The sequence below is a fragment of the Apostichopus japonicus genome, chromosome 8 (genome assembly GCF_037975245.1).
Source record: "Apostichopus japonicus isolate 1M-3 chromosome 8, ASM3797524v1, whole genome shotgun sequence".
Taxonomy (NCBI): Eukaryota; Metazoa; Echinodermata; class Holothuroidea; order Aspidochirotida; family Stichopodidae; genus Apostichopus; species Apostichopus japonicus.
Genome location: NC_092568.1, coordinates 7,765,856 through 7,871,688, shown reverse-complemented (window position 1 = coordinate 7,871,688; position 105,833 = coordinate 7,765,856). Strand labels below are relative to the sequence as shown.

The window sequence follows — 105,833 nt, the reverse complement described above, 5'->3', positions numbered from 1 at the left end:
TGTCTGTCTAAATCTGTTGCATATACTTTGTTTCTACTAGCAGCAATGCTTTTCATTTGATTTCTTTATCTTTCAAAATAAAAACAACTTTCAATAATCGATACTGTCTTTTGTCAATGTTTCATTTCTGATGCGAACCATATGGTATTTTGCTCCATAAGAAAACATTGGATCAAAATAAAGGATACAAAACGACAACTACAGGAAAATCCAAAAAAAAAAAACAAAAAAAAAACGAAGAAGAAGCACAAGCAGATGAACAGTTTCACAGGTAAAAAGCAAATCAAAATCTGCATAAATTGGTCAATAAAACTGTTCTCATCTTTGGAACGGGACACATTTAGATTATTTTAACTTTACATTTCGCAAGGCAAGCAACAGAGACAACAATTATAAACGAGTTGTTAACTGGTTACTTTCCACAAAACAATATGAAAGATCCTTTGAGAGAGAGATAATTTAGAAAACATAAAACTCAGACAACCACTGAGTAACACAACACAATGAATGACATTGGGTCAGGCAGCAGCAAGCCATGAGGCTTGCAAACGCTGTTTTATGCCACAAGATCCTGATCATGTCTGACACCAACAGTACAACTATCTATTCAGTTTGGTCCTAATATAATTGGTTTTTAATATCTTTCTGTACTTTGACTCATTGAGCCTGCCAATTGGATCACTCACAAACAGCACTTGGTTTGAAAATTTGACAATGTGCTTCCAAAATGGATCAAAGACCACCAGGTTTAATGTAAGAAATTTGACCATTCCTTAAACAAGTGATACTTTCGAGACCATTTTCACCTTTCCATTTTAGCTGAATTTGAGGGCAGTATATCTCTGCTTGCATAACAATTATCATTTGCAAATAATTCAACTTTTCCATTCTTTAAAATTGATTTCTTCATCATTTCCACTGATCATGGAGGATACAGATCCCAAAGGAGGGCAAAAAGGTGAAATTTGTTCTGATTTGATAAAGTAAATGTGTATTGCATCGATGTCTCTACTCTCTGTTGCACCGCACTCCAGATGGTCAATCCTCTAATTCCCTATTGCTTGTGTAGTTTAATATCGGAGTAAATCTTACTTTGATATCGTCCATGCATGACACATAAACAAGGTTAAGTCATACACTTGATGTTTGAATTAGCATGAAGTTTACAATGGCTATTACAAGTTGAATTGTTGAATTGAAGTTCCATGATTTCTCTCAATTTTGTGAATCCTTTAAATAATCATTTCTGTCATTCCAAATGAAGGAGAAAGTGGGAAGTAAGGGATGGGGGTTGGAAAGGGGAGGGATGGTTGTCTGCTGACAAGCACACAAAGTACTGACCAAGTGTATTAGAAATTTTGGTATCGCCAAAGAGGCTTGATAAGATGAAATACAGCTTGGCTTGCGACATCGTTTTTTTCTTTTCTCCAGCCCGTCGTAGCCATGTGACCAGAATCAGTCGTATAACTTGCATCTGAACATAGTCGCCATTTTTAAGTCTCCACCGGTCAAGTATTAAATTTGCAAACATGAAATGTAGAAATACTTTTGTAAGTGCATCTTGCATCTTTTCAAGGGATTGGTCGTATCTTGTTATACTGAGGTGCCCCCTCCACCAGCTTCTGCAGCTTCCTTGGCTATTTTGATGGACTGCAAAACAAACGAACAATAACAAAATTAAAAACTGTTTCATAATAACTATCTACTATGTAAATTTCACAATGGTCACTAGCTTTGGTATTGACAATGATTCTGTCTGATATTTCAAATAAAATCGACTTGAATATCAGTTTTTAAATCAATTTATCATGAAATATTATAGATCATAAAATTTTACCAAACTCTAACACTTCTTGGCAAAAATAAACGACTTGAATTTCTGGACATTCATGCAGGGTTTGACAAAGAACTTTCTACTACTTCATGTGAGATCTACATTGTCCCTATCTGTAGTCATTTAGTATCAACCCAAATGTACTCGAGATGCACTTCAAAATTTTTTTAGAACTTTTCACTTTCACAGCAAAGTTCACTTCATCATGGTCACAGTTGAATGGTCACAGTTGCACACTGCATATATGTATACATGGTCATAAAAGAAATAGGGTGCATGCTTCTACAGTCATAAATGTGACCTCCATGTTTGTGTTGTCACAGAAGAGGTATGATTCCAGTTTGTATGTTCACCACATATTTGTATGGTTCCCGATGTAATTCACAGATGAGGTACGATAGATGTTTGCATGGTCACAGCTATGTTGTACATATTTCTATGGTTCCTGATGTAAATCACAGATGAGGTATGATAGAAGTTTGTATGGTCACAGCTATGTGATGTAAATTAGTATGGTCACAGCTGCACATTCTTATGATCATTAAACATGTGCAGTGCAGGTTTACCTGGTCACAGCTATGTGGTGCATAATGTATGCCCCATAGACATACTTTGTATGGTTTGTCTGTTTGTATGGTTTGTCTGTTTGTATGGTCACACAAGATTATATAGTAAAAGTTTGTAAAGACACAGCTTTGTGGTGAATAAGGTCACAACTGCATGTATTTGCATAGTGCATATCTGTATTGTCAGAGATAATGTACGGTGCAAATTTGTATGGTGACAGCTGTATGGTGCATATTGTATGGTCACGTTTGTATGGTGCATATTGTATGGTCACAGCTGTATGGTGCATATTTTATGGTGCTGATTTTACAGTTTCTATGGTCCTAGATGAACCGTAGACGTGTTTTATTTGTGGTCATTTACTGCTACAGCTACTGTCACATTAGTATGATAGAAGCTGCACTTTGCATATTGGTATGTTCATAAAAGATGTACAGTGCACGTTGAATGTTCACAACAATATGGGGCATGTTTCTACAGTCAAAATAACTGATGTGAAATATGATACAATGTGGATATGATGGACTTAGTAAGGCATCACAGTCATAATTAATCATGTGACAATCACTCTGAGTCAGTGGCAATCACTCTGAGTCAGTGGCAATCATTCCAAGTTGGTGGCAATCGGTTGAGGTCAAAGTGTAAATAAGTCTGTGTTGAATGGCAGTGTAATCATGCCACAGAAGGCAATGAAAATCATATAGAGCTATCAATGCTTGAAAAGTCGTGATGATCATGTACAAGATATCAATGGACTCAAACTGAGTCTTTTTATATTCAAGTAAGCATCTCGGTAACGTTGATATGTATCAATAGAAATGATGAGCACTGTCTGCTATAAATGCTGGCTGATCATATATATATATATATGTATATATTTATATATATATATATATATATATATATATATATATATATATATACCTGGCTTTGAATACATGCATGCAGTTGCATTCTGGGATTACACAGCAATTATTATACTTCATATACATGACGCAGCAATTGCTATACTTCGGAAGGCTCTACTACTCATGAAGTATACGGTAGAAAGGATCACTTTTCCACTATGTGAAATAAACTCAGACAAGAGCGTGGCCTTGCATAATAAAGACGAATCGAATCCATGCATCCACAAAGTAACAAAAGGATTTCATAGTTGAACGGCAAAAAAAAAAAAACACATTAAAAAGATGCTAACACTCAAGTAAACCAACATAAACAATTTGACGATATGATGATGTGGCTCTTACAGTAGCCACATTGTTATAACATAACACAGAGACAGTAAAATGGAGATGTGGAATGAAGCAAGCAAAATAACGAATGATTCTTTGCTCTGAAGCATGATTATGACTACAAAAATGATAATAAAAGGTTAACATGAATATCTAAACTAGATTAACATGTCAAATAATACAAACAAATTGAGTTAAAACACAAACCCCAAAACAAAGAGTGCTGTGAGTGCAACAGGAGGTGCTCCATAAATATAACAACATTTTCAATCCCTAAGCATATAACAGTGGTTTTATTAGTGCGCATAAGGATTAGGAATATAAGAAGTCTGCACAAGATCATTACAGGATGTGTTAAGGGTGGAACTTAAGTACTGAAAGTTCATTTCCCAGTCAGATGTCTCTAGTTGAATTATTCATATAACACCAACTTTTGGAGAGCAGGTTAGTTTCATAAACATATCTCTGTCCTGGTTTTAAAGATTTACATTTTTTTAAAAGATATTTCATTGGGAGTGGTCTAATATTAGGCATATTTGATGATAATGTCGGCTCCTACTACAGTCTAAGTTGTATGGTCAAAAGTAGTTTTTCTTTTATGAATTCTAATCATTCTGTCAAACGATGTTCCGTTGGTTTAATATTAATTAACAACAGGGCACCCAGACATGAACTCCAATATCATGTGTGACTGACAAATTTGCAATTTATAATATACGTCTCATTAACGATCGAAAACATTTCTATTTAGTTTATTGCATCCCCATATTAATTAACAACACGGCACCCAGACATGAACTCTAGTATCATGTGTGACTGACAAATTTGCAATTTATAATATACGCCTCATTAACAAATCGAAAAAAATTCAACTTAGTTTATGGCATCCCTATTTAACATCATCAGCACTGAGTCATAAAATGTCTGTGCTAAATCATGCGGGGTGAGACATTTAAATGATGGGCCTTCAATGTAACTAAGATAAAAGAAATTGGTATTGAATATAACATGCATATAGACAATTTTCGTTTTAATTGTCTCCAAGGTATGAATATTGAGAGGAAAGAGTAAACTAGGTGTCATGACAAATATTTCTGATTTGGTTTATCCATAGCACTGCTATTAAAAATGATAAAGTGGACACACTTAGTAGAGTTGGGGTAGGAGGTTGGCAAAAGCATATAAAACACACATTCCAAAGGGGATGTATTTTCTTCAGGAGCAAGTGTCCTATTTGGTCAGTCGGTAAATGTGCTATTTACTTCAAACTACAATGACGAGGGTGGCCGTTCTGTAGGAATTCCAGGGCCGTAACTGTTAATGCTAGATGAATTGGTAGACTACACTAGCAACCCAGACTCTAATGTGTAGTCATGCGATGAGATAATAAGCCGTTGTACGTTGTTAGTAGGCACTTGATTTTGCTCCATTAAAATGTACAAAGCTGATGAGCATGTACGTTTAGAGTACTGACTCAGGTGTCAACCCTGCTTAAACTATTCAGCAAGCAATATTTGTATTTTAACTTCCCAAAGAGCAAACAACCTCTCAGCACTATGACAGCAATGACAGATCTCGGAGACCCACGTAGGATGTCCTCACAGGCTGGCCAGCCCTGCCCTACATCGTCGACCACAAGCATCTGACAACCCTTGATTAGTGAGGTGAGATTATGAACACAACCGATGGTTAAGTTTCCTCCGACACCAAAAAAAGCACACAATTCTCACCTCCATCGATTTAGGGACCAGCATGAATCAAAATCAAAATTTGTTTTATTTAAAAAGTAGGCAACTTCAATAATTTCTATAGCTTTGTTGTTATTGACCCAAGTTGAACGGTTTAAGTCCTTTATGAGGGAAACCTATTTGAAAACGAAGCTGTAATGGGTTTAACCAATGTAATTTACAGGTAAACTGTTAAACCAAGTGCTACAGTCTAATTCTCACAAAAAAAAAAAAAGTTTTCCCCATGGCTTAAAATATTGGAATTATTTTATTCGGATGCTAGAAAATAATTGCAATATACAGTCACTGGTACTTAAGGAAAATAAGATACGATTTGATCAATTAAAAAAAAAAAAAAAATGGGAACTACAGGGAACTACAGGGAAATGCCAAATTTTTGGTTAAAATAGTGTACGGAAAATCTACATAATGAGTTTGCTACTAGTAATGAACTAGTTGATGATATTTATAAATAATAATTATAAAAGATAATAAAATAGCAGAGGAGAGACTAATGGTGCAATAAACCCAGCAAAAACTTAAAGCAATAGGCAACTGCAAAATACATGCAGTGATCTTTGATAGTGTGTATATACTATATAGTGAGAGCAGGGTAGATATTTCAGAGTGAGTAAGTTTATCTGTTTCAAAGGTGGGATTTAAGGATTGTTTATTGACTGTCTTTGAAAGATGACCAACAAATATCTTCATTATATACAATTTCTGTCTATTCGGCAATGAAAGACGAGCAATTTGTTTTTTCTTACAGTAAATACCGTAAAATCAAACTTTGATTGCGCTTTTTGGAAATAGTTTACAATCTGATAAATCAGCAAGATTTCTTCCAATGGAGCTAGACATATTCTAGAGTACATGTCTCTATTGATTGCAATGATTGTTGTCTAAAGTGAGGTGCTAATATATAAAATATAGGTCCAATTAAGTTGGCTGTATCGTGCAAGAAGGAAAAGACAAGACTGTTTAAAAATGAGACGTCTTGTACGCTGCCTTTAAGCTGTAGCTGAGCACCAACTACATGAGCATGCAATATTATAAAATGAAAAATATATACAAAATTAAGTAAATAAATAACAGCAAAGCAAATTAATAGAGAGCTCAAAAGGTGTAATAATAGCGCCAACTGGTGGTGACTCATCTACATGGTTCCTTGTGTTTTTAACAATCAGTCAACTCACATCCTCAGGGTGACATCCCAAGCAACCACTTTCGGTGAAAACAAACCTGCCTTGTGGAACACCACACAAATCTGCCATAATAAGGATTAACATCTGCCAGAGAATTGTAATGTTCAAAAGTAATCTCTTCCTTTTAACCCGATTATGATACAATTTTCTGGAAAAATTCTCTGTAGTATTTAACATCTGGTGACGATGAACTTCTACCCTAACATACATACATATGGAGGGAATATAAGGCTAGGTTGGTTGTTTTCACAGAGGAAGTGGTTGGTTAGGCTGAACTGATGATGACGACCTTAGGATACACAAACACTGTCTAGGACCAGATCATGGCCGACACAAAGACATTAACCCATGTTGGGTTACAGTACCTCTTGGAGAGCTTCAGCCAATTCTTCCTCCAGTTGACTGTCTGTTAAAGAGGAGCTTACTTCAGCCTAGAAGGGGTGGAAAGCCGGCAGAGGAATAAAAAGAAAAGCGTGCACAAAAAACGACAAATATGAGAGAAACCTCAACCGCAGTGGATGCAATAAACTCCTGCAGACACTACCAGACACCGCGGGATATTACACACAGGAACCTATGAATTGCTCGAATTTATACGGCATGATGTTACCACCTATAACAGAAAGGGTTTCAATCCCACCAAACTTGTGACATCAACAGGATGTCCAAGTGATGACAGATAATTTTTATCCACGGTGTTATATTTAATTTTATTCATCTACTTTATGAGGTACTTTCAGGTTGTGTGTGATGACTTTTGATCTCCTTTGTTCTCCATACTCCATCACATCACTCATTTTTCAGAGAGCAGTAATCTCACAGATATTCTCAAAAGTTTAGAGCAGAAGGAACCAAACCTGGGTCAGAGGATAAAACCAATCACCTCATGAGTTACTAGGCTACAGTAAAGGGTTAAAGTGCAAGCTAAGTAAAAAAGAGCGCAAAGGGGTGGGGGAAGATATACATATTATAATACAATATAAGTTAAGGCTTAAAGCTGAGTGGTGGTGGGGAGGGATGGGGGGGATGATGAATACAGCGCGTTACACAGCGTAAACTTTATGTAGATTATCAACCACGATCATCTCATATAACACTGTAGTCATAGAAAATAAACAGTTAATTTTGATATATGAGCAAAAAGAATTAAAAAACAGGGGAAAAAAAAGTGACCATTATTTGCATTTATCTCTTAACTTTCTGATCGTAATATGGAATGCATGACCAAACAAACTTGAATTGATTAGACGAAGAATGTATGGCTGGACAAAGTGACACAAGATTGGATGAACTGCATTTGTCATCGCAGAAAATTAAAAAAATTTCGACAGACATTTTGCAGAACAAAGTTGTTTCGAAAGGCAATCACTGGCAAAATATGAGCTTCGGTTTTGAAATGGTAAACATTAAAACGTACTGAGACAGAAGGAGTGAGAATCTTGCGACATAATGAGGTTTAGTTTGCCATCGATAACCCACCGAGGAGGTGCAGACTAGGACAACAATTCAAACAATGCTGAAATGTGTGCAATTATTTAAAAACACTGAGGCTGTTTCTTTTTTTTTAGTAAAAATGGTATAAACCGGATAAAGGTAACTTTGCTATTCCCTTGAAATTAGGCAGTGATACATGAAGCCTTGGGGGCGCTAGGTAGGTAATTATCCTGTTACCTTGGCTTTTGAGTTGCTGCTGCAGACTGAAAGTGGAAAGAGTCACAAGGACATGTTACATTCCATTTTTTTCACCATTATCATTTCTTTTCTTTTCTTTTTGTGTCTAAATTGTCAGCTTTTTTCTGCATAATTCTATGGAAATTAATAATCCATTAAAAGGATAAAAAGATTGATCATCTGTGAAATAAACAATAGCTCCATTTATCAAATCACTTTTTCATTTTATGCACAATCTGCATGCTCACAAGGAGGACTACTGTATGCTTTTGATATTAAACAGAGGAGATTTTCCTCTCATTGGCTATTGTGCTGTTGGAACGATTACAGTTTTGCTAAATATTTAACGTGGGATACAAAATTGAGGCAGATCTTTGATGAAACTCTGTTTGCAAGATATATATTAATAAATATCATAGGTCGAGTAAACATTGAGATAACATGGTTCTGGAGTATTTTGGCAGAGCTAACATGACGGACAATTTTTCTTAAATGGTCAGTTTGCAAAATATGGCAGTACAACTTCTCATGTCTTGTTTACATAATAGATTGCATAGATGTGGCAAGTAAATGGCACAAATACAGAACCAAGGACAGAGAGTGAGAGAAAAAAAGAAAGAAGGATAACAGCCTAACAATGAGAAAAGTCCAAATCCTCCATCACTTTTTAACACGTTATGGCCAGTGTGGGCTGAATTTAAATGTTCTGAATGAATCAAATTCTTCATCACCAGAATAGCAAACATAGGCACATATCTGGTATTATTAGCGGACACTTTTGACTTGGGCCAGGTCAAACGTTTCCGACAGAAACAAGTGGCCTTCACTGCATCTTGTCGACATGTATCTATTTGTGTGTACATACTTATATGAGGGTATTAGTAGGAGGTATGAGAGGAGCAGTTGATCATTAATGGCTTACCTCAGGCTCTTTTCCTAGTTCAGTTCTTAATTGATTACTTGTTTTTCTCTCATTCTCCAGCAAGGCCTGGTTCTTCTTCAGCATTTGCTGTAACCTCCCCGCTGCGATGCCTAACTCCTTCTTTAGTCGTCTCTCCTCCGTGAGGGTCTTATTTAAAGCGGCTATCTCCTGTGAACATTAGATGAACAAGAAAGCATGAAATGACTTTCAGTATGGAACCACTTTTCCCATTTAGCACTCTTCCTCCCCCCCTTAACTGATCCCTGGGATTAAACCCAGAGCTGTAATGCCCTGACCTCCCAGCTGCCCTCAGGCCTCCCACCTCCCCTCTTACCTGCCCTCAGGTCTCCCACCTGCCCTCAGGCCTCCCACCTGCCCCCTCAGGTCTCCCCCCTCCCCTCAGGCATGATCCCAAAGTCTCCTTACCTTAATGTTGGCGTCTGAATCGCTCGATGCTGGTTCACCGTTTTGAGTTTTAGATTTCTCTAATTCCGCTGTCAATTTCTTCAACTCCTCCTTAGCCTTGGACGCCTCTCCTTTCGCTGTTGTGAGTTCCTTCTCCAGCTCCGTAGTCTTTTGGCTATTGTTGTTGCCCTCGGAGTCCTGTAGGGACTTCTTCAACTTCTCTATTTGCGTCTCGAGGAGTTGTTTTTCTGTGGAAGACTGTTTCTTGGTTTGTTCCAGGGCATCTTTTGTTGCAGTGAGCTCTTTCTGTAGATCCTGTGAGCTTCCTTTGTTCTCCAGTTGGCTCTTCAAGTCTTTAATGGTGGTACTGGCAGTTTCTAGATCAGTACTTAGCCTTTGATTCTCAGTGTTAGCACTGGCAACATTCTGCTTTAACTGAAATCACAAAATGAATACAATAAAATATATAAACGTAAATAAAATAACATAAAATTAATTTACTTAATTAAAAATGAAAATAAAATAATAATCATGTTCAAGAAATGTTTACACATAAAACTATTTACTTGTGAAAATTTAAAAAAAAATTCCAATTACTATCCAGCGCCCCCTTTTTACCTCTGACTAAATTAGAGCCATCTAAAGATCTCGTCAAATGTTGTTCTTAACATTTAATCGCACCCTTGATGGTCAAAACTAAAATTTAACATCATTTTTGTTTTCCCAATAGGGAAAACTAAGGAGTCACACTTGCCCACCTTGCAAAGTTGTGAGGGGGCCCGCAGATTGCAAAGTCGGCAACGACTATAACGGGGATCGCAAATTGGGTAAGTACTATACTATTACAGTTTATATTTGTCCAAAAGGCAGCAAACAGAAATGTTGTACTCAAAGCCAGAGCGAATGAATCAGGGCACACATCGGGAGTCTATGCTTGCTAAGTTCTTCAATACCACCCTCAGTGCCTTTCGGGAAACATTTCATACTGTACTTTTGATTGAATGGGGCTATGGCGTCAAATACATATTTTATTATCTCCTTCACCGGACTGGATGGAAGTTACTTTTTTGTGGTATTTTCTAGGACTTCCCTCTCACCTGTTCCATTTCTGGTCCAGCGCTATTACTCTCAGCTCTCTGATTGGCTGCTCCCAATTCGTTTTTAAGCTGGTTGAGTTGCTTCTTGACGTCGTCTAGCTCCCCGGCGACTGATTCTCTATCTTTCTGGAGTTGTTCTATAGTTGACTTGGAGGATGCTAAGTCTGCTACCACTTTCTGGTAGTCGGATGTGTCCTGGAACATGAAAACATGTTGATCCATATCATTCTAGAACACTTAAATCGCACCACATGCAGAATCTACTCTTATCTATCAAATCCATATATAAATATATATATATATATATATATAGTATATTATCAGTAGCATAAAGGTTTCAAGGCCATTGATATTCCCCAAATCTGCTCAAAGGTCAAATAAGAGAAAACATAAAATGTAGTGGTCACTGTTCAAACTTCAGCAAACATATTTTTCTTAGGGAGTGCTATTGGCAGTTTTAACCCCCCTCGATGTCTAGGAGTAATGTGAAAGGTCGTAAAAGTAGTACCTTCGGGCAAAATACTTAAATGTTAAAATGGGGGCATTACTTATGACCCACTGCAGAGCCTACTTTGATTGATAAATTAAAGGTTTGATGTTACTGGGACCTAACCAGTGAAACCCATCACGATTAGGGCTATTTCAGAGGGTTATACTTAACGAGCCAATCAGGACCAAGATGATAACACAGGCTGCTATTCAATAAACAACATATTTTAAGTTTATGATCCTCACCCATTTGTGATCACACCTAATAATTCATCTGTTGTATATTACTTACTGCAAATATTAGAACAAGTAACCCCCCCCAAACTCCCCCTAATGAAATACTTAAAACAAGGAATCAATAGCATATAGCTTTGGATCAGCTAAGATAAATTTTTCTGGTACAATTCCAGTTAATCTTTGCTATGTATGGCATCGTGGTAAATGTACAAACAAAAGCTTTAATCCATCCAGAACTGCATGAATTTTTGTTCCCTTCATAACAAAGGATTAACAAATCTTATTTAAGCGGGACAAAATTGTGTGAAACATGAACCAATCTAACCTACTATAGCATGTCATGAATTTGTTCATTTCTAAACAATGCTTACTATAAAAGTTTCGTTTAGGTGAGACAAACTTGCAAACTGTGTTAAACATGAACCTACTACAGCGAAAATGAATTTGTTCATTTCAATACGATGATTACTAAATCTTGTTTAGTTAAGACAAACTTATAAAATTCTGCTGAACATGAACGAATCTATTCTACTTGAGTGTTTCATGAATTTATTCATTTCAAAACAAAGATAACTAGAAAATATTGTTTAGGTATTAGGACAAAATTGCACTAAACCGTACTAAAGCATGTCATGAATTTGTTCATTTCAATACGATGATTACTAAATCTCGTTTAGTTAAGACAAACTTGAAAATTCTGCTGAACGTGAACGAATCTATTCTACTTGATTGTTTCATGAATTTGTTCATTTCAAAACAAAGATAACTAGAAAATATTGTTTAGGTATTAGGACAAACTTGCACTAAATCGTACTAAAGCATGTCATGAATTTGTTCATTTCAATACAACGACTTTGTCGTACCCTGTCCCCCCCCCCTCCAATTTGTACATCCTTCACCTGCCACCGAAGTAGAGCAAGAATAGAATTAATGAACCAAAGAAATGTTGGGAGATCCCTGCAGTAATTTTCCTATGACAATATTCTTCCCACCAAACAGATATTGTAAAAAAAAAGTACAGTTGAAAAGGAAACTGCTATTATCCACACAAAAAAAACAAGGAAAGTCTTTAATGAATAGATGTTTCAACTAACTATGACAAAGAGTCCCTGAAACAATGATGTTTTAATTATTCGAATAATTGTTAATTCACTTTTTCAATATTTTACAATTTGTAGAAATATTCCTGCGGGCTACTGTAGTTTGATGAAGAACAAACAATATTTTTTTGAGAGAAAGTCAAATATGAATTATTTACTGGGATATACATGACATTCAACCCTATGGGCCCCCACCTGTAAAACTATTGTTCACAGCTGTTTTGAAGAGGAAGTTAATCTACATACAATTTATGGAAAAGTTTCTAGAGAGAGCATTAAATAACTATATGTAATAGTATCTTAACCTTACAGGTAGAGATGGAAAGTGCAACGGATGGAAAATGAAGACCCTGACTCATATGTGACAAAATAGGTGGAAAACTGATTTTAAAGGTATTTACATTTGAAGTAGTTGGCAGTTTCTAATATGAGATGAAGTAATTTACTTTCACTATAGTGAAATTTTAAATCACCAACACTAGTATGCATCTGATAATCTGTTCTAAGAAAATCTAATTAATATCAATTTAACTGATGGTCTATAATAATATTTCATCGCTTTTTTAAGCAAAAAAAGGTAAGACAAAAAAAATGGTAAAACAGAGAGAAAAGATGTAAAACAGGAAATCTACAGGGCTCTATGTACACATCCCAAAAGTAACATGCAAGAAGCTATTAATCTCATGCGGACAAAATGAGGAGAAATTTGGTTCGAGCAAGGCAAAAGACTTGAGGACAAATTAAAATAACTTGTCATTAATTGACGGGAGTTTCCTTACATCGTAGACTGACTGCGTGAGGTCAGGAGGTGATGTATAGGAAGAGTCTAGAGTCGTCTAGAAACAAACAAAGAAAGGCGGGGAAAAAACAAGAATGAAAAAAAAATCATCACAGATTTGGACTCCAACGGTTAACAATAGAAATATCAAAGATTTAGTTTTTAATAAAAGGGTCTGTACGAGGTGTGAGTTTTTTGGAGACGGAGGGTTAGAGGAGCTTAAGAGGAAGTTAAAGGTTTATTGGTGACCAAGGGTTATTGATAGACCCCCCAAAACAACAAGAGTAAAAGGCCACCTGGACCGTGTAATAAACAAATATCTGGAGGTTATAAATGTCGGTTAATATGTAAATGACGGTATCAGATAAAAGGTCAAGGGGCATGCAATACAGAGAGGATGAACAGAAACTGCGATAATCTGACGTTATGAACAAGTATAAACATCATGCACAAAGGAGGTAAAAAAACTGCAGAGAGTGTGCGTATGTATATCACATGCTGTTTGCAACAGTATGCCTGTAGTGGTTTGCAGAAGAAATACACGAGACAGACAACCGTGCACAGATAAAATCATTGAAAAAGTTTTTGGCCATGCTGATTCCACAAACTAATTTTTATTCCTGAAAATCAAGATTTATGGTGGTTACAGTACAGTTCCAGCAGCTTTGTAACTGGTCCAGGTAAAATTATCCGGATTACATAGAACTTTCAAAGCAATAAGCTGTAATATGTAAACTAAAATGATCCATGCTACTGGAAAAATGTTATGATCACACTTATGAGGGAATTGAAACTAATGAATACTACTGGTAGGTTAAACTACACGAGGTAATGGTTTTTACATCCTGTATTTAGGTGTACGAGATGTCATCTTTGAAATCTCGGCTATTTTCTTAACATCATGCTCTCAGTTTATGTAAAACATTATTGTAAGCTCACTGGCGATGCAGGACAAATTCTATGAAAACGTTAGATTGGGTAGAAGGTATTCTTCTTTTGACAATTAGGGTGTTATGGTTAAACTACTTTAAACTACTACACCACAGACAGTAATAGCAGCTACCTGACTAAACCAATCCTTACAATATACCATACTTGAATCAGGGCAAATTTTTAAGGTTTTTTCTGGTTTTCTTTCCTAATAACCAGGTCTCACTATTGCAAGTTGGTCGTTTGAAAGAGTGTAACAAAACAACAAATCATGATCGATATGTACACTTTCGTGTAGGTTTGGTATACAGATCTAATAAAACTCCCCTTCAGTGTGGAGCATAGACCTAGCATTAGTTTTGTTTTATTTCAGTATTTCCAAAGTGATGGAGGGTAATACCAAATTATTCAGTTTTTCTTTTGAGTTACAATGCAATATGAATTTCACCTAAACAACGAGTTTGTCCACCAGACGACCTCCAAAGCTGATGGTAGTCGTCTGAACACAGAAATTTGGGACAACCATTAAAAATTTGCCCTGCTGGATAATAGCTAATAACACAACACTACATGCACATGGCAATGATAAAACTGTAGAGCCAATTATACCTGTTGCTTGGTTTTCAAGCTAGTGAGTTCACTCTGTAAGGTGACAACTTCGGCCTTGGCCTGAATGAAAGAAATGGACAGCATTGACCAAATAATGAAGAGATACAGATTAACAATGCCCAGACCATTAAATTCTTTTAAAATAGCAGATAACCCTTCACCGAAATATGTGTTTCCCTGCTTGTATTTTCACTTCTATAAGTTGCCAACTAAAAGCCAATAAATTGACCCATTTTGCTAAATAAAATAAAATGAAAGAAACCATCTGTAATTGATATGTAAAGCTCCACTAAGCATATCCTGTTGTAAAAATTATTTTTATGATCTAGGCAAAGTTCCCATCAAGCATATTTTTATGATACAGGGTACATTTTCATTTTGCAAGTTCCAACTAACCAATCAAGTATTTCAGCGACCGCAAAAAAAACAAAACAAAAAAAAAACACCCAAACAAAAGCAAGTTCAGTCATCAGTTGGTTAGCAAACAGAAATTGAAATGGAAATAACTCAAAGTTGTTAACAGAATCTCAAAAGCCCAATGCACAACAGCTTTCCTATTAACCTATCTCTCAATTTTTTTTGGGTGGCATGTTTGAAATCTGTTACCAAAGTAACTACTATCATTCAATCAATTGGTTCTATATTCAAAGCTTTAGCATTAATAGGCCTCTACTTCAACCTTCAGTTTAAGGATTAAACTGTGACTTAAAATGGAAGTGAGTGTTAAGTAGAAAATGACATCTATATTGGATGGTTTTCATGGCCTACTACCTACGAACGATTGATTGTTACTACTGTTAATTTGCTTGCGATATAACAGCATCCCCCACAGAGAGAAGGAAATTACAAATGCAGAAACTTTGGATGCTGAGTATTGAAAATGAGAAGAAGATAGAACAAGTACATGGGTGAAGTGAAGAATGGAAAGCAAGCACACCACCATTTTATAAGCCAAAAACACCCACATCCAAGAAATGAAAATTTGGAGGAGAGAGAATTAACACTGAAAACATGTAGTCTATAAATCTCAAACACGGTAAAATCATTTCTGCAATAACTGATACTTTTGACATACAACAAACAAAAAATTAAAATGAAATTATTCAGTGTCTTATTTGGTAGTGCACCACTATCACCATAACTCAAAAAAGATTTACAGGGAATCGATGAAAACAAGTAAATCTTCTTTTAAGGTAAACAATCTTATATCATTTTTGATGCAAAATGAAGAAAAACATGATATTATTGTAGTACTTATTATAGCATTGTTGTAACGAATCATGATCAGAGAAAACCAGGAAGGGAACTTGATAATCGTTTCTTTCTTTCCATAAAAGTTTTTCCTACTCGTGAAGAGACAGTGACTTGATTAGAGTGAATGGCATTGTACTAGCAATGACTTAAATTTGAAATCAAATTGAAGCCACTCAAATTTCATCAACTTTTCACTCATGACAAATGTGATCCATCGGAAAACCTTAATAATTCATCTGTGTTGTGTGATTTCATTTTAAGTTTGCTGAAATATGGTAAGGTGTGATTTTCTGAAAGACACAGGTGTTACCTGAAATTGCAAGCCACTGTCAAAATCAAGCATAGAGATGTACTACCAGACAAGAGCACATTAACTGAATTAAAGCGATAGTTTGATAACAGGAATCAACAAAGTAAAAGATTCATTTCAATTGATATAAAACCGCATAATCGATCGACCCGTTTTATGCTTCACGAATCCTTGACATCAAACTTACAATGCCTGATTGTTTTCTCAACCTACAGGGTAATTGTTTCAATCTGATATATTGTATACCAGGCACAAAGGCCATTAACACTGCATCAGCAACAGTCACATAGCGATTCTATTTGAAATCTTGCAGCGAGGCTATTTGGAAAATCATAATAAGCTCCCTGACCTCTCTTTTAATCTTTTTGACCATGAAGAGCTTACAGGGCATTTTCATCAATCTGATATGGTATACATTTTTATTTATTGTTTGAATATCGAGAGCTGATGCTTTTACTTTGAGCTCAAATTCCAAGGCTATCACTAAAAACAATCAAAAAGCCATACTACACTGAAAAAGCTAAATGAATAATTCTGACACAATCACAGGGCAACAAGTATTTATGATCACTAAACAGCATTTCAAAACTGTGAAAATATGCCTATTGGGCGTGAAGTTCCACAGAAACACCAACTCTGAGACATACAGACTTGTGCAAACAATAAGCAACCACATGTACATTGAAACTGAAAATAAATTGTATATATCTGCATAATATATCTCCCTTTCTTGATTTTTATCTTTAAATTTCAAGTATCAATTTTTTTAGATTTCTTTGAAGATGACATATATGTCATTGTAGTTTCTAAAGAGTTCACAATATCTTTTTTTTTCTTCTTCTTTTTTAATCAAGTGAGGCTGTGGTCTTAAGTACTTGACATGCAAAATGAAGCAACGTCTGCAATAGAACAGACGTTCGTGGCTTCTGCTGTTTACCTGCTGCAGGAGCTTCTCTGTGGACGCTAACTTTTCTTCCCATTTTTGCTCTTCTAATTCAACACTACTTTGTAGTTTATTAAGCATTCCTTCCTGTAGGAGAAAATAAGGAAGAGAATGCACCCAGCCCTGGTCCTGTTTCCCTGTCTTAGAGATATAAATCGATCAGCGGGATTGCTCTTTCAGATCAAATATCTAAATGAGCATAAAACTGTTTATGAAGTGCGAGTAAATGTGACTATCCGTCTGATCCCATTTCTCTTATGTTAATTTGATCAGTTCAACTTCCTACTCAACTTAATACTGTACAGTAATTAATATGCAACTATGCAGAGGAGCTGTACACTTAACCGGCGCTTTATCCAAATGTTAAATAGTGTTAGTACTTGGCTTCGACTCTATCTAAATAGGCTCTTTTATATCATTCAAATATTGTTCAGAAACAAAGCAGGAACATGTAGATTAAATGTTAAGAGATCCTGTTCAAGGGAAAGCAATAATATGTAAGCACCATCTCAACTTCATACTTCAGTTTGAGAGAAAGATACCCTTCAGAAATGATCTATATGAACACCGTACATGCCTCTCCCTATCTAGGTCTGACTTGAAATGATATAATAACATTTACACAAATGCCAATGTTTTCAATATGAAAGATCAAATCCCATTTTTTTTGGGCCTTTTCATCCTAACCAAAGATGATTCTACTAGGTACTGGTGATCAAACTCTTATCAGATAACCACAAGCTTCAAGTCACGTTATCGTGACTGGTTTGTACATACTGTATCGCCCAACACGGACTGATAGTGGTCGCACTGTGATGCCAGTTGCTTCTTCTCGTTCTGTAGCTCGGCTACAGTTTTAGCCAACTCCACTTTTTCCATCTCTAAGCTCTCAATGTTCAAAGAGTACTTCTCACAGTCGGCTTCGAGCGAGGAAATTTGGGAGTTAAGCTCTTCGGACTGAGTCGAAGGAGGATGAGGGAGGATGAGGAGGAGGATGAGGAGTAGGAGAAGAGTAAGAGTACAGTGTGAGAAGCCATAAGCGTGGATATGTGAATCGTAAAGGTATATACATCAACTACTGTTCTGCTGTCATTGAGATCACAATGAAGATATATATATATTAAAATTAGAGATTAAAAATTGCAGGTGTGGCAAGCAGCAAATGCTTAAGAAAACATGGTAGGATCAAGATAATCCGGATCAAAATAATCCCAGAGATATACCGTACATAAAGCTAAAATTAAATTTTTGGTATTGCGGTAAAGTTTTATTTGAGTATCAGATGAAAAGTGGAGAAAACTTGTTTCAACTGTTTCACAAATTGAAGTGCTCTTCTACCATGGCCCAGTTGACCCCACCCCCACAACAAAACAAACAAAACAAATGGGAAAAAAGAACCATGTGTGAACCAAGTCACAGAGCTAGGAAGAAATAAACAGTTAATGCCAAATACCAGAAAAGAGGGAAAAAACCTGCTTCCACAGAACAAAGAAATGATCAATCTGGGTTAAAAAGAGCAGCCTAAAACAAACGAGAAGACGATAAAATGAAAGTGTGGTTAGAAGAAGATTTGAAATTACCTCTTGATTAGGGCCTTCTTTTGCCTGCAAAACCAGGACTGCTTTCTGTTCAAAATCTTTAAGCCACTCCATGTGGGCCTACAGAAAAACGGGGAAAAAAGTACCAAAAGTGATCATAACCCACTTTCTTTTACACATTCTCTTACACAGGCTCTTTAGTGGATAAGCAGTTAGCTAACAGTTTTTTGTTTTATTTTTCTTTCTCATAACAGGAAGGTAACACTGAAGCAAAACGACTGATTTGGAAGAGTCTGTCACTGGTTATCACTCGATAGGAGTAGATAGAAAGTTGTCTGTCCTGTAAGACCAGATGAAGACTTTTAATCTGCAAAGTGGCTTAAAATTAGAAGTCTTAAATTCAATTTTTATCATCAATTTTGCTCGATGGGTCTGTCTGGTAGAGCATACCCCTCTTGTACTCCTGTAGTCATTCACTTGAACTGTGTTCAACACGATAGACTGTTTGCTCTCTCGAGGAATTTTGCTTCCTGAATTGAGGGAAACCATTCCACTACAACTGTTGAATCTCACCACACTGGAGCTTAGGATGTTACGTGGGGACTTGATTCAGGTTTTCAAGATCGTGTATGGTTTTGACAATTTATCCTTTACCGACTTGTTCATGTTTGCTAATAGTAGTTGTACCAGAGGTCATTGTCTTAAACTCCAAAAGTCACAAAGTAGGATTAATATCCAGCATAACTTTTTTTCAAATAGGGTTGTGAATGAGTGGAACGGTTTGCCTGAGAAAGTTGTACTTGCAAGTAGTGTCAATGGGTTTAAGAATGCTTTGGACAAGCACTTTAAGCATTGTAATCGCGTCTGAGTGTCTCCAGTTTTTTTTCTCTCCTATTAAGTGTCCCACCTGAGCCTTTTCTTTCTACTAAACTAAACTAAACTAAACTTGGCTTCTATCTATTTAGATAAAGTAAATCGAGGGAAAAGGAGTCTAAACCAATTCTTAAACTTACCAGTGCATTGTTAGCCTCGATGGAGGGGAATAGTCGCTGCACTATATCTTTGCTCTGCCTCTCCTCCTCCAGCAACTTCTGGCTGAGTTCATCCTACAGTGAAAAATCGATGTTAAAAGAACTTTAATTATCTAATTCATTTGACCAATGATCAAACAGGTATAAAGAAATGAATATTCATTTAAATTGTTACATCAATTTCTCAATGATTTCTGTAACGTGCAGACCAGTTTTTTGTTTTGAGATATTGATTTGGCTCTTAATTTGATTTCCTAGTAACATTGCTTTCCATAGGGTATTTTGTTGTTTTCTGAGGTTTTGGATATCAATTAATTAACAGTCTACACAAGTGGCTTACAATTAAATAGTAAGCACCCGGCGTAACAGTGCTTGCAACTTACAAGAGTAATCTCCATAAGCATATTTTTTAAGAGGGGGAAATAAGTGCCCCAAAACATAAGATTTGCTCAGCATTCATTCTCCACGTTTTTTCACAGCTGTGAAGGATGTGACATGTATAGACTCAACCCCCCCCCTCCCTCCCCTTCCTTTGCTTCTATGAACAGTTCAAGTCTAGAAAGATCATTTATACCAATAAAATAACTAAAAGAATTAGGTTTCTTCCCACAATGAGACCTTGTTTATAATTTCATGTTGTGTTAATATTTGGAGTAAGATCTGCTACAACATCTAGCATTGCAGGTGGTACATTCTTTTCATTTCTTCCAAACCGTGATAAATTTCACACTGTCTTCAGAGTAAAAATAATCATTTGATTAAAGCCAACAGAGGATTAACCACTATCACTGAAATCGAAAAAATAATCCAAAACAAATCCATGTTAGAATGTCTGTTAATGAGATTCATCACCTTATGGAATTTATTGCATGAATGAGTAATTACGAACGCCCTCTTGAACCATCTACTTCAGAGGCTGACAAATAAATTGAACAGAACTGGTAGCACTAAGTTTAGGATACTGTATTATGAACTGTCAACGCAATTGTGTCCGTTTTGTGCGACTTCTAGTTTATGAATGCAGCCCCTGCTTGCTTTTGCTTCCAAGCTCCGCTTTTTGTGCAAAATGAAGACGATTTCCTCACTATTCCGTTCAACCCATTGCTAAGACTTATCGCATCGGGCTACTGCGTCGCTAGACAAAACATAGACCATTTAGATTTAGCCAATGTGAAATGTTTCAGAGGTTCTCTGTAAGTTTCACTAATTCTCCGATAACACAACCAGCGTAGAATGACAGGCTTGTAACAGACTTTCCAATCTGGATGAATTTTCAACAATTTCCTATATTGTTAGTAACAATTTTTCAAAGGCACATTTGATTGATCAAGGCATTACATCCAGAATTTAGCAGTCAATCTTTGTTTTAAATTCACATGCTACATGTTGAAATCCTTGTTATTTTAATATAAACAGAACAATTTATCAAAATTCTAACCCTCACTATGCCTGGCACACATCAAATACATTCCTTCCGAGAAAGAACCCAATTGGCTCTTCACACTAACATCACTGATACAAAATAAAAACAAAACAGGAAAACAAACAAAAAACACCAAACAAGAGAACAACAAGCTTCACAGCTTGACACTTGTCCAACAATACAACCAGCAATTATCAACTCTCTTCTGTTCAATGATTTGCACACTTTAAAGATTTGCAAACATTTAAAAGCAAGCCAAACAATTGGAGTAAAATTGAAAATACTCAGTGGTTAGTAGTCAACAGAGTTAGTAGTCAGTGTTGTGTTAGGCTGTAAATTATAGTTAATGCAAATAAAGCAATGCAGTAAAGTGCTGTGATATATGTTACATCTAGAGGTGTTTGTGCTGTCTAGAAATCACAGAGGGGGGGGGTGGGTGGGGGGAGGGGGGACACGATCTTCAACTACATCACAACATCACGTCATACCAGTGACTTCTCAGCCTGCATGCAAAGCTTCAAGTTTTGTACTATGGCAGGCGACATACAAGACAAAAAGTACAGTAAGAAAACAACGATTGCATCGCCTTGAATACTGTTCTCTCTTAGAGGGTGGTATCATTGACGTTTTTTTGTTATAAAATAAACAGATAGGAGAGAATGCAGTAAAGACTGGCAGACAGATGGTTAAACTACAAGACAATAACACTCACAGGTGAGGTTGCAAAGTACGTAATGCGGGTAGGGGTAGGAAGAATGCTATTAGGTTATAAGACAATAAAAAAGAAGAGGGAACTCCATCCAAGTCGACCACAAACAAGCAAGTTAGGTCATTCACGGGCAATCCTGTTTACAGATGGTGCTAGTAAATTACATTTCCCTTCGGAAACATCCAATTCCTACTCATCGAGACCATTTTCGGATGCAAACAGCAAGCTTTAAGCTCCTCTTGAAATTTTATTTGCAAAAATTTGTTGATTCATGAAATCAAGATATTAGTAATTTTAAGTTGTTAGTAGCGTCGTCGCTTATCATTAACTGAGAATAAACGAGGTAAAATTATGAGAGGGTTCTTGGCAGAAAAATGCTAAACACTAGCATCTTATAATAGCCAAACACTCCTCTGAAGCTTTCGCCATTCCTAACACCACACATTCTTTGTGTTTTTGAAAAATGAAAGGGTGTGATGAAAATGAAGCTATGAGTAAAGAGCAGAGAGGGAAGTCATTTTTGTGAGTTTGACTTCTTCTCCGTTTTTTCCCATCCGTTTATAAACAGAAATGCCAAGAACAGAACAGCGTATTGGAAGCTGACCATGTTTGGTTACATGCAAACTAAAAGGTATAATATTTTTTTTTTCCTTTTTCCACAAAATCCACCACAATAGTGAGTGCATAGAGATCAAGCATGTATTCAACTACGATAGGTATACAGGTACCTTCAATTCCTTCAGGGATTTTTGTAGTTTCTCCATGCTAGACTTTTCCGTCGCTGAAAGGGCCTCCATGGCCTTCCAGTTTTTCTCTCGGAGAGCCTGGTAAAACGGGTAAAACAGGGGGTGTGTTCAAAACCCCTTAGAACCATTCTCCTCTCTCTCTGAGGAACACTTTCATACTTAAAAATGATTGCTTGCCACACACAATTGAAATCTTCCCAAATGGCAGAGTGTCTTTTACAGCAACCCATACAGCTTTGTTAGTCTCAAACAAATGGCTAAAATGACGACAGACGACGAACGTTTACAAACTGTGACGTCTGTTGGAGCAAGTTCAACATTTTTCATGCAAATTTCTGGGAGAGTGCAAGATTTTTTTTTAAGTGACTGTGATTTAGATAAAAGTGATGGAATAAAAGAGGTTGGCACATCTGTTAGTCCTTGCAACTGACTATAGAGGGACGGTGAAAGCACTTGTTAAAAGAATATAAGTTGTAATACACTGAAAGATCACCAATAAAAGTCGGTTGGCGCACACATAATTAATGACACTCAGTAAGACCTAAATGACTTAAAATCTGTTGGTTTGTGTTTCCATGGTAATTCCTTCTGCTGCAAACCTTAATAGTTTGCTGCATCACACAAGAGAGGTTTTGAAGGCTGTTTTTAACCTTTCAAAATGTATACATCAACAATAACGCCACCCCATACTACAAAACTTTCAAAACGTACATAGCTAACCTACTCTTCATATAACAAATTTCAGCAAAAGTTGTTAGTTTCATCAAGAGAGAATATATAGTCATCGATAATGTTACGATACATATCACCTGTATGTCGCATTGTACCAGGAACTTGCATGGATCTTGTGTAAAGTGGTATTAAGTTATTTCATTTAAACTAAGACACAAAAATTTCACTTCAAACGTGCTGGGGAGCTAATGAGTTGGACAATGATTCATAATGCATAATTCTTGACTGATTTTGATGTTCATCCAATGTAGAGATCTCCAGAAATGCCTCGAGTAACTATTCTCTGCAGGCAGTCACATAGAAGGTGTACAGTAATGATACACTTTTTAGCTTCTCCCCCATATATAAGCAGAGGTACTGGCATCAGACACAACTGCTACAAACACTGCTTTAACCGTGTCAAAGTCATATCAAATGGTATTTTTTTAGGTGAAATACAAAAACAGCAATCTTAGTGATGCATGAAAGTATTTTGCTCCTTGACTCATGTAAACTCTGTCCAGTATTGTCAACAAAATTGTCTGATATCTCTTGGAATGGCTAAGTTCTTGTTTTACCAATCCTTTTACAAGTTTAATCACAGCACTATGGAAGACAAAATGATCCACACAAGACACAATAATCAAGAATTTTGCTGGAAACAATGAAATTTAAAAATTCTGCTTGACGTATTGAAAGATACAGATTCTATGAAAACATTTTTTTCAGTTTCTTGGCTGTTCCCGTTTCTTCAACAGAAACATTGTTGCTCAAGGAAAAGAAAAGAACATTCTATATTCTCCTCTCTTCCCAATCCCAAACAAAACAAATTTCTCTCCAGAATTCATTGTGGAAAAAAATCTATTTCTGTTACTTACATTATTTTTCTTCTTTTGTTGCTCAATTTGTTCATTAAGTGTCTTAACCTCTGTACTGCTTGCATTCATCTGCAGTTGAAGTTTATCGATGCTATCTTGTTTCTCCTTCAATCTGAAAGAAGAATAACATCGACTCCATCTCAACTTCTGACGGTTGAATAAGTAGAAGTAGTATCGAAAACAACTAGAGCACCATTAAAACAACCACAATAACATCAGCATCTAGCAGACCATCATCAACAACAAGAAACTGCAATTCTCTTGTGATCTCTGCTGCTGAAGAGATAAATCACGAGGAAAGGACAAACGAACAAACAATCATATTAGGCAATGTGATGTCAAAAGCCTGCCTCAAATGAACCAATTATCATGAATGACTGTTCCCATAGGCCAGAATGTTTCCATAGGACCTGAAAGTTTTCATATTTTAATGTAATAATTTATATATATATTTTTTTAAATTTATAATAATTTTATATATAATAATAATTGGTCATGACTGACATGATATCTAAAATCGAACCATCCGGACATGAAAACTCTATAGGGGATGGGGTTGCCTACATAAATACTGTACATTTTGATTGTACACTTAACAGTCTGGTTACTTACATAGCTTCATGCTCTGTGAGGCTGATGGTATCCTTGGCATTGATGTCACCATTGGCCTTGGCGGGTTCTTCTTGGCCTTCAGCCTCAGGCCTTTGTTCTGTGGTTGCTACTTGGTTTTCCAAATTAGCCTTTTCAAGTTTTAAGTTCTGTAAGAAATAAAAAATTTGTGTTATAATCTAAACTTTCATCGACCAAGGTGAAGTTTTCTGACACCAAAAAAAATGCACGATGAAGAAAAAACCTGTTATGTATGTGAACCTTGAAAGACAGACAAAAAAAGCCTCTGGTGATAAACACTGTAAAAGTTTATCGCAACATGCTGGCCAAAACTTAGGCACAACATTTGAGCCAAACAGATTCTAAATTTGTCAATTCTTCTTATTTTCTTATAGCTCTTTTAGCTCGTTCAAGACGACAAAACTCCTGTGGAATCTAGGTTTCACCATCTGCTGCTGTAAAATTGTCTAAAAAACTATCTAAATTGCAGCATGATGATGATGAAGCTTGGTCTTTATGCATTACCTTGATTTCTTGGGCCATTTCTTCTTTGGTTTTCTCGTTATCCTTGAGTTGGCTCTCGATGGCTCTCACTTTGGTCTCCAAGCCCTGACGCTGATACTCGGCATCCTATAAGGTTAACAGACGGATTTACTGATAAGTTCACAGCAGAGTAAAATGTAATTAGATGCATGAGATGTAGACATTGTCCTTCTTTTATTTGTTAATGTTTTTGCTTCAAAACAACTTCCATGGGTGAAGATAAAGTTTGAGTAACAGCATCTTACAATCTTCAAATCTCCAAAATGGTTGGGAGGGCATAAGCAGTGTGTCTCATCTAACTCTGATCTTTAATATTAACTAATGAACCAGAGAGTTTTCAAGAAAGGAACAATCCGGAAATTGTTGGATTTGACGATGGAAAACGGGGAAAAAACTATTAAAACTAAAACTATACGCAAAATAACAAAACTTTTAAACAATTTGAAGCAAAATCTCCACAACTTTTATTTTCATCACCTTTTCTTTTTCTTCAAATTTAGCCATCATGGTCTTCTTTTCATCGTCAGACTTGCTCAGACCCTGCAGCTGTTGTCTTGCTTGATTCAGTTCTTCCGACACAGTCCTCATTCCTTCCTGTGATTTCTCCAGTTCTGTACCCATTGATCGTTTCTGAGCTTCAGCCTTCCTCAACTCCTCGGTCATTTCTGTCAGTCTTTTCGTCAGGGAGGAGGAACTCTCTCTCTGGAAGTCCGGAAAATGAACATTTGTCATTGACTGTTTTATGTTATTACTCTTCCAAATTCAGTAACGATAATCTTAAATTTTGTTCTCTTCATTTCTAAATATCTTCTCGAACCCCCACCATACCCTGCTGAGCCTTTGTGGCTCTATTTATGACACTTGAACTACACAGGGAATAACTTCACATGTTAATTTTACAAAGAACTTCTGAAATTTGTCAATTCCATTTGCAGTAACTACTTTACAGGGAATAACTTTACACGTCAATTTTACAAAGAACTTGTGAAATTTGTCAAGTCCATTTGCCGTAGGATTTTACAAAATACTATGGTGCCTGTGTACAGATACAATGATCATGTAAATATTCAACTTTGCTGTAGTTTATTTGTACATTTTGCAGAACAAATTTGCTCTGCTTTACACAATTAAATTTATTCCTGAAATAATAAACTTAATCTCAACAACCGAGCCATGACTTACAGTGTTGGATTCCATCTGAGCGATCTTTGCCTCATAGGACTGAATTCGTGTTTCATAATCGTGTCTCATCTCGTTGGTCTTTCTCAGTTGACTATCGCTCGCTGCCACTTGACTCTGCATCTTCTGAATCTCTCCTTGTAAGCGAGCCAACTCCGCTCCCATAATTTGCTCTTTCCTGAAATATTGCAAGAATGAGTCATTATTTAACTTATCAAAGTATTTCAATGCATTGTTCTTTCAACTACAACCACTACAGTACACTTGCTTTTCAAGGAATAGATTAAAGGTGGAGGGGCAGGGTAGGGGCAATGTGACAGAGGTAGAGGGAGGGTAAGAGAATGGATGAGGAGTACATGGTGTCCAATAGGGACCTGTTATGCATTCTGTACTGTTTGCACATAAACTTAGAAGTTAAAACACCATGCAGATTTTAAACCAAAAATGGAGGTTATTATTTGTACAATTCTAAATATCTTTTACCAAATGTCTAAACAGCACAGATGATTCTTACAGGTGGAGACTGAGATGAATAAATAAAGCTCTAATGAAGAGTCTGCAAATCTCCACAAGGAAATTAATGTAATATCTAATAAAAATTTACAGGACTCAAGATAAAATTGGAAAAGGCATTGCAACAACCATTTTAAACTTAATGAACAGTAGCCAATGCTGATCTCATGGAGGTCAATCAAATTTACTGGAGTGATATATGTGTGCAGACAGTCACTATTTTCAAACGGGCAGAAAAACTTTGCAAAATGTCATAGTTGAAAATTCCATCTCAAAAGATGTTACTACATGAAATGGATCACAGTGGGTGTTCTGCAATGTTATAGGGGCACATGATTTCTCCTTGAAATTTATGTGAAAAAGTTTGGACATCTTGTTTTAACAGTGTGCTCTTGATGAGAAGGCTTCATTTACATGTGCAAAAAAAGAAAAGATTTTTTCCCTTTCTCCTTCTTGTTGACAAACATTTGCACTTTATCATGTACAAAACTTTATCATGAAAACAAAGGTTGTTAATAATAGACCAGATAAAATTTCATATCTTCACGAACAAATTTCACCCATCATGGATTGTCCCTCAATGGTGCAGGGAGGAACATGGAGACTGTCAAAGCCAACTCATGTCACCTGAAATTCCTTTGAAAGCATCTACAGCGTCTTCCTTTCTTGGGGGCACAAAAATAGAAATCTTCTGAGGGTCATGACATAAACCACTGCTACAGCAAATTGTCATCTGTACCCATCAGTTTTTCTCCCCTTCAAATCCTTTTTTTCTACCCTTCAAATCCATGGGATATAAGCTACAAAATACTGCAAGATTCAGACAAATATCTAAATCATGCCCTTAACTAGTATTTAACTGCTAGTGATTTGCTGCTGTGTACTCATGTGTTTTTTTTTTGGTGAGACAACACAGAATTCCAAAACTCTAACCGTTATCCAACTCCAGCTGTGAAATACTGTTATTCAGAATGACTTTGTTGGATGTGAAACTTGGCAGAGAAGATATGTCTTGCAATCAAACAGATGAGGGAAAACTTAAATGATGGTTTGACACATTGACCTTTACCAAATCTGCTTCCTAGCAGGATATGTTAACTTGAACTTAGAAATTTTCTGAAATTCTCCCTCACAGCAAGTCCTCCCCCATGCTGTTTTCAAATTGTGCATTTGTTTTCTTTAAAGGGCTACTTTAAGAATGGAAACTGACACTGCTATTTGCCAGAGAAAGAGCAATATAACTGACATGATATACTTCTCCCACAAAGAATACCCCTTTAATGCTATCAAAAATTAATTTTTTTGGGGGAAAAATAATTTCTTGGGGTATTGCAGCAACCATCAAGCAGACTAAATTAGACTAAAGCAATTTCTTTTCTGTGATCTGTTTCTTCAAGCACTCTTCACATTATCACCTGGAATACCTCACACACATGGTCCCTGCTGTTCCCAAACTATGTGTATTTTGTTTACAAGGGCTAGTTCATGACATGAAAAAAGGTAAAATGTCAAAAAGTTAATAAAAAAAAAACACCCCAATACCCCAATGAAAATAGAATTAGATGGGTGTGAGAGAGGCATAAACTCATCAATAGTTTAATAACAGGCAGGCACGAGCCCGGGGAAAAAAAAAATCACAGAATTATGCAAAAATTGTGGTATAGGCTCCAGTTTGCATATGCTACAGTGTGTTAGGATAATAGTTTTTGTCCCCCAAGGTAGAAAAGAAATCACGGATATTCCGCGAATTTGCAGAAAAAGCTCATGTCTGAACAGGTCATAACTTACTGTTGCTGAGCATGGTTTGTCTCTGTCTTTAACCGATTGTTCTCTTCTCTGAGTTGTTTAACCGACTCCATGTTCGATTCGTCCATCACTGCCTGCATCTGTTTGATGGTGGCTTGTAAGGCCTGGGTCTCCATGCTGTGTTGTTCATGAGTCTAAGAAGGAAGAAAGGCAAATTATACAAACAATCAAAACAATCTATTTCCAGCTATCCACATGTTCCCCAGAGGTAAAAATATATTGCTGACATTTGTAGCTCTACTTTTTAGAACTGTTTACTTTCTAAATAGTGCTCACAGTAAGTTGTTAGTCAGCCAGTAATGGCACAAATTTCTCAATGCACTTTAGGTCCACAGTAACAACAGGTAAATGTAAGAAGAGTTGAACAGCCACATGAATGCAGCACCATAAGATTTCTTGACAAATTTCATGAATGCCATCACACATTACTGTTAAATACAATCGTCCACATAAACTGAATTAACTGCAAAGTCTCAACAAATGAATAAGCTTATACAGGTGGATCAATGTGCTTCATTTCGGTTCTGTGGCTTGTTTCTCTATTTAAGTTGAGATGTTGTCATACCTCTAATATTTTTGTCCAAATTAGCTAAGGTAAAGAATGTAATAAATAAACCTGCCACATCAACCCCCCCCCCCCCCCACCACCTCCCCACTCTAAAATCACTTTTTTACCCCATTTACAACTGTCTAACAGTCAAATATTGTCTTCTGTTTTATTTTAATATTTTCAAAACTTTCATCAAAGCAAGCTCAATATTTATTGACACTTCTGACAAGAAAACTGACCTGTTGCATCCTTCTACGCAGGGCATCGATGTCCTGTACTTGCAAGTCCACTTTGGTCTTGTACTGGCTCTCCAACTCTTTGGTATGTGATCGCTCTTGGACCAACTCGGCTTTGGCTTCCTTCAGTTTCTGCATGTTTGACTGCGATAACAGCATCTCTGATAAAAGCAGAGGAATATTAAAAAAAAATAAAACATAAAAAGGACTGAAAACTCACAGAAAGAGAAAAGAAGAGAAGAGCTATTATTGAAAGTTTTCATTTGGTCCCAGTATTACACATGTATTCATTTAAAGAAAAATATATAAAAAAAAATGTAATCATTTTATCACTACTTACGATGACTTCATATAAGTATATCTCTTGGCAAATGATTGCAATTAAACTAAACACAGAAAAACAATACAGAATGCATGACTATTTTGGGAATATTGACCTCCAGGGAGGGGTTTGCTGGAAGTCGAACACAAAGACATTGGTTCAGGGGGTATGGCATGCTGTATAAGGGGCCTTTTCTTGGTTACTGATTAATGTTTGTTGTGTAAATGATTTCAAGATCCTAAATATAAATATAGATATTGTGAGATAAATGATAAAACACTGACAGCACATTTTTTAGTATTTGGTCAAGTGTACTACCCGTGGCTTTGAGATGCTAATTTGCAAATATCACAATAGAATAGAGTGCTGTACCTTTGTGCAAAGCTTGTTCTTTCTCCTGGAGTTGTTTCTTGAGTCCAGATGATGGGTCTGTTCGCTGATTCGCCTGTTAGAAAGAGAGGTAACCGTGTAGCAATCATGGAAACATACATGAAATTAACATTCACCGATATACCTTGTGAACAAACACAAGTGCTGCACACACACAGATTTGCAAAAGCTAAGTGATAACTACTCATTTCCAATTTTTAACATTTACTCTATAATCCCTTCAGATTATTCTTTGCATGTCACTGATTTAATTTTTTATTTTTCTAAGTTCAGTATAGATGCAGTTTCTTCATGAAATTTACATTTATCAGGTGGAATATTATATCACTTTAAATCATAAATCTGTGATTATAAAGCCATTCCCATTTCCACCCCTAGAACTTTCAAGTGAACGTGAGAGACTGGATGGCAGGGAGAGAGCTTTTACTTACCCCAGTCATGACCCAGTCGTCGGGGGATCCTCCACCTTTGCCAATCAGTATTTCCATCATCTGTTGAATCTCATTTGGTTTCAGCTGAGCATTCCTCACAGCATTCACCAAGGCTTTACCCTTTATTGGTGCATCTAAATAAAACAAAGATAAAACAGGACTCAAGTTTACAAAAGTTGCTTTCAGCAAGATTCTGCTATGTGTTTGTTACCGTTCAGTAAATTAAAGAATAACTGGAGCGGTGGAGTTTGAAAGTTACCGGGGTCAGCCCTGATTAATTTAATAGCTTTTCTTGACTTGCAAAATGCAAAATTCCTACTGACAAGTTTGGAATATAAGTGTCTACCTTATAAGAAGTCAATTAACCTTCCACCAAAATTTCATTACCAAGTTCTCTGGATCAGTGGAGGATACACATTTAATAACAGAACGAGCCACAACTTCCATCCAAAATACCTCAGTGGCTGGTTATGAACAGAACAATTGGGATCTTGTTGAACTGTTCAGACACAACACAAAACATTAGGAAACTTATTACACTGTTCTGGAAATCACATTCATGTAATGTTGTTTTAGAACCAAGCACATTGTCTCTGAACAATTGAGCCTATTGTTTCAGATGGAATGCCTCGTTACTTTGTTTGAAACAAGGTAACCATGACAGCACATGACCTGATCAGGTGCTTGCTTACTGTTGCAAGCAGCGCACAGTGTGTACACAAATCACACAAGCAAATAGAAATCTGCTGTGCTGGGTACAATCTACAAATCCACAAAACTGATCACATTACATCACTGCTGATATGGTACACATTAAGATCAATACTGATAATAAAGCCCTGATCACAGATGGCAGATGGAATTAATTTACTATCCATACTGCATGGCCGGGAATGGGACAGGTGTCTGACCTCTCAAGCTTATGAAGGTCACACAAATAGGCATGCATGGCTTCCATGAACAGCACTTTGCATAGAAACCTTTTTCAAATTTCCTCACGTGAATTATCATGGAATGACTTGTCTAGTACTGTGTAGCAAAATGCTACACAAAATTGGCTATATAAATTTATATGAAATGGTATATAATCAGTTTTGGTACATATTGAATATTAGCATAACAAATACAGTTCACAAATCACTGCTACTGTACAAAACGTATTTAATAATGCATTGGAATTATAATCATGCATCAATGCATCTACAGTACTTATTGTCATTTGAGCGTGTAACATACCAGATACAATACAGACTCACTTAGATGTTATCTGATATGTATATATATATAAATATATATATATATATATCTATATATATATATATGTATATATACACACATACAAAAGTTAAGAATACAGCAACTCAATTTAAAAAAAACTTTGGTGGAAATATAAGGTTTTTATTCAGTTTCAGAGATATCATAACAATAGTTTTACACAGTATTGAACCTATGACACAAAAAAATCATATTTCAAGTTCCTTTAGCTTGAGTCATGCATGAAGAGAAAAACGACAATATTTTGAATGAAGATATAACACCTGCCGGTGATATAAGGTTGGTTCGGTAAGTAACAAAGTAACACAAGGAATAGAAGGTCGAATTGATGCCGATACCTCATTATTTTGTGACTCCGGTACGACTACCCTTTTCTCTTTTTTTTTTTAAATGGTTCACTATAGACCTCTTACCTGTATTATCCCCTGATGGTCCGGGGGCTTGCTTGGCCTTCTTACTCTTTGCGGGGGTAGTCTTTTCCTCCTGTTGTGTGGGAGGTGGTGCAGCAGCCTGGACCTGCTCATTTCGCTGAGCCATGATTGGTTCCTCGACAATCTTTGTGACAGTTTCAATGACGGGAGGTGGTGCTGTTGAGAGGGACAGGGCTTACTGATATTTCCATAGCAACCTATTATTGAAAACTTTCACCATTTTCAATAGCAAAGCACTATTTATATGCTTGGCATATAACATTTCATTTTGTAAAAAAGGGGGGGGCAGGATGAGACATTACAGTATGTTTCAACATGTACTACTAGTTGTTATATAGGGTTCAGCAATGACTCAAAATGTGAGGTTACTTCCTAATCTTCATCACATGAAACAGGAAAGACACTGACCATGCTTGTTACATTAGATCATACAAACAACACTACTGTAATCCAATGGGTTGGATTGACTTAACACACCTGTTCGACTCATTGTTTCATTCCAGAAACAAATGCAAAAAAAAAAAAAAGGCAAAACCCAGTAGATCAGACTATGTAATGTGATTTCCTGCTGCATTGGAGTTAAAAAGTCAGCTTAGTAAAATGCAGTAGTTCTAACAAATGACATCATTTTTAGATGAGCTGACAATACACAGTTTTGTTTATCATAATATCAAAATATTTATCAATATTTATATTAAAAGTGAGACGAACAAAATTCTGCAGTGGAATATGTCACAAAGTATCAATTTAATATCATGAATAATGCTCGTAATGTAAATCAACACGAAAGTATCACATCTCTGGCTAAATACATTGTCAAACACATCAACTGACTTTGCAATGAAAACACAGCAGACCCATCTTCTATTAAAGTGAGCAATTATTTATATCCCCCCATTTTTTTTCCTTTTTTTTCTGAAAAACATATGTTGGATTCAAATTACTATTTAAATATCTCAAGTGAAGAGTAAATATACTGAGATGATCTTCAAACACAGCTGTGAGAATTATTTCGAACTGACATCAGAGTGTCACCGGTGGTGCCGTTGAAAAATTCCCAATGATTTCTCTCTACATTACTACAAGACCAGTGGTAAGGACATTGGTCAACTATTTAACTGGTGGACGAAGGTCAACTATTTAACTGGTGGACGAAGAGTTTGGTATTTGTGGTGTCACAGGTAACTTTGTCAGTACTACCCAAAGCACATTCAAGACCAAATGAGTACCCGTTTAAAAAAAAAGGGCAAATATTTTATTAATTAATATATATTTCTTCGAAATGGAAAGGTGATCAGGTGAGTTCATGAAGTGTCTTGCTATAGAATAAACTAAAGCAGTAAAAAAAAAGATTCCACTCTCACTACCTTGTAGCATACAAAATGTAAAGTAACAGTGGAAATAACTCTCTCCCATTTCTTCAAACATCAACTCACCAGCTTCCGTCTTTTTCACCTTCTTTGGTTTGATAACCTCCGGTTCCACTGGTTTGGGCTTCTCTGCTACCTTCTGCACGACAGGCGCTGGCTTCTCCTTCTTCTTTTCCTGACGGGGGGTGACAATCTGGGGTGGGGTGGGTGGAACCTCTTCCTCTGAGAATGCCTTTTCTTCCTCTAGGCTTTCCTGCTGTGCTACCACTTGTCGATTCAACTGGCGTGGTGACTTGCCTGAAGGATAAAGAATACTTCGTAAATTCGTAGGAAGTGGAGTAAACTAGAGATCATATTTCCCTAGGTAACTAGTCAAGCACAGTACTGTAGCTTATATACCTTTTCAAGGTTTTATTTTGGTATAAACTAAAGATATGTGAATTCCTTCTTGGTTTGTAAATTGACTGCATTGCTGTTTGAAGATAGTAAAGTGTGAGAAAATGTACAGGGTTTCAATGAGCTTCAGGAATGATGCAAAGATATGCCAGCCCTTTTACTTAATCACTGTTCCTCGAGTTCTACACAGAACAAACATGTGTCATGTATTCAAATTCATGCCAACCTTAAAATACAGAATATGTGAAAAGTAGAACCTGCAATGTAATGAAAATCTCGATTCCAAAGCTTAACAAATCAAATCATGACAGCAAGCGAATCAGTGGGTTCTCTAGAAAACTCATCTAGAGATTAATTCTTACTCTTTAACTCTTTAATTCTAAAATATCTCGAGATCTTTCACAGTTCCTTTACACTACCCGGAGAACATTAGTCCTACTGGACGGTTACACACATTTCTGAAAGGGTCCTTACCTGGCTTCTCCTTGTCCTTCTTGCGGCGGCTCGCGAACTGACGGCGGCGCTGCTGTTTGATTTCCTGCTGCTGCTGAGACTCCTTGTCGATGCGAGCCCGCTGTTCTGCGATAGCTTCCTCGTAGGTCTTCTCTTTCATGCCGAAGGAGGCGATGGCGTAGATGAGGGCTGACAGTCCGACAAATCCAGCGAAGACACAAAGAGCCAGATACTGAGGCTCAATAAGATCCATAGCTGCCATATTGGTTGTATGAATCTGTCGGCGGAGAAATGAAGTCAAAATATAATTTAAGATAAAAAGAAAATAAGATAAAAAAATATATATAAAAAAAATAAATAAACAAATAAACAAATAAATAAAATAAAATAAAATAAAATAAAATAAAATAAATTAAAATAAAATAAAATAAAATAAAATAAAATAAAATAAATTAAAATAAAATAAAATAAAATAAAATAAAATAAAATAAAATAAAATAAAATAAAATAAAATGCTCACAGTTTGAAAAGCAGTGTTTGAAACAGACACGGTCCTGTGTACAAAAACTGATATATATATTGTACAGCTTTGAATTGATTGGAACTGTGACTAATCACTGCTCTGTAATCATTTGTGTAAACATTTACTGTCTACAATGCAGAAAGTCAGAGACACTTAGAACAATACAGGTTTGGTTTATTTATTTTATGGGACAGTACCAGTAGCAGGCCTAAACTTTGACAAGGTTTATCCACTTGATATGAAAAAAAGCCAACTTCTTTAAAACTCTATAGGTTAATATGAAGTACTGTACCTTTTGGCATTATTCATAATTATAGACAAATTTATCAGTTACACCAGGACTATGGGAAGCAGCCCAATAATATTGCTAACATTAAAAGCAGTAAAACATTCTTTTGTTAGGTGCGGAACTTATGCGATTTTTGGACACGACGGTAGTTGCTCTGATATCATGGGTTTACGTTCTTATATTTGACAGACTAGTTACTCTGATATCATGGGTTAACTTTCTTATTTTTTACAGATGGTAGTTACTCTAATATCATTGGTTTACGTTCTTATTTTTGACAGACGGTAGTTACTCTAATATCATTGGTTTACGTTCTTATTTTTGACAGACGGTAGTTACTCTGATATCATGGGTTAGAGTTCTTAATTTTGACAGACGGTAGTTACTCTGATATCATGGGTTTACGTTTTTGTTTATGACAGACGGTAGTTACTCTGATATCATGGTTTTACGTTCCGTATTTTTGACAGACGGTAGTTACTCTAATATCATTGGTTTACGTTCTTATTTTTGACAGACGGTAGTTACTCTGATATCATGGGTTTACGTTCTTATTTTTGACAGACGGTAGTTACTCTGATATCATGGGTTTACGTTCTTATTTTTGACAGACGGTAGTTACTCTGATATCATGGGTTTACGTTCTTATTTTTGACAGACGGTAGTTACTCTAATATCATTGGTTTACGTTCTTATTTTTGACAGACGGTAGTTACTCTGATATCATGGGTTTACGTTCTTATTTTTGACAGACGGTAGTTACTCTGATATCATGGGTTTACGTTCTTATTTTTGACAGACGGTAGTTACTCTGATATCATGGGTTTACTTTCTTATTTTTGACAGATGGTAGTTACTCTAATATAATGGGTTTACTTTCCTAATTATGTCTACTGGCAGCAAATACAAGTCCATTTGGCTATACTGGCAAACGTTGAAATCCACAGTTGGTATTTAACCATGGAGTAAACAGCCTAATTTTCAAGGCATGCAGTACATGTTATCTACAAACAGTAGTTTGACTCACAAGTTACAGTACTGTACATGTAGCAAGTTCTTGCATGTATCCCATTCCACAAGAAAAACACGCTGATATTACTTACAGGACACTGCACTGTGTCACAGGGTACACAAATGTGTGCTTTAGATCGATATCACTCATAATGAGAATGGATTTATCAAGATAACAAACATTGTGCTTATATGTGCAGGCAAAGGCTGCATGAAACATGCAAGATATCTCTGCTACACCTTTCACATTGACCATTACAGTGATACTAACTTGCTTTTACCAAAATGACTGACTGGTTGGTTCTAGTTTGGTTCAGTAGCTGGATAGTCAAATTAGCCATTGATCAGTGAAAACAGTAGCTGCATTTAAATTTACGCTAAGTTTGCAATTGTATGAGGTTGCACTTATGTTCTACTGTCCCCCCTCCCCCCCCTCTCCCAAAGAATCCATCCATACTTGTCTTGACTATTAACACAATTAGGCCCCTATATGTTAGGTCTGGACTCTTAGTGAGCATGGCAATGCAGGTGTCTTTAAAAAATGGAGCAATCAAATGGTTCAATCAAGTTCAAAGTTCAAAGATAAAGAAGCAACTAGGATTTTGACATTAGTCTGTCTTTCTGTGGGTTCAGTGGTGAGGTTAGGATTACCATACATTCCAATTAACAGGGGATTGTCATTCTGTGCAACAAAAATATATATTGTCCTGCTGGAAAACTAAACTGCTCAGGTTTCCTTAGGGTCTTTGTGACGTTCAAATATATCCCTCTTCTTACAAAAAGGAACATACCTACAGTACTTAGTAAATTACTGGTCACTTTACTTGACTGTTTCTAAAGGATAATTGTTTTCAACACACAAATATGGATGATGGCTGCATATTAGCCCCACAAGTCAGTTGAAAGGATTGTAACATGGGATAAATAATTAAAACAAGTTCCAGCCTAACCCTAATGTTAATATCTTGCCATATTCCCCTTAGCATATACACTACTCCCCCAAGTCTTGGCATTCTTTGGTGAATCTCTGGGAGCATTCGAATCAAGTGGAAATTGAAACAGCTTGAACTATTAATCCTTCATAGCCGGTGTTTAGTAAACATGAATGATCATGGAATAACAGATTCAGTAGCTTTGACTATTGTTATAGTTAGTAAGTACATCAAAAAAGCACCTGCAATAGTCCTATATTCCACAAAAGATTTCAGAGGCGTCGAAAATACTCACAAAAAGGTGGCTCATGTAAATTTAGACATGTTTCATTCAAAATTAAATTAAACATTTCCAAGGTTAATTACATTGTTTGGAAGATATTTCCCCTCTTCATCATTGCCAACAATTGATTGGTTCAATAAACATTGCACTAACTTAGTTCTTACTTAAAGGTAACCTGTACTTAAAGGTAACCTTAAATCAGCACTTACTTTCTTTGTATTTGTATACTGTAGCAAGTTGCTCATATTATGTATCATTTTGTGATGAGGTATTGGATAAATTATTCCCTTTAGTGTAGTGTATGGTATAGAACAAATATAAATACATTTTTTCTAAGATACTTGTACGCACCTTGAGAGATGTGACAAAGTTGCCAAAGCTAACTCCAGTATAGAGGGTAATGGGGTCCTCCCAAGAAAGTAAATATTTAGATGCGAAATGGTGCACTTTGATGCATACTTTGAGGCATATTTAAGCTAAAAATTAGGATTAAATCTAAGTCTACATGCAAGGTAGCACTACTTTTTAATTCTTTTGTGTTGGGGGAGGGGTTCAAAAGGGAGATGGGCTTAGACACCCCACCCCTTCTGGATCCTTGCCTGATACTGTGTTCGTTTTCTCCCGTAGTCAGCAAAATATGCATAACATCAAGTCTATTTAAAATATGGTCGGATAAATAAGCACCCCTTTTTAACCAGGCCGTGGCTATTCTTACGACGAGTCGTAACAATTATTTATAAACTATTCTTACGACAAAGGCAAATTCAAGCGAAGTAAAGTAAATAAAGCAACTGCGCATGTAGTAGGGGTAACCCTAACCCTAAACATAACCCTAAACCTCAATCCTAACCCTTACCCTAACCCTAACCGGAAATTATTGTTTCTCCTCGTCGTAAAAATAGTACTCCTGGTCATGAAAATAGCAACTGCGCATGCGTAGTAGGGAATTATTCTTACGACTAGTCGTAACAATAGCCACTTTGTTTTAACCATGATCAGGTAAATAAGTTAGCACACTATCATTATTGAACTGATGAGCGATGATTGGGTATATAACCAGCAAGAGCTCTCACCTTTATTTAACGCTGTGAGCAACTATGGTCCGTGTAGGCCTAGGCCTGTCTAACTTGTTGAACAACTTCTAATTTATTTTTAGGCACAGGCCTATACTACTGTAGCTACTACTAGCCTAGTACTAATTTAAGGTCTGCAAAGATTATGTATGTCTATGTTCATGAAGTGATGACGTTAGGGACACAGAAAGTGAATATATATGTATTATAGCATAGCATTCCAATTGACTTGGCCTTTACTTGGTTACAATTGCTTACAGTCACCGAACGTTAGGCCTAATTACAACGTTGACCCCTTTCGGCAAAACACAATTCAGTGTTAGGATAAAGCTTAGGCTCGACTGTGCTACGTCAGAGGATAAAAGGGAAAACACTCAGTGATCATAATTAGTACACTTTAAATGAGCTAATTTAATGTACTTACCTGATTTATGGGGCGTCTTCGTATACCTCGAAGGTGCTTAACCAGCCAAAATTAAACGAACGTTAACGGTCTTGAAGGATAATTAGGCTACAAGATGTTCATGTGTACCAGTATACCACGTATCCTAACGCACATGAGAACGTAGTGATATGCTATATTAGGCCAGGAAGTGCCCACGTATGACATTATAGCCATGCAAACATCCTGCACCATACAAGCTGTACCCTGTACACAGTCTTCACACATGTCGGGCTATGTTCACGCCCACTACCCTATATTATGGCATGTGATTGGTGCCTTTTTGTACGTGTACCACTTTTCATGAGAATTTAGGTCAAGGTATCACACTGCTTTACCACAGCAACAAATATGTTGTTTTGTAATTACTAGAGATTCGAAAAAATCTTTGATATATACCACGAATTAAATAGGAAAACAATAGAGTAAGAAAAGTCAACTTGTCAACTGGAAGAACTGTCGACAAACTTTCGATGATAACCTATCATGTGCGTGATTTTTACCACTGTTAATTTCCGTCTGAAACTATGGACCAATCATGGCTCACCATTGTCTTGCTATTATGGACACGTATGTCAACATTTCTACACCGAGGGAGTTTTAACCTCTTAACCAGGGAGAATTGGCTCTGGCAGATATCTATATATATCTATTATAAACGCTTATAAGAACGCTCCTGGCCATTCATAATAGCATTTTGCGTGGTGAAATTTTTGCTATTCATTTCGTGTTCAAGAAATCGAATATCCTGCTGCAATCTGCTGAACAAAATTACATTGCCATAGTCAAAAATTCACTCTTACACCACGCAAAGTGTATTTTACGTCTCGGGAGTACAATGTTTAATCTCGTAGGCTATTATTATTATTATTATTTTGATAATGCACTCTTAATGAAAGCAGGTTGCGTCACTCTCACGCGTTTAGCACCAAGACCTTATTTGTTGTTGTAAAGAATTCACGGTTAGGGGGAGGAGGTGGGGATTCAAAGAGGAACCTTCACCCATGTGACAACATTGAAAAATATACAAGGGAAGGTCCATGTAGTTGTCAGACGTTAACCCCCCTCCCCCACCATTTACAGGCCACCATTTTTGCCAATAGGCTTTCCTGGTGGGAATTTTGAGACAAAATATTCAACATTAATTTAGATAAAAAAGTTCGAAATGAGGTGTTTCGACTAGCTCCTACTAATTCAATTTTTAATACAAAGACACTTAAAGGGGATAAAATGCCGTTATTTGAGTTAATACTAAAAATGGTAAAATTTTACACATAAAGTTGACATTTTGGTGTAAAGGCGAAATTTGGAGAAAATAGTCAAACTCAAAAGATGAAAAGTTGAAAATATATATAAGTCAAATTTTTCTTGAAATCAAAATATTCAAGAAGAAATTTGAAATCGAAAGCTGAAATTTTGGTAAAAGTCAATTTTACGAATGAGAAATCAAAATTGTGAGAAAAAAGATGAAATTCTATATATTGTTATAAATGTTATAAAAATATTATTATTATAAATTCGAAGCATACTTCTCAACCGTTGTGTGGCTGTATGTCTAATAATATTCTGACACACTTTGCTCCAACTATAGTAGCCTACTGATGAACTGAAGAAGATTATCAATGAAGATGGTATCCACTGCGGTTACAGTGATCCCGTACCTGGTAAAGTGGTAAAGTATAACCTTGAGTTATACTTCTACCAACCTGGTGCAAATTGGTTATTCTTTCTCTTTCATCTGGGTATAAATTGAGGGCGTAAATAACGCTGATATCACACCTCTAATTTAAAAAGTTGAGTTTAGATAAATAAAAATTCAGCATTTATAGAACTATTTCCAATTTTGCATTTGTCGGCAAACTTATTGAGAGAGTAGTCCTCAAAAGGTTGAATGACCACACGGACATAAATAATCTTCATATCACTCATCAGTCTGGCTATAAAAAGTGTCATAGTACTGAAACCACTCTCTTAAAGATTGTTAGCGATCTCTTGGTTGCTTCTGATAAAGAGAGAAAAAAAAAACTGCTTCGGTTATGTTACTACTTGATCTTAGCGATGCTTTCGACACGGTTAATTATCTCAAAGGTGCTTAATATTCTCTATCATGATATTGGTGTGCAAGGTACTGCTTATAAGTGGTGTTAATCTTATCGGTAGAACTCAGAGTCAAAGTTGGTTCTAACATTTTTTAATACCTTGATATTGCATATGGGATTCATCCAAGATCTGCACAAGATCTGATAATGTTTAATATTTATATTCGCTCGTAGTATATAGGCCTATGATGGAATTAAGAAGCTTGGTTTTTACATGCATATGGAAGGTTATGCTGATGATTATCAGGTATATAAAGCCTTTTCCTCTAAGTTTCAAGTTCGGGTTCTTACTCATGACATACAGCAATGTTCTTAGCTACATGGATGAGATCTCACCTTCTTTGTCTTAATCCCGGTAAAACTGCTGAAATAATCCTGGTAAAACTGAATTAATCCTCATAAGGCTAGATGCGGTTCTCCAAAGCATTACCATCGATGGTACCTTTATTAATACGAATAACTGTATCATATTCGCCAGTTCCGTAAATTCTTGGAGTTTGGCTTGACAATAGTTTGTGGTTTGACAGGTTCACTGTACCGTTTCATCTTGTTTTTCCACGCTTCGTAAAATTACAAGGTTGAAACCTTACTTATCTTTTGATCATCTGTAGATTTTCATTGCTTTGGTTTTATCTGACCTGGATTACTGTAATTGTTTGTATTTTGGTGTCCAATCTACCCCTCTTATAAAGCTTCAATCTGTTCAAAACTTCGCCCGCTAAGCTCATTAACAGAAAGAGGAGAGCAATCCTGTTTCAGACCTTTTCTTGATTTGCATTGGTTACGTGTCCCTGAGAGAAGTTTATTTCAAATCATCCTCATGTCCTACCAATGTCTACGTAGCTCAGCGCCTATTTAATTAAGGAATTAGACGTTAATTCCACTCTCTCCACAGCTATTGTTCTCGAACCGAAAACTTTATACTAAGTTCAGTAATCGTTCATTAGCTTAAGGTGGCTCTAACCCCCCCCCCCTCCCATAGAACTCTGTGTCATTCCTAAAATTGGTTCTTTTATAAGGCGTCTGAAACATTTCATTTAATAATCATGAATCCCTCTTTACATTAAACATCAAATCATGTAACTTTACTTCTGCCTTTATTTATATTTTGGTTTCAGTACTTATTGTCCACAAAGTAGTAGTTGTGCATAAACCCTTCATTCATTCACTCATTCATTTTCCAGGAAAATGAGAAATTTGCAGATGGTTGAAATTTGGAGATAAAAATGCACTACAATAATTAATTTCATCAAGGGAATATCCAAACAAACCCCACCAGTGTTCTGCCTCTCACTTTTCAATAGCTTTGTACACTACTGCTTTAGCAGTTTTGACCCAAAAGGACCTAATGGAGTGACAAGACCCAAACCAATATTAGTGTACAGAATTAATTGACCTTGCTTTCTCGAGTAGAGGGTGATCTATCAGTTATATTTGGCAAAGCCCTCTAGCGACCTGTTTGACTCATTGACGTACAAAGGATTTCAACAGTGTGTGTGCATGAGGGGAGGGGTAGTACATAACATAAATACCCCAGACTGATTTTGATAGGGGCACATGCTTCAATTCTTTTATTACAATATTTTAATTCTGTATTGGAGATGGGATTTGCAGTTTACCTTGAAAATATAAAAATATATACAAAGAGAAACTAAACGGTTCCCTGATCCTGGTAGCTCTATGACATCACAAGTTTACAAAATGACAGCTGCCCACACGCGACTTTTAAGCCAGGCGCATAGCCAGGAATTTGCCAAGGGAGGGGCGAAACTGTAGATTCAGCATTGCAAACTATCTAAGCGTAGCGCCACCAAGCGTACAAGAAAATTTTGGCTGAAAATGCCTCCCAGATCGCTGGAGATGGCACTTCCCAGGCCTTGTAAGTTGCATCTTAGCATTTTCTCTTTTGAAAATACTAGCGATATCATAAAAACATTAAAAAAAAAAAAATAAATATGCTCAAGGGGGGGCGGCTGCCCCCTTCGCCCCCCCCCTTGGCTACGCGCCTGAATGGAGCACCCTTTATTTCATATTTTAGCTGTCTGGGCAAGTTGTTCAACACAAAGAACTGTGTCATCAAAGTCAATCATGATGGTTCTGTTTGTGTCCCCCTGCCCCCTCCCCCCATTAGTCTATGGGGACACTGAAAACCATGTGCGATGTTTGTGTGACAATTCTCTGTGCCAAATCTCTTCGACTCACTCCTCAAATGACAAATCCCTTTTGAGTTTTATATTAAACATACTTATCTTTTAGAATGTACTTAGAGTTATACAAAACTCAACTCAGCTCAAATTACAGAGAAATAAGACAGTAAACTTGAATGGTATAAGGAGTAATATCTGATATATTTAATAATCTTTCAGGCCTCAATCCATGATGTTTTCCAGTGAAACTGATAGTTAATGATTAATAACATGGACTTAAATAGTTATTGTACTTAAAGACAGCTTGTAACAATAAACGCGCATGTAATTTTTCTTTTTTTATTTCGTAATTTTCAATTTTCAATGAGATGAAATTACAGAAGAAAGCTGTTGAACATCGTAATAAAGAAGATAATGATGCCTCCTTCTGAGAGACAAGTTAGAAAAGGGTTGTTCAAGTACTTTAAGAACATAAATACATAAAATACATGTATTACACAATACTGTAGATGTTTGGTAAATGGTGAAATGGGATGGACACTGTGAATCACCACTATTATTACAGAATTGTTTGTTCCTACATGAAGCCAAAAAAAGCCAAAAAAGAAAAGTAATATATTGTCTATTGGTGATATTTATATGTAATATTTCCCCCGTTGTCAAAGTGTGTAATTTCACACTATTTTCTTACCTAAACTCGACAAGAAACACACAAATCAGTAAATTACTCTATCTTGTGAGAAGGCTGACGAGTACATTAACATCCTGAAAAACCCTTTAAAATATAAAGACTGCAGTCTAAATAAACAAACTTTTTTTTTCATTTTGATCCATTGTCATGAGTTGGAGAATAGCCTCAGTCATATCTTTACAATATTTGACAATGTTTAGCAAGGAGATAGAATTCCTGATATGTTAGATTAATTGATGAATAAAATATTATTATTATTATTTTTTTAAAATACAAGCAGTTCAGATGCCACTCTTTTATCAATGTTTCCAAATACACTAGTTCTAGCCAATTTCTTTAATACCTATTATTAATGGTGAACAAAATTTAAAAAAAAAAATTCTTTTCTTCCTTCTTTACCGTAGGCAAGACATCGCTTAGGTAGACCTGAATGTTACTTATAGGTCGCAGATAGACTAAATTTGATGTATTGATATATTTTTAAGAAATATTATTCTCCAGGCTTAACAGCTCGCTCCATTTATAATGGGTGTGTCACTCTGAACCACTGCAAACCCAAGACAGGTGAGCAGATAGAAAAGGCAATGCGAACGGAGAACTTAGAAAGTGTTAAACATTAGGCCTAACATTACTGAAGCTGACAGTGTCCTGTAAAGTGAAATTAAAGAGACAGGGTCAGGAGATGATTAACCTTTTTACTTGTATTATTTGTTAATATTTAGAACCAAGACCTCAGATTAAGAAATCACATTTTTGTGTGATATTCCCAGAAATTCTGAAGATGTTACTAATGCAGACCGTATGTACAAAACCTACTGTACGTGCAGACTATTAGCTGACTGTGCTGGCTGGGTCGCAGTTTGACCTGGGCTGACTTGATAATATACAAGGCTTTTATGACATCAAATCTACAGAGGGCGCTACTGAACCATAATGATGGAGTATCGAATATGACAGACCACTGTCCCTACAACTTCACAAACCGTATTGATTTTGTACGCTTTGTTGTTCTTAGAGGGTTAGGATTAAACTTTGTGAAAAATAACCCAGATGAAAGATTCTAATAAAATGGTACTGGGCAGGTGTTGTCACATCAAGACTTTCATTCTCATTTTAACAACACAAATGATAATATTTGAATGAATGATGAATAAACAAAATCAAGACATCAATATGAAACAGCATGATAGGCATCGTTTTTTTTGTTAAATGAGCAGTAAGTTTAGTGGAAACCTACCACAAACACCACCTTGACACTGATGCTGCCTCAAACGTTTGAGTTGGCATCGCTGTTCGTGTAGATCAAAATAGTGGGCAGCAGCTAACTAAGAGACAAAACAAAGAGTGGGCCTTTTTCAACAGGTTCTCTGTTTGCAGAAATGTGTGTTTTTTCTTCCAATTTCCCTTAAGATAAAATGGACTTATCGTGCTTACATCTAAACCACTTTTTTCTTTCCTTTTTTTTTTTTCGAGGCAAGCTGTATCAGAGATGGCTATCTGAAGCCAAGGTCTTTCGTGTCGTCGCAAAGACTGCGCAAGAATCTAGAACAATATTCCATTAGAGAGGTTGGAGGAGAAGGAGACGTCTAGGTTGAGCTGCTCACTGCAAGTTTCTTCAGATGGTCCATGAAGACCTGGAGACTGACATCATCTGTTAACACAGGAGCACCGCCCTCCTATAATGTAAAAATATACAAATGTTAACAAATTGCACCGCCCTCCTATCCTGTAAAAATATACAAATGTTAACAAATTGGTATTGGTTAAGCATCGTCCACATGAAGGTGTAGGTTAATTTAACTTATCACCCAAAAAAAAAAAAGAAAAAAAAAAGAAAAGAGAAAAGAAAAAAAGAAAGGAGAAAAAAAGAAGAAAAAAGGTGAATCTCTGGTTTGGTTGGGGATATACAGGTGTGAACTCTACATGAACTGTTTTAGCAGTTGACAAAGGAAATTAAGTACACGAGGCACTTTCAATATATCAAGACTAGTTTAAAGCCGCTTCAAATTGATCAGTTCCGTGCTTTTCAATTTTCTGTCAGCAAGAAAAAAATAAATTTGAACAAAAGTTAACAGAACCAAAATGTGTACAGCTCATGTTCAAAGGACTGCCAAAAGCAATCTTGCATTAGTTAGAGACCGAAGTAAGAAAACGGAGAGCATATTGATCATAGATCATGCTTTAGAAACATACTATTCAAAACCCAAAACAGTCCTTTGAAAATGTCTGTTACTCAGCAGAGTTAGTTATTCAAGATAATATTAAAAAGCCAAAATCTACGACAGAAGTAATTAATCCGAGAAAACATTCCCGGGAAGAAAAGAATGACTTACTCCGCCCCAGGCATACATGCTGTTATGAGTCTGCGATGGATTCACGCGAGAGAGCAGGAAGCGAGCCTGTGTGTGAAACAGAACACAAATATCAAAATGAGTTCATTAATTTGAAGGAGAAGAAGAAGAAGAAGAATGCTAAAAAACAGAGAAAAGAAAATAATACAGAAGGCAGCAATAAAGACTATTTAATTAACTTTCAAATCCTGCAACAAAGACCCTTAAAAGTTTTGTACTTTAGTATTTACGCTACATATATTGCAGCAACCAAAAATTCAAAAGTAAAATATCCATTCCCCTTAAGGAAAGGGTGAGATTCATGGAGGGAAGGTTCTCATGTTTGTTATTTAATTGTTTTCTTGTGTAAAAGTAAGTTCGCCTGACGTTTCGGTCCTAGCAGGATCTTCTCCAAAGGCTAAATGACAAGTAACAGTAACAGAAGGGACAAAAACACACACAGAATACAGACAGGTTAATGAGCATGGTGAACACAACGAGATACATGTAAGGGGATTAGTAGACAAGGGATGGAGAAAAGAAAGAAAGAAACCAACAGGGGAAGAGGAGAGGTAGGAGATAAACAGTGGAGAGACAATTGTTTCCTTATCAGTTTCTTCTTGTCAAGCTTACGAGGACTGCGAGGGCATTTCATTCCTTGACACTTTGGTCTTTAAAACACATATATATCACAACAACATTATGTATGGTGGGATAGGAACCTAAGACATGAGGAGAATGTGAGAGAGAGTTGGTCACACCGGTTCTGCCATTCCACCTTAGGCCATCATTGAACAATACGTAACTACACTGCTTGTGTGGTATATAAACTATTTTACCTACAATATTACATTATCATCTTCTTTATCATACATTTAATATATATATATATATATATATATATATAACTCTTTCATGTTGTTATGAATATATATTACATTATCATCTACTTTATCATACAGTTAATATACATTACACTATCATCTACTTTATCATACAGTTAATATAAATTAATCTTTTATGTTGTTATGAATATATGTTATATTATCATCTTCTTTATCATACAGTTAATATATATTACATAATCATCTACTTTGTCTTACAGTTAATATATATATTACTTTAATATGAATATTTATTACATTATCATCTACTTGATCATACAGTTTATATAATTTACACTATCATCTACTTTATAATATAGTTAATATATATATTAGACTTTTATCTTGTTATGAATATATATTACATGATCATATTCTTCATCCTACAGTTAATATATGTATCATTATCATCTACTTTCTCATAATATATATAAGTCGTTTATGTTGATTATGGAGCAATAAATGAACTACATCCAAAATTGGTAAGGAAACTGCCCCCCCCCCCCAAGACAAATATCTATATCTCATTATTTGGTTCCAACAAAGCCAACAAAGTGTGGAGAAATGATATATGACTCATTGATCAGGTAAATCAACTGGAAACCTTTTAAGGCTCAAAAGGCAGGTCTAACAGCTGTAGCTGAGAGCTAATGGGCTGTTCTCTTGGCTTGTAGGTGATTAGTGTAAGTATCGCAGCATGAGGGTGACTTAGAAAACATACTATTCAAACACAAGAAAGTCCATTAAAAATGTCTTTTTTTCCCCCCCCTCTCTACCAGCAACTTCTTCTTTAAGCCAATTGCTGGCTGCATTCATTAATTGATTGATTGATTCATTTCGAAAATTGGAAACAGTGTGAGTCGTACAAGTCAATACAAAATCTATACAAACAGAAGTTATTAATGTGAGAAACTATTGTATATGTAACTGTTCAGTGGAAGTATGAGAGTATGAGAGCATGGGTGACTTAATAATAACTGCGCTTTCTCGGTCGCTGCACCGAAGCTTTGTAACGACCTACCACACGACATGAAGACTGCCAAACCTCTCGCCATATTTAAGAAAATTTTAAAAACCCATCTTTTTAGTTTCTCAACGTGATTTTGTCAATTTTGTATACTCGTGTTTTTATCTAGACTTTGACTTTTGTACAACTCTATTTTATGTGCTTATCCTATTTTTAAATTTTTTTATAGGTTTTGCTCTGTTTTATAGTCTTCTTGTGTTTTTAGATTTTATGTTCGTATTTTACATACTGTTTAATTTTCGTTATGTGTTTTCTAGACTTTTTATTCCTTTGATTTCTCTGTCTTTTTAATTTTAATTTTTTTTAGGTTTTGTAAAGCACCAAGAGGCCTTTTGGTATTTGTCGCTATATTAAGAACTTATTTACTTTTATTATTATTATTATTATATAATAATCAACCAACCTGGCTGCTGCTTTGATCACAGTCAATATAACGAGGCATGGGGAAACGATTCTGCAGGATCTCTTGGGCATCGTCGACAGGAGCCTTCAAGAGCTGCTTGAAGTTTTCATGGCCCTCTTGCTCATGATATCCCTGATTCCTCCAAGCTGCAATGGTCTGAAGAAATAAAGAACAAGAGAGAAAAAAATAAGTACTACTACAGCTGTTAATCATTACCAGAGAATAAATAATTTTGGCATATTTGATTACCTTAAATCCATCTATTTTATGCAAGATGGTCCTTTTCTAGTATTGACATCTTTGCTTATGTTCGGAGAGAACAGCTGCTTTTGAAGGAAGTTTTTCTGTTCGCCAAACAAGTTAGAATCAGGGAAAACATTACATAAGTATGTAACACTGCATCATTGCAACTTTTTAATGTTGACTTTGTTGCAAACAAATTTGTTGCTGGATGGTTGATTTTGCAGGTGTTTTTTCTTACAAATAAATGTTTGTGATGAGTGGCCAACTTTTTCTTGCCCTTTATACCAGATTACAAACTGTGAAAGTAGATATGAATATTTACTGTTTGTTTAGTACCAGTGATAATTACAGCAAGAAACAAGATATAAACATTCATAAAGCAGTTGCCTTTATCAGCAGAATAGTTGTAACAAGCCAGAAATGTGATAGAAATAGAAAACACTGGTAACACTAGAAAATAGATAGATAACACTATAACTAGATGACACTTAAAAAAAAGAATAGAAATTCTGGTAACACTAGATAGCACTAGAAAATAAATAGATAACTCTAAAACTAGATGACACTTAAAAAAGTGAACAGAAATCCTGGTAACACTAAATAGCACTAGAAAAAAAAAAAGATTTTGCTAACACTATAAAATAGAATAGAAATTCCTGGTAACACTAGATAGCCCTAGACAAAATAGATAACACTAAAACTAGATAGAATAGAAAATTCTGGCAACACTAGATAACAATAAATAGATAATACTAACACTAGATAACACTAGAAAATAAATAGATAGTGCTAACACTAGCCTGGTAACACTACCAAATAGAATAGAAACTCCTGGTAACACTAAATAACTCTAGAAAATTAATCTGATAACAGTAACACTGGAAAATACAGTAGAAAATCCTGGTAAATAGATAATACTAACACTAGATATGGAATAGAACATCCTGGCAACACTAGAAAATAATAGATAACACTAAAACTAGAATAACACTAGAATAGAAACTACTGGTAACACTAGAAAATTGAATAGATAACACTAACACTAGATAACACTAGACAACACTACAAAATACAGTAGAAAATCCTGGTAACACTAAATAGCACTAGAAAATAGAATAGATAAAACTAAAACTAGATATAAAGTTTAACACTAGAAAATAGAATAGAAAATTCTGGTAACACTAGATAGCACTATTGGCTGTACACTTTCCTTGGCTCAACAAGCTTCATTCTGAAACTACCTGCACTCAAGTAGCTCTTATAAATGTAAATGCAACATCTCACTCACCTCTCCATGAAATATGAGAATTTGGAAGAAGGTATCCATAAGCAGAATCCTATCTGGGAGGATGCTACTGCTATCAAGGAGTACAGGCTGTATAAGAATAAAAATATTGCTAATAAGATGAGGCGATGAAATACAATTGAAAACTTGCCTCAATGTTGCATCAAAAAAACTGAGGTTTAAGCTGTGGTGGTGTACTTAACGACATTCGTGGACGTTTGACCATCGCCATCACCAAAAAAAAAAAAAAAAGGGGGGGGGGGATCAACACCAAGGTTTTCTTTAGTGGTTATAAAAAGTAACAACATTTTGAAGTTTTGGACTTTGTTGACCTTAGGTAACCTTTGACCTAAACCAATATATGGCTAGGGTTACTTCGACCAACTTTTATTTTCCAGATTGCAGTTTTGCATTTAGTGAAGTACAAACTATGAAATTCTCTTAAAAGCTCACTTTCTTAAAAGTAAAACAAATTACAATTTTGGCAACAATTTCTGTTGCCTTTGCAAAATGATCTTCAATTCCAATCTGATAAGAGAGGGCTCTCGTTATCGCTTCAGTTGTCGTTAATTCTTGCAATAAGTTTGGTGGATTTACAAAGCAAAGTATGAAGTTTATAACCTAACCTTGACTTTTATAAGTCTGTTGGGGATTTTGAGTATATATTTCATTTTAGAGGAACATTTACAATTGGAGATTTGATAACAAGTTTTTCTTTAAAGGAGCATTAGGAGTTTTTATAGCCATTCTCCATTAAACTCCAGTAACCATTTTTTTCAATTAATGAAGAGAAAGTCAAAGGTTCTTATTTTTAAGTTTTGCTGTTTGCACTTCATATGTGATCATTACTTATATAAAGAGTTTGCAAGTGACAAAATATTTGAGAAATGAATGGAAAAATTATTTTTTTTCTAATCCTTTTGTTTGGTGTAACAAAAATTTAGGAGAATATCATAGTTTGATAAATTGCAAACTTATTTGGATTTAAACTCACTAGGTTTGGCAGAATTCTTGACCAAATGCTGGTTTTTTGGACTACATAGCAATGCAAAAACTGCTAGATATGCTAACTGGTCACTAAGTTTCATAATCTTGAAACAAAATTTTATGGCCATTTTTGACTGATTATCTATTTGCATTTTTATATTCATAAGAATGAGACACTCTTTGTGTTCACAGGCAAAATCAAGGCAGATTTCACTGGTATAAAAGATATACCTCTTTTTGCTCTCCTACAGTCATTTTAAGATCGAGATAACTAAAGACGGTATCATCATCATTATCATGAAAAAGGGCTCACCTCTGTACCGTTGAAGGAATACGCATAGAGGATGGGCTGTATCATAATCAGGCACTGGGTTGGGTCCTCTCTGCTCAGCATGTGGCGATAGTAAGCACTCTCGTCTGGACTGTTGTTGAAGACTTGTAGGAACTGAGAACGTCTCAGATGGAACATGAACTATTACAAAAGGAAAGGCAAGATGAGACTCATAGAAGTCACTAGCAATAGATATAAAGGAGGGGAAGCTTGGATGGGTGAGGGAGGGGGAGGAAGGGTGATTGAGGGAGGGGGAGGATGGGTGAGGGAAGGAGGGGAGGATGGGTGGGGGAGGGATAACTGAGGGAAGGATGAGTGAGGGGGAGGATGGGTGAGGGAGGGAGGGGGAGGATGGGTGGGGGAGGGATGAGTGAGTGAGGGGGAGGATGGGTGAGGTAGGGAGAGGATGGGTGAGGGAGGGATGAATGAGTGAGGGGGAGGATGGGTGAGGTAGGGAGAGGATGGGTGAGGGAAGGATAAGAGAGGGGAGGATGGGTAGGGGAAGGATGATCGAGTGAGGGGGAGGATCGGTGAGGGAGGGAGAGGATGGGTAGAGGGAGGTATGAGTGAAGATTAAAAATAACTTTCAAATTACCTGTGGATAAAGAGAGAAGTTTGCCGCAAATTTAAAGGACATCGGATCTTCCTTATTGTATTCTCCAAATTTTTGACAGAGACGAATCAGCATCCTATCCAGCCATCTCAAGACATCTGCTCCTTCCTCGTGTTCTGATTTGTAGGCCGCCAGACGTGCCATGGCCACGGCCGAGGCTTCCTGGTCGTATCCCGCTGCAATGTGCTGTATCTGAGTCGCGGCATCGGCCCAGCTGTCAGATTGCAAAAAAGGTAGTAAAAATGACTTTTTTGAAAGATCTTCTGGGAAATCCAGAACAGCTCACCAGCAAAATCTACTGTTATCTCTTTTGCAAAATTGATATTTTCGATTTTTTCCTCATACCATTTCTCAATTATTAAAGCGTTATTGCAAGTTATTGCAAATGGTCTGTAGATTACATCAGGCTGATTTTGAGAGAAATTTTCAATAATTTTTTTAATCACAAACGACCGAGTAGCTCCCGAGTAGCTCACATTTTGTTCACTTCACTGGAGCATTAATGTGTTCTTAATTCATTTTGTCATGTTTTATTACGTTTGCTTTCTTTGTCAACCTAGCCAACAACTTGTTTTTAAATACAACTTGTATTTCCTGTGGGCTTATGGATATGGAGGGTAGTCAATTTTTTCTACATTTGGTATCTGCCGCCTAAAATCTTGTAAATCAGGGTTTTCTCATATAGATCAAAATGTATACACTCCAAAACTAAAGGAAAGTTATGCTTTCCGATAATTCTAAATCTCTCTTTGGGAACCCCTAAGTTTCCCAGAACATTGCCGAAACAACCAAAGCCATCGGCTCAGTATCCTTCAAGTAGACCCAAAGTTTTGTCAATTAATATTCAAAATATATTGACCAAACACATAGGTCAAAAATGCAAAAAGGGAGTTGCTCTATCTCACAGTGTCCTACGTAGATCTATTGACGTGTCAAACCAGTTGTGTTTATGAAAGATTCGTTTACTACTGCCAATATACAAATATTTTACAGTGGGCCAGTCCACAGAGCTTTGACACATCTAGTCATTTCATGCATGAGGCATGGCAGACACACCTCAACCGCCACAGAGTGCTGTATCTCTTATACTACAATGAATTTTTTACATTAACACCATGGTGAAGGAGTTCCTGGATATCTCTGGATATAAACCAACCACACACGATTGATCGTCATATTTTCAATCTTCAATAGATAATAACTGTATTACTAATTGATTCATATTACAGATCTGAAAGAGCAAACGGCACTACCATCAAACCCAATGAAATTTCATATTCAATTAACAATGACGGGCAGGTCCAAGCTATTGTATCCCTAGAAGCCAAATTTCAAACTTTACTGAAGCACCCTAAATGTGGTGTCATGTTAAAGCTGAATTATTGAAGTTTCAGATTTTCATAATTTTTTAATTTTTTTTTGCCTATTCGAACAATTACAGCCAGCTAATTTGCATAAATTCAAGTTGCAGTGTGACGTACGGGACATTTGGAATCCTATTTCGCTGCCAGCAATATGAACTTATTGAATATAAGTTATGTGGGACATGATACACCCTTCCTTCCAATAATTTTGACATATTATGTTTGGGGGTTCATCAATTAAATATGCTAATTAGCTACTGTCCAAATACTGATGTCCCGTACGTCACAATTTTCAGCACTTTTTTTCAAGTTTTGATATGGACGAACAATTTTTTTTTGGTGATATTCTGTTAAGTTCTAATTAAGAACATTGTTCAACAAAATCCATCCCAAAAAAATAGAAAAAATATTCACAGCAAATCTAATTATCAAAATTAAAAATGTGACGTACGGGACAAAATGTGACGTACGGGACTTAGTGTGGGGGAAACCCTGTATTTATACATAATAAACATGCATGGGCTCCAATGGGGACCTCTACTGGAAACCTTCCAATGCTTACCAATTTATTTTGTTGAAAGATGGTAGTTGCAACTTATAATCCCTGCATGCCTGAAGAGCACAACATGGCTTCAAATAAACCATTGACTGATGACCACCAACAGCCCAGGTGTTGTTCAATATACTATCGGGAAGTCAATTGTTGTGTGTGTGTGGGATACAGAATCATCTACAATGCTATTCAACATTGACGTTGAATGAGGACGACTTCAAGAATGTTGAGTTTGCATTTCAACATTTCGTAGGCCTATTGTGAAGTGTGACTATCATGACTGTGCAATAATGTTCTTGTGTCCTGAACTTAGATAGTAGACATTGAGATTTTTAGTTACAAGTGTAGAGTTTTGCTCGCCCAATTTTTGCAGAGGACAATCACTCATGAGTTTGTATAATAATAATTATTATTAGGTCTATAGAGTTGTACTAGTTTCATAGATGGACATTACATTGACGTTACTGTGGACATTTTGATATGTTTTGAATGGGATGGATCATATTTCAACTTGAGGGTCAATAGTGGGGAGTATGATACAGTGTTGTACAGTATACAATATACCAAAACAGTTTTGCACCAAAACTTTGCATCTTGAATCATTTGTGGTCTAACAAAGCTAGAATTGATGTTATGACTATTTGGTCTGGTAACCAGTATGAGGTCTATAGACTTTTCTTTGTTGTACTAGTTTCATAGATGGACATTATGTGGACGTTACTGTGGACATTTTGATATGTTTTGAATGGGATGGATCATATTTCAACTTGAGGGTCAATAGTGGGGAGTATGATACAGTGTTGTACAGTAAATACCAAAACAGTTTTGCACCAAAACTTTGCATCTTGAATCATTTGTGGTCTAACAAAGCTAGAATTGATGTTATGAGTATTTGGTCTGGTAACCATAGTTCTATAGAGTTTTCTTTGTTGTACTAGTTTCATAGATGGACATTACGTGGACGTTACCTCGGACATTTTGGTGTTTTGAATGGGATATGGATCATACTTCAACTTCAGGGTCAATAGTGGGGAGTATGATACAGTGTTGTACAGTATATACTGGAAACAGTTTTGCACCAAAACTTGCATCTTGAATCATTTGTGGTCTAACAAAGCTAGAATTGATGTTATGATGAGTATATATTTGGTCTGGTAACCAGTATAAGGTCTATAGAGTTTTCTTTGTTGTACTAGTTTCATAGATGGACATTATGTGGATGTTACTGTGGAAATTTTGGTATGTAATGAATATGATGGATCATATTTCAACTTCAGGGTCAATAGTGGGGAGTATGATACAGTGTTGTACAGTATATATACCGAAACAGTTTTGCATCAAAACTTTACATCTTGAATCATTTGTGGTCTAACAAAGCTAGAATTGATGTTATGAGTATTTGGTCTGGTAACCAGTATTAGGTCTATAGAGTTTTCTTTGTTGTACTAGTTTCATAGATGGACATTATGTGGATGTTACTGTGGACATTTTGGTATGTTTTGAATGGGATGGATCATATTTCAACTTGAGGGTCAATAGTGGGGAGTATGATACAGTGTTGTACAGTATATATACCAAAACAGTTTTGCACCAAAACTTGCATCTTGGATCATTTGTGGTCTAACAAAGCTAGAATTGATGTTATGAGTATTTGATGAATGTGTAGAGTAGATTTATACTTTACGCATTCCATGTTTTATGTAGTGGAATGATCTCACAAGTACAGTCACTGCTCTTTTCGATCCCCGAAAGAAGGAAATATGGCATTAAATTACCAATGACATTGTTCTGGCATATCCAAATGAATGTTTTTATGAAGAAATCAGCTTGTTATGGTACATTCAGGAATAAAAATATGAGTTTTCATAGTCAATTTTTATTTGGACAAATTGTCCCGTACGTCACATGTCCCGTACGTCACAGGACAATTTTCATTTGTGTAATCACTGAACTGGAATGGCTTCATATTTTTTTCTAATATGTTACAGCTTAGCCCTTGGAAGGTTAGGCTATTCACTAGTTATAACAGCTTGATCACTGCCCTCCTAATTTCAGAGGGATTTCAGCATTGCTCTTTAGCAAAAAAAACACAAAATTCTCTGGTCCCGTACGTCACACTGTACATTAATTAAGATGGGACCTAATTAAAGCAAGTGTAGGAAATCTTCATGAGTTTTTAATAAAGTAGCAGCAATAACAAATATGAAAACCTGAAAAGTTTCTGGAAAATAGATTTTTTATAACTTTTAGACACATTTAAGTCTCTGAAATGTCCCGTACGTCACAGTGCAAATAGCTTGGACCTGCCCTGACAAACAAAAATTCATACATTTGCTGTTTGAATGTTTTTCCTTAGAACACCGGTTAAAACTATCTCCATGTGCACACAGGAGAGGATCATGACCACTTTGTCAGGAGAAAGTTGTTTTTAAGAACAAACATTATAGGATGTTTACTGATGGCCAAAATGCTTCATGGAAAATGATAAAGTGACATAGGTTGTATAGATTACAGGTTGATTTCATTGCCAATATGAGCTGTTTCTTTGTATGACTTTTTCATGATTTTTTAAATACATTACTTGCGTAATATTGGCTAAAAGTTTACACCTGTATCCTATGAAATGACACAGTACAGTATTTTCTATCACACAGTTACCATAGATACTATAATCAAGTCACATAAAGAGAAACATAACAGTGAGTTATCTCTCCAATGATCAACGTACAGTAACATATTAGTTTTTTTCTGCAGCGCAACAACTGCACCCTTATCAGGTGGTCCTTACTTTACCTTAGGTCTCGAAATGGACTACATTCTGAGAGACAATTCATGTTCTGTCCTTTCAAGTCGCGACAATTCCAAACACCCTTCCTTGTGCCCCACACCTCTACTCCCATTTGCCTTCACCCTCCCTCTACTCCCATTTGCCGTAACCCCACCTTATACTCCCATTTGCCTTCACCCCTCCCTCTACTCCCATTGGCTTGCACCCCAACCCTCTACCCGAATCCCTGATAAATTTATTCAGTAGCCTGCCAAATTCAAAATTTTGTGCCCTTTCGAGTTTGGTTGATTGATGAGTTTGGTAGTGCATTGATAATGATGTCATATCATTATCATATCATTTCCATTTTTCCCTTCAAAAACAAAATTAATTACTCTCAGAAAATTGTCCTCAACTATATGCAACTTTGTCTTATACGTACTGTACTACCAAATTCAAGACAAAACTCTCGACAGACCTACAGTAGTGTAGGTAGAGTGTGTATGTTGAAGGGATATTGAATGTAGATAAAGTGAATGTGTTGAATGGGAATTCTAGTGTAGGTAAAGTGTATGTTGTGAAAGGAATTCTAGTGTACGTAAAGTGTATGTGTTGTCTGGGAATTCTAGTGTAGGTAAAGGGTATGTGTTGAACGGGAATTTTAGTGTACGTACAGTGTATGTGTTGAATGGAAATTTTAATGTAGGTAAAGTGTATGTATTGAACAGGAATTTTAGTGTAGGTAAAGTGTATGTGTTGAATGGGAATTCTAATATAGTGAAATGGTATGTGTTGAATGTTGAACCTAAATCATGGAAAATTGAAGTCCAAAGTTGAAAAAAACATGTAACATCTATTTGAAAATGAATGGCCTACTTTGTTGCTATGATAAATAAGTAACTGAAATTTATTCAGTTTATTTAGACTTTTTGCTGAATGTTGAATGCATATTACTGACTTTAACCATTCTGTGTGCAACAAGAATTTAAGCAAAACCCAATCACTATCATCATTGGTCTATCTGATAGAGATACTTATGTAGCAGTTGAGTTAAAAAGAAGAGATACTTAATTTTTTGCTATACCTAGAGCTGATTGTCAAATTTCCTCAGTTAGTATCATATATGCTAAATTTCTAATGAGAATTCAATCAAAATCATTGATCGGCAGTAAATCTCCACTATGATATTTCACATCCCCACATGAGTAACTTTTAAGAATGATTCACTAAGAATGACCAACTGGTTGTTGATGCAAACATATTTAAATTATCAATCATAAAATCTACTTTTATGATGAAAATGTTCTATTTGATAAACATCCTGTCATGGTCAGGCAGAATAAACTGTCTGGTAAATGCTCTCTTACACTCTGCTGCAACAGAGTACAATAGACAATGCAACGGGTCAGTTTAAGAGTGCTGCCCTCACTAAAAGTGATAAGTACATGAGCTGTGTCAAAGGTCACAGATCAAATAGGCAGCAGATCACTCATCAAATGGTTATTATCAGGTGGTATATGAACTGATGGAATCATGCAGGATTAATAAATTAAAATTAAAAGTTCTAACAAGGAACTTTTCTTTGAATCACTGACCAGAGACAAGCAACTCTACATATTTATCCATTTTTATCTTTCTGTGTTCGCTTGTGATGTAGAGCACAGTTTTGGTACTGTAAACAAAATTTAGAAGTTTAACGTAACAGATATAAAGGGTTAGGAAATGGTGGGGGATGGGGGGAGGAGTGGGGAAGGGGAGTATTGTACAGAGATACCAATCTGTGGAACTAGATTTGTGGAAGAGTGTCAGTACAAGAAGGAGAGACAGGTATTGAGAGGAGTGAGGTAGACCCATTCATATTACCCCCTCTTACAAATAGAACACCTTCCATATCTCACTGTGACTGTTCCCAATAAACTATGAACATGTTTGCAGGTAGCAGAGGTTGAGAGAAGTTTTCTTTTTTCCCTTACTTTCTGGCAAGTGTGGTCACACGGACCCTGCGCTGCCCGCTGGAATGTTGGTACTGTGTCACAAACTGGATGCTACCACGCCCACCTTGTGGTATTGGGGCATTATGCTGAAATGAACAAAAAATGAAACACAAATTTGTAATTACTATTAAAAGAGGATAAAAAGAAATCATTTTCAACTGATCACAAAATTTAAAATTAATTAATTGTAATGAGTTCTGATCAGATCAGATTTTAGCAAGTATTAACTGTGGAAAGTGAAAGCTATTTATAGCATTTTACCGACTTCAGTTTTGCGATGCTGTCCGATATTTAATCCCCATAACGGTATCTATATAGGTCTTTCTGTGACTAGTAAATGTTCAGTTCATATGATGAAGTAGCGCTTGATAAAATTTGGGAAGTTTTCAATTTGCTTTTGACATTTAGTTGAATGTTAACAATACAAATTGTTCCAGCGGTGAAGAATTTGCAGATCAAATCAAATTCATCGCAGAGTCACTAATTGTAAACAACATTTTCCACTTTCTACCAATTGATTCTAAATCTAACAAACTCACAAACACACTTTCAATTTTAAAATCCTGTGAAAAAATCCTTTTAGGTCTAACATTGGACTAATCTGTGTGAATCTCAAAACAAGGAAAAAAAAGTGAAGAAAAGGGAGTTAAATTGATTTTACGTAAAAGTGGACACTATTTAGCTGACCTAAATATTTCATTCCGTCCGCTGTAAATTAGATTATCGGTTATAATGCACTTTTAATATGCAAAATCAATTGTATACCTTAAAGCTTATCTCTCTCTCCCTCATACTTTAGACTGCAAAAAAAGAAATGCTTAAATTTTGCCAAAACACAATTTTCATGATGGTTTTACATCAACAAGTCTTTTAGAAATTTTGAAAGATAAATTTGTATCAATTGTATGGTAGTATAGACCTCACTCAGAATGCTATGAAAGTTACAGTAATACGAAAAGTTAAACTTCACCATGGCTAACCATTTTTTTGTGTGTTTTAGTTCTAAAAAGTTTATTTTAAGGGTAATTCAGGTTTTACAAATACTAGCCTAGTACTACACCAGAGCAAACATTTAGGTGCAGCTTAATACTAAAAGGAACGAAACTAGTCTCAATATGAAATATGAAGCATAGTTGTCGTTTCATTTATTTCTGCCATTAAATCACAATGAAGAACATTTCTTAATACATAGGTATAGCAAAGAGGCAGTGGGACCAGAAGTAAGATAACTTTTCAAGTCTGGTCCCTTTCAAAGGAAGTTCAAGATGATATTAAATTAATTTCAAAAAGAGACTATTTACCCTTCCTGATAGTCAAAACTTGGCTTTCAACTGTGCAATAACTGCAAGAACCCTTTACACAGTACCAAACAATAATTATTAATTAATATTTATACCTCAATTGTCTCTAAGTTGTTAAATTTGAGTAAAAATGTCTTTGTCAAATGAATTATGCAGTGTAGGAACCAAAATCAGAAAAAAACTAAGAATATCAAATGGTCTCAGCCCAAGCTATGTATCATAACCTGGAGAGAACACAGTATTGATATTACTGAAGTTGAACTCATAGGCAAAGAAGGTTCACTGAACTAGGGACCCCAATGTCCCTCAAGGTTGCTTCTGATATTTTCAGCAATTGGATCAAAACTGCCAGTCAATTGATATAGCTAGTCAGATTTCTGTGGTTTTACATTTTCGGCTTTGTGTCAAGGGGATGTTGAGATGAAGTTTGAGGGGCCCAACCCTTGCTCTTCAACCAGGGCTTCTGAAACCCTGGCACTTCCACTGGTTGAATTTTCCTTGTATTTTCTCAAATCCCCCCCCCCCCTTAACTTTTTGATCAGTATCATTTCAATTCTGCTATAAAATATCTAAAACTGGTCACCTATGATTACATACTTATTTTCAATACACCTCTTCTCCCAACTATTTTTTCTTGCAGAATCTTGAATTGTCTAATTCAGATCGCCACCAACGGTTGACCAAAAATAAATTTAGAGGTTGATAGAACCAGACGAAAAATATACAAACAAACTTATAACAATTATAGTTAGGTTTTGCTTATTTTTGAAGGGGGAGGATGAAGGAGGTATATAGGTAGGGGATGGGGGGGGGGATGGTTGGGCAACAAAATATGTTGTTGTAGGAGCAACATGTTACAACATACAAATCATCTGTACTTTGTGAGAAGTCTATATCATATTCTCTGATCTGACCACTTTTATGCAAAATTGAATACACTCTACAAGTTATGGAAGCAATGACTCAACACAATTTGGTACCTCTGTTACTAGGTCGTTATGGCCTTCTGTATTTGGGTTAGTGCACATAACAAAAATGTTTGCTCAATGTGTAAATACTTCATTTAAAACATATTTGCTTCCTTTATTGCCAAATGAAATGTCAACTTTAAATCATGAATGGGTTACAAGGAATCAGGAAATAACTTTTAAGCAAACTTAGATCTCTTGAGGGAGGCAGTGATTATGAATGCTGCAAAAATACTGTGAGCAAATCAGAACAACTGTAAGAAATTATATATTAGAGCAAAAGCATTCACTTGATAAATCAAACAAGTTTTCCTTAAAATGAATGGCAATCAACAATCCATTAATGAGTTGGATATAAATATAGATGATTTAAAATACTTAAGTCTTTTTGGACAGAAATCCTGCTAAACATGACACAGCCTTACTTCTGAATGGTACAGTACACCTGGTGTATTGCAAAGACGGAGAAAGTGGGCGGTGCCCCGGAAGTAGAAATGAAGGGGGTGGAGCTTAAACATTTCCTGTCATGCAGGATAATAGTAGGTGGATGGAAAGTGCAAATGGAGTTTGCAAATACGTTAGAGAAGAGCAAAGTTAATTATTGGTTTAGTAGCAATTGGAGTATGATCAACTGTGATACATATATTAAATAGGTATCCAACATTGGTCCAAATAATTTAAAAAAAAAATTAAAAAAATTTCCAATATTAGTGAAATAATTTTTTGTATGAAAGTTTGAAAGAAATGAGTTCATGTTCACAGTATATGGTACACAGTAAATATTAAATTGTTACCATGGTAACATTAAGATATTTTTTATTCATGAAGGAAGATTTCCGAGTGAAATGCTCTCTAATAGTGACAGTAATATGTAATACAACACTAATTTAAAGTTCACCGGTGATGGATTATTAAATACCACCCCCGGAGTCTGGAAACATTTAGGAAAATGTTGAGAATGAGGAAATGTCTAATTACCCGTTATAGTGGCACGGGAGCAGATGTCCTACGGGTTGCCACTACAAAGTTGCTAAATATAGCATTTATGTTGTATAGTATGTACACTCCTGTTTGAGTCAACAATGATGATAACTGGGCAGATCATGAGGTGAAATCATTTTGTATTCAGCTAAATACAAGTTGGTATTGAAACAAAAGTTACACTAGTTTTAAAATCTTGTCATTTAGCCTTTGAAGAAGATCCTGCTAGGATCGAAACGTCAGACCAACTTACTTTTACACATTCTCTTACAAAGGCTCTCTAGTGGATAAGCAGTTTGCTAACAGTTTTACTTTACTTTATAGTTTTAAAATCCACAATTATACCTGCATACCTGTCTGGTACTATTAATTTCCATAATTTACTGATATATCCTGACATACTAACACATACTATATATACCCCTTTATGACTGCTGTCGGGATCTCCAATACTTTCTTTTTGTCAAACCAAACTGTATCACAATTGATATAATATAGTGACTTCCACTTTATGTTGAAAAGTCTGGTTCAATTTTCAATTCAGTTTGTATATATATATCACAGTACTGTACTGTAGATATACATGATAAGACGAGGTTCTAAAAAAAGTAAATTTCACTTGAGGCAATTTAACAAATACGTATTTTTCGTCCCTGGCCATAAGTCGCTAAATATAAAAGATAACAAGTCTACATAATTTTAAACTGAATTCCATTTAATGAACGGTGTATGTCACTTTTCATTCCCTCTGACTAATTCAGTTTCAAAATCAAGCCCAGTTTAAAAACACAATGAGTATAAACAATACATCTCAATTCTGTCAATTATTTTAATGAGTAGTACTGTATATTCATTTCACTGAATATTCAAATACCAAAAATAAAGCCCAGTTCAAACAACCTGAGTAACAACAATACATCTCAATTCTGTGAATTATTTTACTGAGTAGTGTGTATATTCATTTCACTGAATATTCATATACCCAAAATAAAGCCCAGTTCAAACACCCTGAGTAACAACGATACATCTCAATTCTGTGAATTATTTTACTGAGTAGTGTGTGTATTCATATCACTGAATATTCATGTACCAAAAATAAAGTCCACTTCCAAACACATTGAGTAATAGTACAACTCAATGCTGTTATTTATAGACTCTAGTCCCAAGCACACATGAAGCAACGTGGTAGACACAGCCGGGACTACAAATAGCAGCTCTCCCAATCACAAGCAGACTTCCTCTGAACACGTACAGTTTGAAACTGAGCAGCATTAATTTGGGATTATAACTGTGCTGTGAAAAAGTTGGCACAATTTTATCTTTGGGAAATCTATAGGTGAGTTGGCTTTTCGTTGCAGCGTAGGAATTATCACATTTCCGACAATCTTGGTTACAAGGATCATTTTTCATCATTAAATTGTTTTTTTTTCTTGTGGAGTTTAAAATCACAATGAGCGATGACATCATAATGTACCTGTGAATGGTATGGATTGGCCTTCAGAACAGGTGAGAATTTGGAATGTCATCTGGTGTTTGCTAAAGAGCTTGAGCATAATGATCACATTGTGTTAATAAGAGGACAAAGTAGTTACTGAAACCATGGAGCTTTGGTAATAGCTCCATGCTGAAACTCAATTGCATTAAAAAAAAATTTAAAAATGAAGGAATAAACAAAAGAGATTTTAGATGTGTTTAAAATTCTTTTCAAGTACCAGTGAAGCTGGAAAAGCAATATTGGGCACCATTTTAGCTATTTGTCTGTACTGTATGTTGAACTGCAATGTGTAATAAAGACTATCTAGGTAGCATGGCATGATACCTTTTGATTAAATTTCAAGCGCTTCAATCAAACCTTTTCCTACACAGTTTGATCAAGACAAGTGAGCCTTTTTAATACAGCACAAAACTTTTTGGTTAGGCTCAGATTGCTTTAAACAGTTTGATATTTTTAAAAGTTTCCTTACTATTTTATACTAAAATCCAAACAAGAATGCAGAACAAGTAGCTTGGTTATCGTGATTTGCTTTAAATCATGAATGAAAATAGTGCAGGACAGTCTAGACGAGTTCTGATTTGATTTTTGTATGTGATTAGGATATAATGAAAGTCTGTCTTTCTGGAAGGCAAATAAAATAACTGATTACTCCCATGTTCAAAATGTGCCAAAAATCTAGACAGAATCTTAATATTAGTTAAACTTGGTATCTTTGTGTCAAATCAATGGAATTTGATGACCAAAAGATCAAAAAAATGTCTAAGGTGACAGAACAAAGAAAGAAAAAGAGATTAATGCAAACAAAAGGAAAAATGTATAGAAGTAGTTAATTCGTTTAATAATACTTTTAGTTAACTTGATATACTGTATAGCGACAAATTTGGGTTCCCCCTGATATATTTTCTAAATTTTTCTACTCATCTCATACCAAAGAGTGGGACTCAAAATAATGTGCAATGAATTTAATTCTGTTTCCAGAGGAGAGAATTTAATGTGTGGTTATAACATACTATTTGTAGTATAGTAACAAAATACCTGAGGAAGGGGCAGGGGAGGGGGGAGAGAGCTGTATGTGGGGTGCTTGGTAGGCACTCAGAAAAGGAAAGAGACAAACACAATTCTGCTTTCTCCTTTTACCTGTAGGATTTCAAACCCATCTTTAATATTCTCATTTCCACAATCTAAAGTTTGACCCTATTCCACTCAAGTGTATTACTCATGACAAAGCATTACCTGTTTAGCTCACTTTGTAAACTACAGTAACTTCAAAACTGTTCAGAGAAGGATTGACATTTTCTGCCCCTCCAATTCTAAGCAAATCTAGAATTATAACTGTTGACTCATCAAACATTCATCTAAATTACGTAACCAATTGGAAGTAATCTCTGATGGATTCAAATGCTGTCTGTCCATTATTGGGCCAATCCCTGCTAACTTTATATAGTATCCTGGGTCCGAAATCAGTCCCTCAGAGTTTAATGGTCGATTACGGCATTCCTTGTTTACAGTTTAGTCACTCCCTCCGACCTCTTGACCTACCCACCTAGAAACGAAGCTCGGTATCGTTGTTAATTGCTTTTAATAATGAGAAGGGTTTTCTGAAGCGAGAAATAACTTGACACATACCAGTTTCTACTTCAGAGAGTTTTGAAACGGACCAAAAAAAATGAAGAGAAAAACAGGAAGAGGGGAGAACTAGAAGAGGATAAAAGACTGCATCTTCAAGCTTAAAAGCCTTTAACAAACATTCCAGTAAATATCTTCAAATCGATCTACAAATTTGCTTGCACAGACCAATTTGAAAAGAAGACGAAGGATTTTAATGACCGTTTGGAGTCTCACCACTACTTTTATTAAACAAGAGCCCAAGGGCACTGTGGTTCCTTGCTTGGGGTATATGACAATACACATAATATTAGCAAGCAAGATTGGGCTGAAATAGTCCAAGTAATTGTGGTCCTACATGTTCCCATAAAGTAACCAACACTATAGCCAACACTTTTGTGATCACAAAATGTGATCAGATTTTTTATCAAAAGGCACTTTTCAGATCTAAATATGGCGTCGAAAATGTAAGAAATATAAGAGACCTACAAGCGTGTCAACAGATATGATAACAATGGTGACCTCAGATGACATGACCTTTAAGTTTCAAAATGTTCCACCACCCCATTCACAACTTGTCCCAAAATATCAACCATGTCACACCTTGGCATTGAGATTTAATTGCATTAAATGTCAAAAAATTAACTTTTGAACTTGTATGTAACTTCACACACAAAGGTCACCCGGAGGTCAACCAATTGACATTTTTGATTGGTGAGACCTAAATAGAGCATGACTGTAAAAATTCAAACATTTTTTCTTTGCCCATTTTCTCCCCCCATAATACTACTTTTTTAACATTAGCTGACCTTTGGTGACCTTGGATCACATGACCGTTAAGTTTGAAAATATTCCCCTATACCATTTGCAACTTGTCCAAAAAAATCAACCTTGTCACACCTTGGCACTGGGAGTTATTGCATTAAATGTGTGAAAATTAACTTTGACCTCAAATAACTTAATAACAAATAACACGAAGGTCAAATGGGGGTCAACCCATTGACATTTATGATCAGAAGGTACCTTTAACATCTGAAAATAGCATCGAAACTGTAAAAATCATCAAAACACTAAAAAGGTCACCAGAGGTCAAATTGAGGTCAAGGGTCACCCAGATGCGGGTCGACAATTGGATTGAATTGAAGCAACTCCCAACTCTAACGGACAATTTGTTCTCAAGTTATCGCAAAAATACTAGTTTTTTATCATTCATTGACCTTTGATGACCTTGTATCACATGACCGTTAAGTTTGAAAATATTCCCCTATACCATTTGCAACTACTCCAAAAATATCAACCTTGTCACACCTTGGAACTGGGAGTTATTGCATTAAATGTCTGAAAATTAACTTTGACCTCATATAACTTCGCACACGAAGGTCACACGGGGGTCAACCCATTGACATTTATGATCAGAAGTTACCTTTAACATCTGAAAATAGCATCGAAACTGTAAAAATCCACAAAACACTAAAAAGGTCACCAGAGGTCAAATTGAGGTCAAGGGTCACCCAGATGCGGGTCGACAATTGGATTACATTGAAGCAACTCCCAACCCTAACGGACAATTTGTTCTCACGTTATCGCAAAAAATACTAGTTTTTTATCATTAATTGACCTTTGGTGACCTCAGATCACATGACCGTTAAGTTTGAAAATATTCCCCTATACCATTTGCAACTTGTCTCAAAATATCAACTGTGTAACACCTTGGCACTGGGAGTTATTACACTAAATGTCTGAAAATTAACTTTGACCTCATATAACTTAACATACAAAGGTCACCTTGGGTCAACTTATTGACATTTTTGATTGATGAGACCTAAATTAGAGCATCAAACTATAAAAAATCAAACATTTTTTTCTGTGCCCATTTTCTACCCCCAAAATACTAGTTTTTTTACATTAATTGACCTTTGGTGACCTCGGATCACATGACCGTTAAGTTTGAAAATATTCCCCTATACCATTTGCAACTTGTCCAAAAATATCAACCATGTCACATCTCGGAACTGGGAGTTGTTGCATTAAATGTCTGAAAATTAACTTTGACCTCGTATAACTTCGCTCACGAAGGTCACACGGGTGTCAACCAATTGACATTTTTGATCGGAAGGTACCTTTGATATCCAAATCTAGCATCAAAACCAAACATTTTCTTTTTTGCTCGTTTCCTCCCAAAATAAGCACATTTTTTCTAATGTGACCTTTGACCTTTTGACCTTGGTTTCAGATGTAGTTTAATCTCCTGATTCCAAAAAACAAAACGAAAAGTCTGTACAACCATCCTAACTCCGACCGAAAAACTTTGACCCCATATAACTTCGCACATAAAGGTCACACGGGGTCAAACTATTGACATTTATGATCAGAAGGTACCTTTGACATCTGAAAATAGCATCAAAACTGTAAAAATCCCAAAAACATGAAAAGGTCACCAGAGGTCAAATTGAGGTCAAGGGTCACCCAGATGCGGGTCGACAATTGGATTACATTGAGGCAACTCCCAACCCTAACAGACATTTCGTTCTCAAGTTATTGCAAAAATACTAGTTTTTTATCATTAATTGACCTTTGGTGACCTCGGATCACATGACCGTTAAGTTTGAAAATGCTCCCCTAACCAGTTCACAACTTGTCCCAAAATATCAATCTTGTCGCACATTGGCACTGGGAGTTATTGCAGTTTTAATATTTTCGGTTTTTGGACCATAACTGACCTTTGGTGACCTTTGTGGGCACCAAAAACAATAGGGCACACCTTCTCCATATGGCGGATCTATAGTCCAAGTTTGGCCTCAATCCAACATTCCCTTATTGAGATAGAGCGTACCCAAGCAAGTGTCACAGACACACACACACACACACACACACACATACATACATACACACACACACACGCCAACCTGACTGCATAGGTTCCTTTTGCTAAAGCAAGGAACCAAAAAAAGAAAAGAGAAAACTCATTTTGGGCTTTATTTCACTGATTATCAATCGCCTCACTTGTGTGCATTCTACCAAGTCCAAGTGGGACCAAATCGAAGGAATCTCTGATTATTAAATGTAGAATTGCCCTTAGGCCAAATTGCCAAGGACAGAAGAAACTAATTTAGGTCTATACGGAGCAACTACCAGATTATTGCAATACTCAACATGAGAGAGGATATTTTGAAGAAAGTTAAAATCCAGTAGTTGACCATGCAGAAACTTATTACTTTTATGAGGTTTAAACCATCGGACAACAAGTCCTTTGGAAATCCCAATGCGAGTTGCTAAATATCACTGCAAAGAATGACTCGCATCTACCCATCATGTCATCCACGATGATAATGATGAAGCATTTAAACTGCAGCAAACTTATGTTGCTGGTTCTTCAAAGCAACTTGCTGATTTGGGGAGAAGGGGAGGGGGGAGGGTGGTGAAAATGAGTGGAGAAGAGGGGAAGAGCGTGGCTTGGGGAACAGGCAATGGAGGGGGAGGGGAGGTGCATGGGGGGATGGGAATTAGAGAGATAAACCCTAGATCCTTAATATGAAGGCAAGTGCAAACCTGAGGTCAAGATGAATGGCTGAAGAGCATTCACATCTAAGCAGGACATTAAACCACATTGTTCCATACACAATGTAAATGTGTATGAACCGATTTGCGCTACTTCCATACAGTTCACGTCCCCTTGTTAAGACAATGGGAAATTAATCAGGATCTACCCACCATGTGTACTTCCCTTTGTGCTTGTATGATTTATTTATTCTTTACTTTATTCCCAAATCCAGTGGCTTTCCATTCATTCTGCAGAGTTTTACTGGAAAAGCCTGTACCCGGCTTAACATAACCTAACATCAGCATTTACTTCCATACAAATACATTAATGTCTGTAAAATGCCAGATCTTGTGATTTTCTTCTTGCAAACCAAAGAATTTGTACCTAATCTAGCCAAAAAAAAAAAAAAAAGGTAAAAAACCTTACTAGGCTTGAGATAACGATGAGAGACCAATGCATACTTGTTTCCAGATTTGGTTTTTAAATATGAAGCTTTAAATATTTTCTTAGTAATTTGAACTCACTTTAGACTCCCTGGAGATTGATTCGAGCCTCAGCTGATTAATCAAGAGACTCCATGATCTATGTTAAGGGTGGTCAAAGAAAACACTCTTAACAGGATATTTCCAGAGGATACTTTTTCAGATTGCCACCATAAATGGATCTGGGTTTTGATGATATATTTTTCGAACGACTGAAAGTCTCATTTAATCTGATTACTTATAAATTTATAATTAAAACCCCTCCGGCAAATTTTTTTTACATGTTGTTTTAATTTTTTATGATAAATTTGTAAAGACATTCACTGTGACATCAGAGAAATTAATAAAGATTATAAATTTTAGAAGAGGGAATAATATGTACACATATCTTGTTAAAACTCGGTTTCCACACGAACATGTGGTGATTAATCATGAACATGGGATAGATGGTGCAGGGCTGCTCTATAAGTGAAAAAGTACAAGTCATGATAATATTTGATATTCTTTCACTCTTTCATGTATCAATTGGCAGTGACTGTAAAGTGACCCTTTCTACAGCAATAGACACCCATATTAAGCAATGATATGGATGTACAGTAACGTCAATGTCACTTCCTGGGTGACCATAATTGGCATAAACGACATCCGCAACTTTTAGAGACCTCGTGTGAGATAGACCCTGGTGGTGCCTGATCCCAAAAAATTCATAATTTTTTGCACAGTCACTTCAAAGAAATTAAATTCATGATCCATGTTTGGCATATAAAGTAAAATTGGTAAAAGGTGTTTCACATTTAAGAAAAGAAGGCTCCAGAGGGTACTGAAATAGCACCCTAGTTCCAGGGGTGTTTCTGGTGTGCTGTGGTGTGATTTTGGAAAGAAACGGACACAATTGTGAGTACATATATTCTAAAACTAAGAAAGAGAGGAAATCCATATTGGTTACATTTTCATATCCAGGCTGGAAAGCGACCAAGAACTAAATGAGGGAAAAAAATGTGCATTTATGCTTGTTAACTATACAAATGCACATTTTCCCCCTGTTTGGTATCTGTGAATTTGCAGAGAGTTTGCATATACAAACCTTCCTAAACATACGAAAACAACAGACACTCAGCTAGGGACTGAGCAAGTTAGGTTCAAACTTTTACATTTTTTAGAGGCTCATAACATAATGATAATTACCAAAATTTTGTGTACTACTACATCTGCTCTTTATATCTTTAAATCTGAGTACCAAATTTGGTCATTTTTTGCTCTCTTAATAAATATGTGGGTCCAGCAGTACGGTACCCTTGGCTACTTCAAATTGAAACGCCTTTTTGAGCTTAGTTGCTGTAGTGTACACTTCAGATAATTTTCACCAAACTTTCAAAGTATTGCTCAACATAGTTAAGATTGCTGTGGACCAAGCTAAGGCAACCTTCCGAGATGTTGCAATGAACAATAATTAGCAAGTAATTAAAGGAATCGCAAATTCTGAAGTTAAGTGATTTTCTATTCAAAATATTCTATATAAGGTTTTTTTTTTTTTTTTTTTTTTTTGGTCATGCAGAAACTGTTGCATATCAATGTTAATTCCATTCCAAAGCAAACCATTAATGTTTAAAATCAATTTTCTTCATTTGGTACTCTTAAATTATACAGTATCTGATGAGTAGAACTTGGTTTGGCATCAAATTCATTACATATATATACTTACATATTATTACATTTATATAGGTCAAGAATACTATAATTTTGAAGTGTTCTGCCATTCAAGCAATCAGCTTGTATGCTACTTAATATTGTCCATACTGTAAAAGAGTTTGTATTCTGTACAGGGAAGCTCTCCTGTCCTGTAAACATCTATTACATTATTACTGTGTCATATCCACGCTAGTAATTTTTTTGAATTGCATACATGTTTTCTTCTTAATTAACAGCTCTACAAAACCTTCTTCTGTTTATGTCAATATAGAGCTCTTTTAGCAGTCTCTTATCTCACCAGTCTGTTGATTTAGTATTTGTAACATCTAATTAAGACTCCATTAGTGCTTTGAAAGTGACAGAGCAACTAGCAAAGTACCTCGGAAACAGTTCTTAAGACATGTCAACAAAATCCATGGCAACAATGTCATCCAACCTTAATACAATTTTAATATGCATGACATTGTGTTTTTACAGACAATTGAGATAGATAAGTTCTATGATCCAGCTATGAGAGAGTGTATGTAGAAGTACATTAACATGATTATTCCATAACAAAGTGATAGGGAGGGGGGGGGTGGGGGCAAATATCCCACCAAATATCTTCTGTGGATAATACTAAAATGTAAAAAAAGTGAAAATGTTCACAGAAAGGGAAAACTTAATAACCAAATCATTGATAAATGAATGAAGAAAAACTTGTAAATGTTTGACAAAGTCTTCAGAATCATCAACTATAATCCATTGATCATACTCTTGGTGTACTTCCTAAAAAAAAAAAAAAATATACTCCAAACTAATAATAATTAAACACAGAGATGCTTTTACAGAAGTTCAAGCAAACAAATGAAAAGATTCTCTCCTGGTATCGTCATATTTGATCAAAAATGTTTGTTTTTTTTAAATTTTTCTTTCTTCTTTGCCTGCACAAGGGACTGTCCATATTTTGTTATACCCCAAGATTTCTAAGGAACCTTCACAACTATGTTGTGCTAAATCTTGAATCAATTATGATGCAAGTGTATATATCTCGTTGTGGAAAAGCCAATTATGTAATGAAATGAAATGTTGGTCTCCTGAGGGTACAGTTATCAGGAATTCCACCATTTCTGATTGCAAAATGCCATTTCTAGGAAAATGACATTTAGTTTGTTTAATTTTTCAATAAAAATGTAAAAAAGTTAGGGGGATTTGTGATATACAGGTCATACCAGAAAAAAAAAAAGATTTCCTGACAAGGAATAAAAGAGTGTAAGACCAACCAAAGAAATCATAAACTATTTAAAGTTAAGTTACGTGGTACTGTACTTTCCCCAACAAACATAAATGTGGTATTAAAATATAGATGTACTATCCCTTGAACTCAAATACCCTTACATAAGTTGTGTTTGTTTAAAATACTCCAGCTTCCAAAACTGACTTATAAACAACTTTCACAACAAGAGGATCAAATACACCAATAGAATCTGAACCCATTGTTCATCACTGTATCAGTTGGCACAACAGGCTATATATATGTACTGTTACATATATATCTATATATGTATCAAACCATTCGAACCGCTCGTCTGCAGTTGACTGATCGGATCCATCCGAGAGTTCTCGGAATGGAGGGTGGTGTAAGATAATGGTCAATGACCCTACCGACTGATCAATGGATTAACATTAACTGTATAGCATTTCATGACTGAGAACTGCTTTTCATGTCAAATCTTGACTGAGTCAGAGGGTAAACTAGCCTTTTGATTAAAAGGGGTTCGCCTTACAAACTATCCAGAAATAGCTTCAGGGAAGAGAAGAACAACATTGGTTAATATAAATATGAGACGTTTCTTTGTACCACTATGATAACCCGAGACACTTTAGAATGATGAATCGAAAAGTCAATGGCTCCAAACAACTTGATGAAGATATTACTGAAATTGCATATATCCACATACATGCATTAGAAGTGCAAGTTAGTAGGTGGGTAGGTAGATATAAATATATTTTGCAAAAACTTCTATAGTACTGGACTGGTGCCTTCAGTGTCAACAGTATAATTTATTTATTTATACGGAAAAACACAGTCTGACAGTCTATCTGATTTCTGAGCATGTATTTTAATTACTGTATTTTAGCCTTGAGAATTGTTTGATGTACAGGGAAGACCACCAATTTCAAGTTGTTTTATATTTCGGGAAGGTCGGTCCCAGACTCCAAAACTGTCACAAGTTTTTAGTTTGACCAGACATAAAAATGTTGCTTTAACTCCATTCCCTTCCTGAAATTTTACGAGTTCAAGTACCCCAGTTTTTTTTAGACGAGGATCATTGGAGCATTATTTCTAGAAAAGTTGATTCTCTAAGAGCTTCTTTGTCACTTTTCAGTTCAATTCGTGATGGTATGAATTTGCTTTACAAATTGAATACATTAAAGATCCATCAGCCAACAACAAATTTGTATTATAAGCCTACAAGATGAAGCAACAGCAACCATATATGACCAAACTTGTCAAAATATTACCATTCCTGAAAATTTATGCCATATTACAAACGAACCGACACGAGAAACGTCTAACAGGAAAAGTGGCGATTTAATATTTTCCATTCATCTTGTCAAACTTCATCGACTGTAAAATTATGCGAAGAGAGCTTAACCTTTCACAGAAGGTTCCCGGTTCTGTCCACTGTTCCCTGATGGCCTGTGATATTAGGGATCTAGTGGAGCGCGAGTGATGCAAACGGATGCGATACAGCAGAGTTGCGTGATCAGTCCACAGGCTATGACACCTAATACAAAACGCTGAAAGATTTTCTCCCGGCAGCGAAATATGGCACATGCATAATTATCATATGAATGAACATGTGGCTTTTGACAAAACTAGAAGAAGAAATAAATGGAACAAAAAACTTAACCAAAAAGCCAAAGAGGGTTACGAGTGCAGCTGCACCTTATAAAAAAAACCACCGTTAAAGGTGTTGTATTGTAACACACAAGAAGCTAAGACATCCATCAATGGTGTTGAAATTCATCAGACTTGCTTAAGTTTGTAAATATTACAAAACACAACATTGTTAACAAGGTTGTCAAAAAGTTATAAACATCATGTCAATTCATTTTGCAACTTCAATTATCTAAATGTTTTCTAGAGCGTTAGTTTTTTTTTGCTCTTTCCCCCGTTGTATTAAATATTTGGTTCATTTTTAAATATATCTGGTCTTGTTTCAGGCCACTACGGTATACCATAGTAGTGTGTAGATTCCCATTAATGAATACACTCTGCAGATTTGTATTACAAACAGTAGTAAACCGGGACATCTTCCTGTTGTTCTACAATTAAGATAGGGGTCATGTTTCCTCCAACAGTTAAAGACTCAATTGATATTGACAACTGTACCACCTAAGAGAACACTGAAGAACAAATGGAATCTCTTTTTGGTGTTGCAAATGTCAACCAAGATATGAAGGGGGTACAATGTGTGCCAATGCTTAAAGTTGCCTGCAAGTTTCTGACAAATGGTTTTGCTTTATTTCAGAGCTTTCCTGTTATCTGCTAATTTGAAGCTATGCTGAAAATCTCCAGTCTGTCTCTGAAGGTGATGTGATTGGAACCAACAGTATTTAATCGTTTTCCAGAAAGTTAGATGAGACTCCCTCAAGATGATACAAATATATTCTACCAGCATTCAACAGTCAACATCAACAGTTTGGGTCATTGTTGACAAACTACTTTTCTAGAGAAAGGGTTTTTGTCTAGCGAATGAAAATGGGAGACAAAATTTCAATATTGGCTTGACTGGGAATTGATGTCCTGTTTTGGAATGGCTACTGTAAGCCCAGTGACTTCCGAGGAACCTGAGGTGATCTCTACCAGCTACACCTATGTCATCATGTGCACTGTTTTAGCATTAACTGCCATGGCTGCTTTCTTAGGAAACCTCATGGTGATAGCAGTGATTATACGGACCAGCAAACTTCATACCATCACCTGGTGCCTGTTGTTGAACCTGGCGAGTAGCGACTTCCTATCGGCCGCGCTTCTCGTACCGATGGTGATTAGCATACAGCCATCCAACGGGGGCATGCGTCAGCACTGGTTGTGTACTCTAATAGGCTTCACGTACACCGTGTTAGCCGAGGCCTCCGTATGGACGTTGGCTCTACTCAGCATAGAGCGATACTTTGCGGTGAATCAACCGCTCCATTACCACCAGCGGGTCACGAAACACCGAGCGATCGTCGCCGTCTGTTCACTTTGGATCTGCGCGTTGTGTTGGAGCAGCGCACTGTTACTACCAGGCTATAGCTTCCACAGACAGTTCCGTATGTGTCTTCCCATGCTGGGAGTGGCCGCCACCCTGGCTTTCATCGGCATCGGTATATGTCTGCCGTTCGTCATCCTATGCTGCATGTACATATCCATCGGACGGACAGCCTTCACTCAAGCGCAGCGGAAAGTCATAGAATGCAACGAAGACAACTGTAGATATGTTGCCCCCAAGCATAAAGATTACAGAGCTGTCAAGATTCTAGCGCTACTCGCCGGTAAGTCAAAACCCAGTCTCACGATAAAACAGTCTCTACGATCCATCAATCGCTAGAATTACTTTCATTTTTCCTTTAACTGCCCCATCTGATTGATAAAATGGGTTTCCCATTAAAAAAAAAAAAAAAAGAGTATTTTATGATGAGACAATATCAGGTTGCACTAGGAGTTTGTCAAGTTTTTGCCCTTTAAATTTAGCGCTTCTCTGATGAAGGGGGGGATGGGGGAGGGGCTAAGAGGGAGGGAGAGGGTTTGATGGTTCGCCTATTATTACGATATGTACTGTAGTTAGATGTAACAAGAGTTCAGGTGATTCATTACAGCTGTCGTCATGGTGACTGGGTTCAAGAGGCAAGGAAACTCAACATTTTGTAGGGCGTCATTTAAATTACCGACTTATTTACAAGATCACCAGAATAGGATGAAAAAGTCATAAATACTCTAACACAAAGTGACGAGTAAACTCCTTCTGTAGGTTTTGAGATCTTTCCAAACGATGAGAACTCGATCAGCAACGCTGCTCGAAGCGCTTTACAGGAATTGAAACAATTACTAAACAGGAAACATTTCAAATACAGGAAACATTCAAAGCAAATAGTAGAAAAATATCGCCTAAAAGGTATATACACCATAAAACCTATATTAGGATAGAAAAAAAAAGACATATTTGATATCTTATCAGAGCAACCACTGCAGCAGCATTCTAAATATATATTTAATCAATTTTTAACTATATTAAAATAATTGCCTGCCTTTCTTTTTGGTGTCGTTCTTACAGGTGTTTTTGCGACCTGTTGGTTACCACTGAACATCCTTACTGTGATTGACCTCTTCAAACCTGACAATTTGCAATGCAGTCTGTGTCAGCTATCTCTCGCATTAACATTGATGAATGCTGCCATCAACCCATGGCTATACTCAATTCTCAACAGGACGTTTCGCACCGCCGCATGTAAACAGTATAAAAACATTCGTGACAGTATTAGAGTATTTTGTTACTGCGACGATAATAAAGTTCGCCCACCTTCCGACATGGAGCTGAAACGCGGCGACTTTGGCAGGCAGAGGGACCAAATGAGTCAAAGTCAGATAAAACAGGAAGATTTGGAAACTAAGCGGGTACCACTTTTACCAAATCAAGTCTCGGAGCCACAAATAACTGTTTCAACTAGCTCTCAAATGCAGAAATCTCTTTCAACACCTGTGACTAGGAATAAAACAATTTAGCAGAAAATCACAACAAGTTGCATCTGGTCCTTTTATTTCTTTTGTTTGTACATCCCTTCACCTCCACCCTACCCCCCCCCCACCTGTGAATTAACTGTGAAATTTCAGTTATCAAATTTATGAATGAAAACAAAATTGAAATACAATTTAGTCGGAAAACTTAGAGAAAGTTCTCTGATTGCTGGCAAACAATTTTGACAATAATATAGATACCATTGATAACTCATAAAAACACTTGTAACGCGTATTCAATACCTAACCTGTAAATCTGGAGGCGGAGAATGCGCCCAAAATGCAACAAATTTTTGGGAGATTTCCCATTTCATATTTATTTTGTAAGTAATGATATGAAATTTGTTTTGTATAACTGGGCAATGGACAGTAGGAGAATCTTGCCCTTCTCTCATTTTTTTCAAGCTGTCACCCCCCCCCCCACCCCCCAAAAAGAAGAAGATTAAAGGAGGGTCCTTGCAGTGCCTGTGGAATGAGCCAACAGTAGAGTATTTCTTATTGTGATACTCTCTCGTCTTCTACATAAATCAACATAGAAAATGAGTATTCACCAAAGAAATCAACTGCTGGTAAACATCACTTTATCATCACATGCAAAACCATCCATTTAGGTTAAATATATTTACTAAATTCAACTTTGCAAATTTCTGATGCAGAGACTGTCACTGAATTGTGACAACATTTGAGGCAAAACCAAAGAAACTAACAGTGAATTATTATTACAGGTAATCCAGCTATCATGGCTCAGTACACCTACTAACTAACTAAAAGACTTGGTATACTCTATATTTATAAAAGAACTAGGACTTTAATAAAGTTCTGCCATGAACAGATGTATTAAATGAGGCAATTAAGAGAGTCAAACAATTTCATAATTAAGTGTACAAGCAGCTTCAGTCATTATGGGAAGACAGATCACTTGCAAACTGTGCTGCAAATGAACTGATCAATCAGGGTGTGGGGAGGGGGGGGGAGAGAAAATGTTGCTTGCACAAGAATGTCTCACCATGATACATTCTGTTATTCTTTGTCAAGTTGGATAAACCTTAAAGGGGTTAGTTTAGGTTTATATAAAACAAGATTAGGCTCAAGCTATCAGACAAATGCCACAAATAAAGCAAACGTCACAAAAAAAAACAAATGTCACCAATAAGCCTTACAAATATTTTTGAAGTGTTTAATACAATGCTTCACATCTGTGTTCTTGCTTTTGCTTAAAAGAAAAAAATTATATATTAATCATTCCAATATACCAAAACTGTGGACAGGGTAATAGAAAATGTCTGAAAATTGATTCACTTTAGGGAATAAAGGCAGAAACATTTAGGACATTAAACAGTCACCACATTCTTCGGGATGCCAATTACATAGTGCCATGCACAACTGGGTGGTCTGCCATGGCAATTTATTATATTAAAGAGCAGGGTTGAATTGGAAAGTACCTGGAAATTGGATGTACTGAACAGAAAGTATTATCCGATGAATAATCTGGCAAAGTGTAAAATACTGGGACTTAAAAATACTAGCATGCTGTAAAAGGCAGAAAATTCCACACAGCTAAAGTTAAAGGTTAAAATTAAAGAACAACTCACTATAAAAAATGAATTCTGGATACCCTCACATAGACACATGAATGAATATATATATATATCAATGAATATATATATATGTATGAATATATATATATATGTATGAATATACATATATATATATATTCATACATATATATATATATATATATATATATATATATATATATATATATATATATAACTAGTCAACAGTGTAAATAGTGAAATACTGCATTAACAACAACAAATGTACAACAGAGATGGCGATTAGCTAATACAGTAAACCTGTCACGGCCAATTACAGGTATGTCACAAACACGACTGTTGCCAGACCTATTTCCCCAATTTTCTGAAGTAGCTTTATGCATTTTGTTCTTTTTTACAGAGTTTTACTCAAATTAAAATTGTTATTGATCAAACTAGGACACCCCATTCAGACATTTCCAACAAATGAATCCATATGCAACATTTCCACCCCGAAATCTTTACTACTATTCAAGTTGAAACATGTGTAACAGCAGTTATTTTACAACACTTAAGTGATCACAAATATGGGAGAAACCCGCAATGGCTTATGGGTTACAACTTACATGTCGCGTGGCTTCCAATTCAACATTTTAAACTCAAATTTGGAACCTTTTCAATTTAGAAAGTCATTTCAAAAGGGAAAACCATAGATTGCTCTTGGATGAAATACCCCCTGCCCCCTTACTATGACCCGGCCGGGGATCGAACATGGAACCTCCCGATTGCTAAGCCTTATTGCTTCAAATGCCACCGCCTTTATCCACTCGGCAACAGCTCCGGTAATTGACTAGTCGTGTTTAAGCAAACCACAATGTTGTGGGACTCAGTATCAAAATAGCAATGAAAAAAAGTAATCAGTCTAATCAAAAGCTACTTAAGCTACCAAAGTACAGGAATCTTTTCTATGTATATAACATTAAACCAATCCCTTGAAACAGATTCCTGCCTTTGCAGTGACACAAGAAGAGGGATTAGCCTTGGTTTATAGTACAACAGAAAGTCTTTCATCCAGATCGCTTGAGGTCTCATGTTTTTTATTATTTTGAGTTGCACATAATACCAGCATGGGGGCCCAATGGTGACTCATTCAACTGTGAGAGGCTATAGAATTGTGTAACCGTGTATCAACCACAAGCGCGAGTTCAAATCACGGTTACTGCCAAGTATCAGTGGGCAGAATTAGACAGAATACCTGATCGAGGGAATTTAACTACATATGTTTACTAGAGGAATTTTTGAAAGATTTTAATAAGTTACTATAACCACAGAGTCTACAAATAGATTCGAATGATATCACTTGATATCTTGGATTAAATGAAACTTTTATCAAACTGTCTTAGACTTTTGATGGATATCCCAGCACCGTCCGAGTTGAGTTTAGCTAATAATAACACACTGTCACCATGACAACAAAAGAGAAAAACCACATGTAATTACAAACTACCAGCGAGTGAGGTCTGTTCCCTTTTACGAGGTATGAAATGAGATAATTTCAAGATGCACTGAAGGATGAAGAGACCAGAAAAAAAAGTTGACAAGTCAAAACACTTTTAGAGCAAATGTTCTTGAATGTGAGGTGTATCAGTAAAGAAATGTCAACCATTTCGATACGGAAGCCTTTGATCTCTCTTCAGCAGGAGATACTTGACGTAAGTTTAACCCACTTCTTGGCATGCCATCTATAAATACCTTCATACAGACCGCCTAAATGTGTGATTAAAAGAATGTCGTTAACTATGGCACTTTGGCATAGAACATGTACTTGTGAGATCCATCAAGTGTTCTTATTTGCGGAGCTACAGAGAAATCATTGGAGATTTGTCAGACAGGACCATAGAATATGATACTGTTTACCCATGTGCTTAATACGACTTGAAAGTTTTCCATCATTCTGCTTTGATTAATATCAAATTTTAAGGTTTCCCAAATTTCTTTACAGCATATAAAACAGTGACATGGGAAGTGGGTCTTAAAATCACAAATTTACTAGAAAAAAAAACTCATTTTTTTCAGACGAAAATTGGAACAGTGATAATCTCTGACCATGCCAAACTGATTATTGGATTCTTATGTTCTGAAGGGAAGAGTACATCTTAACTCTTAAACAATAACAGCATAAATTTGCAAGGAGTAGTACATTAATTGCCCTCTACACCCGCAAATGTAGTCCTAGTAAAATTGTAACAGTGAACCTTGGTTGTCTTGTGGAGACACAAGATCACATAATGTGTGGTGGTGGTGGGGTGGTGGTTGTGGCTAGGGTACACTGGTGTCACACAAGATCAGACCCTTAGTTTGCAGCAGAACGCTGAGGTGCATTGCACTTTACACTGATTTCTGGGGTGGGAGGAATCTGCTGTCCACTCAAGCACTATTAGATCCGAGTTAGATATTTACGACATCCAGATACACTGTGACGTCAATTTCTCCTACGAAGAATTGGTCTGTTTTTTTTCTTGGGATACGTTATAATCTAAGTAATCCAGCTATTGTCCGAAGTGTATGATTCACTTATCCTGGAAAATAGATCCATAGTTTCATCTGAGATCTTTTTCCAAGTTGCACAAAACTAATTTTGCGGATCACAGAAAGTGGATGAATGCTCAAAGTGCACAGTGCGTTGTGAAGACTAGAAAACACACCGATCACTAGTCTTGAGTTTTCACTTTGATATTTGATCACTTCCCTGAGTAACGTATCTGGGGTCTGTAGCATGTTGTTGTTGAAACTTGATCAGGACATGGGGGCTTACTTTCCATGAAGAGTTTGTTCACTATTTCATCTAACCATATTGCGTCAATTATCCAACGGTTGACGCAGTTCTTCAATGAAGTATATTACGTATTAGGGAGAATGGAGGTGAATTAGTGATTAGTAGAACGCAGGAAAAATAAAATAACAACTGAGAACGTCATATGCATAAAATACCATATCAATGTGTATATTGTATGAAATGTACTTTAAAACCGGCAAACTTTTATTAACCGTATCAAATGACACCAAAGTAATCACACAATACAACAAAGGATGTTGACAACTATTATTAATCGCTTTTCTCACAAGAATGAATGGCCGGAATTTAAGGTAATTTAAGGTGTGGTATAGTCCTGAAATCACCAATTGGATGAAGAAGTGATAAACAGTATTCTCTTAGCAAAGATGAAATTGTTCTATCATGGTAACTCATTACAATACCATATAGTATGCCTCTGTAACTCAGTACAATACCATAGAGTATGCCTCTGTAACTCAGTACAATACCATAGAGTATGCCTCTGTAACTCAGTACAATACCATATAGTATGCCTCTGTAACTTAGTACAATAGCATATAGTATGCCTCTGTAACTCAGTACAATACCATGTAGTATGCCTCTGTAACTCATTAATACCTAGTATGCCTCTGTAACTTAGTACAATACCATATAGTATTCCTCTGTAACTCAGTACAATACCATATAGTATGCCTCTGTAACTCAGTACAATACCATATAGTATGCCTCTGTAACTCAGTTCAATACTATATAGTATGCCTCTGTAACTCAGTTCAATACTATATAGTATGCCTCTGTATCTCAGTAGAATACTATATAGTATGCCTCTGTAACTCAGTACAATACCATAGTGTGCCTCTGTAACTCAGTACAATACATAGTATGCCTCTGTAACTCAGTACAATACTATATAGTGTGCCTCTGTAACTCAGTACAATACCATATAGTATGCCTCTTACAGATGCACAGATCATTTTTATCATACTCAGATGAAGAAATATCCAATCTTCACCAAAGCCTACATTCAGAAGAAGAAGCCACAAAAGGGCTGGCTATTTGGGCCTACATTCAGAAGGACCCACAAAAGGGCTGGTAATTTGGGCCTACACTCAGTAGGATCCACAAAAGGGCTGATAATTTGGGCCTACATTCAGAAGAACCCACAAAAGGGCTGGTAATTTGGGCCCACATTCAGAAGGACCCACAAAAGGGCTGGTAATTTGGGCCTGCATTCAGAAGAAGAACCCACAAAAGCGCCGGTAATTTGGGCCTACATTCAGTAGAAGGACCCACAAAGGGCTGGTAATTTGGGCCTGCATTCAGAAGAACCCACAAAAGGGCCGGTAAGTGGTCCTACATTCAAAAGAAGGACCCACAAAAGGGCTGGTAATTTGCGCCTACATTCAGAAGAAGAACCCACAAAAGGGCTGGTTATTTGGGCCTGAATTCAGAAGAAGATCCCACAAGAAACATTTTAATTTTCATCCTCAAGGTTTCTTTCCCTCCATTCCTACTTCTAACCAGTTGCAGAGGGTACTCACCTGGTTCACCACTTCAAAGAACAGTGCAGCTGTGGTATTTGGGTAGAGGCTGCAGAATCGCCACTGGCAGGTTCCTCCAATGCCGATCTCTGTGTCAGACACGGATGAGCTCTTCACTCCTAGCGAGATGCAGGGCCCGATAATTCCAGACACCTTTAGCTCTCGAGAGGTCTATCAAAAGGATGTTGTGATGTCATATACCAGAGGTTCACAATTTCAGGAAATGGGCACCAAGGCTGTACACACATTGACATGTCATAAACTTAAATTTTTACTTCTACATCAGAAAGCACTCCGTATTGAAGACAGTACTAGAATAGCAACAGTGATAAGCAGAGAACAGTTCACTTTATCTAAAGCTAACTAGCCATCAACTTTGGAATTCAATCGCTAAAGTCAATCAAACAATGTGAAAACGGCCATATTTGGGACTTTCCAATAACAAACAAAATTTAGTGCAATTTGAAGAAACATATGGTCATCAGGCTTGACACTAGGCCTTATGTAACATGGTAATATTCCAACATAAAAAAGAAAGAAATTTTTGACAACGATAAACATTTAGGTCATTCAGGGAATTTGTCTAGATAATATTTTTTTATGTTGGAAAGTGCAAGACTATTTCATTTGCTCTAAAAGGAGGACTTGTGACTACTCAAATTGAATTTCTCTGGATCAAACAACTACATAAACTGGCTTTTAATGGCCACATTTGATATAAATTAAAGTGTGGTCCATCCCCTTTGACCTAGCCTACCTTTATTTCCAGGGTAGCACCAAATGCCATCTTGAATTCTCCCTTGACATCTTTGCTGAAAACTCGTTGAAATGTCTGCTTGAAGAGTGAAGTATTGAAGGAGTCTCCCATGACCATGTGGCCGCTGAGGTAAACAAAGAAAAGAAATTACCAAACCTCATTTACATTAGATGTGATGACATCATGATTTCGTCCAACGATAGGAAGGACGTTGGTATGCTTTGATGGATCATTTAATTCCAAAGATCGTTAAAGATTACAGACAAGGGCCTTTCTTGTTTAGGTTGATTAGGTTTGTCCTATATATGTATAAGATTCTTCATCATACCAGGGACACGATACATCAATGGAATGAAATTCAAAACAAAGGAGGAAAGCTGCAGCTCTAATTTATGCAAATATGCAAACAATTGCAAGAGGCAAAGTGACTGATTTTTTGGGAAGAGCATACAACATTTTACTTAAAAAAAAAGGAGAAAAATTCATTCTACTGTAACTGTAGTAACAACTGAACTAATTGTTATGCAAAATAGATACAGATATGGAAGTAAAAGTGTAATGGCATGTATTCAAGATGTTAGAATACTAGGTAAAGTGTCAAGGTTCTGAAAGATATGTCAATAATATTAGTTATTCTGCTGTAAAGGTATATGTGTTGATGTACTGCGGTTTCTGCCCTACAAGGCTACAACACAATACATATTTTTTTAATTCAGTTGATGGCATGTACAGCCTTCTGAAATTAAAACGTATTTGCCAAACATATCTGACGTTCTGAATGTGCAGCAAACGGCTCATCATGTTTGACGATGCGCTGAGGACTACCAACAATGTTAAACGTTATGTAACTTAATGATCGCCATGTACATTAAAGTTAAAACAACAATGTGTTGACACCATCCATATATAAGTGTACATTATATTTAGAACTTGCACATATCTGTTAACAGCATGGACACATCTCTCAGAACATGGACATGTATTTCTAAACATTATCATTTTTGATAAGCCTTTGGTGTTCTGTGTCAAACGACTCATCACCTGCAATTTTTGTTCTGAAACCTACAACAGATATTTTACGAACACCTTTACGATGGTCAGGTACAGTTCATGTTACAACATATGTATGTGTTAACAGTTTACATTATGTTTAGAACTTGCTTACATCTTTTACAATGTGCACATATCTTTGAGAACATTTCCCCACATCTGATGACCATTTTCATGTTACATAAGACTGTGCATGAGACAATTTGCAGGGAGCATTTTTTTTTTAAAACAAAAGAAAATGGACAAGAGAGATTTTTCTAATGACTGAACCAGTGATTTCTCCTCATTTCATGAAATATCACAGATATTCAAATCTAGATCTAGTCTGAACAGTTGGACAGATCGATGCAAAGTCACCCGAACACAAATACTAATTTTCATGGAATACACCACATGTAGTTGTTTCCATTCTCTTGAACGTGTAACAGTATTCCAAATGGAATTGACTGATAATAATGATGGTTATTTATAACGCATGCCATATCCACCGAGAAGGGTGCTCAAGGCTTGGGAATGGTGCTCAAGGCGTGGGAATAGTGCTCAAGGGGCGGGAAGGGTGCTCAAGGGGCGGAATCAAGGAGTTCAATTCAAGTTACTTCTACAGAGTGCTCTCATAATAAGGATAGGCTCCTATAGTATCAGAAGAATGGTTGAGACAAAGACTCTTTAGATGGCAAGAAAGAAGTAAAAGTTTCATTCAGAGATTTGCCTTTGGGCATCCAATTTGAATATAAACAATTATTGACTGCACAGATGTAATCAAAATGTACAATCTTCCCTGAAATGCTTTTGCTCCGTGTATATGTATCGTATCCTCCATGCAATACCACTTCACCAACCACTGCTTATGATGTCAAGCAATGGAGGAGACATTCCGTAAAAGTCTAACATGCTACAGCGATATGCGATTATTATATAGTTGTTTGACTCACCCAGTAAAGTTACAACAGTTTTTCATCTCGTGAAGGCCGGTTTGATCCAGAGCGCAGGAGTAGATGTCTATGGTGTGGCCATTTTGGGCTGCCCTGTTTGCTAGATTGTCGTAATGCTGAAAGATGTCATCAAGAAAGGAAAAATGAAGAACTTAAAGCAGCTGTTCATTTTATTTTTTTTCATTTTAATTTATTTTTTTTCATTTTTTTTTAAATGTTTTTTAAAATTTATTTATTTCCAGTATAAATATAAATATTTATAAACAGGTATTAAAATTGAGTATGTTACAAGAAAAAACTTATTTTAAAATGTCAGTGTACAAAAAACAAAAACAAAAAATATATGTATTCATTTGGTCACCAATTTTATTTGTTATCAAACCGCTATCATGTATTGCAATGGACCAAACTATTAAAGACACTCACTCCCTAGATTAGTTATTCAACAAGCAGCACTGCATTTGCAAAGCAAATACTATCATTTGCAGCCTCATGTGATGGTACTATAGATTTACTGATAGTAATTGTGACATACTGTTAACCCAAAAACCCGCTCACACTCCGCCTGTACATCTGTGTTTGTTTTTATTAATGTAAACACATGAGTCATTCAAATTGTGTCACATTTGTGTACTACTCAGTGGTGAATTGTCTTCAAAGTTCGATGTAGTAGTGTGACTGTACTACTTCCAGCTGGCTTGGAAGCAATGAGAATGTTCAACTCAACTCAACTCAACATTATTTCAAATTCAAGCAATAAACAAAGTATAATACAAATGATGGTAATGCATTAAATGGAAGATGGTTGAGGAGTTATGAGAGAATGCTACTGAAAGCTTGTAAGCTCAAAACCCCAACAAGTTTATAACGTTAACCTTTGAATGTAACTTTATAGTGCCACAGTACCGCACAATGTGCTAGGAGTTACAGGTATGCAACATCAGTCTGCACAGCGAACACCGGAGAAAGTTATTTCTGAGATTGTAATGTATTGATCGGCCAATGACTGATCCAGCAACACAATCCAGGAAGAATTGCTTACATTTGCCTGTGTGACAGTTACGAATATTGGAGCATCAATTGGGACAAATTAACATGAGAAGTGCAAGTTCAAATAGAAGGGGCATGCATGAGGAAGGAAAAGCCAAGTAAATCCCATCATTGAAACAGGTTGTCACCTGGCTTCAATTAATAAAAATCACTGTTGGCACCACTGTTATGTGGGAACTGGATTAAATCTTCATGTGAGAAAATGGTTCAAGGGAAAAAATACTTCTCCCCCCCCCCCCAAGAGTATTTTCCATGTTCTCTAAAGCTCTTAGAGAATATCATTCATACCTTGATGGCCTTCCTCATGAACTTGGCATTATCTTTCTCTATATCATGGTGAGACCTGATTGGAGTCTTGAGTTCGTCGCCGACGACCATACCAGGGCCCTGTGTGCACGGCCCGCTCAAGAACAACATGATGCGAGATCCAGCATTGGGGAATGTGCACTGAATCGGTAGAGAGGGAGAAAAACATTTAATCAAGTTATGATTCATTATGCAAAACTGAACGTGGTACAGTTGGTATGATACACCCAGCACGTTGTATATGCACGACCTTCGGACCAAAAACAGAATTCACTACATTAACATAAAGAAGCTCACCCTGAAGGGTTAATTTCACTTTTGCTATGGGTCAAAATGCTGAACGGTTTATGTTTACAAGAAAAACTCGATGCCTTTAACAACAAGAGTAGCTCCAATGTCACAATTATTGCAGTGCTCCATATTACTGTTATGTGAAAATAACAACCTAATAATCTTTTTAATTTGATCTTCAATCCATCACCATAAATGGCAGTTTTATTTCTCAAATATTTAGCCTCTGGGATGATTGGCCTGAACTGGGGAGGCATCTGAAGAGTAGGAGTCTTAAGTGACATGGAGGATTTGAAGGGGGGGGGGGCAGTTCGCTTTACAAGAAATGTATCAAAGTGCAGTTAATAGTACAATTGATGATGTCTTAGCAGCTGATACGTATACAATATCTTTAATGCAAACATCCCTATACTATATGTACAACTGAAGTGTGGAATCAGGCAAGCAGCTCCTACCTCAAGAAGTCCAACCGCGATGGACAGGGCAACACCTGCTGATCTGAGAGGCCTTTTAGCCTGGCCGACAGGCCATGGGTCACGTTGCAGTTCTCCGAGAAGATCCGTTAAATTCATGTCACATTTATGTACTGGCTGTAGAAATCTATGTAATGGGAAGAGAAAGCGAAACATATTAAAATAAAAACTGCTTTCTTGCAGAAACTGATTTGGTTTGAGAAAGTGTGCCATTATCACAAATTCCAACCAGTCACATGTTATGCTTACGATAAATACAAAAATAGAACCAAATTATGCAACGTTCAGTAAAATATAACATATGTATAATAATATAAACATAATATATTTTGATTTCATCATGTTTATGAAATTTAGATTTTTTCATATTTTAATTTTTTTTTTTAAATTTACAAAGAAAAGAAGAAGACATGAAGAGAAGATAGGCCTTAAGTCTAAAGGGTTGTCTTTTCTGCACAAGATGTTGCCAAACCGAGGACTTAAAATATACGATAATGTCACAGCAAAACTAGAATTTTTAAGTGTGTCACTACATGATGACATGTCAAGCACTCATTAGTAAATTGTCTTTAACTTATATCATAAATGGTCACTTAAATAAACTTTCCAATAAATTGATTGCATATTACATGGTGATAAATCAATGAATTTCCTGTGATTTTACACCTTGTTTCTGGAAAATACTTTTTCAGGCATCTGGACAATTGTCAGTTTTCTCTTAATAGCTTGCAATGAAAGTAAATCTAATCAACCATATAGTGACAGGGTGGTATGGGATGAACACGATTAATGCAAAAAAGCTGCTTTACGTACTTCATATTTTCAGAATAAAATTTTCTCATACCAAACAGACCTGTTAATTTCCTACTTAGGTCTGTTATTATGAATCTCAAAACCACACAAAAAAAATTGTTGAATGTTTTTTGATAACCTTTACCAAAAGCAGAGTACAACTTTATGTTAGACATCAGAAAATTCAAGTTTCTTCAATTCAAATTAATCTCCTCTTTTGTGAGCAACTGGTAAGTTTACTGTAAATATTTCATATGATAAAACTCACTTGTTCATTGGTTGCTGTTGTTGTTGTTGGGGTTGTTGCTGTTGACCTCTGACCTGACCCTGTGCCTTTCCAATTCCAAGCATTTCCTGAACAATAAAATAAATATCATGTCACTTCTTTGCTAGAAAAGATAATTCCTTAAAAGTTTGCATATAGATTGTAGATTTAAAAGGCACAACATAAAATTAGCAAAAACCAAAGATAAATGCCTTTGAAATGACTGACAACAACCAATTAAAGTAGACACAGACATTTTGTGGAATCTCTTCCATACAAGAAAGTAATTACTCAACATGAATGTGTCTTCCAATGACAAATGATCATCCAAAGTAACATTACTCTTTGAATGTACGTTGGAAAGTGTCACCGACCACTGAGAGAAGCTACTTTAAGTGGGTGCTGATAATTGGGAGTACTGTAGCTTGTGAGATTTTCTTCCACAGTTCAATTAACTTGGTGAAGACATTGGAAAGATTATGCACAAAAATGGAGCTACAAGACACACCCTGTCCAATTTTATTAACTTCTTAATTGCACATCATGGATGTCTCTCTCTTTTGGCTTCTTCGGCCCGCTTTACTCTTTCCACTCTCCTTTGCTAAACCGTTCTATCAGTAATAACAACATCAAACTTTTATCAACGAACCTGAATTTGTTTAGCGGTGAGGTCTTTCGTGCCACGGAAAACGTAACATTTGGAGACTCCCTCGCAACCCAGTTCGTGGACTTGAACCATTCTACCGAATGTAATGAGGCCGATCAAGGCATTGGGGGGCAGCAGACTCAGGGACATTTGCAGAGATTCTTTCAGTGCTTGAAGGTCATCTTCTTCCATGCAGGTATCCAAAACAATGAGATAAATAAGAGGCATCGGTGGGGCTCGCTGCAAAGAAAACAAAATATAGATTTATCCCATTTGATCAGACATTAGCCCCACTACTAGAAAAACTCTGAATGTTTACGGCAAAGTTAGTGATCACACAAAGAGCTGCCTAGTCCATGCTGGCTGGCATGCTGCATACAAATATCAGGAAAGAATGTTTAACAGGGAGGTCACCATTATCTCATGGATCAAATTTCTAGAGTAATCTCACTCTTACTCCAGACTTAGATTTGGGAGATTCGAATCTGGGCAGAGAACAAGGAACTCCAAAGTAATGTAAACACTACCCAAAGCAAAGATGTCCTACAATCAAATGTCATTTTATCTACATTCCTGTACAATAAAATATATTACTGTATGCTATGTAATTTGCAACATTACAATGTTAAACAGCCAAACCTACGACAAAAGATGGTTTTTAAACTCCAGAGAAATGTGATTTCCCTGAATAGCTGGATGGATTATCATCTTGATCTAGTGTACAATGTGCATCAAAAGCTTCTATATATAGTTTGTCCAAAACAACATAGGAATATTCACTAACCGTAAGAGTATACTCAATCGTTGAGAACTGTGGTATAAGTTCAGCTGGCTGATGTTGTTCGGATATGCCTCGATATTGCGGGGGAAACTGACAAAAGAAAGGAAAAACAAAACAAAATTGAACAAAAAAATTCATTTTAAACTAGAATGTAATGTTACATAATAGGATTCCATACAGAATGAATTACTTTATGTCATGGAGACTAAAATCACTGTTACTTCAAACAGGGCTTGATTTCTATGTTCTCTTGTTAAATACAAGTAAAAGAATTTTAGTATTTTTGGGGGGATAAGAATCTGGAAGGATTAATAAAGAGTTTGGCGAGTGTTTCCCATTATAAAGTTCTGAATAAGTACATCCCAGAGTCCTTGCAAGAATAAAAACACTGGAAATCATGGTAAGGAAAGTGAGGAAACATGGTAAGGCTGTTAAATAATGTACCTGATTTCTCTGGAAACAAAAGTTGCAGGTCCATAACTTTGCTCTGTAATCAACTTGACTGTGAAAGGAAACACAAGATAATCAATTACAAAACAAGAATTAATCATCCATGTTTATTGACACTCCAAAAAGCTTCCATGACACAGGGAGGGAGAGAGAATGATAACTAGAGTTTTTAAATCTAGAGAGAGGCATGAGCAGGTGCTTAAACACGTGATAAGATGGGGTCATATTCCAAAGGCATTTTGTATGTCATTTTTGAGATTTGGTTGTGTATCTCATTACTTTTACATAACATACCTTTATCTAGTTTATTAATTCATGAACATATTATCTTGAGAATAATCTAACTGTGATAGGTAGCCTAACTGTTAAATAGGCCCCTGGACATGACACAAAAATATGCGACATGAAAGTAATGCGATCAAATCTCAAAAGTGACATAAAGTGAGCCACATTGATTTTTTTTGTCCAATTCCCACGTTGCAATGAGCCCTGACAAAACCTGACATACAATATATCACATTATATGTGAACTAAATGTTCAGAAATGTCTATATGTTGGGATATCCTATCGCAGTGAGCCTAGGCTATGAGTCTATACAAACTCCCCAACTTGTCATGTTTTTCTCTTAGTTCATGCATTGAATTCATCGTTTCAGTTGATCTATAGTTGGGTACAAAAAAAATTGCTCCGATTTTATGGCTTCTGAGGTCGGCAATCAACAGGGTTTTGAAAACAATCCACGGGTCACACAACATTTGGGTATGAGCAGGGTGTGGCTCACAGGCCATACTTTGCCCACCTATTATATAGGGAGCTGGACAGCAGGGGATGATTTAGTGCTCACATTTCATGCAGCAATTGCAATACTTTTTTTTATTAATACTGAAATATGATTGTTCTTCAAGACCTGTTAACCAACCTTTAGATTTGTGTACCATTTTGCTACATACCACTAACACAAACTCCCATCGAGTGTTGTTTAGTCCCGAAAAAATCCCACTCACATATTAATTTATTGATCACCCTTAAGCGATGCCACATCTGGAAATAACTTCTTTCGAATTTCATGCCATTCATTACGACAGGTGTCCATAAATCCTGGAACCATTTACAATAGCTGGTTACTTTAGAGAATTTTAACTGAGTTCTTGTTCAATAAGCACACATAAATGCTCACCAAAATGGATTGAGAATAGCCCTGCACGTTGAGCGAGCACATAGCACTGGATCGTACTGGATGGGAGGGAGGTCCGGTCGTTCTTTCAGTGGAGTGTACAAACCGGTCAAAGGGACCACCATTCGCGTTGCCTCAAGACGACTGGAGGGCCAGACGTTCCAGGTAAAGCGAATTCCGTCCCTATCTTCATTTTGTTGGATGAACTCCTGATAGGTGGCCATCATTACCAATGGCTGATGCTATTTAAACTGCAATTATGGGCTGCAAGAGGACACAAATGAAAGATGCAATAGAGTGTTCACAACAGTGTTCTTTCTTTTATGTGTCTTTTTACATTTTGATAGTGCTTATTGCTGTATTAATTTATCACAAATAAGTTAGGAAATGTTTGCTCTAAACAGTTGAAGCAAACTCGACCATAATCACCTTCTGTAATAGAGACCAATGGGTTAAATGAAACACCTTAACAGACAATTTCTTACTCCATTTGGGTGATACAAGAGGGTTGACAATCCTTCATTCACAAGAATTATAAAACTGTAAAATGTTCACAGAAATAGTAACATCAATGAGTAACAAACATGTGCTTATACACTATATTTCTTTATATAATTTACATTTTTAACGTTGCTTTATACGGATGCGTAACTTTGCGAACAAGATTCTGTATTAAATTCCATAGATGGCGTGTTATTACATAATTCTGGCATAGATTCATGAAACAGTAGCTTTACATTAACTTTGAAAGAAGAACCCTTGGAAGAAAAGATAAGATGCCACCTGACATGATAATTAATTGAACACATTTGGAATATTTGTGGATTGATGGTTTCATAATGAAGAACAAGTTGCACATTCCATTGTGATACATCAGTGGTTGGTTCGTGTGTTGCAACGATGATATGGAACAATATTTGCCAGTGTGCAGTGTTCATGGGTATGGTCGATACAATGTCTAAATTAGATATCAGTGCAGCAACATATGAATTACACACTGAACAAGGTAGCCTAGGTCTATATGAAGTTAGGAAACACACAATAGGTATCCTGTTATTCAAATGAACTAAGTTAGGTCTAAGGATGCCTATATTTGACTACTAAGAATCACTAAATCATGTGGAATGATGACCGGAGAGTTAAGCCTTATTTTGTTACACTACTCCTACTAGTAGTGGTACTAGGCATATATCCTACTATGCAAGCTTACTATTACCAATGTACTGTACTTTAAAAAGTAGTCTGAGGCCTACACCGATAACAAATGTTTAACAGAAACCATCTTGTTTAGTCCAGGATTCATGTGATGCTATGTGACTGTCACCGTTTGCTGTTCCTGTTGGTAACTATATCTGTTACTGTGTTAGTGTTACTGTTAGGCAAGGCCTAACAATAACATTAAGCCTAACTTAGCGGGTGCCTAAGTTAACGTAACATAGACACATTCCAAAAAAGCCGTATTTTTTCCTTGATTGATTGAATTTAAAGTAAAATTATGTACGTATCTTTTAGATCATATGCTATATAAGATTAATACTTACAGTATAATAAATATGTACTTCTGTGTTTTAGACTAGTAAGTAAGCCTGTGTGCAAACGTACACGTCTCATAAACGTAGGCCAGGTAGATAGACACTGGTACTGTAGTTAGCATTACTAGTGTTCTGTTAGGGCCTTCGTTAGCCTAAGCTCTCTGGAAGGCAAAACTGGATAGCAGTAGAAAACACTCGATAAAGCACACAGCCTACACTAAACGTTATGTATGCATGGTGATGCAACCATTGTACGTGGCGTGAAATGAATACAATTATGTGACCACTTCACGTACTTCAAATATTCTAGAATGATTTCCCACTGCAGAACTTGATTTGTGGGAAGGCGGTTGGAATGCATATATGGATGGGTTAAACATGGAATACAGAGGAAGGTGAAAGAGAATGGATGAAGCATAAGCATGAAGGGAACATTTTTTCTTCACTACTTTAAGCCAGGAGAAGGAGACGGTGGAAGCGTTTTCTTTGCATACCTCTATTTATAGTGACTTGACAGTGACGGATTGCAGTATCATGATTCTGAAGAGGGGTCTGCGAAACCAACTCTTACCTATATGGGGAAGGGGAATCCCTCCCTCACAAAAAAAATCTAGATGACAAATGATGCGCTCTGAGGCAAATTTAGACTACAAATTAATTTATAGGCCTACGAAATGTTGTGTTAATTACCTTTGATGTTTGTGTGAGCCTGGAAGCAGCCTGGGGGGGGGGGGGAGGGGTGTACACCCACATACCCCGGATCCGCGCCCACGGAGCAAACAGTTTGGTGGAGGAGCAAAATGTTGGAAGAAAACACAACTGTACATTCTTATAGGCATGGGAAGAAGCTGCAACATATAATTCTTATTCGCCTTGATAGCGATTCTACTGTTAGAGCGTCAAAGGGAAGGAATAGCTTACATTACATGACATTCATCTCAGGGCCCTAGTGGGGTTTTCAGGGGGGACTTTCCCGGAAGCTGTAGCGTTTTCAGATATTCCTTGTTACCTTGTGGCGACTTTAAAGCACACGGTAACATTTGAGAGAGAGAACTTAAATTTCTCATTGAATTTTTTTGCAAAGTTCTGGTGGGGGTCCAGGGGCGAAGCCCGGCGCGGAAGTTGTCAATTGGATTGGACAGGGGAGGGGTACATACGCCCATGCATAGGCCTACTGTGCACATTTGCAGATGTGTTCTGAATTGTAAATTTTTGTGGAATATCTCCTAATTCTTCCCCATTACTGTTCTTGATTCTTAAGCAAGTTATTGTGGAGGGGTTAATATATCTTCACCCTCATCCCATCGCCTCTAGGGTGACGGGCTTATACTTCCTTTTGCTTCTCCTCCGCATGTAGTCATACATGGTGAATAAGTATTCAAAACACACCAATAAACACCCTCACAGGGTCTACACAGACACACTGACATGAACGCGCAGACCACTTCCACATAGCTCTACAGAGGATTCACATAAATAAAATACACGAAAGGGTAATCACAAATGTATTGCAAAAATTTAATTTAAATTCTGATGATGCTGGGATAAGCATTTAAAGGGTAAGCAATTAAGGTTATTTATTTGAAAAACCCCAAAACAAACAAATAGTATGATTTATACTTATTTTATTTTATATTTACTGAAATGAACATGGACAGTTTTATCTAGAAGTCGAATATGCGCTAATTTCGGTCAAGATTTATTTTGGTGTGTATGTTTTATTTTAAATGTTACTGTAAAATCAAATTATATCACTAACAGTATCACATATTTCATGGCTCTTCAGTAATCATGTATCATTATTTCAAAGTATTTTTTCGTTAAAACATTAATATCTCATAAAAACGTTATGCCGACGTTTTTATTACACCACATTTAACGTTATAAAAACATATTTTAGAGGCTCTTTTAAAAATGTTATGATAACGTTTTGTGTTTGCTGGGTATGAGAAAGATTCTTAATTTATGCGTTCCAGTCAACATCATCGAGGGTAGATCGAAAGGTTCAGAGTGATGGAACATGATGGATCATGTCTTCATCGAAGTTGCCTTTCATCTCCGATTTTGTTTTATCTTTAGTATCTTTTTCTTTTAAAAAGGAAACTCTAAGGACAAAATTAATGTTGATATGTTGCAGACCGTTCAAACAGTAATAGCCAGCAGTCCAGTTTATTTCTTCAGTTTATAGAAATGTCCGTCCAAATATTAATGTGGCCTAACTATACTTAGTAAGTTAGCCTAACACAAAGATAATTAGGTTAATTCCTCAGATGCAACAAGAAACTCCGAAGAGAAACAGAGACATTTGTAGTACAGTAGCTAGGCTACACGTACAGAGAGGAGAGCCTTGACGACTGTTCTCTGTGAGGTCTGATCAAACACTGATGCTGGTTTGTCATTCAGAAGATCTCATGGCAAGCCGGTGTCTGTGTCGTGAGGTAGAGTATTATGTAAACCATTACATTACAGAGGGACACACATTTGTCAAGTACGAGTGTTGTTGAATGTAATTCAACGGTGTGCATGTTGTTTATGAAGTTATTATTATCATCGATTTGAAAAGAGTCTCCAGTCATTTAGCATCGTTTTAATTAAAACTGAATATTTTGACAACCGGAACAGCTATATAAACATTAATAACAATCAACTTTATTTGCTGTTTTCTTTTATTGTAACATATTAAGACTAAAATTTTGCCTAAAGTTTATTTTTTTGACAGATGAAAAAGGAACGTATCCTCAGTATCATGTTGAAATTTGCATTAAATTCCCAAGTATCGTTTTTCGAGATATTAACATTTTAATTTGGCACGTGTTGTACGTACAATAAGTAAGCTTGAAGCAAACAGGTGGGATGTCATAGAAGTACACTGACACGTTCAATATATCTCTGTCTTAAAATTTACATTGAAATTTCTACTTCAAAATTGGGGTACATCTCAATATGAACACACCCAGTCATTGGTGTATTGTCAACGTCATATTTCCTTTTGGTTAAAAATGGAAACTTAGTCAATCCAATTCAGGTCAAGAAAATAAAAGTGAAAAACAGAGAAAAACAAAACATTTTGCTGTCAGTGTGCAAGTATGACGTCACTCATATTTGCTTCAAGTTATGTTGCACTCTGTCATAATTTTAATTTTCAATATCTCGATAAAAGCTATAGTATTTCAGAATTGCTTGCAAATTTCACCAGGTTGCTTAGAAAATTTTCCTCTCCAATCATTCAAAAAAAAAAAAAAAAAGATTTCATCTGGACTATAATTTTAAGAAATCACAGTTTTTTTTTTACTTCTTCAAGTTTTCTCAATATTTGCGATTCATCGGTCGCATCTTCATCTCGGTGTATATGATATTGTCGTTATCACCGGGTAGTAACGACCAGTAGATACTCGACGCTCCCGTATAACCGTAGTAGTTTCCGTTTAGTTGGGTATATATACTGGATGACAGCCACCAAGCTCCGCGGTATCGCGATGCTTGGTTGTACGACGAATACTGATCGTTGTCACGGTCGTAGGTTGAAAATTGCTTGAGATGACAGGTTGTCAAGGAATCACCTAAAGAGGACAGAGTGAGGGAGGAAATCAGTATTTATTAACGGCTACAAGTTACTGAAAAATAATAGTGCAATGGTAGTTTAAAAAAAAAATTATCATTATTTTTTTTTATTATCTAGAATTGGCAAATGCGGAACATGATCTGCATCGTGGAGCAATCTGCATTTAATTTCGATATACCATTTCGACGGTATGTAGGGTAATAAACATTGAAAGTTCAAATGTTCTGTAACAACATCAGTGAACTTAGAGCGAATAATCTGTCACGGTGAAGCCATAAACCGTATGTATTTAGGTCACAAAACTACTTTGGTCTTTTCCAAACTTGCGTCACTTGTGTTCTCCAAAATTGGAGACATTATAATTTGAATGTACCATATAATTTGGTTTTGGCGTGAACTTCGTAAAAACATTTAGGGACAAAGTGGAAAGAAAAATAATGAAAAACAAAGCTATTTTGGCCTTTATTGCTTCAGGTTCACTCAGTGTTGGTATATATATACAGTGATAACTTCAGCTACAATGGCGGAGATGGGAGAGATGACGTTGAGGGGGGGGGGGGGTATGGTAGGGTCGGATGGGACGGGCACTCGAATGGAGTTGAATCTCACGCCGGACGGGGCAAGGACCGGTTGTGCAGATTAGGTCACTACATGGAAATTCTGAAGAGGGCGAGAGGAAGTGGGGAAGCGAGGAAGGTGAGAAGAAGGAGGCAAAGTGGGTGTGACTTCCATATAGTCTATCAACTCGCGATTCATTTTCAATCGGTTTATGGAGTTGAGGGTTAATCTTTGGACTGCGTTCCATTAGTGTGGCTTGGTACCATTGTCAATCGCCGTATCCCCCCCCCCCAATCCCCTTTCCGTTCCCCTCAAACAGCTGTTAGAACATATCTCCGTGAAAGGCAGATGCTGGACGGAATGGACATGCAAGTTTGATTCAGCCTAACAAAGCTTGTTCAGGTCGTCCAAACCTTTGCCTTTCATCCCGTTCCGTATCTTATTTATGACAATATATAGGGAATAGTCTAACTGTTGACGCTGCGGAAAGGACTAGGTTTCTAATGCTATATATAGTAATGACTTTGTTAGATGCGATACCATTGTTAACTAACTCACTAATAAAATTCGGCACCAGATTTAGAGAGAAATGTAAAAAGTAACACAAGTCACAAACATAGGTCAAATACTCCATAATGATCACTATAGTTATAGACACAGCTACCAACATAAACCTTCGATATCTTGCAAGCGCAAACTGTAATTTTATTTCAGTTCCTTCCGTGTATTGGTAGGTGGGTGTAACGGAGGGGGACATCGGGGGGGGGGGGGTGTTCAGAGAGGAAATATTCATCACATGCATCACTCTTATAAAAAGGTCTACTTCAAGAGATTCATCTAAACATCATATCTCACCTGTCGTCCCGGAATATTGACCAATCAGCAGTATGTAATTGGCTAGTTCGTCTCCAACCCTAAAGTTTTGATACTTTGCGTAATATTTGTTCCCCAGAGAGTTGGTCAGGTCGATGCTCAATTCGTATTCTCCTTGTGTGGAAATGAAGTGGATATTATCGTTGCCCAACCAAAATTCGGTATTCATATTACCAAAGCCTACTTTGTAAGCATTCCAGGATCGGTAGAAATCGATGGTTCCGTCTAAGCGACGTTGGAAAACCTAGCGAGAAGAACAAGTGTTGTGTAGACGTCATTCGTATTGTGCCAAAATTTGCTAATAGGTTAAAACAATGGTCACTCATTGCTCAGGCCAGGGAGTTGTCATTCAGGCGACTCCCTGTTCATACATGTTCACTCATGGTTAGACAGCAAGTATTTTATAGGCCTGCACCCTCAAAGTATTCCGGAGAAATTCCATTGTATCGTTATAAAAATGATATAGTTAAGAGGTATACTTTAAGTTTTGTCATCTAAACGAGGAATATAATCTTAAAATCCTTGTGAAATTTATAAAATTTCTAATATCTGTTTTCAATGTTTATACTTTTTGTACCAAATATGAAATTTAATCAAACAAATGTAACTTCATATAAGTAAATACACAACTGCTAAGAAATGATTTTTTGGGGAGGCTTAAAAGCTTCAACTCAAGTTTTCCAACTTAAACCTGAGTGCATCCGATAACACGGTATTTTTATTGGTGTATATTGTATAAAGTTTAAAACCCCTGAGATGGGGCAAGTTGGTATCATACCTACTTCAATGGCAAAGAAATAGAGCGACAAACAGAAAACAAAACTTTTTTTTGTCATATTGCATTTATAAGGCTGCTGAATCCAAGTTCCCTCTTGGCATATATATGTGACAACTTCAAGCACCATTATCAGGAATTTTTCATGTCGAAATTATATACAAGTTTTACCAAGTCACTAAAATTTAGTTCCTCTTTGATAATCCCTAAATTTACATGTACCTCTGAACTATTTCTTTCAAAATTCTTCTCTGTGTTTGCCGCAGGAGAATTTTTGAAGAGCTTGATTCGCAAAGACCGTATAGAGATTTTAAAGGCTTTGGGCAAAGTTTAAGAATGTTTACCAGTGATGTTAGAGGTAAATATTAAATAATATAAGATGTTTGCCTTTTTAGTATATTATTTTGCTTCAATTAAATAGAAAAGAAATATATAGCGATATCAAACTTTGTTATTCGTAGCAGGAGTTTTACCAAGGCTGACATCCGGGCTTACATATAATATTTGACTCTACTGTATTATTAGATTATGAAAAATCGGGCACAAAGAATGTAGCTAATCAAATGTTTTTGCTTGAATAAACGAGTACTAATGTTATTCAGAATTCGGAAGTTTAATTCCAATATGCGCAGCATTAATGTATGTCTCTCATTATATAAATGCTACGGATCACTGGCGTGACGCCTCCAATAACAAGAAAATGAATGACACTTAAACAAAATATAAAGAAAAAAATGAGTACATGTTTGATGATAAGTATAAGCGAAAATTTTTTTGAGTTATGTTTTATAAAACCTTTGTTTTTAAAAGCAAAACCTTAATTAGACTTTAAACAGGTGCGTATCCAGGGGGGGCGTTGGGGGCGCGCGCCCCCCGGGTAGGAAAAAGAGGAGAGAAAAGAAAAAAGGAAAAAAGGGGGAAAAAGAGGAGGAGGAGAGGAAGGAAGGGAAAAGAAAATGAAGAAAGAGAGAAAAAGGAAAAAAGGAGGGAGTAAAAGAAAAGCGCGAAGACATCGGGAAGAGAAAGAGGAACAGTGACATCATTACAGCGCTGAAGGGTAGCCAGTGACGGATCAATGATTTCGTAAATGTGTGACTCACCCTACTCCTTACACCGACAACTCCATTTTTTGACGTTTCCATTTTCCTCTCTCACTAATGATCCATATATATACTATATATGGTCTATCATAACGCGTGTGTAGAATTGTGCTATGAAACCAACTGTGGCTGGTCTCGAACTCGACAGCGTCGTCGGGGAACATGACGATTTTTGGGATGGGGGCGACCGCCCGCCCCCCCCCCCCATTCAGCATTTTTTTAAATGATATCGCTAAGTAATTTCAAAATAGAAAGTGCTTAGATGCAACTTACAAGGCCTGGGAAGTGTCATTTCCAGCGATCTGGGAGAAATTTTTGGCCAAAATTTGCGTGTACGCTTCGCGCTAACAAATGGTCCTGGGTAGTGCCATTTCCAGCGATCTGGGAGGCATTTTCGGCCAAAATTTTCTTGTACGCTTCGCGCCAACCTATGGTGGCGCTACGCTTAGATAATTTGCCTACAGGCTTCGCCCCTCCCTTTACAAATTCCTCGCTACGCGCCTGTTTGAATTTGTAACGCAAACAGCAGATATCACATCATATCAGTGAGCATGAAAATGGCGTTCCAGGATGAAAAGCCTCAAAACTGTCCGACTTGCCTGAAAAAATAACCAAAAATTTTCGCGCGCGCTCAACGTGTTAATGTCAATATCATATAAGCAAGCCTCGGTTATTACATCGCATGCCATCATGTACCGTACGTTCCGTTAAAATTGCGCAGTATACCGCGGGATGCTAATGTAAACAACGACATGTCTCATGTAGATGTATAAAAAGCACGGAGGTCCATTTATGTCAAAACTCTCTTTTACATTAGTAATGGCGAATTAGGGGCTGCACCCCCGCCGCGCAGTGGCGGAGCGTCCATACGGTTATGGGGGCGGATGCCCCCCTGACGGACTCAAATGGACTGCTGGCGCCTTTTTCAGCTCTTTACCACTTTTTACTTATTCTAGATTATTGACTTTTTTATTGCGCCCTTATCTACTTATTGACATTTCTCACATTTTGTTGGTGTAATTTGGCGATGACACCTTATTCTTCGTTTATCTGCAAATTAGCCAGGCCCAGAAAGGGTCATTTCCGGCGATCTAGGGAGTATCTTTACTCAAAAATTTTCTGTACGCTACGCGCCAACCAGTGGTGGCGCTCCGCTTAGATAGTGTCGAAAGCGCCCCTACAGACCATTCTCGCCCCTCCTGACCAATACCCCTAGCTCCGCCACTGCCGCCGCGCCTCCTACGCCTATGTGTGTAGTGTTCGGTTTCGGAAATATCTGCTATTTTTTCATTTCCTTCAACCAAGTTTTATAATAGCCGTTATAAGAGGTTTTAATATTTGTACACCAATAAATTAACTGTGTCTGAAGTTTCGAAAATTTCTGACCAACATTCTGCATCACACTTCCCTCTACTCGTGCAATTTTGACCGGTCTGTTAGGGTTGATGGAAGTTTTTCTATATTGGTTGTCCATAGATGAAATTTTGTACAACATTATGGGTATGTTTTGAACTGAGTTTATTCACGAGAAATGTGAATTTTCAAATTCTGAACAAATATGGGGCTTAAAACCTTGAAAAGTGGGGCTGACGGGTATTGTGGGCCGCGACGTAGAATCACCTTCAAAAGCAAAGACCCACAGGACATGCGATCAGGTCGAACGTGATGTGTGCCGGGTTGACAATCTTCAAAAAGGTTATGGATGGAAAAAAAACTATTAGGAATTACTTGGTTCTCAGGCAAAAATTGTACATCTGGTTGGTTATTTCAAGCCCGAGAAGTGCCGTCTCCGGTGATCTGGGGGGTATCAAAATAAGAAACTTTCTTGTACGCTGCGCGCCAACCGATGGTGGCGCTCCGCTTAGATAGTAATTCGCGCCCCCCGGGTTTGAAAATCCTGGATACGCGCCTGTTAAAATAAATGAAATATACTTACTGTCCAACCACCGCCGTCAGTCTCCATATCACAGTACACTTGTATGCTATCATGGCCGTATGGTTTGATTTCGTATTGGCCACTCGAGGGATGTTGTCCTGCGCATGCTCGAAGAATGTCAAAGCAATCTGTTGGATACTTTGAGTCCGAATATCTGGTCATGGGATTTGGACAGAATCCAGTATCTGAAGAAAAAATGACGTATCGTATCATTTGAAGCTTTTCTTGAGAAGTGTATTTAGGAAATTTTAATCACACTGTTTGACCTATATATTCACCAAAAAAACAAAAAGGGTACTTTTTATTACAATCAAGGGGCACTTCTGTGGTTTTGAGTGGGAGTGGGGTGAGGAGTTAATTGGGCATGTGTTCCCTGTAACCCCCCCCCCCCCGGCTCTGTCATCTCTGTAAGTTATGTCCCTCTTGAAATTCGTTCTTAATTCACTCTTAAAAAGTCATAACCCTGGACACTCTCATAGAGTGAATTTTCACCGTTTTGGGAATAAATAGTGTATCCTCAAAACAAGATAATTGATCAAATTTGAAAATACTCTTCTACAAAGTTACATGAAAATAAACGCAGTCAATTCAATACTATTTATTAACTGGTGCATGCTTATCGGTTCCGAAATTATCGTTCTGTATAAGCGGAGAATTTTTCATACTACATATGTTAATCAGCGACAGAATTTAAAAAGAAAAGTTTCCAGCTTTTGTAATTTTCCCTCATTAATTTACATATATATGAAGATAATATAGACTATAATGCAAATGGAACAATTCCAATATTGTGAATTGATGTGGAATTTTTTATATCGAATATTATCAAACTTCAAATCGAAAATAGAAAAGTCAAAAAGCTGCAGCTTTAATTTCTATCTTAAGAAATTCTTTCCATGAGAAGCTCTTCATGTAAGAGTGTTTTCCCAGTCTCTGTTGTTCTCTTTGTGGTCAAGAAAGAGCATGAATAACACACAAAAACAATGAATAATAAATGAAAATATCAAAATATGAGTTAAGTTTACCAGCTTGTCGTTTTTCTCTTTCAAGGTTTACCGTTTCCAAAATGCTTTCAATCTGTCATGAAACATATCAAAAACGTACATTCACATATTTTGTTCACATGAAATTATTTTCTTTTATTCTATTAACATAAAATGAAACATTTTCAGTATAAATACTATACTTGTTGATTTTGTTTCCTTTCTAAATTTGGATAATCATATTTTACTTCACATTAGATTCACCGAATATAGGTTCAACGTTTCATACTTATTTCTTATTACCCAACTAAACTTGTACCCAGATTTTCACCAAACATAAATATTTTGTACCAAGCAACTGATTTTAGAGTGTTTCCACATCTATTTCCAGACTAAATCGGCTTAACATACAATTATTTATTGAAAATGAGAACTTTACCAATATGACATAGAAAGCGAAAGGATATTTTATTTATCATGCTTCATGGAAAAATTTATGAAGCTAAAATGATTAACATTTTTAAAGGTATCGATATAGAAAACCGTTATAATTCTTACCCAGTTAGCTGAATCGCCAGCAGACACTACTGGATCCGGAGGCCAACCCACGAAGAGGAGAGAGGCAAATAGAACGGTGCCAAACATCATTGAATATTGTCGGAGAATTGTGATCGCTCTTTTGACAAAGGAAATTTCTCTTTCACCAAGAAAATAATATTTCCCAATAAATTACGTTTGATGAAGTTTCTGGTTTTGTGATGTTTGCAAACTGAAGCAAACATTATAGAAAAAAACAGCAAGAGCGGACGTGTAACGACTAATGAATAACAAATAAATTAATAATTTCTTGTTGTTTGATATTGGCTACTATAATTCTAAAATTGTGACTGATAGATCCTAATTTGATCGAAAAAAGTCTAAGAAGAAGAAGAAATATGAAAAACGGAGAACACAGAAAAAAAAAGAAAAAAAAAGGAAGAAAAAACGAAGGTATGAATCATTAGTTACACATGACGGAACCAACTGTTCGAAGTAAGGGAAGTTTACTACACTTCGGTGTTGTTTGGAACTAAGGTAAACTAATTTGTCATTTTAGTTGCGCGCGGCAACGGTAACAGCTGTTTAGAGTAAAACCTCTGACGTCCTGAAACGTATAAGTAAAGATAATTAATCAGGAATATGTAGTCAGTATTATATAGCATTATATTCAGGGAACACCTCTCTGACAAACAACACTCATACCATACTCCAGATGGTGTAAATTAGATATAATTAGACCCCAGTGTTCTCTCAGAGGAGAATGCCCCCAAAATATTATTGGGGATTTGGTTGGTTTTGTGACTTCGTATATTAAGAGTGCCTGGATATTGAAGAATACGTGTAGCAAACACGCAAGTGGACAATTGAATCAATTTTTGACTACTTTATGTCAGCGCAGGAAATCGGTTCAATTTTGAGGCTAAGTTGACACTTGGATTCGGTGACGAACACTACCTCCTCCCACTCACCACGTTACCTAAAGATTGTCATGGTTATGATATGGAAACAAATAAGGATGATCAATTTTTCAGGATCCAGAAAAATGATTTTGCCTTTCACTGAAAATTCTGCTCTAGAACGACCCTCCGTTGACGATTTAGTATTTCACTCAATGAGGGGTGGGGGGAGGGGGAAGGGGCAAAAGGGACTTGAATGGAGTATTCAACCATGTATGGGAATCGAGGATGAGTAAGTCGACTGGGGGTGGGGTGGGGGGGGAGGCAGGGGCCGAGGGTAATGTTGAATAACATCTCTTGCGCATATATCCTCACAATCTTTCTGATCTGCATTCTTATATATATATATATATATATATATATACATAGGCATACGAGGCGGGGGGCAGGGGGCGGACTGCCCCCCAAATTTCCAGAGGACAAGAAATTCGGGCAAAAGTCCTGAAAAATTGGGGCAGCCGAAGAGGAGAAAAAAAATATATATATTTGTATATAAATATGCAGTAGCTTGCCCGAATCTTTTTCAATTTTTTGCCCGACAATTCCATGATTTTCTTTATTTAGCATCATGATGCCCGAATATTTCCGTGTAACACCACCGTAAGCGCAGCTCATCTGGGCTACCACGCTTTTTGCACGATCAAATTTTTTTCTAACTAGTCAACTGTATACCTGGACATCCCCGACATGAGTGTATATAAGAAACATTTTCTTTTTCATGGATGGTGGGGGGGGGGGGGGGGAGTGCATACAAGCCTAGAAGTACAGGTTTATCATATTCTTTGTGATATTTTATACTTTTTTTGTGAGACAAATTGCAGTCTCACCCGACACAGCGACATTATCCCGCCTACGTGTCGTCGAACAATGTATGTTTTTCTGGAGGTAGCTGAGTACTGTGTTAAAATAATAAATACGGTAACTAAATAGGAGCTTAAAACATATACTGTCCTATTTTTCCCCTTCAAAGTGATTTTACCATTTTTACTTCCTTTAATTTACCAAATTTTTGAAGTGTAAATTTCTAAAACGTGAGATTATAAAATAAAGAATGTTTAGATGCAACTTGCAAGGCCTCAGAAGTGCCGTTTCCGGCAATCTGAGAGGCATTTTTTGCCAAAAATTTTCTTGTACGCTACGCGCCAACCGATGGTGGCGCTCCGCTTAGATAGAGGGAACTTTCGG

General features: G+C 36.4%; 4 protein-coding genes across 13 annotated transcripts; 1 reads left to right on the top strand and 3 right to left on the bottom strand.

Annotated features, from left to right (window-relative positions):
- Positions 1 to 1,187: 1,187 nt before the first annotated feature.
- On the bottom strand, positions 1,188 to 39,559 carry LOC139972116 (uncharacterized). Of its 8 annotated transcripts, XR_011794588.1 has the most exons (26): positions 39,389 to 39,559; positions 34,875 to 35,130; positions 34,071 to 34,301; positions 32,617 to 32,790; positions 30,929 to 31,062; positions 30,480 to 30,552; positions 29,789 to 29,946; positions 28,982 to 29,133; positions 26,684 to 26,858; positions 25,979 to 26,203; positions 25,484 to 25,588; positions 24,962 to 25,107; positions 24,350 to 24,461; positions 22,743 to 22,838; positions 19,865 to 19,957; positions 18,894 to 18,971; positions 18,091 to 18,270; positions 17,308 to 17,400; positions 14,807 to 14,866; positions 13,269 to 13,325; positions 10,664 to 10,858; positions 9,588 to 10,001; positions 9,162 to 9,329; positions 8,240 to 8,265; positions 6,934 to 6,999; positions 1,188 to 1,650 (listed from the first exon to the last, which is right to left on the bottom strand). XR_011794588.1 is itself a non-coding variant. In XM_071979058.1 (25 exons), the coding sequence occupies exons 2-25, from the start codon at positions 35,113 to 35,115 to the stop codon at positions 1,638 to 1,640; spliced, it is 3,399 nt and encodes a 1,132-aa protein (XP_071835159.1). In that variant the 5' UTR covers positions 35,116 to 35,130; positions 39,389 to 39,558; the 3' UTR covers positions 1,188 to 1,637. The 8 variants fall into 8 exon arrangements, 7 of the variants coding, with proteins under 7 accessions (XP_071835159.1, XP_071835155.1, XP_071835158.1 ...); XM_071979058.1 differs by lacking the exon at positions 6,934 to 6,999 and having other exon boundaries at positions 39,389 to 39,558; XM_071979054.1 differs by lacking the exon at positions 8,240 to 8,265 and having other exon boundaries at positions 39,389 to 39,558.
- A 4,275-nt stretch (positions 39,560 to 43,834) lies between these two features.
- Positions 43,835 to 93,601, bottom strand: LOC139970499 (protein transport protein Sec23A-like). Its single transcript, XM_071976259.1, has 18 exons — positions 93,375 to 93,601; positions 91,837 to 92,097; positions 90,653 to 90,710; positions 90,212 to 90,298; positions 89,431 to 89,667; positions 88,785 to 88,870; positions 87,707 to 87,851; positions 86,943 to 87,101; positions 85,605 to 85,720; positions 83,623 to 83,746; positions 82,866 to 83,036; positions 59,104 to 59,210; positions 52,429 to 52,660; positions 51,816 to 51,974; positions 50,519 to 50,605; positions 48,988 to 49,143; positions 46,677 to 46,742; positions 43,835 to 46,019 (listed from the first exon to the last, which is right to left on the bottom strand). Exons 2-18 carry the CDS (start codon positions 92,058 to 92,060, stop codon positions 45,930 to 45,932), a joined length of 2,304 nt encoding a protein of 767 aa, XP_071832360.1. The 5' UTR covers positions 92,061 to 92,097; positions 93,375 to 93,601; the 3' UTR covers positions 43,835 to 45,929.
- Positions 61,204 to 77,017, top strand: LOC139970500 (adenosine receptor A1-like). 3 transcript variants are annotated; one of them, XM_071976263.1, is made up of 3 exons: positions 61,204 to 63,710; positions 74,705 to 75,713; positions 76,493 to 77,017. In XM_071976263.1, exons 2-3 carry the CDS (start codon positions 74,975 to 74,977, stop codon positions 76,939 to 76,941), a joined length of 1,188 nt encoding a protein of 395 aa, XP_071832364.1. In that variant the 5' UTR covers positions 61,204 to 63,710; positions 74,705 to 74,974; the 3' UTR covers positions 76,942 to 77,017. The 3 variants fall into 3 exon arrangements, with proteins under 3 accessions (XP_071832364.1, XP_071832362.1, XP_071832363.1); XM_071976261.1 differs by having other exon boundaries at positions 61,204 to 63,880; XM_071976262.1 differs by lacking the exon at positions 61,204 to 63,710 and adding an exon at positions 69,045 to 70,391.
- Positions 93,602 to 94,975: 1,374 nt separating the features above from the next.
- LOC139970501 (fibrinogen-like protein A) lies at positions 94,976 to 104,003 on the bottom strand. The gene is made up of 5 exons (XM_071976264.1): positions 103,711 to 104,003; positions 103,195 to 103,246; positions 102,170 to 102,354; positions 98,341 to 98,602; positions 94,976 to 96,925 (listed from the first exon to the last, which is right to left on the bottom strand). Exons 1-5 carry the CDS (start codon positions 103,798 to 103,800, stop codon positions 96,672 to 96,674), a joined length of 843 nt encoding a protein of 280 aa, XP_071832365.1. The 5' UTR covers positions 103,801 to 104,003; the 3' UTR covers positions 94,976 to 96,671.
- Between the last annotated feature and the right edge of the window lie 1,830 nt (positions 104,004 to 105,833).

Coding starts and splice junctions, on each gene's coding strand:
- LOC139972116 (XM_071979054.1), bottom strand. CDS start 35,115: ATGGCAGCTATGGATCTTATTGAGCCTCAGTATCTGGCTCTTTGTGTC. Junction 19,958..22,742: donor AATCCCTGAAGGAATTGAAG/GTACCTGTATAC, acceptor TTTTCACTGTAG/GATGAACTCAGCCAGAAGTT. Junction 10,002..10,663: donor CTGGACCAGAAATGGAACAG/GTGAGAGGGAAG, acceptor TTGTGATTTCAG/TTAAAGCAGAATGTTGCCAG.
- LOC139970501 (XM_071976264.1), bottom strand. CDS start 103,800: ATGATGTTTGGCACCGTTCTATTTGCCTCTCTCCTCTTCGTGGGTTGG. Junction 102,355..103,194: donor AAGAGAAAAACGACAAGCTG/GTAAACTTAACT, acceptor TTTTTTCTTCAG/ATACTGGATTCTGTCCAAAT. Junction 98,603..102,169: donor CTGACGGCGGTGGTTGGACA/GTAAGTATATTT, acceptor TCTTCTCGCTAG/GTTTTCCAACGTCGCTTAGA.
- LOC139970500 (XM_071976263.1), top strand. CDS start 74,975: ATGTCCTGTTTTGGAATGGCTACTGTAAGCCCAGTGACTTCCGAGGAA. Junction 75,714..76,492: donor GATTCTAGCGCTACTCGCCG/GTAAGTCAAAAC, acceptor TCGTTCTTACAG/GTGTTTTTGCGACCTGTTGG.
- LOC139970499 (XM_071976259.1), bottom strand. CDS start 92,060: ATGATGGCCACCTATCAGGAGTTCATCCAACAAAATGAAGATAGGGAC. Junction 87,102..87,706: donor TCGCGGTTGGACTTCTTGAG/GTAGGAGCTGCT, acceptor CTACCGATTCAG/TGCACATTCCCCAATGCTGG. Junction 52,661..59,103: donor GTGACCACACTTGCCAGAAA/GTAAGGGAAAAA, acceptor GCAATCTGACAG/CTGGGCCGATGCCGCGACTC.